Below are 144,179 nucleotides of genomic sequence, written 5' to 3'. Positions count from 1 at the left end.
GTGAGACAAAATTGAAAAAAAAAACCCCGTTTTGTAACTTTTGGGGGCTTCCGTTTCTACGTAGTACATTTTTCGGTAAAAATGACACCTGATATTTATTCTGTAGGTCCATATGGTTAAAATGATACCCTACTTATATAGGTTTCATTTTGTCGTACTTCTGGAAAAAATAATAACTTCATGCAGGAAAATGTATACGTTTAAAATTGTCATTTCTGACCCCTATAACTTTTTTATTTTTCCGTGTATGGGCGGTATGAGGGCTCATTTTTTGCGCCGTGATCTGAAGTTTTTAACGGTTCCATTTTTGCATTGATAGGACTTATTAATAGGACTTTTTATTCATTTTTTCATGATATAAAAAGTGACCAAAAATGCACTATTTTTGACTTTGAAATTTTTTTGCGCGCACGCCGTTGACCGTGCGGTTTAATTAATTATATATTTTTATAATTTTGACATTTCCGCACGCGGTGATACCATATATGTTTATTTTTATCTTTATTTACACTGTGTTTTTTTTTTTTTTATGGGAAAAGGGGGGGTGATTCAAACTTTTAATAGGAATGATATTTATTCACTTTTTTTTCCACTTTTTTTTGCAGTGTTATAGCTCCCATAGGGACCTATAACACTGCACACACTGATCTTTCACATTGATCACTGGTTTCTCATAAGAAACCAGTGATCGATGATTCTACCGCTTGATTGCTCATGCCTGGATCTCATGCACTGAGCAGTCATTCGGTGATCGGACAGCGAGGAGGCAGGTAGGGACCCTCCCGCTGTCCTGTAAGCTGTTCGGGATGCCGCGATTTTGCCGCGGCTATCCCGAACAGCCCACTGAGCTTACCGGCATGGTTTCAGTTTCACTTTAGACGCGGCGTTCAACTTTGATCGCCGCGTCTAAAGGGTTAATAGCACGTGGCACAGCGATCAATGCCGTGCGCTATTAGCCACAGGTCCTGGTCGTTGTTAGAGGCCGGGCCCGACCCACTATGGCGTTATAGATCGGGAGTGAACACATGACATTCCAGTACGTCATGTGTCCTTAAGGGGTTAAAGTCCCATACAAATCTATACAAGGAAAATATATGTTACTACATAACTTCCAAACGGCTGGAGATATTTCGATAATACTTGGTTACATGTTACTTATATGTCCACTTAAAATATAGGATAGTTAATTTAACCCTTAACTACCCACATTTGTGAGGGTCAGGGTTTTTGTTTAAAGTCCCATGCAAATCAATGGGAAATGTATGTTCTCACATAACTTCTGTACAGCTGGAGATATTTCAATACCTGGTACACATATTACAGGTCGGGATATGAGGACGGGATGGGAGGTCGAGATAGGAGGTCAAGATAGGAGGACGGGATGGTCGGGATATGAGGATGGGATATGAGGACGGGATATGAGGACGGGATAGGAGGTGGAGATAGAAGGTCAAGATAGGAGGTCGGGATAGGAGGTCGAGATAGGAGGACGGGATAGGAAGTCGAGATAGGAGGTCTGGATAGGAGGTCGGGATAGGAGGCCGGGATAGGAGGTCGAGATAGGAGAACGGGATAGGAGGTTGAGATAGGAGGTCAGGATAGGAGGTCGGCATAGGAGGTGGAGATAGGAGGACGGGATAGGGGGTTGAGATAGGAGGACGGGATAGGAGGTCGAGATAGGAGGACAGGATAGGAGGTTGAGATAGGAGGTCAGGATAGGAGGTCGGCATAGGAGGTGGAGATAGGAGGACGGGATAGGGGGTTGATATAGGAGGACAGGATAGGAGGTTGAGATAGGAGGACGGGATAGGAGGACGGGATAGGAGGTCGAGATAGGAGGACGGGATAGAAAGACGGGATAGGAGGTCGAGATAGGAGGACGGGATAGGAGGTCGAGATAGGAGGACAGGATGGTCGGGATAGGTGGTCGGGATATGAGGACGGGATATGAGGATGGGATATGAGGACGGGATAGGAGGATGAGATAGGCGGACGGGACAGGAGGTTGAGATGGGAGGTCAGCATAGGAGGTGGAGATAGGAGGACGGGATAGGAGGTTGAGATAGGAGGACGGGAGAGGAGGTTGAGATAGGAATACTGGATAGAAGGATGGGATAGGAGGTCGAGATAGAAGGCTGGGATAGGAGGTCGAGATAGGAGGACAGGATAGGAGGTTGAGATAGGAGGTCGGGATAGGAGGTCGGCATAGGAGGTTGAGATAGGAGGACGGGATAAGGGGTTGAGATAGGAGGACGAGATAGGAGGTCGAGATAGGAGAACGGGATAGGGGGTCGAGATAGGAGGACGGGATAGGAGGACGGGATAGGACGAAGGGATAGAAGGACGGGATAGGAGGTCAAGATAGGAGGAATGGATAGGAGTTCGGGATAGGAGGTCGAGATAGGAGGACGGGATAGGAGGTCGAGATAGGAGGATGGGATAGAAGGACGGGATAGGAGGTCGAGATAGGAGTACGGGATAGTAGGTCGAGATAGGAGGACGGGATAGGCGGTCAAGATAGGAGGACAGGATAGAAGGATGGGATAGGAGGTTGAGATAGGAGGACAGGATAGGAGGACAGAATAGGAGGTCGGGATAGGAGGTTGAGATAGGAGGATGGGATAGGAGGATGGGATAGGAGGACGGGATAGGAGGACAGAATAGGAGGTCGGGATAGGAGGTCGGGGTATGAGGACAGAATATGAGGACGGGATAGGGGGTTGGGATATGACAACACTATATGGGGATGGGATTTGAAGTCAAAAGCTTCCTCCTTTGTTGATTTTCCTCCCCAACAAGGATGAGGAAGGAAAAACCGGGCAATACCGGGTACTCAGCTAGTGGTTGATAAAAATGTTAATACCACCTAACACAAAGTTTCTCTTTGCTAGATTAAACTGACAAAAAATTCCAGTTTTTACAAGGAAAATTTCCTTTTGGTAGACCATGTTTCATTTTTATCATTGATCCTCTGTTTACCCCTTTTTATTAAATCTCCAATAGTTTGGGATTTTCTGAAGGTGATAATAGGTTTCTCTTTTGCTTGCGCTCCCAGATCGACATCTTGTTCATTCATGAACCAATTTTGATACGTCATTTTCTGTATTGTGTTGTTCATTGGAAAATTTGCAAAAGAGAAGGTGAAACGTCTATCGGCTGTAGTGTTCTTGTTTTTAATTTTTGGCCTGAACAATTCATCACATGTTTTTTTCTCTGCTTTTATAAAGGCTTTTTTAAGTATTTCGGAGGGGTAGCCACGCTTGAGAAGACGTGAAGTGAGTCCCTGTGCTTTATCCAAATATTTTTCTTGGTTATTGTTGGCTCGCTTTAATCTTAGATATTGACTGCATGGTATATTATTTTTTATATAACTTGGATGTGAGCTGTAATAATGTAATAATGAATTTTTAGCTATGTCTTTGCGGCAGTTGGAAGTGTAGGCAATATTATCTTTTAATTCTAACCGTATATTGAGAAAATCTAACGATTTACCTCCAAAATGACTGGTGAAAATCATGTTAACAGTATTGGTAGTGTTTCAAAAAAGTAAAGAGATCCGTCCCACACTATTAAAACATCGTACACAAATCTTAAATACTATTTTATATGTTTGATGTAAGGATTTTTTTTGTGTGGAAAAAACGCATTCTTGTTCATAGACATCTAAAAAAAAAAGTTTGCATAGGTGCATGATGCAGGCATGCCCATGGCAGTGCCATGGGCCTGCTTGTACCACTGCTCCCCATGCAAAAACACATTATTGCGCAAAAAAAACCTGTAGAGATTTGCAAACAAAGTCAATAAAGTTTTGGGATTTTTTAGTGGCACTAAGGAAGGTGCTCATAGCCTGTACATCTGCATTGTTGGGGATGCGGGTGTATAGGCTTTCTATATCGAGGGACACAAGTTGGAATTAATCTTGCCAAAAGAAATCATGAAAAGCAGTGAGTAATTCACTGGTGTCTTTAAGTAAAGTTGGAATCCCTTTTAATAGCGGTGAGATGAGCCATTCTAAGTAACTAGATAAGGCTTCTGTTAGAGAGCTGATCCCAGCTATAATAGGTCTACCAGTGGGATTTTTAAGGCTTTTGTAGACCTTTTGCAGAATGTATATTTTAGCAGATTTTGGATGGGTGGGAATGAGCTTTTCGGCTGTTTTAAAGTTGACTGTGGATTTCTCTGCATGTCATCTTAATAAGGATCTAAGATGGTCTAAAATGCGTCTATTTAAATTATTGACTAGTTTTTCGTATGTGGATTGATTGTTAAGATGGCAAAGTATTTCATTATTATAATCTGTGGTGCTCCATACTACTCATCAGCCTCCCTTATCAGCCTTAGTAATATGTAAAGCATCTTATGTGCTAAGTCATTTCATGGCTGATATTTCACCACTTGATAAATTATCAATTGGGTTCAGATAGAGGAGTGCTAGGATGTCTGGATAGAGGGCAGTGTCAGTTAAATTAATGACATTGTCCTATTTCACTTGAATGTTTAGAACAGTCTCTACTGGGACTTCCAACTGATGGATTTTCTTTTCTTCTGTCTTCTGTAGACATCTTTTCTTTCTTCCTTGATCCCTCCTGGTTTTCTCCCTAAAGGGGCTGCGGCTGTTGTAGGGATTGGATTCACATTAGACGATCCAGCGATTTCTCCTTTGTCACAGGTTGTGTCGGATGGGCTTGATTCTGTTTCAGTTGTAAGGAAATCTGTTGTTTTCTTTGGTTTGTGTCTTGGGTAGTCACTTTTGCCTTTAGAGTGCTATCCCCTCTTCTTATAACTATGTGAGGTTTGGGGAAGATTTTTCCAGGAAAATATTTGATCCTTTTCAAAACCATTTTTGTCACATGCGTATTTGTTGCATTTCTGTTCTTTTATATCTATCTGTAATGTTGCAAGTTTCTTTTCTAGGGTCTTCATATATGTTGCAAATTTTTCATCTGTCAATCGCGTTTTCAATGCGTTTTTTGCTCTACATAATTCAGATGTTACTTTTTCATATTCGGTTTTATCCTTATTGAGTACTAACAGTTGCAATTTGTGAAAATGTTCAAGGTATGTTTGTTGCCATGCTTCAACAAAATTTTTATCATCCACAAATTGAGAGGGGGGTTTGTAGACCCGTAAATCTCTTATAACTCTATTGCTTTTGACATAGGCACCCAAAGATTGAACAGTCCAATAGCCAAATTTCTTTTTCACCTAAAGTATGCACCCAGTGTTCAAGATGTTTGGTACTAAGGATGAAAAGATCATCCTGTGAGTCACAAGACAAAAAGTATGCCCCTGCGTCTACTCGACCCGCATTAATAATGGTGTTAGTGCTGGCAGACATGTTTTCATAGTCCATGTGTATGGCGGCGGTATGTGGCTCAGGTGTGCTCATGATAGCTAGGCAAGCTACACAGTCCTGTATCATAAACGCTAAATTAAAAGGCAGAAGAAAATAGCTAGCAGGCACTGCAGAGCAATAGGAACCAGCTTAGCATGTCGGACAATAAACTGCCAGTATACCAAATTAAAAGATAATATTCTCTACACTTCCAACTACCACAAAAAACATAGCCGAAAATTAATTATTACATTATTACAGCTCACATCCAGGTTATGTAAAAAATAATATGCCATATAGTCAATATCTAAGATTAAAGCGAGCCAACAATAACGATGAAAAATATTTGGAACAAGCACAGGGACTCACTTCACGTCTTCTCGAACGTGGCTACCCCTCCACAATACTTAAAATGCCTTTATAAAAGCAGAGAAAAAACATGTGATGAATTGCTCAGGTCAAAAATTTAAAACAAGAACACTACAGCTGATATGCGTTTCACCTTCTCTTTTGCAAATTCTCCAATAAACAACACAATACAGAAAATGATATATCAAAATTGTTTCATGATTGAACAAGATGTCAATCTGGGAGTGCAAGCAAAAGAGAAACCTATTATCACCTTCAGAAAATCCCAAACTATTGGAGATTTCATTAAAAAAACGGTAAACAAAGGATCAATGATAAAAATGAAACATGGTTGAAAATTTGTCTACCTAAAGGAAATTTTCCTTGAAAAAACTGCAAGTTTTGTCAATTTAATCTAGCAAAGAGAAACTGGTATTAACGTTTTTCTCTTCCATTTTATTACTTGTCAATCCACCTACATTGTTTACTGCATTATATGTCCTTGCAAATTGTACTATATCGGTAAAACAAAAAGAAAATGATTTATTCGTATAAAAGAACATTTACATTCTCTAATGACTAAAAAAGGATCCCCACATTTTGTCTCCCATATGATTGAGCATCATGGAGTCATGACTGAAGGTCTAAAATTTGTGGGGCTTGAACGCATACACAAAATCCCAGAGAGAGTAGATCGTCATACTTTTTTATTACGCCGAGAGGCATTGTGGATAATAAAACTTGACGCTACTGGCCCATTAGGATTAAACGAACGAAATTATTACTCTGCTTTCCTGTGAGTTGCTAAAATTGTGTGTTCTCTTCTCTCACCTTTGGATTTAGCCTTGTGTTTTTATACTTTTCCACCATAGTGCACTTTTTTGTGATTTAGGACATTATTCACATGTTGTCTGTCTAGCATATAAAAGTGTTACTACCTTTGGGAGGAGAAGCACACCTGGTGGGAAAAAGCGTCGGCTGACGCAAAGCTAGTTGTCGCCTACCTGTGTACCCCTGCATCTCGAGAGCTGCTCCATGGAATTGCCATTCCTGTATGTGCTGCTTCACCACTGAACAAAAAAAATGTTTGAAGAAAACATATGTACACACTGGCTCCCCCAGCAGAATAGTAAGTGCAGCTCTGAATTATCATACTGAATGTACCTCTGATTCACTACAGTACAAGTAATATAATGTATGTATACAGTGACTGCACCAGCAGGAAGGATAATACAGGAAGCATCCCAGGATCAGTATAGGATAACCAATGTAATGTATGTACACAATGACTCCAGAATAATTGTCCAGTATACATAATGAGACTTGTATCATACAAGATTTGTATTGTTAATGGTGGCCAGCACTGTACATTCATTATACAGACTAATGTACTTCAAGACTTAATTGCATATCTATAACATTGTTGGTACAACACTTCCTTCTACTAAACTGCCAAAACAATTAAAGGGGTATTCCAGGCAAAACCTTTATATATATATATATATATATATATATATATATATATATATATATATATATATATCAACTGGCTCCGGAAAGTTAAACAGATTTGTCAATTACTTCTATTAAAAAATCTTAATCCTTCCAACAGTTATTAGCTTCTGAAGTTTTCTGTCTAACTGCTCAATGATGATGTCACGTCCCGGGAGCTGTGCATGATGGGAGAATAGCCCCATAGGAACTGCACAGCTCCCGGGACGTGAGTCATCAGAGAGCAGTTAGACAGAAAACAACAACTCAACTTCAGAATAATAACTATTGGAAGGATTAAGATTTTTTAATAGAAGTAATTTACAAATCTGTTTAACTTTCCGGAGCCAGTTGATATATATATAAAAAAAAAGTTTCGGCCTGGAATACCCCTTTAATGTGTTTCTTATTGCTGGGGCCGATGCCCTGACATGCTGCCATGAAGGCAGATTTTTAGTAGATGATTCCCCCATGCAGAATCCTCTGTGCTACTGCTCTGTCAGAGGCTGGACTCCTGGAATGCAGGAACTGCCTCTGTCAGCAGGAGCTGATGAGCAATTTGTATTTCTGGGAACCGCATGGAGAGAACAACGCAAAAATGCATGTGAGCCAACACAGAGCGAAAGAAGTTCAAATACTTACAGAGCTGCCACCTAGCGCCCAGATGAACGGAGTGCAGGGTGACGACCAGGTGAACAGGTGGGAGATTTAAATAGCCAAGGCCCCTCTCACAAATTCTGGTTAATTGTTTAATTAGCCTTCCACATAATTAGTCTAGTGGTCATTGTTATCTTTTTCTTTTTAAGATATCTTTTTTTTTTAAACTTTATTAATGAAGTTTCAAATAGTACAAAATAAGTACAAACAGGCTCCCAACAGAGGAGCACAAATAAGGAAACAACACCATCAAGGTCCTTGTCATACAGTAAGGATTACAAGGAAGAAGACAGCACCAAAACAGTCGTAATCATAATACACATATCTGGTGAGACATATCAAGCATGCAGAACCAGCTAGTTCATGGTCCCAACTGAGGTCACACATCTATCAGTCCACTGGGACAGAGTAGCAATACGACTACCAGAAGCCCCACATCTCTGTGCTATTAATCCCTCCATCCCCAGATTACTATGGACCTCTGCTAAAATGGCAGGAAGACTCGGCACTTCAGAATCTCTATTTAGAAAGAGTTTCTCATACACAGTGCAAGGTAGAGAGTTATCCCAGTTAAGGGACCGTAGGAAGTGTCGAAGTCTAAGATACTTATAAAAGTCTTTCTGTGGTATCGAGAACATTTGTACAATAGAAGTAAAGGGCAACAATCCATTGGCATCACTAATCGAGGCCACTGTGAGGATGCCCATATCAATCCAATTCTTAAAGTCTATATCTAGAAGATAATCCCCAACCGCAACCAAGGGAACATCATTCACCCTAGGAGGGCAAAGAGTCCTAATCTGAGATAATCCGTAGAGAAGAGAAAAGAAAACCAGGGCAACTCACCAATTACGTAAACTTCAAGCTTCTTTATTGATCCATGAAGGGTATGAACTGTGCAAGACACGGGTGGACAAACAACAGGGGGACGTTCGTTCGGGGCTACGGTGCCGATTCGTGGGCCAGTTGAAGCATATCTTGCGAAACGGCACCGTAGCCCCGAACGAACGTCCCCCTGTTGTTTGTCCACCCGTGTCTTGCACAGTTCATACCCTTCATGGATCAATAAAGAAGCTTGAAGTTTACGTAATTGGTGAGTTGCCCTGGTTTTCTTTTCTCTTCTCTACGGATTATTTGCATTGGACTTTGCTATTACCAGTGAGCACCATCAGACGTGGTTGAGCCAGCAGAGGCATTGGATGTCAGGTGCTAATAATTAAGGAAGCAGTGCCGAGTTTATTTCTTTCTACTATTGAATATTGCCTAATCTGAGATACCTTACTCCACAACCTAATAGTGGCCGCTATTGTAGAGAAAGACGAGGAAGGAGCAGAGGTAGGGTTAAAGCGTAATGCCCAAAGAAGGTTATTAAGAGTGGAGACATTTAGAACATCAGCCTCAATATCTACCCATAGGGGGGGGGGGGGGGTTCGAACTGCCACCACCATTTCTTAATCTGATCAAGTAATACTGCATAATAGTGCAATTTAAGGTTGGGGACTCCCATACCCCCCTTATGAACTGGTCGGTATCAGATATTAGCACTAACCCTGGAGCGTTTGCCAGCCCATATAAATCTTAGAAAACATCTTTTGTAGTTGCGAGAGGTAGGCTGCAGGAATTATCATCGGCAAACACCTAAAAAAATATAGGACCTTAGGGAGAAGCATCATCTTAGCAGGGGCAATATGACCCGCCCAGGAGATAGGAAGCAAGGAAAAGTTATCTATTTCCTTAAGAAGCTGAGACCTCACAACAGCGAAGTTAGTAGCAATCATTTTGTCAGGGGATGCAGTAAGGACAATTCCTAAGTAGGGAATCTGGTCAGTCACCCATTGGAAGGGGAATCTAGCTTGTAACCGTTCTTGTAGGTCAGGGGGTATATGTAATGGTAAAATAGACAACTTCGTGGGGTTAATTTTATAGTAACTCACTAAGTCAAAGGTAGTAATAATTAGTGCTGCTCGCGAATATTCACAATTCAAATTTTATTCGCGAATATCGCATATTCGCGAATTCGCGAATATTCGCGAATATATCGCTATATATTCGTAATTACGAATATTGTTGTTTTTTTTGTTTTTTTGTTTTTTTCACAGTACACATCACAGTGATCACCCCTCTCTGCTTCCAGCTTATGTGGTGTAAGAAGGCTCTAATACTACTGTGTGAGACTGGTGTGCGAATTTTCGCATATGCGAAACTTTACATATGCTAATTTTCGCATATGCTAATTTTCGCTTATGCTAATTTTTGTATATGCAAATTTTCGCATATGCTAATTTTCGCACACACGAATATTCGCATATGCGAAAATAAAACGAGAATATTACGAATATGCGAATATTCGAGAATATGACGAATATTCGTCCATATATTTGCGAATTCGAATATGGCCTATGCCGCTCAACACTAGTAATAATGTCCATTACCGGGCTCAAAGAGCTCACGGGATCTGCAAGGCTAATGATAACATCATCGACGAACAGGCCGATTTTGTGATCTATACCTCCTATGCGAATACCAGCAATGTCCGGGGAGTCCCTGATAGATTGGGCAAATGGCTCCATGACTAAAGTAAATATAAGAGGGGACAGAGGGCACCCCTGTCTAGTCCCATTGCTAAGCTGAAAACTATCAGAGAGAGCACCCATGGTATAAATTCTAGCAGACGGGAGTGTATAGAGAGCCATACCTGCAGATTGAAGGACTGGGGGGAAACCAAATTTACGAAGCACACTGTGCAAGTATCCCCAGTGCACCCGATCGAACGCCTTCTCCACATCCAGGGATAGGAGGAGAGAAGGCATCCGATCGGAGTGCGCTTTAGTAATGATGTCAAGGAAGCGCTGCGTGCCATCCACCGTCTGTCGACCCCTAACGAAGCCGACCTGGTCTCTGTGTATAAGGTCCGGTAGCACCTTGTTCAACCTATTCGCCAAGACTAAGGCATGCAATTTGATTTCACTATTTAAAAGAAATATCGGTCTATAATTAGCAGTACTATCACTCGATTTACCCAGTTTAGGTATGGTGACAACCAGAGCCTCCAATATCTCTTTGGGAGGTTTACCGGTATCTCTAATGTAATTGAAAGCTCTGGCCAGATAAGGGGCTAATCTTCTATAAAATTCATTTATAATGCCGTCAGGGCCAGGTGACTTCGAGGGCTTGAGGGAACGCACACAGTCAAGGATCTTGTCTATGGTAAAGGGGGAGCAGAGGTCAGAAGCCTGTTCTGGGGACAGAGAGGGAAGAGACATGGATGACAAAAAGGAAGAGATAGCCGCCTCATCAGGCTGTGGAGTAGCACCATAATTTTTAAGGTTGTATAAGTTGCTATAGAATTCTGCAAAACAATTAGCTATTCCCTGTGGGTCAGTAATCCTAGACCCATCGCTTTTAGTAATAAAGGGAATTCTACCTTTGTCCTGTCGCTTTTTAAGTTGCTTAGCTAGCAGGGAACCAGACTTATTGCCCTGCCAGTACCATGTCATTTTAAACCCACGCAGCTCCATCTCATAGCTATGTAGAACGAGAGAGTGTAAACTAGCACTAACTTGAGATATTTCTTTCGCTATTATTGGAGAATAGGAGGTTTTATTGCGTCTATGTAAGTCCGCCAGTCGTTGTTGGAGTTCTAAAGTCTTAGTCTGGCGGACTTTTTTAGCATGAGCGGTTTGGCTAATAAAGTGGCCTCTAATCGTAGCTTTAAATGCGCACCAGAGCGTGGGGTCAGCGACATCACCAGTGTCATTGATACGGAAGCAAGCCCCTACTGCTAATTTAGTCGCCTCAGAGTAGTCAGGATTATGGAGGATTGAAGGATTGAGTCGCCAAACATAGGTCGAGCGAGAGACAAAAGACTCCCTAATAGTTACGCTAATGGGAGCGTGGTCTGACCACTCTATAGGCAGAATTTGAGTGTCAGAAATCAATGGTAAGAGAGAACGTGAAGTAAGGGTGTAGTCTATGCGGGTATATATCTTGTGCACATGAGAAAAGAATGTAAAATCTTTATCAGTGGGGTGGGAAATACGCCAGATATCATATAGATCATTTTGGGACACACTAGTGAAGAACCCCGAGGGTTCTCTTTTAAAAGTGTTTGACGTGGAATCTACACTGGGCCACATAGTCATATTAAAATCCCCTAAAAGCAGGCAGTGACCCTTCTTCAAGGAGTCCAATTGGCGCAAAAATGCCCTGAGGAAGGTGCACTGTTTAGTGTTGGGTGCATATATTGAGGCCAAAGTATATTGAACATTGTTCAGTAAGCACAAAATTATTATAAAACGACCTCTGTCATCTATTACAGATTGTTGAACGGTAAGCGCTAAAGTATGTTTAAATGCAATTGCTACACCCCCTTTTTATGCACAGCATGTGCCTGGTAAATGTGTGGGAAGCGTTTACTCTGCAATCTATGGGCATCTAGGGCGGACAGGTGGGATTCTTGTATGCAGAGGAGATCAGCATTGAGCCTCTTTCCAAACCAGGGATCTTTTATAAGGTGAGTTGAGACCACGTACATTCAAAGATATAACCTTAATACCCATATTCAGGGCGTAAATCACAGCAAAACAAGACCCTTAGCACATTGACCTGAAAAAGAACAGTTAAATCCACAAAGAAATACATATCTTTAGCTGGCAGCACTTGAAAGGGGCGTCATATACCACTTATTAGGAAGGACAGGTGAGTAAGGACCAGGAAAACTGACAACAAACAACAACAAAAAACAGACATCAACAGAAAACACATAATGCGCAAATGTGAGTAAAGACCATGTGGTAAGTCTTAATGGGGGTAAGTAAGTACAGTTAACTGCAGTTAGGCCAAATGTCTGAGTAAGTAGATGAGATATCCAGAGCAACGTCTCTCAGCAGGAAAAAAGAAAAAAGAAACATCTCATGTCTTGGTCTTCTTTTTGCGGTATGAGACAACCTGCCAATCTTCTGCTACTTTGTAGCCTGAGAGAAATCTGGGGACCTCCGAGGAGGTGGGTCAGTAGGCAAGTTCCACTCCGCACAAAGCTGCAGGAGAGTCTCAGGGGAAGAGACCACATGTTTGGTGCCATTGTTGGTGATAATCAATTTCACAGGAAATCCCCATTTATAGTGGATCCTCTAATCTCTAAGCGCTTTGGTTCCAACGCTAAATTCACGCCATTTGGCTAAGGTGGCTGCCGACAAATCTGCGTACAGTTGCAGTTCAGAGTATTTATTTGGTAGGGGAGGTGCGGAGCGCGCCACCGACATTAGTTGCTCCTTCACGTGATAAAAATGGAGGCGCAAAATCACATCCCTAGGAGCAGAAACAGGCAGGGTTTTGGGCTTTGGGAGTCTGTGAACTCGGTCCATTAGCAGATCCAGGGTGGAGGCCTGGGGCAATAACAGTGTGAAATAATCAGTTAAGAAGCTATTAAGATCTTCCGTTTTCACAGACTCAGGCACTCCTCTCACCCTCAGATTGTTTCGGCGAGATCTATCCTCCATATCAGCTATTTTGAGATGGAGGGCTGTTACCTCATCCTCCAACCCATTAGCGAGATCTACAACTTCATTATGGGAAGAGGTGAGTTCCGCCATCTTATTTTCTATGTGAGAAGTACGGTGTCCCAAGGAGGAGATCTCTTGCTGTATGTTAGACACTGCTGAACGTATGTCCCCCTGAATGGAGGTATGTAGCTCCGCAAGGAGTCCCCTCATAGTGAATTCAGTTAGGGGTGCTGAAGAGGGACCACCCGAGGTCTTAGCAGGGCCCCCGGGACTCTTAGTAGTCTGAGTCCCCGCTCCCAAGGGTGTGGGGGGAGCAGGAGAGAATGATACCTGCGGGGTCCGTAGCACAGAGGGTGACCAGCCTGTCTGGAGATCCGGAGGAGGCGTCGGGCAGGCTTCCTGGTCACCGCCCATCTTAGAAGAGGAAGACGCCGGCGAGGCATTCCCCATGGCCGGAGATGCCGAACGACACAGCGCGGGGAGAGCGTCTCCATGTGGAGGGGAAGCAGCCTCGCCATCTTGAAAGGCCTCCGCAGCAGGGAAGAACGCTGTGAGCTTCAGCGGGCTCTTCTTTTCTCGTCTCCGGGTCATCATTAGGCGCACCGAAGATTCAGGCACCGGTAGGCACAGTTGTAATAGCGATATGCTCAGGGATAATGCTGTGATGCCGCTGTATGGTCTGGGCTGCAGCGGAGCACAGAGATTATGCGACTGCGGCCATGCACTGCAGGAAATGCCCCCCCTTTTTAAGATATCTTAATAAATATAAACATTTTTTTCATTTACTCAGTTTAACTACTAAACTAGAACAAAAATATTTAGTTATTATAGCCCCATATTTAGGAAATACAATGAAAATAATTTGTCATGTACTGTAGAGAGTAATCCTTGATCTGCAGTAAAACAGTTTGAATTCTTTGTCTTCAGAATATTGTTAATGGTTAATACTACTTCCTAAGTGAACTCAAGATATTCAATAGCACACGAAGGCGGTGGAGGAAACTAGATATTGTTAATTATGCAATATCATTATATTCCTTACTACTCAGCATTGGTTTGGCTATTAGCTTGACCTTGAAGTCCTGTTTAATTACTAAACTATATATTTCGGGATGTCAAATGGTTATGGAAATTAGGACGAGCACATTGCCTTGGAGCTCTTTAATGTACAGTGCATCATATAGCTTCTTTGTAGCTTTATACAGGTAATTTATGTTGACCATTGCCTTTCAACTCTAAAGCTGCTGTGGTTGATGTTTGGCTTTATTGAAGTTCATTCACCAAAATATTAATATGAAATAATGAAGAAAAAGACAAATGTTGCGGTAGCATCATTATTGTGAGTCAGAGTATATGCTGATCTTCCCTGATTCACGGATGAAGATCAGAAGACCAAGAACTATTATAGTAGAAAACAATGCTGAAAATATGTTTTGTAACCAAAATCTTTAAAAAAGAAACACATGACTATATTGTATTTGTCTGCTAATGTGTACAAAAAGTAAAGGTATTTATTAACATAGTACATCCTCATTTGTGCTTAAATTTTTTACATTCTTTAACTATAACTGGGCATTTTCATACCTGAGATCAGAGATCAGCTTTATTTTCATCAGTGCAGTTTGGAAAATTAAAACATGCAGGAGCCTTATTGTTTTATAAGATAACATGCCATTTTCATTATATCTATGTGGGTATTAATGGCAGCCATGGTGTTAGGGGCTATGCTGCAGCCAGACATGCTGGCCGAGAGCGCAACCTTGTTCTGTCCCCCGATGCCGGCGGGGCCGCTGTCCGCATGTCGCGATGAGGTTGCTGGTGTCCACCGGCCTGTAACTTGCCCCTCCACGCTCCTGTTCTCTCTTTCTTCTGGCACACATGTGGCTGTTTGCTAGGGCATGTGTGCGCCGGATCTCAGAAATTTAAAGGGCCAGTACGACCTTAATTGGTTTTTGCTAGTTGGTGACTTTATAAGTGTCAGCACTTCCCCTATTGCCTTGCCAGATCTTTGTGCTCCTTAGCCTGAGAGAAAGCGTTCCTAGTGTTTGTTTTGCCGTGTACCTGACCTCTGGCTCTGTGACCTGACCTTGCTCCTGAGCCGCCTGCCCTCTGACCTCCTTGTTACGTTGACAGACCACGCTGCTGTGCCACCAGCCCTGACCTCTTCCTGTCCCAACTACGAGTTGTCTGATCCTTCCTGCGCCACATTACACCTCGGCAGCCTATGTGGATGAGTCGTATCAGATGTAGCGACCTGGCACCTTAGACTCCACTCCCTGGTACGGCCCACGCCATCATCCACACAGGTCCAGCAGATCCACTTCTTCGCCACCAGCCATTACACATGGAACGTGCTATGTACAGTGTCACCACTAAACAAATTGCATTTATTTGGCATTGGATAAATAGACACAGGTGTAGTTCAGTTCACCTCCCAAGGTCCGTGCGCACGGACTGGTGTGGGCAACGCCGCTAATGGCAAACAGGAACAAAGGAGATGTCCAGCGCAGTTGATGGAGAACGTGCTCTTTATTAAGTATAAAACTTCACAGCGTGATTAACATGGACACAGACATGTGACGCGTTTCGGCCTTTAAACGTCAGGCCTTAGTCATTTATTTGGCATTAGAATACATAGGAGAAACAATGGAAGAAATATATAAAATCTCATGAGGGTGCTTAATACAGCAAGCATAAACTCATTTATTACAGGAATATGTAGCAGCATACTAAATATGGTGAATTCTACTGTTCTGATTCCCAGGAAGAAGAGAAAAATGGTTTATGGTTTCAGATACATCTGTGTTTGTTTTCAAATTTAATTCAAATTAATGTTCATGCCTGGTAATATATTTTATATATTAAGATTTTTTTCCCTTGTTACACATAAGGTTTAAGCATGAATCCAGATATTACGACAGTATGTAGTTATAGGGCATATTCATGTTTATATGTTACTGGCCAGGAGTTGGAGACCACTGCAATTCTTTTAAATGTTGCAAATAATTTCATGCTGTTTATGCTTTTTTATTGATCTGACTATAAAAGCAATGTAAGCATTCTGAGATTTGATTAGTTTTAATCATTTGCACATTGTGTGCTTCTCAGTCACCGAGTGAACAATAGTCTTATGCAAATAAAATTATTGACAAGATGTTTTCTCTCTGTGGTTGTTTTTTAAATTATAGTGCTAAACAAAACTTAGAGAATGCATCATGTTTATTACTTTAGCAATTAATCTTTTGTACTTTATTTTATAAAGGAACTGTAAGCTCTCATGATCTGATTAGTTTATAGGAAATCAGTCAGCTCTATATCATGTTCAGAGTTCAAGTGTCAAGGAGGTGTTGCTGAGTAGAGTTGGGCGTGAATATTCGCATTTCGAATTTTTACGAATTCACGAATTCCCAAATATTGCAAATATATTCCCTATATATTCGAAATTGCGAATATTCGCTTTTTGCCCGCATATGCGCATATTCACATATGCGAATATTCGCATATGCGCATATTCGCATATGTGAATATTCTCATGTTCCTTCTTTTCATTTGTGGGCCAATTAGTGACATAGTAACATAGTTCATAAGGTTGAAAAAAGACCAGAGTCCATCAAGTTCAACCTATAACCCTAATCAGTCCCTATTGAGTTGAGTTAATCCAGAGGAAGGCAAAAAACCCTCATACTAGAGCTAAAAATTCCTTCCCGACTGCAAATATGGCAGTCAGAATAAATCCCTGGATAAACTTTCTGTCCCTATAAATCTAATATACATAACCAGCGATGTTATTACTCTCCAAAAATGCATCCAGACCCTTTTTGAACTCTATTACAGTGTTCACCATGACCACCTCCTCCGGGAGAGAATTCCACAGTCTCCCTGCTCTTACAGTAAAGAACCCCCATATGTGCTGGTGTAGAAACCTTCTTTCCTCTAGATGTAGAGGATGCCCCCTTGTTATTTATACAGTCCTGGGTATAAAGAGATCTCTGTACTGTCCCCTGATATATTTATACATAGTTATTAGGTCTCCCCTAAGCCTTCTTTTTTTCTAAACTAAATAACCATAATTCTGATAATCTTTCCGCGTCTGAAGCCACGAGCTGTAACAGTACAAAATCGCTAATACCAGAGAGAATAGTCAGAGAGAGGAGCCAAAAGTTCAAAAAGACAGATATAACAAAAACAGAAGACAACTAGCTAGAGTACAAATGGAGCTCTATAGCAAGCACTGACTGTGAGTAGACTGACAGCTTATATGGAGCCAGAACAGGTGCTCTAATCAAGGTCAGCTGACCAGTCAGACATCCAGGGCGTAACCCAGCAACAAAAAACAACAAAAAACCTGTGAGAATCTTTTAACTCTATAGGTTTTGACACATGCACTCCTCCTTCTTCCCTGCCTTGAATAATTGATGTTCAGGGCTCACTGCTGAAAGCCATGCAGGGAGGGGTGGAGGAGAGAGGAGGTCTGCATGCTGCAGCTTAGCACCGCCTCTATGACAGTTTAGAATGAAAGGAAATGTTATTTTATAACTTTGTAAACAGCCATCAGGTTGGAGATGGGTATCATTACTAGCTATCTGCCCATGTATGCAGCCCTGAGCATGATTAAGAGCAGACAGCAGGTCTTTAAAAGGAATTTGGTAGCTTGTTTATTATATTGGAGGTGAACCTGAACAGGTGTTATTTATTAAGATCCTTGTTCCAGCTCCAAAGTTATAGCTTGCATTGCTAATATGTAAATTTCTCCCTGTGTGCAATGGCGGCTGGAGCTGACCAATCCCCTCTCACATTTTGAACATGCATAAACATGCTCCTCACTCTCATGTCTATTTCCACGTGAGTACTGCACCCGCTACACAAAGAAGTTGGGTAAAGGGAGAAAGTGGTGCTCCACTCTAGACCCTCTAGGCGAGCCTGAGCTCTGCTAGCAGAGAAAGGCGCTTAAGTGAGCATAGTCTCTCACGTCATGAGGACATAAGAGTGAAGATAATATGCATATTCACACAGTGGAAGAGACTTTGACAAAAGAGGGGAAAGCGGCAGTGAAGCTTGGAAAGCCAGATCCCGCTTCCATTACACACAGGATGAAATTTACATATTAGCAATGGGGGTATAAATCTGGAACCTGACCATGGATTTTAGTAAGTAATGCCTCTTTTTATTCAGGTTCACTTGCACTATAACCCTGTACATTGGGTTTAATGTGGGTGAATGAGCTATCAGATTTGTTTTAAAGAAGCACTCCTTCCTGTCCAATTTAGCCAATACTTATATTCTCCTTAAAATAATTATGTGCTATTCCTGTTATCCCTCCTTAAAATGGGAAAAGATAGACTTCAAATTGGTTGTAACCGTTTCCACGTCATTGCATAAATGGAAATTCAAACTGTGGGTGAACCAGTTATCAGATTTGTTTTAAAAAAGGTCTCTTAGCATTCCTCTTATGTCCAATTTAGCCAATACTTATATTCTCCTTAACCCCTTAAGGACCAAGGGTGTACAGGTACGCCTTTGCTCCCTGGTACTTAAGGACCAAGGGCGTACCTGTACGCCCATGAGAATTTCGGTCCCCACCGGGGTGACTGCTTATATCTGTCACGATTCGGCTAGCTGGAGGTGGATCCTCTGTGCCAGAGAGGGATTGGCGTGGACCGTGTCGGTGGACCGGTTCTAAGTTGCTACTGGTATTCACCAGAGCCCGCCGCAAAGCAGGATGGTCTTGCAGCGGCGGTAGCAACCAGGTCGTATCCACCGGCAACGGCTCAACCTCTCTGACTGCTGAGATAAACGCGGTACAAGGGAGTAGACAAAAGCAAGGTCGGACGTAGCAGAAGGTCAGGGCAGGCAGCAAGGATCGTAGTCAGGGGCAACGGCAGGAGGTCTGGAACACAGGCTAGGAACACACAAGGAAACGCTTTCACTGGCACAATGGCAACAAGATCCGGCGAGGGAGTGCAGGGGAAGTGAGGTATAAGTAGGGAGTGCACAGGTGAACACACTAATTAAGCCTGCTGCGCCAATCAGTGGTGCAATGGCCCTTTAAATTGCAGAGACCCGGCGCACGCGCGCCCTAAGGAGCGGGGCCGCGCGCCGGGACAAGACAGACGGGGAACGAGTCAGGTACGGGAGCCGGGATGCGCATCGCGAGCGGGCGCGTCCCGCATCGCGAATCGCATCCCGGCTGGGAGTAATATCGCAGCACACCCGGTCAGCAGGTCTGACCGTGGCGCTGCGAATGAGAGAACGCTGCGAGCGCTCCGGGGAGGAGCGGGGACCCGGAGCGCTCGGCGTAACAATATCTATCAGTGGGCACCCCCCGCAAATGCCCAGAGGGGTCATCAGACCCCCCCCCCATGTCGGCGATCAGCTCAAATCGCAAGTGAAATCACACTTGCAATTTGCGGTTATTTCGGGTCATATGGGTCTATGGTGACCCGATGACCCAGAAAATAAGGGGGATTGTGGTTGTCCAAGACACCCACGATCCCCCTGAAGGGATAGGAGTGAGGTGGCAGGGGTGCCATCCCCCCTATCCCTGCTATTGGTTGTCAAGACGTGACCACCAATAGCAGATCGGGGGCGGGGAGGGCTAACTTTCAGTTTCCCCGTCCTGCCCACCCACAATAGGCGGGCAGAACAGGGAAACCGAAGTGGACTGGTGCCGACGCAAGGCTGGGGCGATGATTGGTGTCAGAGATCGGCGGGCGGCTATGTGGCTTGTTCCCTGGATCCTACGGAAGCCGGTGAGTTGCCTAGCAACATCTGGAGGGCTACAGTTTGAGACCACTATACAGAGGTCTCTACACTGTAGCCCTCCAGATGTTGCAAAACTGTCCAGAAAGCTGTTTGGGCATGCTGGGATTTTTAGTTTTGCAACAGCTGGAGGGCTACAGTTTGGAGATCACTGCGCAGTGATCTCTAAACTGGCCATCTAGATCTTGCAAAACTAAAACTCCTAGCATGCCCACACAGCAGTTTGCTGTCTGGGCATGCTGGGATTACTAGTTTTGCAACATCTGGAGGGTCACAGTTTGGAGATCACTGTGCAGTGGTCTCTAAACTATGGCCCTCCAGATGTTGCAAAACTGCAAATCCCAACATGCTCAGACAGCAAACAGCTGTCTCGGCATGTTGGGAGTTGTAGTTGCATACCTCCAGCTGTTGCATAACTACATCTCCCAGCATGCCCTTCGGCCATCAGTACGTGCTGGGAGTTGTAGTTTTGCAACAGCTGGAGGCATACTGGTTGGAAAATACTGAGTTAGGTAACAGAACCTAACTGAAGGTTTTCCAACCAGTGTGCCTCCAGCTGTTGCAAAAGTACAACTCCAAGCATGCACGGTCTGTCAGTACATGCTGGGAGTTGTAGTTTTTAAACAGCTGGAGCCCCCCCCATGTGAATGTACATTCACATAGGCAGGTTTTCAATAAGTTTCCTGCTTCAAGTATGAGCTGCGGCAAATTTTTTGCCACATCGCAAACTGCTAGCGGTAAACTCCCTGTAAACCTCCGCCAGTTTGAATGTACCCTAAAAACACTACACTATACTAACACATAGTAAAGAGTAAAACACTACATGTATACCCCCTTACACTGTCCCCCCAATAAAAATGAAAAACGTATCGTAAGGCAGTGTTTCCAAAACGAAGGCTCCAGCTGTTGCAAAATAACAACTCGGGACAGCCAGTGACTTTCCAGACATGCTGGGAGTTTACCAACAGCTGGAGGCATCATGTTTGGGAATCACTGGCGTAGAATACCCCTATGTCCACCCCTATGCAATCCATATGTAGTCCTCAAATGCGCATGGCGCTCTCTCACTTTGGAGCCCTGTCATATTTCAAGGAAACAGTTTAGGGCCACATATGGGGTATTTTCGTACTCGGGAGAAATTGCACTACAAATTTTGGGGGGGCTTTTTCTCCTTTTACCCCTTATGAAAAGGAAAAGTTGGGGGCTACACCAGCCTGTTAGTGTAAAAAAAAAATTTACACTAACATGCTGGTGTTGCCCTTTACTTTTTATTTTCACAAGAGGTAATAGGAAAAAAAGACCCCCAAAATTTGTAACACAATTTCTCCTGAGTACCAAAATACCTCATATGTGGACGTAAAATGCTCTGCGGACGCACAACAAGGCTCAGGATTGAGAGCACACGATGTACATTTGAGACCTATATTGGTGATTTGCAAAGCGGTTCTGACATAAACACAAAAAAGAAATACCCACATGTGACCCCATTTTGTAAACTACACCCCTCACGAAACGTAGCTAGGGTTACAGTGTAACTTAACACCCCACAGGTGTTTGACAAATTTTCATTAAAGTTGGATGGGAAAATTAATCAAAAACGAAAAAGAATTTTCACTAAAATGGTGGTGTTACCCTAAATTTTTCATTTTCACAAGGGAAAATAGGAAAAAAGCCCCCCAAAATTTGTAGCCCCATTTCTTCTGAGTAAGAACATACCCCATATGTGGCTGTAAAGTGCTCTGCTGGCAAATTACAATGCTCAGACGAGAGGGAGCGCCCTTTGGGATTTTGAAGAGAAAATTTGTCCGGAATTGAAGGCCACGTGTGTTTATAAAGTCCCCACATTGCCAAAACAATGGACCCCTCCCACATGTGACCCTATTTTGGAAACTACATCCCACACGTAATGTAATAAGGGGTACAGTGAGCATTTATGCCCCACAGGTGTCTGACAGATTTTTGGAACAGTGGTCCGTGAAAATGAAAAATTAAATTTTTCATTTGCACAGCCCACTGTTGCAAAGATCTGTCAGACACCTGTGGGGTGTAAATACTCACTGCACCTCTTATTAAATTCTGTGAGGGGTGTAGTTTCCAAAATGGGGTCAAATGTGGGGGGTCCACTGTTCTGGCACCAAGGGGGGGCTTTGTAAACGCACTTGGCCCCTGACTTCCATTCCAAACAAATTCCCTTTTCAAAAGCTCAATGACGCTCCTCCTCTTCTGAGCATTGTAGTGCGCCAGCAGATAACATGACGTCCACACATGGGGTATTTTCATACTCAGAAGAAATGAGGTTGCAAATTTTGAGGGTAATTTTCTCCTATTACCCCTTGTAAAAATGTAAAATTTGGGGAAACACAGACATTTTAGTGAATTTTTTTTTTTCATTTACACATCCAACCTTAACAAAAAGTTGTGAAATACCTGTGAGTTGTTTAGGCTCACTGTACCCCTTGTAACGTTCCTTGAGGGGTGTAGTTTCCAAAATAGTATGCCATGTTTATTTTTTTGCTGTTCTGGCACCATAGGGGTTTCCTAAATGCGACATGACCCCCAAAAACCATTTAAGCAAAATTTGCTTTCTAAAAGCCAAATGCGACTCCTTCTCTTCTGAGCATTGTAGTTCGCCCGCAGAACATTTTCTGTCCTAACATGGGGTATTTCCATACTCCGGAAAGATGGGGTTACATAGGGGCTTCCTAAATGCAACATGCCCCCCAAAAACCATTTCAGCAAAATTTGCTTTCCAAAAGCCAAATGTGGCTCCTTCCCTTCTGAGCCCTCTACTCCACCCGCCGAACACTTGACATACACATATGAGGTATTTCCTTACTCGAGAAAAATTGTGTTACACATTTTAAGAGGATTTTTCAACTTTTACCTCTTGTAAAATTTCAAAAACGGGGTCTACAAGAACATGAGAGTGTAAAAAATGAAGATTTTGAATTTTCTCCTTTATTTTGCTGTTATTCCTGTGAAACACCTAAAGGGTTAACACACTTACTGAATATAATTTTGAATACTTTGAGGGGTGCAATTTTTATAATGGGGTCATTTGTGGGGTATTTCTAATAGGAAGACCCTTCAAATCCACTTCAAAACTGAACTGATCCATGAAAACTTCCGATTTTGAAAATTTTGTGAAAAATTGCTGCTGAACTTTGAAGCCCTCTGATGTTTTCCAAAAGTAAAAACATGTCAACTTTATGATGCAAACATAAAGTAGACATATTTCTATTTTCCTTACAAGCAGAAAGCTTGAAAGTTAGAAAAATGCAACATTTTAAATTTTTTCATCAAATTTTGAAATTTTTCACCATGAAATTATGCAAATATCGACAATAATTTGCAACTAACATAAAGTAGAATATGTCCCGAAAAAACTATCTCGGAATCAGAATGAAAGGTAAAAGTATCTCAGAGTTATTAATGCTTAAAGTGACAGTGGTCAGATGTGCAAAAAATGCTCTGGTCCTCCAGTGAAAATTGGCCTGGTCCTTAAGGGGGTTACAATAATTGTGTGCTATTCCTGTTATCCCTTCTTAAAATTTGAAAAGATAAACTTCAAATTGGTTGTAACCGTTGCCATGTCATTGCATAGATGGAAATTCAAACTGCAGGTAAGTTGAACAAAACACGCCTTGAAATGTGCCACTTACATCTCTATGAGGTTTTAGGAGTGGTCTTCAACTAGAATACTTTGACTATTGCAGACTTAGAAAATACACATGTAGGTCACCTTTCCACATACGAATATCTCAAGGACCAAGCCAATTTTTATTTTTGTGTTCCAAAATGTTATATTTTAATTCTTCTGACTTTTCATTTAGAAGGCGCCAGGCTTTCATGGTGACCAATCAGCACCCCACAATTGCGATATGGTGATCAAAGTTCTTACTGTTCTGCCAACTGTCATGTAACCACCCAAATACTGTGGTTGCTATTAACTGTAGAATCTAAGGTATGCGTGTTAAGTCTGCTCACCCGTGCTGTTTATCGTCTGACACACCTGTGCTGCGGACCCGCCTGTCCCACCCCCTCAGCTTCTCAACGGTAAGTAGAAAGATATGTCCAGCACCCAAGACATGTGGATAAAATGCTTGTCTTTATTGAATCTTGCACAGAAATCATATACAGGAAGGATGTCTGACGCGTTTCGCACCAGCCGGTGCTTAACCCGTTAAGGACAATGGGCGTACTTGTGTCCGCTCCCTTTCTATAACGCGTGGCCATGCCGTGGCCCCACATCATAGCGGGTCGGGCCCGGCCTCTAACAACGTCCGGAGCCCGTGGCTAATAACGCGCGGCACTGATCGCGATACCACACGCTATTAACCCTTTAGACGCGGCGTTCAAAGTTGATCACCACGTCTAAAGTGAAAGTAGACTGCCCCCGGCTAGCTCAGTCACTGTTTGGGACCACCATAGCGAAATCACGGTGTCCCGAACAGCTTTCAGGACACCATGAGGATCCCTACCTGCCTCCTGCGTGTCCGATCGCCGAAAGAAAGCTCAGTGCCTGAGATCCAGGCATGAGCAGTCAAACCCCAGAATCATTGATCAATGGGATCAGTGTGTGCAGTGTTATAGCCCCTCATGGGGGCTATAACATTGCAAAAAAAAGAAGGAAAAAAAAAGTTAATAAAAATAATTTAAAGGGGTTATCCAGCATAAGGGGATTTTAGTACATACCTGGCAGACAGTAATGGACATGCTTAGGAAGGATCTGCGTTTGTCTTGGGGCTAAATGGCTATATTTGAGATTACCTTAACACTGTGGCTAGCTGTTTGTAAACTAGTATTTCCTGTTTGACTTTTTTTTTTTGACTACAAATCCCACAATTCCATCTTCCTCCCTCCCACACATCAGCCACCCCACCCATTGAAACTTAAATGAGCGGCATCCATTCAAATCAGTGTAGTTTTCAATCAGGGTGTTTACAGCTGTTGCTTTAGTTGCAGATTGATCCCTCCACCCATTGAAGGAGACAGGTTCCCTGTCATCAGCTGACTAGTGAGTCAGGTCTCGGACGCTTTGCAAGCTGGGAAAAATCTGAGACAACAGTCATTTTGTATGCTGGTAGAAATAAATATTGGAGTGAAAATCACAGAAGAATTGTGAGAAAACAGTCACACACAGGTACAGACACTATATTACGAACTACTCTAACTTCACAGCCCCTGTAGTATGTCAAATAGAAAAAAATCCTGGAATACCACTTTAACCCCTTCCCTAATAAAAGTAAGAATCACCCCCCTTTTCCCATAAAAAAAAACAGTGTAAATAAAAATAAACATATGTGGTATTGCCGCGTGCGTAAATGTCCGAATTATAAAAATATATTGTTAATTAAACTGCACGGTCCATGGCGCATGCGCAAAAAAATTCCAAAGTCCAAAATAGCGTATTTTTTGATCACTTTTTATATCATGAAAAAAATTAATAAAAAGCGATCAAAAAGTCCAATCAATTTCAAAATGGTACCGCTAAAAACTTCAGATCAAACTTCAGATTTGCCCTCATATCGTCCAGTACACGGAAAAATTTAAAAGTTATAGGGGTCAGAGGATGACAATTTTAAACATATAAATTTTCCTGCATGTAGTTAGGATTTCTTCCAGAAGTACAACAAAATCAAACCTACATAATAAGGGTATCATTTTAATCATATGGGCCTACAGAATAAAGATAAGGTGTCATTTTTACCGAAAAATGTACTGCGTAGAAACGGAAGCCCCCAAAAGTTACAAAACTGTGTTTTTACTTCAATTTTGTCGCACAATGATTGTTTTCTCCATTTCGTTGTAAATTTTTGGATAAAATGACTGATGTAATTACAAATTAGAATTGGTGGCACAAAAAATAAGCCATGATATGGATTTTTAGGTGCAAAATTTAAAGAATTATGATTTTTTTAAAGATAAGAAGTAGAAAATGAAAGTGCAAAAACTGAAAAAAAAAACATGGTCCTTAAGGGGTTAATCGTAGACTGACCAACAATACAAAACACACTCTTAAAATTCTCATGACTCACTCACATAGCTCAAGCTGCGAAGATAATAAACTAGCAGATGTTACAGGAAATGTAGTTTATGCCGCAAATGTAAGTTGTGACGTGAAAGATGTTGTCAGAATTCCTATTCCAGGTTTTCCAATGATCTTATATTTTAAATATATGACATAGTGAGTCACTTGACTCAACACCAGACTATTTTAATAGTGTGTTTTGTATTGTTCGTCAGTCTACGATTAAGCACCGGCTGGTGCGAAACGCATCAGACATCTTTCTGTATGTGATTTCTGTGCAAGATTCAATAAAGACAAGCATTTTATCCACACACAATGAGTGCCGGACATATATTTCTACTTATTGTAGAATCTAAGGGATTAAATGATTGACCTCAAAATGATCTATGATGCTGGTCACTGATGAGGAATCTCAGCTGCTGATAGCAGCTGGCATTCACTGTTTATAGGGTGGGCTCAGCTCCTTAACTCACTCCATACATTATACACCAAAAATAGATAAGTGGAAATTATGGTTCAACCAACCAACACACCAATGTGTAGTGTTACCTATGACAATACCTCACTCCATACATTGTTAACCTTCTAAAAAAAATTATAATAATATAATAATATTTTTGGTTTGTGCTTTGTTCAAACATGAAACATGTGAATTACCTAAAAATGCTACAGAAATGCTAAAAATCTAATTAGTAAGTATGTTACAATCCTAATAGCACAATTAACTTTTTTGTAGCATAAAGATGCAGCATCTTTGGAAAAAAAAAAGAGACATGCCTCAAATGCATCAAAACGCTGTGTTGATCTCACATTACATTTGTTTGAACATGCCATTTGTTGGATAATTCTGCTTTAAAGAAAAAATATATATATATTCATCTAAATTACAACTGTTTGTGTCTGTTTCATTTGCTATATATGCCTCAAATAACAACTAAAATTGGCAAAACCAATTCATTAGGCTGTGTTTACATGTGGCATTAATTAGTGGTACTATGTTGCAGTACCACCACAATTTTACTGCTACTTTCCAAAATTACTGCAAAAATAGCACAACTTTACAACAATTGACCTGCGCAACATAGCTGGTTTATTAGTGATGTTTCATGGGCATGTGCAATTTGGAAGCGTACATGCTGCTATATTTATTCTTTTGCACATGTCACTTTATGAGATAATATACTCTTCAACCTGCTGGTAAAATTCTTGTTATATGTATTTGTGCTGCAAGGTATAATCTTCACCTAGACCAGGCTAAATTTTTCCCTGTTTGTCAGGTGTAGATGTGACTGTATACCGTCAACCCTCTGCATTGCTATTGGCAACTGCACACTTTTTGTTTCTGTCATGTGTTGTGTGATATGCTTTTAATTATTTCTAATAAAGTGTTGATTTTTATGAGGAGTTATTGTTTTCTGTGGCATTTATTTAACTTGAGGTTCTCTAGGTGTAAAAAGAATTGACCACTGTGGTTTCGCTTATTGGACACTATGTGTGAACACAGTCTGGTAACCAACGTTGATTGTCAAGAGTTCAGGTAACATTAAAACCTTACTACATATTCAAAGCAATCTTAATGTATTCATATGAGAGGAAAAGTTGGTTGAAAGAAATGTATAATTTTTACCTCTAACATAAGGAAACTTTGAGTTTGTGTGTGGGATATGGAAATGTTGCAATTTTGCTGTAGCCACATGTCGTCTTACAGCCTTAAAGCCAGTGAATAAACATCTAAAAACTTGGCAAATTAATTCTCTAATTATCATCTTTGTATCTGCCTTGTAATTCAGTCAAAAGAAAAGTGTGTAGGGAGGTTGGAGCAGATTAAATAAATCTGGCTCATGCCAGCCCAGAGCTAAAAGCATTAAAAAAGGTAGCATTAAACTAAGCATAAAAGAGTATGACCATGATCAGCCTGTTCTTTGACTACACAGTCTGTGTCCATTAGCAAGAGAACTTTTTCTATCTGTGGTATCTTGAAGTATTCCAAAGCTTACCGGGATCATGCTGTTTCGACTATTAGCTGTGTGTTGACTCAATATATTGAAAGCAAATAACTTGTTCTGAAGTAGTATCTGTCCATTAAGCCCGATCTGTTGGTTTGTCGGTCCCTCTCTTTGCATTATTGAGACTATCAATACTATTCCCTTGCAACACCCACTTCAAACACAATTTCGGAAATCACAACAACCACATCTTTTACAAACATTTACAAACAAAGGAAACCTGATTTTGAGACCAGCTGGTGCCTTCAGAAGTATACTGTGTTGTTAAGGCAACTAATGTTCTAAAAATATTTTACATAAAAAGGCATCACCTCAAGTAGTGCTTCAAGTAGTCATGGAAACTGAAATGCAAAAGGAATAGAGAAGACAAGTCAAAATGTAGACACTTTCCTTTTGAGTGATATTATGTGTTTCCTTAACTTAATATTTTTTAGTCGTCTCAGTATTTTAGCATGTCTTGTCTCTTGTAGGACTTTAGATTAAATTCTGTTTAAGGGAAGTTAATTATTTTTCCCTAGTGAAAAGTTATTAGGTAAAAATTAATATTTAATTAATCTTGTTTTGTCAGGTATTACAACTAAAATGAAGTTTTGGCACTGTAGAACTCTAATTGCAATGTTAAGCATCAATCAAAGTTAAAGTGCAGAGGAGCTGTTGTTAGGCTGATAGATGGAGTCAAGAATAGCAATTATTTTATGTTAGCGTATTGTTTTAATCTTACTTAAAAGATAGAACATCATTAAAAAGCGTAAGAATTAAACATTCATTTACAATTGGCACTCATTGTGGATATTTTACAATTTATAGTCAGAGATAGGGAAAGAAATTCAAAACCATGAGTACTCATGTCCAAATCTAGCTCAACAATATATAATGAGCAAAAGAATGGTACAGCTAGACTGATATTTGATGGACTAATATAGATAAATAGATAAACAGCTAGATAGATAGATACCAAAAATCTAATAGAATGCCACACTCCAATATAGGTGAAAAAACAGATAGATAGATAGAAAGAACTTTTGTCCTTTTTCAGCTGTACAAAATATGTAAGAATAGATAGATAGTTAGATAAATAGATTGATAGATAGATATAAACAGATAGATATATAGATTGATAGATAGATAGATAAAGGGAATTAAATAGAAGTCAGAAAGAGGCAGAAACAATAAAACTATGGACCTGGAGTTTATTCTATATATATATATATATATATATATATATATATATATATATATATATATATATATATATATATAATGCAATAATACACAAAGGATAAAAATTAAGCAGACAGAATATCCAAGGAAACTGTACCAGATGTGTAGGTAGCAAAGGGGGAAAAAAAACACATCCCATGTGTACCAAAGAGGTTTTCCAGGCATGGAGAATTTTTTTTCATATAAGGCTTGGGCTGTAGTAAAAATAACAAAGCAGTATACTCACCCATCCCACTCTCTCATATATTTGTGAGTGTCCAGTTTCTGCCATGGTCCTCTTTTCTCTCTTTCTTGTAATGTGTTGTGTAGACAGAAACCGCCAATTTAGCACAGTAATTGGCAGAGTAGGTGGTTACTGCCGCACATGGGAGGTCACAGGGAAGAGGGAAAACATAGACCACGGTGAAGACCAGGCACTTATTTTTGGTTTTGTTGAGTTTGCAGGTTGGGTAAGTATACTGCTTTGTTACTTTCCCTGTAGCCCAAACCTTTTATTAAAAATAGTCCATAAAAACGCTTTATGCCAATATACCTTATAAACACACTTCAAAGACGTGTAGTGTACAGAAAAGCATTAACATTTAAAGACACAGCACATATATTAGGAGAAATGAAGAGAAGGTCCAGCGTGGCAATTCAAGCAATACTTGGTACTTTATTTAGCAATCAGCCAACATGGAAGACAGGTGACGCGTTTCGGCCACAATACGCAGCCTTAGTTGTACAATTAACAGACATAGGTACATGTTATTTATAGAGGAAGGGGATGGAATCACCACGGGGCTTGGCCCAGGTGTTTAACCCCCTCCCTCCCTAACAAACCAAGATAACAATAAAAACCCAAGGAAGTAGTATCTTGCAATGTGAACATGAATATAAACACCTTAAATATAAAATATATGTGAAAAAAGAGAAATTTATATATCAAACAGCATAATTTTATATGTTATCTTTAATACTTGAGAAATCGATCTGGATATTAGGTTTGAGCGTTCCCTCCGTTTTCTTCTCTGTCTTTTCCGATATCGCACATGAGCATATAGAAAAGAGAATAATATTTTTTTATTATTTGTTTTTTATGTGATTTCTTCCTTTTTCTTCATACTAAATAATATCAGGAAAATATTCCAAATGTCCATGTTGGGAAAAATCCAGGAATAGTATGCCCATATGCGCTACTCTCAAGAGTGCTTTGCAGCACATATATTACTTTGGAAAAATAGGACAGGTCCTGATTTATGTGAATATTTATGTGAATAATAAAATAATTAATTAAATAAAAGAAACAGTGATATGGATCAAACTCTTAAGTCACTGCAAAACAATGCTCATGTTAAAACAAACAAACAAACAAACAAAAAACTAAAAACTAAATGTGTCCAATAAATAAAAGAATGATAAACATATATGTACATGTACATAAATAAATAATGTAATTAATGATTCTTTTTCTGGAATTTGCACACGTATGTCTGATCTCCCAAAGAGTTTTAAGGTGGTGGGACCTGCATCGATCAAGCCTAGTATAATTTAGCCATAACCTTAAAACCCATTGAGAGGTAAAATTGACAGGTAAAATGATTACCATTACTTATCTCATAACAATGGCATCTGCCATGGGCTGGAATATACTAGACAGCAAGTCTACAGCCAATTTTTAAAGTTGATGTGCTGGGAGCAGGAAACGTGTGCAAGCATCAAGATCTTAGTGACAATGACAAGAACTTAATTGTGATGGCTAGAAAACTGCAGCCAGGCCTTGTCCCCAAGCAACACATTCCCTGTCTTGTCCTCATCACTGCCATGTCCCCCTCCTCAATCCCTTCAGTTATCTATCTGGTAATCTATTAGAAAATCTATGTAGTGCAGTTTAATTTGCATCTGGCCAAGTTGTTGGTGGTGCAGGTGCTCCTTTACCATCTCATTCACTCCACTGCCTTTAGGCAACAAATGTTGTGTGCTCAGCCCAGGTGGTGCATCATGCTTTGCACAATAATGTGGCAAAAAGGGTGGGCCACTCATGTATTTTTCGGTGTGCAGGATCATCCACTAAGTGCACATCCTGCAGAATGGGGCTCCTCCACAACAAGGCCAGGAAATAGTAGTGAAACCTCCTTGTTTACTCCAATCTGGTTCAACTTCTGATACCTGCCACCTATTCTCCTCTCCTTTCCCTTCCTTTAACTTCCTTTATTGGTGCAAAGTCAAATGCTGACATGCTTTATTAAATCTGCTAAGCCACATAGCAGGGAAATTGCTGCCCTGTCTACAACAGGAAGTTTCACTCTAGCTTCTGCTTGCAATCTGACATTGGGAAACATGGTTGCTAAAAATGGGCTAAACATTGTAAAAGCTTTGCCTCTAGATGGCATAACATACTCTTGTATGCCACATGAGCTAAATTTTGTTGTCAACCATTTCTTGAGAAATTGTGGCATTCTCGGGGATGTGCTGGCTATGTACAGGAAAGTTTGCATTGAATTTAGCAGTTCTTATGATTTGAAATATGTTCTTGTTGAGGAAGACCATTTTGGCACTGTAGGTCAACACCACCTCAATTACAATGTTCAAACATTACACATGTTGGACCATCTCTACCAGCAGTGCAAAGCGGTGACAGTCTTTTTACTGCAGTAAACAGACAATTTTTGGTGCCAGTTTGACTTTCAGCTAAGGCATTGCCTGCTAATCAGAGACACCTGTGGCATTCTTAATCCTTTCGAACAGGCAACAAGATTTGTCAGCAAGAACAACAGTGAAATTAGTGATTTAATGCCGGTGATATTATATTCCTTCTGGAGCAAAGTCTTACAGTGATTATTAAGGAAGGAGAGATGGAGAAGGCTCATATCTAGCTGGCAGCTGTATGGATATTCTTCTTATGAAAGGAGGGGGTTGAGGAGGATGATGGAGTTGGACCTGAGAAGGAAGATTTGTAGAGGAAATCTGTTGAACAGATAGGAGGCGAGTAACCTACACAAGGTGATTGTGATGATGATGATGATGATGATCACAAGAAGGACTATGATGACAAACAGTATCCACTGGCATTGCTATCTGTTGAACTTTCTTGTATTACTTCCTCCACCAAAGTACCCTGTGGCTGTGTACTACATGTTTTTTTTTTTTTGCAAGGTTGTGCAGCAACCAGTCCTCAAAACATAGTTGAACTTCTTAAATGACTATTACATTTCTCCAGGTGCAATACCCTGCCACTGACTTATAAATACAACAGCAACTGGCTCCAAGATACAACAAGTAATTGCCAAATCACCTATCTGAAATGTTTCTAATAGAGATAACCATTCTACCAGTGGTCTCAATAAACCTTTAATGTGGAGGAAATCATAGACAGGAGCTGAGAATGAGTAGGCCCGCTAAGCCACAAGTAATACTGGAGCTCTTAGACATGCTAGGAAACACAACAGAACAGCCAGGAATGATGAAGATCGAGTGATTTTATTAATGTGAATTCAAAGGCATACAGCATGTAAAGAAGACAGCAAGACCACCAAAGCAATTTTGGTGCTGCCTATTGGATTTTTCATCTTACCACTAGGGCTGCAGCTAACAATCACTGGCTACAGAGGTTATCCGCCTCAGCAAGTGGTTGGTTCCTGCCTTGTCAGTGTATCAGAGGAAGCAGGAAATAGCAGTGAGGACCAGCAACTGTTGGAATGATAGCTGCAGGGGATTTGTTTAGTATTCATTTATAAATTTATTTGTTTATATTTTTTAAAGCAACCCCACTCCTTTGATAAAATTAAGAAAACAGGCTACACCCTTAAAAGGTTAAAAAAATAAATAAATATTTAAATAAATAAATATGCACGTTTTTCAACTGTAATTGTTTCAATTTTTTCTGGGTTGGTGCAAGCTACTGTGGTTTAAACTAAAGAAATCATTCAACAAGATTTTCTGTTGCATATGGCAGAAAACTCCAGATTAAAATCATATCAGATTTTATTCCAATTTGGATGCCTGTGCACTGATAAAACCTGACTATATTTAATAAGCTGCTCTACAAGTTTTTATACCTTCCTGGGTAGAAGATTTGATGACATCTATTCAGCGACCTCCTGCAAATATGCCAGCTATACTTTTATATTTTGTTTTTATGTCAAGCTTCCCCTTCCCACACTACATTTTCTCCTCCACTTTTCTGACAAAATAATGTTATATATGGAGACAGAGCCCATAGAATCCATTACTTAGAATATGTTGTATGTGAGCAACATAGCATGACACAAAAACATTTACACAAAATGTTTAATTTCATGCCTATATTAAGCACTTAGATGAAGACATCTTGTAAATGTGAATTTCTCTTACTGTCCAACTTATTTTAATCAAAAATATTGAAAGAAAAGAAAATGAATACACAGCAATCACTCGGACCTATTGTGGCAATAGAAGCACGAGAGCATTGAACCAATAAAGATATCAATGGCAAAATATCAGGAACACATTGTACAATCACTACATTTATTAATATGTTTATACTAGTTTTTGTGTAATACAAATTTAGACAAAATTGTTTGTACCCTTAAAGACAGAAAAATACACAAGCCTGTCTGGAATATCTTGAAACTGACAAAAGTAATAATAATAATAATAATAATAATAATAAAAATAAAAAAAAATACTGAACATTAACTAAGGAAAATCAGACATTGCTATTGAATTGTGATTTAACAGAATCATTGAAAAACAAAATAATGAAACTGGTCTGGACAAAATGATGGTACCTCTAGTAAAGATAGAAAGTCATGTGACAATAGGGTAGTGTAGTGAATCTCACTGGATGTGGCTACAAAAGGAAATTTGATGACAAAATTAAAGACGGATAATAAAAATGGTAACCAAAGAGCCCAGAACAACTTCCAAAGACATCAGGTCAATGCAAGGTCCAAGGTAAATGCAAATCAGTGTCACATTGTACCATCCATCTTTGTTTGAGCCAAAGTGAACATAATGGAAGATGACCAAGGTGGACACCACTATTGAAAGTAAATAATAAAAATCAGAACTGTAATTTACCAAAATACATAATGACAAAACACTAAGCTTCCAATATATTGAAGAAGTTTGAGCATGCATAAGGTTATCCTTTATATGGTATTGGGCCAGAGACTTTTCATAGTATTTAGAATATTGGGTAGTCTAGATTGGCCAAATGGTTCTTATCTGCCCACACATTCTATATTTTTATGCTTCAGGGTATATGTCATTTGGACAAAACAGACAAAATGAGAACTTTTTGGCAAGTAATGTCAGCTCTATGTTCGCAGACACTAAAAGGTAGCATGCAAAGAAAATAAAACTTTACCATTTTAACCCCTTAAGGACCAAGGACGTACCGGTACGTCCTTGGTCCTGCTCTCCTGACATAGTGAAGCCGGGACCCGCCTCTAATAGCGCGCAGCGCCGATCGCGGCGGCGCGCGCTATTAATCCTTTAGAAGCGCGCTCAGAGCTGAGCCGCGCGGCTAAAAGCGAAAGTGAAAGTTGCCGGCTAGCTCAGTCGGGCTGTTCGGGATAGCTGCGGCTAATCACGGCATCCCGAACAGCTGACAGGACAGCGGGAGGGCCCCTACCTGCCACCTCGCTGTCCGATCGCCGAATGACTGCTCAGTGCCTGAGATCCAGGCATGAGCAGTCATGCGGCAGAATGGTCGATCACTGGTTTCCTATGAGAAACCAGTGATCAATGATGAAGATCAGTGTGTGCAGTGTTATAGGTCCCTATGGGACCTATAACACTGCAAAAAAAAAGTGAAAAAAATTTGAATAAAGATCATTTAACCCCTCCCCTATTAAAAGTTTGAATCACCCCCCTTTTCCAATAAAAAAAAAAAACACAGTGTAAATAAAAATAAAAATAAACATATATGGTATCACCACGTGCGGAAATGTCCGAATTATAAAAATATATCATGAATTAAACCACTCGGTCAATGGCGTGCGCGCAAAAAAATTCCAAAGTCCAAAGACCAATACCATGGTGCATTTTTGGTCACTTTTTATATTATTTAAAAATGAATAAAAAGCGATCAATAAGTCCTATCAAAGCAAAAATGGTACCGTTAAAAACTTCAGATCAGGGCGCTAAAAATGAGCCCTCATGCTGCCCCATACACGGAAAAATAAAAAAGTCATAGGGGTCAGAAGATGACAATTTTAAACGTATTAATTTTCCTGCATGTAGTTATGATTTTTTCCAGAAGTCCGACAAAATCAAACCTATATAAGTAGGGTATCATTTTAATTGTATGGACCTATAGAATAAAGATAAGGTGTCATTTTTACCGAAATATGTACTACATAGAAACGGAAGCCCCCAAAAGTTACGAAACGGCGTTTTTTTTTTTCAATTTTGTCGCACAATGATTTTTTTTTTGCGTTTCACCATAGATTTTTGGGCAAAATGACTGACGTCATTACAAAGTATAATTGGTGGCGCAAAAATAAGCCATCATATGGATTTTTAGGTGCAAAATTGAAAGAGTTATGATTTTTTAAAGGCAAGGAGCAAAAAACGAAAATGCAAAAACCGAAAAAAACCCGGTCCTTAAGGGGTTAAGCATATGTTTTAGGGCTGCTTCACTGTATCCGGTAAAGGGTGTCCTAAATACATACAGGGTAAAATGAAATCTCCAGACTATCAAGGCATTCTGGTGGGAAATATGCTGCCCAGCTTAAGAAAGATTGGTCTCCTCCAACAGGATAATTACTCAAAACACAAGAATGGCAAAACATTGGACTATTCTGAAGTGGCCTTCTTTGAGCCATTATCTGAATCGTGTTTAACATCTGAGGAAGAATTTGAACCATGCAGTCTGGAGAATGCACCCTTCACACCTGAGACAGCTGGAGCAATATCTTATGAGGAGTGGGCCAAGATACCTGGAAACGTGCAGAAGTAATCGCTTGATTGTCGTGTCTGCCTCAAAAGATAATACAGTTTTTGTCCAGGACAGTTTCATTATTTTGTCTTTCAAAATGATTCTGTTGAAATACAATATAAAATCAATGTCTGATTTTCATTAGTCAATTACATTTATTTATTTATTTATTCATTATTTATTTTTATCAGTTTCAAGTTATTTCCGGGAGCATTATAGTTTTTCTAGTCTTTAATGGAAGGATACCAACAATTTTGTCCGCAACTGTATGTTGCATTAGAAATTACATTGAACATTGAAACTTACTTTTCAAATTGAAAAAGTTACAAGTTACGTTAAAAGGGAATGCAGTCTAGTCTAAGGCCAGAGTAGAGTTAGTTCAAATCTTTCCAATTTTTCACTCTTCTTTGAATTGAAATACATAAGTATTCCTCTTTTTTCCTCCTTATGTTTTAAAAATCATAACCCTTTAAATTTTCCACCTTAAAATCAATATTATGGCTTATTGTTTGCACCACCAATTCTACTTTGCAGTGACATTAGTCATTTTACCCAAAAACTCCATGGCAAAACGGAAAAAAAAATCATTGTGCGACAAAATTGAAGAAAAAATGTAATTTGTAATTTTTGGGTGCTTCCTTTCTACACAGTGCATTTGTCGTTAAAAATGACACCTTATCTTTATTCTGTAGGTCCATACGGTTAATATGATACCCTACTTATATGGGTTTGATTTTGTCATACTGCCTGAAAAAAATCATAGCTACATGCAGGAAAATTTATATGTTTAAAAATGTCCTCTTCTGACCCCTATAACTTTTAATTATTTTTTTTTTTGCGTATGGGGTGGTTTGAGGACTAATTTTCTGCACTGTGATCTGAAGTTTTTATCGGTACCATTTTTGTTTTGATCAGACTTTTTGATCGCTTTTTATTCATTTTTTAATGGTATAAAAAGTGCCCAAAAATACACTATTTTGGACTTTGGAATTTTTTTTGTGTGTACGCCATTGACTGTGTGGTTTAATTAAGGATATATTTTTATGGTTCGGACATTTATGCACGCGGCGATACCACATATGTTTATTTTTATTTACAGTTTTTTGGGGGGAAAAGGGGGGTGATTCAAACTTTCATTAGGGAAGGGTTTAAATCACATATATTAACACTTTTTTTCACTTTTTTTTTGCAGTGTTATAGCCCTCATAGGGGTCTATAACACTGCACACACTGATCTTTTACACTGATCACTGGCATGTATTAACATGCCATTGATCAGTGTTATCGGCGCTTGACTGGTCCTGTCTGGATCTCAGGCACGGAGCAGTCATTTGAAGTTCGGAAACCGAGGAGGCAGGTAGGGATCCTCCCGGTGTCCTGTAAATTGTTCTGGACGCCGAACAGCCCGACTGAGCTGCCGGGATACTTTCAGTTTCATTTCAGACGTGGTGGCCAACTTTGATTGCCGCATCTGAAGGGTTAATAAAGGGAATCACCCTGATCGGTGATGTCCTGTATTAGCCACGGGCCACGGCCGTTGATGGCCACCGGGACCGACCCGATATGACGCGGGGTCATCGCGTGACCCCTCGTTATATCGTGGGAGCTGGTGCAGAATGTAAATATATTTACATCCTGCGTCATTAAGGAGTTACAGTACAATAAGAAATATTTTTCAGATATAGTAAAGTGTACAAAATAGTAGCACTGTGGGCTAGTAGGTGAACCTCCTGCAATAGCTTGCAACACTCAAACTAAAAGTGATACAGGCCTCCTATACCACTTTACTGAACTATATCCTCCTACCCATTATGCCCGGATGATTCGGTCTATGCAGTTGAAAGGTGTAGGGATATACACAGTCAGGTTTTCTCAGAGTCTGTACAAAGGGGTAGTTTGAGACAGGGGTCACTCTTTTTAGGATGTTCCCTGTGCAAGTAGAGGTAGTCTAAATATTCCCTAGGGCTTAAAAGAGTGAATCTTTTCTCCCTTGCACATTAGAATTACTTCCTATCTGTGATTGTTTCTTATTAACCACCTCCATAGACATATGGGAACACTTCAGAATATTTGACACAAGGTAAGAGGTATTTGAAATAAATTATATGGTTTGCAAGTTTTGTTTGATTGTGTATTAAAACATTAGTTGGAATTTCTGTTTTCCAGTATTTTTTGTTTCCTTTCGATCCAACCGGGCTATTTTTTGGTTGTGTAAGGCATATTTTTAGCTTTAATGAATAATCAAGTGTGCACCCTTTATGGCTCATATTTATGTTATGTTATTTAACCCCTTAAGGACACAGCCCACCCCGACCTCCTATCCCGTCCTCATATCCCGTCCTCCTATCTCGACCTCCTATCTCGACCTCCTATCCTGACCTCCAATCCCCTCCTCCTATCTCGATCTCTTATCCTGACCTCCTATCCCATCCTCCTATCCCATCCTCATATTCCGTCCTCATATCCCATCCTCATATCCCGACCTCCTATACCGACCTCCTATCCCGACCTCCTATCCTGACCTCCTGTCCCGTCCTCCTATCCCGTCCTCCTATTTCCACCTCCTATCTCCACCTCCTATCCTGTCCTCATATCCTCACCTCCTATCCCGACCTCATATCCCGTCCTCCTATCCCGTCCCCCTATCTCCACCTCCTATCCCGTCCTCATATCCAATCCTCATATCCCAACCTCCTATCTTGACCTCCTATCCTGAATTCCTATCCCGACCATCCTGTCCTCCTATCTTGACCTCCTATCTCAACCTCCCATCCTGTCCTCATAGCCGTACAGAAGTTATGTGAGAACATACATTTCCCATTGACTTGCATGGGACTTTAAATAAAAACCCTGACCCTCACAAATGGGGGTAGTTAAGGGTTAAATTAACTATCCTATATTTTAAGTGGACATATAAGTAACATGTGACCAAGTATTAGGGAAATATCTCCAGCCCTTTGGAAGTTATGCAGTAACATATATTTCCCATAGACATGTATGGAATTTAAAGGGGTACTCCGCCCCTAAACATCTTATCCCCTATCCGAAAGATAGGGGATAAGATGTCAGATCGCGGGGGTCCACCGGGATCTCCCCTGGGATCTACCATGCAGCACCCACCTTAAGCGGCTTCTGGAACCGCTGGAGGTCCTCAGGCTGAGTCCATCTCGACCACGAGGACGGAGCATAGTGACGTCACGGCTCCGCCCCGCGTGACATCACGCTCCGCCCCCTCAATGCAAGCCTATGTAAGGGGGCGTAACAGTTGTCACACCCCCTCCCATAGGCTTGCATTGAGGGGGCGGAGCGTGATCTCACACGGGGGCGGATCCGTGATGTCACTATGCTCCGTCCCCGTGGTCGCCAGTAATCAGACCTGGAGCGAACACGCTCTGGGGACTGATTCTAACGGGGTGCAGCGTGGAAGATCACGGGGGTTCCCAGTGGCGGGACCCCGGCAATTAGGCATCTTATCCCCTATCCTTTGGATAGGGGATAAGATGTCTAAGCGGCGGAGTACCCCTTTAAACAAAAATCCCGACCCTGGCAAATGGGGGTGAGTAAGGGTTAAATTACCTATCCTATGTTTGTTGTTGACATAAAACATGTGTGCCAAGCTTCATGTTAATATCTTTAGCCGTTTGGATGTTTTGTGGAACATACATACACACATACATACACAGACACACATTGGGGGGAATTTATAATTGTATATAGAGCAGTTTTGTGTCTATTTTTTTGAGGAAAAATATGCGAAGTGTTTTTTGGCGTCTTTTTTTGCGCAAATTTTGATAAAAATTTTCATCCCCTTGTCACTATTAAGTTTACCGTAGAGGATTTTCTACTGCAGAATCAAATTTACTAACTGCATTTTTTTTGGGAGCAAGAAAATGTGGTTTGCACATTTTTTTGCGCAAAAAAACCCGCAGTTAGTAAATTTGATTCTGCAGTAGAAAATCCTCTACGGTAAACGTATACACCACCTCGGAGGACATGTACCAAAGTGTCTATTTTGGCACAGTAAGGACTGCTACTCCCATCATGGACAGACTCTGCCCATGATGGGAGTTATAGCCCAGGGGCGGAAGTTCAGATCGCACCAGGTCATTCTGCAGAGACCCGCTGCGATCCGCACTTATTAACTGTAAAAGCTTTCGGTACATGCGACAACACTGCGCTGCCACCGGCTTCTATATACAGCGGTCATAATTTATAAACCCCGCCGCTGGGAGAGGGGAGCTCTGATTGGTCAATAGCTATTTACCAATCAGAGCTCCCGTCTACCGGCGGGGATTATGAATTATTACAGTGCATATAGAAGCCGGCGGCAGCGCAGTGTAGACGCATGTACAGCCAGCTTTTTAATTTAAATGTGGATCGCAGCAGATCATTCCCTGGAGATCTGCTGCGATCCGCATTTATTAACTATATGTGCAGAGAAACTGTGTCCCCGTCCCCCTGACGGAGGGTAGTGGGGATGGAGTGAGAGGGTGTTGGCTGTAAGCAGGTAACTGTGTCCCTATGTGGAGTGTCACACTCCGCTACAGGGCACAGTTTTCCTCATTACATCGGCGGTACATGCGTCTCCACTGCGATGTCGGCTTCTATATACTTTGTAATAATTCATAAACCCCTGCCGGAACTCGGGAGCTCTGATTGGTAGATAGCTATTGACCAATCAGAGCTCCCCTCTCCCGGCAGCAAGGATTATTAATTATGACAGCTGTATATAGAAGCCGGTGGCAGCGCAGTGTAGCCGAAAAACTGACAAAATGCAGGAAAAAGTTTGGACAGTTTTTCTGGCGTTTTTGCTGATGGACAAAAAAACCTCAATGGAATCCGACCTCAAAGCAATAGAACAAAATCCCTACATCCACTTTTCCTGTGAGGTAGAGAAAGAGTGTACGGTAGAGAAGGAGTGCACGGTAGAGAAGGAGTGTATGGTAGAGCGAGGGGGGGCGTTTCTATATTTGCAGAAGATTTATCAAAGGAGTGTACAGCCTTAGTAAATTCTGAGCAAGAGTGTACAATACACAAGCAGTGTAAAGGGGTAGAACTCTGTCTACAATAGACAAATAATTATAAATCTCCCCCATTGAGTTTTATATATATAGATAGATTTCTTCGTTCTCACCTTCTAAAAATTGTAACTCTTTTATTTTTCCATCCACAGATGAGTATGAGGGCTTGTTTTTTGTGCAGCCAGTTGTCTTTTGTAATGACATAACTCATTATGCCATAAAATGTAAATGGGGAAATTTCAAAAATACTATTTGTGTGGGGAAATTAAAAAGAAAACCACAATTTTGCAAATTTTGGAAGGTTTTGTTTTCCCGCTGTACAAATTACGGTAAAAATGACATGTTTTCTTTATACTGTGGGTCAATGCAATTAAAATGATACCCATGATTACATACTTTTCTATTATTGTACCTCTTAGTGCATCTTTGTGTACCAAATTAGTGTGTTTAACCCCTTAAGGACCAAGGACGTACAGGTATGTCCTGAGTCCTTTCCCTTTTTATAACACAATGGCCGGGACCCGTGGCTAATAGCGCGCGGCAGTGATAGCGGTGCCGTGCGCTATTAACCCTTTAGACACGGCGTTCAAAGTTGAACGCTGCGTCTAAAGTGAAAGTGAAACCATGCCGGTTAGCTCAGGGGGCTGTTTGGGAGCGCCGTGGCGAAATTGCGGCATCCCGAACAGCTGTTAGACACGAGGAGGGTCTCCTACCTTGCCTCCTGGTGTCCGATCGCCGAATTACTGCTCAGTGCCTGAGATCCAGGCATGAGCAGTCAAGCAGAATCATCGATCACTGGTTTCCTATGAGAAACCAGTGATCAATGTAAAAGATCAGTGTGTGCAGTGTTATAGGTCATTTGTGAATAAAGATCATTTAACACCTCCCATATTAAAAGTTTGAATCACCCCCCTTTTCCCATTTAAAAAAAAAAACTGTGTAAATAAAAATAAAAATAAACATATATGGTATCGTCGCGTGCGGAAATGTCCGAATTATAAAAATATATAATTAATTAAACCGCACGGTCAATGGCGTATGCGCAAAAGAATTCCAAAGTCCAAAATAGTGTATTTTTGGTCACTTTTTATATAATGAAAAAATGAATAAAAAGTGATCAACAAGTCCGATCAATACAAAATGGGTACGGATAAAAACTTTAGATCGCGGTGCAAAAAATGAGCCCCCATAACGGCCCATACGCAGTAAAATAAAAAAGTTATAGGGGTCAGAATATGACAATTTTAAAAGTCTACATTTCCCTGCATGTGGTTATGATTTTTTTCAGAAGTACGACAAAATCAAACTGATATAAGTAGGGTATCATTTTAATCGTATGGACCTACAGAATAAAGAAAATGTGTCATTTTTACCGACGAATTTACTGCGCAGAAACAGAAGCCCCCAAAAGATACAAAAATTTTTTTTTTTTTTTCAATTTTGTCTCACAATGATTTTTTTTTCTGTTTCGCCGTAGATGTGTGGGTAAAATGACTGATATCATTACAAAGTAGAATTGGTGGCGCAAAAAATAAGCCATCATATGGATTTTTAGGTGCAAAATTGAAAGGGTTATTATTTTTTAAAGGTAAGGAGGAAAAATGAAAGTGCAAAAACGGAAAACCCCCTGGTCCTTAAGGGGTTAAATCCTTCTGTTTGCCAATACTATACATCTCTGTATAAGTTGGAATCTTCCCCGAGTCAATCTGTTACAGAGAACACACCTGCCCCCCTTGAGCGTACAGCCCTCCCTGCCTTGACCCCTCGGTAATACAGGACCTTGATAGCCCATTCACTCCTGTGGAACTGGAGACCGCCATCTCCTCCATGCCATCTGGGAAAAATCCCAGACTATAAAATGCTCCATCCGACTCTTGCTCCTATCTTGCTGGCGGCATTCAATTCCATATCTGTGGATTCGCCTCCCCCCTCTTTCTTACGGTCTTATATCACCGTAATCCCCAAGGACAGCAAAGACTTGATGCTCTGTCCCAGCTACCGCCCGATATCCCTATTAAACACTGACACTAAACTGTTCGCCAAGCGAATAGCTAATAGACTGTCGGCACACATGCCTGCCCTAATCCACCCGGACCAAGTTGGCGTCATAAGGGGTAGAGAGGCGAGAGATAATACTCTCTGCACATTCTCAGTACACTTTGCCACCAAACATGACTCTCCACTCTTTCTCCTCTCCCTCAATGCCGAAAAGGCTTTTGACAGTGGACTGGGGCTTCATGTCCGCCACTCTCTTCCAAATAGGAATCGGCAGGAACATGCTGTCACAAATTTTGGCCCTTTACTCCCACCAGCAGGCTCAGGTCAATGGTCAACTCTCTGAGCTGCTGAATATCTGTAATGGCATGCACCAAGGCTGTCCCCTCTCTTCCCTCCTCTACGTTCTTTGTATGGAACACCTTTAAATTGACATCCGTGATCCTGACATCAGAGGCCTCACCAGAGGTCGTCGTCACTACAAATTTTCAGCTTTTAAGGATGACCTCCTGCTATACTTATCTTCCCCTATTACTTCCCTTCCATCCCTTATCTCCATGATCCATCTCTTCTCACAGTTCAACACATTGAACCATACAAAATGCAAAGCCTTGAACCTGACCTTGCGCACATCTATGCTACAACACTTACAGACTACCTACCTCTTCAGATGGCGCACCTTTTCCCTCCAATACTTGGGGATTCAAGTTTCGGTCAAACTATCAGATACATATAAACTCAATTTCCCCCTTCATTCCCTAAGGAAGGATCTGACCAGATCTGACCCTGGGAAATGGCAGTGTTTGCAGGTGGAAAAAGGGAGAGGTTCCTGTGTGGGGCCGCCCTTTTTAGGGACAGTAACACTTGCCAAGAAGGGAATTAATAATGCGAGAGTAGGGCCTTACAGGGGAAGTTTTTACCCCCACTGGTTACAATGAACCATACATTGTTCCATTCCACCTTTTAGAGGTCTTTGCATCACATCAATACTTGGTGGTGTAGGTGGCACATGTTTTTTGCACACATTTCCTTTTGTTTGATAAAAAAAAAAAAAAATTGGGTACATACATTTTACCCTAAGAATATTATTAAAAGTTAAGTTTTACGTAATGCACATCCTCAATTACATACTTGTGCACACTAACACTTTTACAAAAGAGACCATTTTCTTCTGCCTACCTGCCCCAGCTACTATTCTGATCCTGCCACCCACCTGCCACACATCTGATGCAAATTTCTCCTTTTTTCACCCACCTTCTTCATCGGGTACTGGTATTGTCACCCACCGCCCCACTATGTCACTGCGTAACTTTCAAGACTCCTGATGCTGCTGATGCCACCTATAGGCTGTCACATACTGCCACCTTATGTTCTCCTCATGCTGATGCCAGCTCCAGGCTGTCTCATTCTGTCACAAAATGTTCTCCTCCTACTGCTGCCACCTCCAGGCTCTGTCATTCAGCCACTATATGTTCTTCTCATGCTTCCGCCAACTCCAGGCTCTGTCATTCAGGCACTACATGGTCTGCTCTTTCTGCCGCCAACTCCAGGTTGTGTCATTCAGCCACTATATGGTCTCCTCATTCTGCCACCAACTACAGGCTGTGTCATTCAGCCTTTATATCGTCTCCTCATGCTTTCGCCACCTCCAGGCTGTGTCAATGTACCCTCATGTGGTCTCCTCATGCTGCTGGCACATTAAATAAAACATTTTAGGTTCATCTATTTGAAATCTTCAATTTAAATGTAAAAAAATATATTTAATCTTTTCAATTGTGAGGCCCTATGGTCTTGTCAGGCTGTTGCCACCTCCGGGCTGGGTCATTCAGCCACATTATGGTCTCCTCATGCTGCCACCATCTCCACACTGTGTCATTCAGTTACTATATGGTCTCCTCATTCTGATGCCACCTCCAGGCTCTGTCATTGTGCTACTGTTCCACAGTGATTCTAATAGTGACACCTCTGATCTGCATGTCATACTGAATAACAGTATTATGTCACTAACCCAGCACCCACCGTAGGCGTGTTACAGCAAGGCAAAGTGTTCTACACCCTTATTGAGGTTCTCTGTAGGTCAGAATTAGCTGTTTTTAATATAGATTTGCCGCAAATAAATTCAAACTGAACCAAATTCTTTCGGAAAATTCGACAAGACGGCCGAATCAAATTTTTCTAAAATTCACTCATCTCTAGTTTGGACATACAATAGTTTTAACTTATGATGTCCTTTCATGAGCCGTTGCAGTTTGAATACTACATCCATTTATGAATTTCGGATGCCGAAACCCCCTGTGCTGTTTATTTTCTGCAGCTGCTCTTTGCTACTTACTAGAGCAGCTACCCTCTGTCCCATTATAGCAGCCACCTGATGGAGCCACAACTGCTGCCAGGGTGCTTAATTTCCCTGCCACCCTGTGCACTGATACCCTTCCATGCCCAACACTTCATAGAGCAAATGCTTGGCAGAGCTTCTTACTGCAGCAGCTGCCGGGCAGCTTACTGAAGCTGCTGTCCTTTACATCTGAGAGGATCTCTTACTACAGTAGCCACTCCTACAGAGGATGTAGAAAGCAATTCTGCAAATTCTGCTGCACACTGTCAGTAGTGTAGTTAATACCCAGTAGTTGTCTGGAATATCAAGGTATTCGCTGTGTACAATCCTATGTGCTAATCCTATACACTGCATCCTTCCCTAAAAGTACATTTAGCATTAGGTGGGCAAGATGCATATCAGCTCTCATACCGGAAGACCAGTTGACACCACATAACTTTGACAATTGTGACTGGGTCAATAAAAATGACACAACACAGGTATAAAGATTATAAACTCAGCTCCAGGTTACATGTAAATGGTATGCTGCAGGTAGTGGGTGATAAAATCCCCGCCCTCACTGATACTTTTTCAATGTATTTTACAACTTTTTGGCAATTGATGAACTTTAGAATGTATAAGCATACTGTTTTGTATTACTTTGAATTTATATGCGTGTAATAATTTAACACATTTCTGATTTGCACAATGGCTTTTATTACATATTAAGTACTGATTGATTATAATAAAGATTTAATATATAACACATGAATTGTACACAAATGCATTGTATAAATAAGTTTTTCCTGTCACGTGTGGCTTGAAAAAGATCACAGGAGGGGAATAAAACATTTACATTTTTTGGCACATGATGAAATAAATCACTTTTGAATTTTTTTCACAATTCCTTGGAATTTAGTTTGCATGAAATGCTGTGCTGCTCTCTCTCTCATTATATTTATATATATATATATATATATATATATATATATATATATATATATATATAATGAAAAGATAGTGACATTATTTATATATTCCAATCTACTGCCCGTGATATCTACCTGCAAACAGCGATGACTTTATGAAGATTTTATTAAGTAATAATAAAAAATTGAGTTCACTGAGGTTACTGTAACTATGGAAACTGAAGCTCTTTATCTAAAACTGTAGAAAACAAAGTAAAGCCGTAGCAAAGCTTTGTTGGTCATATTGTGCCCTGACTATGACCCAAGCATTGCTAAAAACTGTCCGATCTCCAGATAAATGAGTTTTGATTTTTAGGACGATTTAACACTAATGTTGCACAGTAGCTTTTAATCTGACAGTAAAAATCATAGTCTTAACCTTCCAACCAGGGCTCTGTACTTTTTACACTAATATGTCTGTTAGCATCTAAAATAAGCCTGAACCAAACAAAATTTAAGGTGAAATGTACAAATGCTAAACAGTTTCTATTTTTCTTAAAAATTGGAAGGTTTCATTATGTGAACAACGAACCAAAAAAAAAAAAGAAAAGATGAAAAACTACAGTGAAGGTGAGGCACTCAGCCAATATGTATAGCAATTTACTCCATAAATCATTTACAATAATTGTAGCAAAAGTTTAGTTTTTAACTATTTTATGTGTATAATTTACCAGCTAAACCTGTTTTACTTGTATTATTTCTTGCACAGCTAATGAAAATTTAACAGTGTTTGCAATTTACTATAAATATATCACATGAATGATCTATTGAGGAGTCAAATTTTTACCTTTATATTATGGAAGCACCTGGTACTCATAGGAGATTTATCATTCTTATCAGACGTATGGCTTTTATATGAAATTTTTTTAACTTACATGCAACCTATTTTTCAAATATTCTCACGACCTTGATAAATAAATCACACGTAAGCAAAACCAAGGACACCCGCTTACAAAAGCATTTTTTAAAGCAGAAATGTTTTCCCTTATGTTAATAGCCAAAGTTCTTTATCTACCCTTTATCACCAGTAGCATTGCTAGAGAGTGACGGGGAAGGGGGGGGGGGCGTACCTCATTGGGTGATACCCTGACTGGCCTGCCTGGCACTAAATAGCTGCACTCTATCCCGCAACAACCCAACCACCCTCCTCAGAAATAAAAAAAATATTAAAAATATTATTAGTGAAGCCACAAAATAAAAAATAAAAAATTTAAAAAGCAGCTCAGTACGTCACCCACCCCAAAATGTGCATGAAGCTGTATTACTATGGATGTTTCTTTTTTTTTTTTTTAAGGAAAAAAAATGTTACAGTCTTTGCTGTATAGAGAAAAGATCATTTACCAATCTTCATCTTGGTCAGTTGATCTTCTTCTGTAGCCTCGCTGTCAGATGAAGGTTGGTAAAGATAGGTCTGTTCACATTGGCCTTGATTTACTATTGTAAACTCGACAAGTTTTGTCTGCGCCAGAATTGGAAAAAAGATTTACACAGAAAATGTAGTGGATTTGAGGTGAGGAAAAGCCAACAGATCAGAGCATGTTTAAAAAAAGAAAAAAGAAAAATGTAGGGAAACCTTAGTAAATACCATGGCAAAATAAAACACAAAGAAAACTCCACTCCACTCTTAGTTAATCAGGGCCATGTGTGTTTTTAGCATGCCTTTTTGTTTTTAAAAGACATGTTAAAAATGTATAATGTGAACAGACCCTTTGTGGCAGTGTGTTCCAAAACCGGGAGCCTCCAGCTATTAGGCTGTCTGGGACTGATGGGAGTAGCAGTTTAGCAACAACAAGCCTCCAGCTAAACTGAAGGCTCACTGTTGCTTAACTATCACTTCCATCATTCTAAGACAGCCTTAGGCTGTATGGGAATAATAGGGATTATAGTATAATAAAAGCTGGAGACTACCTGTTTGGGAACACACTGCTTTATTGCCATCTTTTTCTTTTCTTCCCTTTTTCATATCCGTTTCTGCAGAGGACTGCATCAGATTCGTTGGACTTCGTCGATGACCAGTGTTTTTTTTTGTTTTTTTTTTAGTTAATTTAAATAAAATGGTTAACTAGGGCTTGTAGGGGAGTGTTTTTTTGTAATACATTTTTTTAATACATGTGTCATGTTGTTTTTAAATTGATTTTACAGGCTTTGTTGTGGAAGCTGTCTGTAGAGAGAATCCATTACTTACTTATTGTCAGCCCCAAAAACAGCTAGCACTAACCTCCAATTACCCAGTACCCACAGGCCCAAAGCTTTAAAAATGCCTGGGGAGGGCCAATAACAATGGTCCTCGCCCAACCAGGTAAAGGCAGGCTGTTGATACTTGGTTGGTATCTGGCTGAGAATTTCTTTTTTATTTAATTATTTATTTGTGAAAAGAAAATGCATAGGGTTAATAATGGAGGTTGTTACATAAGTCTTAGAGTCTTGTTACATAAAACATTTTTTGCATGCCTTTTAACCCCTTAAGGACTCATGCATGCCTTTTAACCCCTTTTCACCTTAAGGACCCTTTTTTGCAATTCTGACCACTGTCACTTTATGCATTAATAACTCTGGGATGCTATTACCATTTATTCTGTTTCCAAGATTGTTTTTTCGTGACATATTCTATTTTAACATAGTGGTAAATTTTTGTTGTTATTTGCATACTTTCTTGGTGAAAAATGTATTGAACATTTAGAAAATTTTGCATTTTTCTAACTTTGAAACTCTCTGCTTGTAAGGAAAATAGATATTTCAAATAAATGTTATATTGATTCACATATAAAATATGTCTACTTTATGTTGACATAATAAAGTTGACATGTTTTTACTTTTTGAAGACATTAGAAGGCTTCAAAGTATAGCAGCAATTTTCAAAATGTTCACAAAAATGTCAAAATCTGCATTTTTCAGGGACCAGTTAAGTTTGAAGTGGATTTGAGGGGCCTTTCTGTAGGAAATACCCCATAAATAACCCCATTATAGAACCTACACCCCTCAAAGTATTCAAAATGACATTAAGGAAGTTTGTTTACCCTTTAGGTGTTTCACAAGAATAGCAGCAAAATCGGAGGAGAAAATCGAAATCTGCATTTTTTACACTAGCATGTTCTTGTAGCCCCAAAAAGGAAAAAAGCCTCCCCAAATTTCTCCTGAGAACTGAAATACCCCATATGTGGCCCTAAACTGTTGCCTTGAAATACGACAGGGCTCCGAAGTGAGAGAGCGCCTTGCGCATTTGAGGCCTAAATTAGGGATTTGCATAGGGACAGACCCGGATGCAAGAATTACACTTTCCTCAGATACCAAAATTACCCTATGGCAGTGTTTCCCAAACAGGGTGCCTCCAGCTGTTGCAAAAATCCCAGCATGCCTGGACAGTCAATGGCTGTTGTTGTTTGTAGTTTGTTACTTAACTCAGTGTTTCCAAACCTTTGTGTCTCCCTGCTGTTACAAAATTACATCTCCTAGCATGCATGGTCTGTCAGTGCATGCTGGGAGTTATAGTTTTGGAACAGCTGGAGGCGCACGGGTTAGGGAACACTGAGTTAGGAAACAGACAATGTTTCCCAACCAATATGCCTCCTGTTGTTGCAAAACTAAGCTCCCAGCATGCCCAGACAGCCAGAGGGCGTGTTGGGAGTTGTAGTTATGCAACAACTGGAGGAGCACAGTTTGGAGACAGCTGTGTAGCCCTCCAGATGTTGCAAAACTGCAACTCCCAGCATGCTGAGACTGTCCAGGCATACTGGGAGTTGTAGTTCTGCAACACCTGAAGGGACAGATGTTACAGAACTACAACTCCCAGCATGCCTGGGCCGTCTGGGCCTGCTTGGAGTTGTAGTTTTGCAACATCTGGAGGACTACAGCTTGGGCACCATTGTATTGTGGTCTCCAAACTGTCGCCATCCAGATGTTGCAAAACTACATCTCCCAGCAGACCCAGACTTACCACTGATCTTCACTGCTGCCTCCACCGATGCCTCCGCTTCCACCTCCTTATTGCCACCAATCCCGTGGCTGCCCGCCGCTGCCAAGCTCCTAATTGCCATGCATCATGTCTTCCTTGATAACTTCATAAAATCATAATCTTATTTTTTAGCCAAGTGTCAAAAGGAGCTACCTCGCACACCCTTAAGTCCCAGTCATTCCTTGACTTATGCACAGGAAATTAAAAGGAAAGAAAGTCTAATTCTAGGTTTACACTACAAAATTTCTGCCTGCAACTCCGCTTGAAATTGCAGGCAGAAATTATGCTTCCTAAAATGTATTATGTTAGTAGTGAATGGGTTTTCCATTCACAAATTCACACTTTGAAATTTAAGAAGTGGAATTTGTGAATGGAAAATCTGCTTTAAAATTTCTGAAGAATGGTGGTGCTCATTCTTCAGGCGGAAATACTTGTGGAACACATTGCAGTCTATTGGTCTGATTCAGTCGGGGCTGGCCTCACTCGGAATCTCTAGATGGAAATTTTCCATCTGGAGATTCTGCAGTCTGAACCTAGCCTAAGACTAGAAAGAAAACTTACAATGGTGCATAAACTCTAACCATTAATATGATGTTGAAAACATGTAGTTATGTAATATTTTGTATGTGAATAGATAGAGATGTTGGCACTACTTCTTTTCGACACGTGCACTTCAGTGGATAATGAGTCTAGGCAATGTTAGCAAAGATATCCAGAATCTATGGGGTGCTCTTTTCAGAAATGCAGTCCGCAATGATACAACAGTAGATGTAAGAGAATAAAGACACTCACCATGTCTGATGCTTCCGGGCTTTATTTCATTGTGCAGTATAGATTAAAACAGGACGACAACTGGGAGCTGTAGTGACAGCACTGTTTCCCACCATTCGGTGTTTCTTCAGACTACAGCCTTCACTTGGCCAAGAAGGGGTACAAATCTCATTCTTAACATGACTTTAGTGAAGGGGAGGTACCTTACAAGCAATCTATATTACATTTATATATTATAAAGAATAACACAACAGATGTATATGCAAACAATTAAATAAACATACTAAGGTCTCTTCTATCATGTAAACCTAGATTGCATAGGGCATTGGTTCCAGAGATACATTGCGCTTCTCTTCGCAGAAGCCATTTGCGCTTCTCTATGCCTTCTCTAGGGAACACTCGTTCATTGTCGCAGAATTTCAAGCAATTCTGATCGCCTCTGTGTACCTCTTGTACGTGTCCAATCAATCTAAGTGCTCCTTTACCCGTTTTCAGAGAGTAAATGTGCTCCCTGAATTTGTGCTGTAACAAATGCAATCTTTTACTGGAATTTGGACTCCTCCAAGTGTTACTAACACTTTGGAGAAGTCCAAATACCCATAAAAGATTGCATTTGTTGCCGCACAAATTGCAACTGATTTTATATAGGTTGCACAATCAGATCTCTGAATACCGAATTCAGGGAGCACATTTACTCTCTGAAAAATGGGTAAAGGAGCACCTAGATTGATTGATCACGTACAAAGGGCAAACAGAGGCGATCAGAATTGCTTGAAATTCTGCGGCACTGAAAGAGTGTTCCCTAGAGAAGGCATAGAGAAGCGCAAATGGCTTCTGCAAAGAGGCAATCTAGGGTTAAACGATAGAAGAGACCTGTGTATGTTTATTTAATTGGTTGCATATACATCTGCTTTTTAATTGTTGTGCTATTCTTTATAATATGAACCTGTCTCAAGATTGCTTGTAAGGTATCTCCCCTTCACTAAAGTTACGTGAGGAACGGGATTTGTAATGTCTCCTTGCCAGGTGAAGGCTGTAGTCTGAAGGAACACCAGATGGTGTGAAACAGTGCTGTCACTACAGCTCCCAGTTGGCATCCTAGCCCGACCTTGCTGTTTTAATCTATACTGCACAATGAAATTGTTACGTTGTGCGCTCCGGTCGCACACGCTGGCCGTGAGCGCATGGTTCCGTTACCTGCTGCTGCCGGCAGGGCTGGGACTTGCATCGCGGGACGCACCCACATGTGAGCCCCAGTCCGTCACTCACCTTGTGCTTCTCCTGCCCCAGTCTCGGCCTCTCTGCTCCGGCGCGCGTGTCCCTTAGGGCGCACGCGCGACGGAGCTCTAAGATTTAAAGGGCCAGTCATTATAGTAATTCCCCTGTGGCTCATTGATAGATTCCTCCACCCTCCTCACTTCCCTGCTGGATCTTTGTTGCCTTGTGCCTGAGGGAAAGCATTCCTGAGTGTTGCCTTACCGTGTATCTGACGCTTTGCTCAGTGACTTCACCTTGCTCCTCTGCTGCAGGCCTACTGACCTCCTGCTATGTCCTGACTATGCTACTTTGCCAACTGCCTTGACCTTCTGCAATCCTGACTATAAGCTGCCTTATCCCTCCTGTGCCTCGCATCTCCTCAGTCGCCTGTGTGGTCGAGCCATGCCAGGGATAGCGACCTGGGTGCCGCCTGCGGTAGCAAGTCCATCCTGCTTTGCGACGGGCTCTGGACTCTGCTCCCTGGTACGGTCCGAGTCATCTGCCACAAAGGTCCAGTGGATCCACATCCACCGGAGTTCCTGTCTTCTGGAGCTCATGTCTGAACTGTTTCCGACGGAGCGTGCAAAGGTTGCCATTGTCATTAGTCTACTGTCCAGAAAGGCCCTGGCCTGGGCTACTCCCCTTTGGGACCGCGGGGATCCAGTAGCTTTCAACTTGATGGCTTTTCTGGCAGAATTTTGCTGTGTCTTTGAAGAACCCGAACGTGCCTCTTCTGCTGAGAAGGCTTTGCTGAACCTATGTCAAGGAAATTCTTCCGTTGGTGACTACACTGTTCAATTCCACACTCTAGCATCAGAACTCAGATCATGGAACGATGAGGCCTTATGTGCTACATTCAAAAAGGGACTATCAAGCAGGATTAAAGATGCCCTTGCTGCACGTGATCCATCTTCTTTGACTGAACTTATCCACTTGGCCACACGTATTGATGTGCGTTTTGCTGAAGGCAGGAAGAACTGCGCTTAGAGAGGGAACCTGCCCGAACACGGAGATGTTCTCGCCTAGCACCTGTGTTTCAACGTCGACCTCTACAGTTTCCTGCGCCTCTTGCCAAAGAGGCTATGCAAGTGGATCGTTCCCGTCTTACACACGACCGACACCACATCCACGCTCAGTTGCCCGCTACCTCTTGATAACGCTACGTCGTAGCGAAACATGTTGAGGGGGGCAGAGTGGATATTTTAAATTACGATAGCGCTGCTGCTCCTATTAATTAACCTTGTGTGACCTGCAGGCATACAAGGTTGTCCATTTATAAACAAGAAGTATAAAAGTAGCAGAGAAGTCTGCATTGTGAATTCAATACAAAAAAGAGCAAATGGAGCAAACAGCGCTATTTGATTTTAATATAAAAGTGTGTAGTATATAATAAAGCTTATGGGAGTTTTAATTTACAATAAAGTAGTATATGGGAAATTATTTTTTTTTTTTTTGGATTCCCAAAAGGGAATCTTTTGGAAATAAATAAACGTCTTACACACTTGGGCACATTGGAGAGGCGTCCCTAGGTGTGAATTCTACCTCTCTTCGCTTAACTATTTCTGTACAAGTCTTCGCTTCAGTGATACAGCATTTTTGGATTCTGGTCAGCAGGTGACTTTATTGATGCTTCTTTGGTCCATAAGTATCATCTTGCTGTCACTTGGCTTGCCAAGCACTTGTTCATCTCCTCTGTTAATGGACAAAATCTGGACTGTATGATTCACTTCTGTACTGAATCTCTTGTCATGCAAGTGGGTGTATTGCATACAGAAAAGATTGAATTCTATGTACTGCCACACTGTAGTTCAGAGATTCTTCTTGGCCTTCTTTGGCTGCAACGCCATTCTCTGTACCTGGATTGGAGAACTGGAGAAAATATTCACTGGGGACAATCCTGTCAAAAGCTTTGCCTCCAATCAGATCAGTCTAAAATAGTTTTTCATTGTCCTCCTTTACCTGATCTGCCATCACCTTACCAATATTTCCCTAATATTTTCTGCAAGAAACAGGCTGAGTCGTTGCCTCCATATGGACCTTACGAGTGCCCTATTGATCTTCTGCCTGGTACCACTCCTCCTCGTGGAGGAATATACCCTCTATCAGTTCCTGAGACCAAAGCCATGGCTGAGTATATCCAGGAGAATCTCCAAAAGGGATTTATCCGTAAGTCCTCTTCTCCTGCTGGAGCTGGTTTCTTCATGTTGGAAAGAAGGATGGCTCACTCCGTCCATGCATTAACTACAGGGGACTTAACAAAATCACGGTCAAGAACCGTTACGCTCTACCTCTTATCTCAGAACTTTTTTACCGTCTACGTGGTGCCAAGGTTTTCTCCAAATTGGACTTACGTGGAGCGTATAACCTCATTTGTATCCGCAAGGGAGATGAATGGAAAATGGCCTTCAATACTCGTGATGAACATTTTGAGTATCTCGTAATGCCATTTGGTCTCTGCAATGCTCCAGCCATTTTTCAAGAGTCTGTCAATGATATCTTGCGTGATCTTCTCTACACCTGTGTTGTCATATACCTAGATGACATCCTGATCTTCTCTTCTAACTTAGAGGAGCATCATATTCATGTTCGTCTGGTTTTTCAGTGATTACGGAAGACTCATCTCTACGCCAAACTGGAGAAATGCCTGTTCGAAAAATCTAGCCTTCCACTTCTACATTGTCTCTCACCAGGGCCTGCAGATGGATTCAGAAAAAATTTCTGCAGTATTGGATTGGCTTCGTCCTTCAGGCCTACATGCTATTCAACGCCTTCTGGGATTCACAAACTATTATTGTCAATTAATACCACATTTTTCATCCTTAGTTGCTCCAATTGTGATTCTCACTAAGAATGCATCTAATCCTAAGTCTTGTCCTCAGGAGGCTGAAGAGGCCCATTTAAAGTCTGCGTTTGCCTCTGCTCCTGTGCTTACAAGATCTGATCCAGAGAGGCCCTTTGCTTTGGAGGTTGATGCCTCATCTATTAGAGTGGGTGCTGTTCTTATTTAGAAAAATGCCAAGGGCAAGACTATTACTTATGGGTTCTTCTCCAAGAAATTCTCATCTGCTGGGAGGAATTACTCAATTGGAGATTGTGAACTCCTCGCTATCAAGCTAGCTGGAGGAATGGCAACTTTTATTGGAAGGTTCTTCTCGTCCGATCAGCGTCTACTCCGACCATAAGAATCTTCTATACCTTCAGTCTGCTCGGTGTTTGAACCCCCGCCAGGCAAGGTGTTCACTGTTCTTTTCCGGGTTCAACTTCATCATTCACTTCAATCCAGCAGACAAGAACATCAGGGCTGATGCTGTCTCCAAATCCTCTAACATTGGTTTGGACTCCATGCCTAGGCATATCATTCTTCCTGACCATTTGATTCCTGCAGCTCCTGCCGAGATTCAGCAAGTTCCTCCTGGAAAATCCTTTGTGTCCGCCAGATTGAGACTCAAGGTCCTGAAATGGGGTCATTCTTCCTTGACAGCAGGACATCCTGGAATACGCAAGACTCTATTGCTGGTGGCCCCATCTTGAACGTGATGTTTCTGATTTTGTATGTTCCTGGGAAACTTGTGCCCGTGACAAAACTCCTCAACAGATACCTGCAGGACTCTTACAGCCTTTACCTATTCCAGAGACTCCCTGGTCCCATATTGCCATAGATTTCATCACCGATTTGCCACCATCTCATAATAACACTGTCATCTGGGTCGGTGTAGATCGGTTTTCCAAGATGGCTCATTTCATTCCTCTACCAGGTCTTCCTTCTGCCCCGCAGCTGGCAAAGTACTTCTTGTTGCATGTCTTTTGTTTATATGGTCTTCCTCAGCATATCGTTTTGGATGGAGGTCTGCAGTTTGTCTCTAAGTTCTGGAGAGCCCTTTGTAACCATCTGGACATCAATCTGGACTTCTCCTTGGCACATCATCCTCAGTCCAACGGTCAAGTGGAGAGGGTTAATCAAATCCTAGAGACTTATCTTTGGCATTTTGTTTCAGCTCGCCAAGATGATTGGATTGACCTTCTTCCCTGGGCTGAATTCTCATATAATCATAAGAATTCCGAGTGCATGAGGTAGTCTCCCTTTTTTGTTGTCTACAGACTCCATCTCTGTCCTCCTCTTCCTCTCCCAGTCTCCTCCGGAGTCCCTACTGTTGATCAGTTGGTCTGTGACTCCTCTACCATCTGGCAAAAGACCCGACAGTCATTATCTCAGGCTTCTTCACGCTTAAAGGTGCAAGCGGATAAAAGTAGACCTCATCCATCCTTCTCTCCTGGTGACATGGTGTGGCTTTCATCCAAGTACATTAACTTCAAGATCCCCTGTTACAAGCTTGGTCCTCACTACCTTGGTCCCTTCCAGATTCTACAATAAATCAACCCTGTCTCCTACAAACTCTGTCTAACTGCTACGTAACGTATTCCCAATTCCTTCCACGTATCTCTCCTCAAGCCTCTTGTCATAAACCGGTTTTCTCAGAAGAACCTTGTCCCCACACCTGTCTCCGGCTCTTCTGACATCTACAAAGTTAAACAGATTATTGCTACAAAAACTGTTAGAGGTAAACTATTTTTTTTTTGGTCGACTGGGAGGGTTACGGTCCTGAGGAGAGATCTTGGGAGCCTGAGGAGAATATCCAGGACCATGATCTTCTCAAGAGTTTTCTGACTCGTAAAAGGAGGGGGAGACCAAAGGGGGGGGGGTACTGTTACTTTATGCACTCCGGAGCTTTAAGATTTAAAGGGCCAGTGCGCTCATAAGTGTAATTCACCTGTGGCTCATTGATAAATTCCTCCAGCCTCCTCACTTCCCTGCCGTATCTTTGTTGCCTTGTGTCGGAGAGAAAGCATTCCTGAGAGTTGTGAGGAGCCGCCTGCCTACTGACCTCCTGCCATGTCCTGACTACGCTACTTTGCCACCTGCCTTGAACTTCTGCTATCCTGACTACGAGCTGCCTTATCCCTCCTGGGCCTCACATCTCCTCAGCCGCCTGTGTGGTCGAGCCGTGCCAGAGGTAGCGACCTGGGTGCCGCCTGCCGCAGCAAGTCCATCCCGCTTTGCGGTGGGCTCTGGTGAAAACCAGCGGTACCTTAGACTCCGCTCCCTGGTACGGTCCGAGTCATCTGCCACACAGGTCCAGTGGATCCACATCCACCGGAGTGGATCTTGTCTTCTGAAACGTGAGTGTTACAGAAATAAAGCCAGACGCATCAGACGTGGTGTGTCTTTATCCTCTTACATCTACTGATATAGTATTTTATGTTTGTTTGTTTTTCTCTTTTTAAGTACCTTGGTTATTAAAAAAGTAAAATGTTTTACTTATAAGTGTTTAACTGTTTTAACATCTGTCTACAATAATGTTTGATCTTGCTTGTTTCTTACCATGCGTTTTTTAATGTCCGTATTTATTTTAGTATTTGCATATTTTTTTTATTATTGCATTGGGCTCCCTTTCATTATTATTGGCTCTCTTTCTCAACTTTTTTTTTCTCTTTTAAACCCCTTTTTGTTATAGAATTCTTTAGCATTTTTCTTAATTAGTCTTTCACATTGTGTTCAAATCTGCATACATTCTCCATCATGGGTTGCTTCAGATATTAGAGGGGTACTCCAGTGGAAAACTTTTTTTTTTTTTTTTCAACTGATGTCATAAAGTTAAACAGATTTGTAAATAAATTCTATTAAAAAAATCTTAATCCTTCCAGTACTTATAGGCAGCTGTATACTACAGAAGAAATTATTTTCTTTTTGGATCTCTTTTCTGTTACGATCACAGTGCTCTCTGCTGACACCTCTGTCCATGTCAGGAACTGTCCAGAGCAGGAGAAAATCCCCATAGCAAAGATATGCTGCTCTGGACAGTTCCTAAAATTGGCAGAGATGTCAGCAGAGAGCACTGTGGTCGTGACAGAAAATAAATCAAAAAAGAAAAGCAAATTGTTCCCGGATGGGTCAAATTATTTTTTTTTGGAAGGGGGACGACCAGGTACACTACTGGCCAATGTGATGACAAACACAGAAGGAGAAGGGTGCCATTTTTGCCATAGAAAGTTGTGTGGGGGAAATAGTTAGCGACCCCAATAATGTAGGGGAGTTGTTATTGAATTCTTCTCTAAAGTGTACCAGTCCAAAGGGACAGCAGGTGAGATTGAAATTCAGAATTTTCTCAAAAAGTGCAATTTACCTAAATTGTCAGAATATCAGTGGTGTAGTCTGCATAAGGAGATTACAGTAGAGGAAAAAAATGATGCATGAAATACTTGTTCATGTACATCATCGCTGGGATCCGATGGGTTGCCATTTGACATATATAGGGCATTTGGGGAAATAATACTGCTGTCAGGATTCGGCAGGCTGGTGGTGGATCCTCTGTGTCAGTGAGGGATTGGCGTGGACCGTACCGGAGGATCGGTTCTAAGTTGCTACTGGTTTTCACCAGAGCCCACCGCAAAGCGGGATGGTCTTGCTGCAGCAGTAGCAACCAGGTCGTGTCCTCCGGTAGCGGCTCAACCTCACTGACTGCTGAGACAGGTGTAGTACAAAAGGAGAAGGCAGGAGCGTGGTCGGACGTAGCATAGGTCAGGGCAGGCGACAAGGGTTCACAGGCGAGAGGACAATGGCAACGGGCAAGGCAAAATACAACAGTAAGGAACGCTTTCAAAATGGCACTAGGCACAAAGATCCGGCAAGGGCAGAAAGGGGATGAACACTTAAATAGGCAGGGACACAGTGGGGAATCAGGAACCAGCGCATCAATTATTGGTGCGCTGGCCCTTTAAATTTACCATAGACGGCGCGCGCCCTGGGGAGCGGGGCCGCGCGAGCCGGGATGCCAAGGACAGAGCAGCAGCGTGCCGGAGCGCAGGTAAGAAGGAGGAGGGCGCGGCGCGTGAGCGGTGGCTAGCCGCCACGCGAGCCGCGTCCCTGGGACAATAGGACCCGCACTCCCAGTCAGTGTTTCTCACCGGGAGACGCCGGGGACCGGGGGCAACAGAAGCAGGCAGCGGGCGCTCCGATCCTGAGGCGGGGACCAGAGCGCTTGCTGTAACTACTGCCTGTTTTAGGTTTTACGATTAATGAATCCTATTAACTAGGTGTGCGTCCGCTGTCTATGTTGGAAGCAATAATTGTACTTATTCCAAAAAAAGAGAGACATTTGTTGAAAATTAAATTGTTTCGTCTAATTTCTTTACTTAATACAGATGCAAAAATCTTGGCGAAAGTGTTGGCTTAAAAGGCTGACAGGAGTAATTTCAGACTTGATAGGTGAAGACCACACAGGGTTTATGCCTGGTAGATTGATTCATACAAACTAAGAAAGAACCAATGTACAGTTAGGTGGCCACTCCCCCTGCTCCATCCTGTCACTTGATGCCATGAAGGCATTTGATAGGGTGGAGTGGGACTTTTTGTGGCACACCTTTGGGGTTTTGGTTTTAAAAAGAGCTTTTTAAAATATATTAAATTGCTGTATAATGAAGATTAAATTAAAGGGGTACTCCGCCTCTTGACATCTTGTCCCCTATCCAAAGGAGAAGGGATAAGATGTCTGATTGTGGGGGTCCCACCACTGGGAACTCCCCAATCTCTCCTGCAGATTTTTTTTTCCTTATCTAGGGATTCCAAAGATTTTTAGAAGGGTGTTACATTCCTAGGGCAGCTTTTGAAGGAGGAAAGACTAAAAATTTTGATGGGATTAAAGATGAGTTTAGACTAAGAGAATTAATGGAAATTAATGGAAAGAAATTAATGGAAAGAATTTTGATTAGTTGAGTTTTGATTAGAGGTACATGGGGGAAGATGTTGAGTATAATTAAAGGAAAATGGGAGGAAGAGGTAGGTTTTATTGAAGAGGAAGTTTGGGGACATATTCTTAATAACACAAGAATTTGTACGTCATACAAGCAATATCCATTCACTCAGCTGAGATTGGTACTTAGGCTTTATTACTCCTTGATTCAGTTATGGAAAATGAACTGTAGGTAGGATTCTAATTGCCCAGAATGTCGAGTAGAACAGGCTAATTTTTCCCATTTAGTATGGGAATGCAGCAAGATTGAGAAATTTTCGTTGCTGGTGTTTACATATTTAGAGATTAAATTTAATATTAAAATGTACCTTCCCCGATGGTGGTGGTGTTGGGTGAAATGAATAGTTTTGGTTGAATGAACTATTCATTAATATTCTAAGGGGTTGGTTTGCTACTGATATACCAGCTGTGTCGCATTTGTTGGAATTGGTGACCAAGGTTAAAGAAATGAGAGGGGTCAAAGTAAAGAGTCCAAGAAGAGGCTCAAAGCCTTTCAAAAGATGTGGGGTTTGTGGGGATAGGACAGTGTTTCCCAACCAGGGTGCCTCCAGGTGTTGCAAAACTACAACTCCCAGCATGCCCGGACAGCCAAAGGCTGCCAAAGGCTGTCCAGGCATGCTGGGATTTGTAGTTTTGCAACATCTGGAGGCACCCTGGTTGGGAAACACTGGGATAGGATAACAATCTGAGGTGTGTTTTTTTTTTTTTTTCCTTCTGTTTTCTTGTAGCTGCTTGTTCAAATGGGTGGGAGGGTGGAGTATATATTTGCTGTTTTGTGTTGTGCTATATAAAATCTTAATAAAAAAAAAAAATAGTTCCCGGATGCCGTTTATCAGTTTTTCATTTTTTGTCTTCTGAGGAATGTTTTATATGTTAAGGGAGAATGCCTTAATATGTAGTTTTTTTTTTAAATTTTATGTTGAAACACTATTATTCCATATCATTGGAGTTTATAGGCTAGTGAGACTTAGGCTAGGATTCCACTTGGTTTTTTGTGCTGCGTTTTTTGGGATTAAAAAAACGCCTGAAAAACGCTAGTGGAATTTTCTGCGTCTGGCATTTTTTCGGGCGTTTGTTCTTGCATTTTTTCATTTGTGCGGAAATTGCACCTTGGCAGTTTTTTTTTTTTGGTACCCAAAATTTGTTGAGTACCAAAAAAAAAGAAAAAAAAAGGATGCAGCAGTGATAGAATTTTTTTTTATTAAACGAAATGTATATATTTTATAACAAAATGTTTATTATTTTTTAATAAAGTGTGTGTTTCACTTTTTTTTCTCTATTTTTAAATTTTTTTTAGGTAATACTACTACTCCCAGCATGGAACACACTGTTCCATGATGGGAGTAGTAGTACCTGTTATAATAGACATATCGCCCTGGGTGTCAGTCTGACACCCAATGCGATCGTCCATAAAATAACAGAGATGCGGCTCTATACAGCGCTCACATCTCTGTTCTGTACTCCGGCCATTGATATGTTACTTAGTACGGTTGAAAAAAGACATACGTCCATCAAGTTCAACCAGGGAATTGAAGGGTAGGGGTGTGGCGCGATATTGGGGAAGGGATGGGATTTTATATTTCTTTCTTATTTTGTTCCAGGAATGTATCTAATCCTGTTTTAAAGCTGTTAATTTTTCCTCCTGTGACCAGTTCCTGAGGTAGACTGTTCCATAAGTTCACAGTTCTCATGGTAAAGAAGGCATGTCGCCCCTTGAGACTAAACTTTTTCTTCTCCAGACGGAGGGAGTGCCCCCTCGTCCTTTGGGGGGGGGTTTAACCTGGAACAGTTTTTCTCCATATTTTTTGTATAGGCCATTAATATACTATCCATATCCCCCTATACATATCCCCCCTTAGACATCTCTTCTCAAGACTAAACAATTGTAACTCCTTTAATTGCTCCTCATAGCTAAGATGCTCCATGCCCCATATTAGTTTAGTCGTGCATCTCTGCACCCTCTCCAGCTCCACAGTGTCCCTTTTATGGACTGGTGCCCAAAACTGAATAGCACATTCCAGGTGAGGCCGTACCAATGCTTTATAAATGGGGAGTATTATGTCCCTGTCCCTCAAGTCCATGCCTCTTTTTATACATGACAATATCCTGCCGGCCTTGGAAGCAGCAGCCTGACATTGCATGCTATTCTGTAGTCTGTGATCTACAAGTGCACCCAGATCCTTCTCTACCAGTGACTCTGCCAGTTGAATCCCCCCTAAGACACACGACGCATGCATGTTATTTGTACCCAGATGCATAACTTTACATTTATCCACATTGAACCTCATTTGCCATGTGGATGCTCAGACACTTAGTCTATCCAAGTCATCTTGTAACTTATACACATCCTCTATAGACTGTACCGTGCTACAAAGCTTGGTGTCATCTACAAAGATAGAAACAGAGCTGTTAATACCATCCTCTATATCATTGATAAATAAATTAAACAACAGCGGTCCCAGTACAGAACCTTGGGGTACAGCACTAATAACCGGGGACCAATCAGAGTAGGAATCATTGACCACCACTCTCTGGGTACGATCCATGAGCCAGTGTTCAATCCAGTTACAAACTAAAATTTCCAAACCCAAAGACCTTAACTTACCTGTCAGACGTCTACGAGGGACAGTATCAAACGCTTTAGCAAAATCCAGAAACACTATATCCACAGCCATTACTCTGTCAAGGCTTCTACTCACCTCTTCATAAAAGCAAATTAGATTGGTTTAACAACTTCTATCCTTAGTAAACCCATGCTGGCTATCACTTATAATACAATTATCCCCTATGTATTCCTGTATGTAATCCCTTATAAGTCCTTCAAACAATTTACCCACAATGCACGTTAAACTTACAGTTTCCTGGGGAAGACCTAGAGGCCTTTTTGAAGATTGGCACCACATTCGCCTTGCGCCAGTCCCTTGGCACAATACCAGACACCAGTGAATCTCTAAATATCATGAACAGGTGTACAGATATTACTGAACTTACCTCTCTAAGAACTCTTTGGTGCAATCCATCCGGCCCTGGAGATTTGCTTACATTTAAATTACTTCACTTACCTTGTACCATCTCTACATTAAGCCAGTTCAGTAAATTACATGATGTGTTACCTGTCCAATGTCAGCTCCTCCTTCTTCCCTAGTATATACAGAACTAAAGAACTGATTCAGTAGCTCCGCTTTCTCTTTATCGCCTGTGACAACCTCCCCATTATCATTATTAAGGGGTCCTACATGCTCTGTCCTTGTTTTTTTTGCATTTATATATCTAAAAAAAATGTTTAGAATCAGTTTTGCTTTCTTTGGCCACCTGTCTCTCTTTTTGAATTTTTGCTGTTTTTATTACATTTTTACAGATTTTATTAAGCTCCTTGTACTGTTTAAATGTTATAGCTGACCCGTCAGATTGGAATTTTTTGAAGGCTATTTTTTTGTTGTTTATTGCTCTTTTAACATCATTTGTCAGCCATGTAGGATTTAGTTTTAATCGTTTATATTTGTTCCCCTTTGGTATATATTTAGCTGTATAGTTATTTAGAGTTGATTTAAAGATGTCCCATTTACCTTCTGTATCAGTATTTGAGAACACCTCCCCCCAGTCTATTTCCTGTAGTGCAACTCTCAGCCCAGGGAAATTTGACTTTTTTAAGTTATATGTTTTTGCCTTCCCCGCCTGTCTTTGTTTTCTACATTTTAAGTCAAAAGTAACTATATTGTGGTCGCTATTACCAAGGTTTTCCCGCACAGTTACATTACCAACCAGCTCTACGTTGTTGGAAATGATCAGATCCAACAAGGCATCACTTCTTGTTGGATCCTCCACAAACTGGCCCATAAAATTATCCTGCAATAAATTTAGGAATTGTCGCCCCTTTGTAGTTTTAGCCAACCCGGACCCCAATCTATATCTGGATAGTTAAAATCTCCCATTATTACCACTTTACCTGCCCGGGCGGCCCTCTCTATTTGTTTATGCAGCCGACCTTCTATCTCTTCAGTGATATTAGGGGGTCTGAAGATTACACCAAGTATTATTTTTTCTGTATTTCCCTCCTTTTGTAATTCTACCCACAGTGATTCCACATCCTCAGAATCATCACACACTATGGCATCATTCACACTGACTTTCATACCACTTCTAACATACAGACAGACTCCACCACCTTTTCTGTTCATTCTATCTTTGCGAAACAATGTAAACCCCTGCAGATTGACAGCCCAGTCATGTGAGGAGTCCAGCCATGTCTCAGAGACTCCAACTATATCAATATGTTCCTCCAGTATCAAGGCCTCAAGCTCCCCCATTTTATTAGCTAGGCTTCTGGCATTTGTGAACATACACTTTACATTTCCATCCTCTATGTTATTGGGGTTAATAGAATTCAAGGGTGTAAGTTTTATTTTCCTATGAAGCCTATTCCTATTAACTATTCTAACCCCTCCCTCCCCTCCACCCCCAGGTACATTTATAATTCCCTCCTCTCTATCTACACTTTCTTCCCCCTCTTTGCTGTAGGTTCCCTCCCCCCAACTCCCTAGTTTAAACACTCCTCCACCCTTCTAGCCATCTTCTCCCCAAGCACAGCTGCACCCTCCCCATTGAGGTGCAGCCCGTCCCTACGGTAGAGCCGTTAACCGACAGCGAGGTCAGCCTAGTTCTCTATGAACCCAAACCCCTCCTTCCTACACCAGCTTCTGAGCCACTTGTTTACCTCCCTGATCTCCCGCTGCCTCTCTGGTGCGGCTCGTGGTATTGGCAGTATTTCAGAAAATACTACCTTGGAGGTCCTTGCCTTAAGCTTGCGGCCTAAGTCCCTGAAATCATTTTTAAGGACACTCCACCTCCCTCTTACTTTGTCATTGGTGCCAATATGTACCATGACTGCTGGGTCCTCTGCAGCTCCGCCCAGCAACCTGTCAACCCGATCCTTGATGTGCCGAACTCGTGCGCCAGGCAGACAACACACTGTTCGGCGATCGCGGTCTTTGTGACAGACCGCCCTGTCTGTCCCCCTAATAATTGAGTCCCCCACCACTAGTACCTGTCTGGCCTGCCCTGTACTCCTTCCTCCCTCCTTACCGGAGCAGACTCCCCCCCTGGCAGTCAGAGGCAGTATCCTGCTGCAGTTCTGCTAGCTCTGTAATGGCATCCCCCTCATCTGCCAAGCGGGCAAACTTGTTGGGGTGTGCAAGTTCAGGACTAGCCTCCCTGACACTTTTTCCCTTACCCCGCTTTCTAACTGTAACCCGGCTAACTGCCTGACTGTCCTGCAACTCCGTCCCACTGTCCTCCCCCACCTCTACTCCCGAGAGTGCCTGCTCAGTGAGCAGGAGATTCCTCTCCATGTTGTTATTGCTTCTCATTGTTGCCAGTCGCTCCTGTAGATGCAGGATCTGGGCTTCCAAACGAACAACTAGCACACAACTCGCACAACAATATGCACCCTCAAACTGTTGTTCAAGGATTGCGTACATTGAACAGGATGTACATTGGACTGCATCTAGTTATGGGGATTTCTCAAATGTATAGGCAAAAACAGACAGTCAAAATGACACTTCAAATTTTTTGTAGACCTTGTGGGTTCAGAAATTAACACTCACAGCGATCTCAACCTCCTGATTTCAAACTCCTGTTTTTGAAACTCCTCTTTCACGCCCTCTCTTACACAGCAACACTCAGAGGAGAAACCTCTCAGTAAAAGTCCAAAGCTAAGATTTATACACCTGTGCCAAATCTACTCCTCCTCCCCCTAGAGGTTGAACAGAGAAAAAAAATGACAAAGGGTGTTTAAACTCTAACAGTTATCCCACTATGTGCAAGAGAGAAAGACTTACCCAAAATATGAATGTGGACTATAGGCAGTCGCACCCACTCCACAGATTAACTCCGCACAACAGATAATCACAGTTTCTGAAACTCCTCTTTCACGCACCCTCTTACACAGCAACACTCAGAAGAGCAAGCTATGAATAGAACATCATTCATATTTTCCGCCCAGAGTGGTGATTGGCCGGATGGTTGTAGCCAATCACAGCTCTGAGGGAAATATGAATGAGTGAGTGGCCGAGTAGAGAGCAGAGATTCGAGCGCTGTGTAAAGTCGCTCCATCTCTGCTATAGACAGGACGATCGCAGCGGATGTCAGTAGTAATACCCGCTGTGATCTGTTCTTACCTGCAAGTACTACTACTCCCAACATGGAGCACACTCTGCTCCATGCTGGGAGCTGTAGTACCTGCATTAATAGACAGATTGCAGGGAGTGTAACTTCTGACACCCGCTGCGATCTGTCCATTAATGCAGGTACTACAGCTCCTAGCATGGAGCAGAGTGTACTCCATGTTGAGAGTAATAGTACCTGCAGTTAAGGAAAGATCACAGCGTGTATCACTCCTGACACCCGCATGATCCTCCTGTATAATGTATAGATGCGGCCGCTCTTCTATGATCCCCTGCACGGCCGTATATATACACATTTTCATATATCCCACAGAGAGCTGTGATTGGCTGGAACCATCTGGCCAGTCACAGCTCTCTGTGGGAAAAATGAATATGTGTATATATATGTCAGTGCAGGGGACCATAGAAGAGCGGCAGCCACATCTATACACTATATAGGAGGATCGCAAAGGCAATCTGTCAATTAGTACAGGTACTACTACTCCCATCATGGAACAGTGTGCAACAAAGTGAAAAACGCCAAGTGGAATAAGAATTTTGTGATTTCTCATTGATTTACAGCTAACATCTGGCTGCAGTTTTTTTTTGGCCCAAAAAAACGCCATGCAGCAAAAAAATAAGTGGAATTCCAGCCTTAGGAAACAGTTGTTGTTTGAAGTGAGGGGTACCCTTTTCAAAGTGGAGCTTCTGCTGTTAGGTAGGGGACAAAGGGAGAGTGAGGGTCAGCACAAGTTATCTAGTATGGGACAAGTATCACACACTGGTTAGCCAGCATCATGACCTCAACACATCACAGGACAACCTAAGTGTTTCAGCAAATGTCACTCACTACTGAAGGTGGTGCTCTCTCTGTTATGATCATGTGAAACAGTGGTCTCCAAACTGTGGCCCTCAAGATGTTACAAAACTACAACTCTCAGCTGTAGCTGTCCAGGCATGCTGGGAGTTGTAGATTTGCAACATGTGGTGGACCACAGTTCGGAAACCACTGATGTAAATCACAGACCAAGCATTTCCAAAGTGTGCAAAGGCAATATGGAAAGTAATGCCACTCACTATTAATGCCGATAAAATGATCCTTTATCACCGGCCATGGTTGGAGACACCAAAGCTGTCAGAGACAGGGACACAGAAGAATCATTTAAACAAGGCTTCTCTTGTCTTTGTTGTTCAGTAACAAAACAGACATAAACACTAAAATAAATCCTGCTAGACAAGCACTCTTTTCTATCTATACAGGTGGCTTACTACCTGCCACCAAACCCAACAGCCCTCCCTGGATGAGATATGCACTTCCTAAAACCTGGTATGCATATACAGCCTTTAAAATTGAACTGTTCCACCCCCCGCCCTCCACATAGTGTTTAAGGTTTTACACTATAATACTATAATGTTTTCTGAAAACATATCCCCAAGGAAATCCTTTTGTTTTCACATTTTAATCTGTCACATGAATACATAATCTGACTGAAAAATCACTGCATTCTTTTTGTGTAAAAGCAAAGGCAGGTAGAAGTATAGTATGAGCAGAAATAAGTTTTAAGGTGCCATATTGTCACGATTCGGCTTACGGGTTGTGGATCCGCTGTGTCAGCGAGGGATTGGCTGACCGTGCTAGTGGACCGGTTCTAAGAGGCTACTGGTTTTCACCAGAGCCCGCCGCAAAGCGGGATGGTCTTGCTGCGGCAGTAGCAACCAGGTCGTATCCACTAGCAACGGCTCAACCTTGCTGACTGCTGAGAAGGTGTGGGACAGAAGGACTAGGCAGAGGCAAGGTCAGACGTAGCAGAAGGTCGGGGGCAGGCGGCAAGGTTCGTAGTCAGGATGGATAGCAGAAGTTCAGGTACACAGGCTTTGGACACACTAAACGCTTTCACTGGCACAAGGCAACAAGATCCGGCAAGGGAGTGCAAGGGAGGAGATCAGATATAGCCAGGGAGCAGATGGAAGCCAATTAAGCTAATTGGGCCAGGCACCAATCATTGGTGCACTGGCCCTTTAAGTCTCAGAGAGCTGGTGCGCGCGCGCCCTAGAGAGCGGAGCCGCGCGCGCCAGCACAAGACAGCAGGGGACCGGGACGGGTAAGTGACCTGGGATGCGATTCGCGAGCGGGCGCGTCCCGCTGTGCGAATCGCATCCCCGACGGCCATGACAGTGCAGCGCTCCCGGTCAGCGGGACTGACCGGGGCGCTGCAGGGAGAAAGACGCCGTGAGCGCTCCGGGGAGGAGCGGGGACCCGGAGCGCTAGGCGTAACAGTACCCCCCCCCTTAGGTCTCCCCTTTTTTTTGTCCGGTAACTGCCTCCCCTGGGATGAGGACACCGGGAAAGAATGGAGGGTTTCCTCAACGGTAGGCAGTGCAGCAGGATTTGGAATGGGGAGGGAGGGCAGAGGGTGAAGCTTGGCACGGGGCAGGATGACACAAGGACGGGAGCCATGAGGAGGCACAGAGGCTTGCCTGACGGGACTGGGAGGGGGGGAGAGGCACTTCCTAAGGCAGGCAGAGTCCCAGTTCTTGATCTCCCCGGTGGTCCAATCAAGGGTGGGAGAATGAAGCCGGAGCCACGGCAGACCGAGGAGGACCTCAGAGGTACAGTTGGGGAGAACGAAGAGCTCAATCCTTTCGTGGTGGGGTCCAATACACATCAGGAGGGGTTCTGTGCGGTAACGCACGGTGCAATCCAGTCTGACTCCATTGACCGCGGAAATGTAGAGCGGCTTGACGAGACGGGTCACCGGGATGCGGAATTTATTAACAAACGACTCCAAAATAAAATTTCCAGAGGCATCGGAGTCCAAGCAGGCCACGGCTGAGAGGGAGGAGTTGGCTGAAGGAGAAATCCGCACGGGCACCGTGAGACGTGGAGAAGCAGACTTGGAACCAAGAGACGCCACACCCACGTGAGCTGGGTGCGTGCGTGCGTTTCCCAGACGTGGAGGACGGATAGGGCAATCCACCAAGAAATGCTCGGTACTGGCACAGTAAAGACAGAGATTTTCTTCCCTACGGCGATTCCTCTCTTCCTGGGTCAGGCGAGACCGATCCACTTGCATGGCCTCCTCGGCGGGAGGCCCAGGCGTAGACTGCAAAGGATGCTGTGGGAGAGGTGCCCAGAGATCTAAGTCTTTTTCCTGGCGGATCTCTTGGTGTCGCTCAGAAAAACGCATGTCAATGCGGGTAGCCAAATGGATGAGTTCTTGGAGGTTGGCAGGAATCTCTCGTGCGGCCAGCACATCCTTGATGCGACTGGATAGGCCTTTTTTAAAGGTCGCGCAGAGAGCCTCGTTATTCCATGATAACTCGGAAGCAAGAGTACGAAATTGGATGGCGTACTCGCCCACTGAAGAATTACCCTGGACCAGGTTCAACAGGGCAGTCTCGGCAGAAGAAGCTCGGGCAGGCTCCTCGAAGACACTCCGGACTTCAGCGAAGAAGGCCTGGACTGTGGCTGTGGCAGGATCATTGCGGTCCCAGAGCGGTGTGGCCCAAGACAAGGCCTTTCCTGAAAGAAGGCTTACTACAAACGCCACCTTAGACCGTTCTGTAGGAAACAAGTCCGACAACATCTCCATATGCAGGGAACACTGAGACAAAAATCCACGGCAGAGTTTAGAGTCCCCATCAAATTTGTCCGGCAGGGACAAGCGGAGGCTAGGAGCGGCCACTCGCTGCGGAGGAGGTGCAGGAGCTGGCGGAGGAGATGGTTGCTGCTGTAGCAGAGGCAGAAGATGCTGTAACGTGGCGGTCAACTGCGACAGCTGCTGTCCTTGTTGGGCAATTTGCTGCGATTGCTGAGCGACCACCGTAGTAAGGTCAGCGAGACTTGGCAGCGGCACCTCAGCGGGATCCATGGCCGGATCTACTGTCACAATTCGGCTTACGGGTTGTGGATCCGCTGTGTCAGCGAGGGATTGGCGTGGACCGTGCTAGTGGACCGGTTCTAAGAGGCTACTGGTTTTCACCAGAGCCCGCCGCAAAGCGGGATGGTCTTGCTGCGGCAGTAGCAACCAGGTCGTATCCACTAGCAACGGCTCAACCTTGCTGACTGCTGAGAAGGCGTGGGACAGAAGGACTAGGCAGAGGCAAGGTCAGACGTAGCAGAAGGTCGGGGGCAGGCGGCAAGGTTCGTAGTCAGGATGGATAGCAGAAGTTCAGGTACACAGGCTTTGGACACACTAAACGCTTTCACTGGCACAAGGCAACAAGATCCGGCAAGGGAGTGCAAGGGAGGAGATCAGATATAGCCAGGGAGCAGATGGAAGCCAATTAAGCTAATTGGGCCAGGCACCAATCATTGGTGCACTGGCCCTTTAAGTCTCAGAGAGCTGGCGCGCGCGCGCCCTAGAGAGCGGAGCCGCGCGCGCCAGCACAAGACAGCAGGGGACCGGGACGGGTAAGTGACCTGGGATGCGATTCGCGAGCGGGCGCGTCCCGCTGTGCGAATCGCATCCCCGACGGCCATGACAGTGCAGCGCTCCCGGTCAGCGGGACTGACCGGGGCGCTGCAGGGAGAAAGACGCCGTGAGCGCTCCGGGGAGAAGCGGGGACCCGAAGCGCTAGGCGTAACACATATTACAGTTTTCTATGCCATATATATATATATATATATATATATATATATATAACTTTGCGGATGTATGACACAAGCTTTACCTTGGAAGACTGAGGCAACTTACTTAGGCATAGCTATCATCCACTACTTTTTTGATCATAAAACTTTCAATTGTACAATGACATTTTTTTTATCAGAAAGGCTTTGGAGAAATAGCTTAAAACTTTACATACATACCTCTTTCACTATATTTATAATTGACTGATTCCAGCATGTAGATGTTACTAATTGTTGCTATACTTTTGAATTTTACACTATAACCCGTTTACGCAATATCAGGTACAAATACGTGATGATTAGAGATGACTTCCTGCATCACCATGTACATGTACCTAATGGAAATTATCTATCACAACTCCACCTGGCGCTTTCACAGTTTATTGGGCTCGGCTTTGCTGCACAGCCGAGCCTCCCTGAAGCCGGCCAGGGATGAATCACATCGGTCCCTGGCCGGCAATCGCTGCTATTGGTCCATCAGTACAGATGAACCAGTAGCAGGGATCTGGCAGTTCCCGAGACAAGCAAAGATGTCAGCAGAGAGCACTGTTGCCAGACAGAAAATAACTACTCAACTTCCGCAGCTGATAATTATTGGGAGGATTAAGATTATTTTAAATAGAAGTAATTTACAAATTTGTTTAACTTTCTGGAGCCAGTTGATATTAAAAAAAAGTTTTTTCCTTGAATACCCCTTTAAGGGCCTAGTTACTGTGAAAGGCCAGCCAAAAGTACACACCTGCTTGTTCTAGACAAATACTGTTTTAAGCATCGGAAAGCGTATTGTACTCCCCTCATATACGCACTAAGTATTTCAGGCAGAGAAGTGCCAGGACATGCACAGAGGAGTGGCAGAGGCCTAAATTCAGCATGCAGAGTTAGCAGCAGACTAGGGGCATGTGGCAGCAGGAGTCGCAGCGAGAGGCCTGAGTCCCTTTTATCAGCCAGCGGTCATTGACTGGTTAGCTAGGTCATCCACTTCATTACAAGAGACATCCGACAATCCCCAGTCAACAGTAGGTGGGTTTCTCAGACACAACCATCAGTTGGCATGGCCCGGGAGCATTCCCTGTCCTCCAATTACCTCTGTCCTATGCTTTTCACCCCCATTAAAGTATCCTATGCTGTTGGTTCAGCTCCAATTTTTAGTCAGGACAATCTACTAGAGGACAGTCAGCAGCCCAGCCACAAATTGGAGGAGACATCCCCTGCTTCCTTCGCTAGGTGGGCAAGTAGTGATAAGGAGAGTTGCTTGGTGGGTGGTGTTGGGAGCATTCGGGCTCCTGAAGCACACACTGTTGAGGAACCTGAGGAGGACATCAGTAAAGTGCTGATACAACTCGATGATGATAAAACCGATTGCACTTGGGTTTCGGGTGCAGAAGGGGTTTCAGCATCAGGAAAAGAGGGTGGCAGGTTGCCCGTGAGGCAGCAGTTGAGCCAGCAAGGTGGTAGCATGGTTGGTAGTCAGCATGGTGGCAGCAGTGACATGCCCGGGGTAGACCAGCTACTTTGCAGGTAGCAGTCAATCAGTGCAGACTGTTGGGGGGGAAATCAGCTACTCTGCGGTGTGGCAGTTTTTAATCAAGTATCCGGAGGATGTTAACATGGCCACATGCAAATAAAAAAAAAATCTTTTTAATGTTTTAAATTTTAAGGCCCTTTGGACTGGTCAGGCTGCCACCACCTCCAGGCTGTGTCATTCTGTCACCATACGGTCAGGGGGGGGCTGAGAGGCTGGAGCTGGAACTGGTGGTATCTCACCTGGCAGAGGACCGCCAGCTCGATGCTCACCAGAATGGGTACTCAAAAAATGTAAATAAATTTAAATTAAATAAATTAAAAATGACATTAAAAATCTCTTTATTCTCTTAAATTTTGATGCCATACGGTCTTCCTGCTGCAACATCCAGACGCTCCGCGGCAGTGATTCTAATAGCGATGCCTGTAATCTGCATGTTATGCCAAATAACAGTATTATTTCACTAAAACAGCACACTCCCTATGCATGTTAGGACAAGGCAAAATGTTCTAAATCCCTATTGAGGCTCTATAGTCCCCTCATGCTTCCGCAAACTCCAGGCTGTGTCATTCAGCCACTATGTGGTCTCTTCATGCGGCCACAAACTCCAGGCTGTGGCATTAAGCCACTATATGATCTCCTCATGCTGCTGCCACCTCCACGCTGTGTCATTCAACCACTATATCAGGGGTCCTCAAACTATGGCCCACGGGCCACATTCGGCCCGCTGAGGACATTTATCCAGCCCGCCACTGCCTGGGACATCCCTGTGTCCCGAAGGATTTTTTTGGGACACAGGGATACGCTCTCGGAGAACTCGCTTTACTTTAAAAACGCAGGAGCCGCCAGGAAGGTGGTGCACGCAGGGACGTCACTGACGCCGTGCGTGCGCCCATAGCAACTGAGCGCGGAGGATCGGGGCAGCGATGAGGACATGTGCTGGCCAGCAAGGTAAGTGTTACCAGCGGCACGTCAGCTTCGGTGCTCCGACCACCGCTCCTTTGGTCCCGGGACTAACTGCTATGTCCGGACCGGAGGAGCGGTGGTCGGAGCACTGAAGTGGAGCAGAACACAGGCATACAGCCTCCAGCCATACAGTGTATTATACTGCACCTAATGTGGGGGAACATTTACTGCACCTAATGTGGGGGAACATTATACTGCACCTAATGTGGGGGAACATTATACTGCACCTAATGTGGGGGAACATTATATTGCACCTAATGTGGGGGAACATTATATTTCACATTATGTGGGGGAACATTATACTGCACGTAATGTGGGGGAACATTATACTGCACCTAATGTGGGGGAACATTAAACTGCACCTAATGTGGGGGAACATTATACTGCACCTAATGTGGGGGAACTATACTGCACCTAATGTGGGGGAACTATACTGCACCTAATGTGGGGGAACTGTACTGCACCCAATGTGGGGGAACTGTACTGCACCTAATGTTGGGGAACTGTACTGCACCTAATGTGGGGGAACTGTACTGCACCTAATGTGGGGGAACTGCACTGCACCTAATGTGGGGGAACTGTACTGCACCTAATGTGGGGGAACTGTAATGCACCCAATGTGGGGGAACTGTACCGCACATAATGTGGGGGAATAGTACTGCACCTAATGTGGGGGAATTGTACTGCACCTAATGTGGGGGAATTGTACTGCACCTAATGTGGGGGGACTATACTGCACTTAATGTAGGGGAGCTATATTGCACCTAATGTGGGAAACTATACTGCACCTAATGTGGGGGAACTATACTGCACCTAATGTGGGGAAACTACACTGCACCGAATGTGGTGGAACTATACTGCACCTAATGTGGGGGAACTATACTGCACCTAATGTGGGGGAACTGTACTGCACCTAATGTGGGGGAACTGTATTGCACCTAATGTGGGGGAAGGGTACATCACCTAATGTGGGGGAACTGTACTGCACCTAATGTGGTAGAATTGTACTGCACCTAATGTGGGGGAATTGTACTGCACCTATTGTGGGGAATTGTACTGCACCTAATGTGGGGAACTATACTGCACCTAATGTGGGGGAACTATACTGCACCTAATGTGGGGGAACTATACTGCCAACCTAATGTGGGGGGAACTGTCCTGCGTACTTAATGTGTTAGTCCACTAATAAGATATATAAGTGTGCATAGGAATCTGTTCATGTTTTGTTATCTATAGTCCGGCCCTCCAACAGTCTGAGGGACCGTGAAATGGCCCCCCGTTTAAAAAGTTTGAGGACCCCTGCACTATATGTTCTCCTCATGCTGCTGCCACCTCCACGCTGTGTCATTCAGCCACTATATGGTCTCCTCATACTGATGCCACCTCCAGGCTCTGTCATTGTGCCGCTCTGCGACAGTGATTCTAATAGTGACGCCTCTGATCTGCATGTCATACTGAATAACAGTATTATTTCACTAACCCAGCACATATGCGTGTTTCAGCAAGGCAAACTTTTCTACACCCCTATTGAGGATCTCTGTAGGCCAGAAATAGCTGTTTTAAATTTGCCGCAAATAAGTTCAGACCAAACTAACAGTACTACATTTGACAGGGGCTCCTATGAAGCACTCAGTGGATATATTTTTTATTTATGACAAATAAGGTAGCGAAGGATCGGCAACTATGCTAAATGTGCACTAATGTTAATGTGCTGATACACATAGGCCATGCCCCCTTTCTTTGCAGATGAAAGTTGGATGATCTATATACTAAATCTGCTACAATCTCAACATAGAGTTTAAAAATATCTATTCGCTATCTCAAATATGTAATGACATCCACATCTTAACTCTGATTCTTAACATCTAAAAGTTGACTTGTTACCAGTTGCATGTCCAAAATAGCTACTGTATATAGAATCAAAGAATAGAGGAAGAGACATAATATGTAACTATGGTATAGTTACCGGTATCTATCCATGACACACAGCAGCACCTGGGACAGTCTCCCAGAGCCCTCATCTTGGCATGCAACCCCTCTTGGGGCTGGTGGAGACAGCTTACTACCTCATGACATCTTCTAGTGTCCTCTGTTCCCATCCACCATCCTTACTTGCTGTCCACAAGTGCTTTTATGATCTCTTGCTGTCAATCAAGTAGACCTGGTGATATGGGAATAAATGGTCTCCCAAGGACAGAGGGAAAAATCAGCTTTTGAAATTTTCTTGAAAATCGGGAAAATTTATGCAAAATTTATAATCCCTCTAACATTTTGAAAAGTAAAATAATGTTTATGAAATGATGGGAACATATTAGACATAAGTAGACATATTGAAGATGTAAATTAATCATTCATTTGGTGAGGCATGACTATTTATCGAACGAGCAGAAAATGCAACTTTTTCATTTTTTTCATAAAATTTTTCATTTTTTTTACAAAAAACGCTAAATGTATCAATCAAAATTTACCACTAATGTAAAGTACAATATGTCACAAAAAACAATCTCAAAATCGCTTTCATAAGTAAATCCTGCCCCCTCCCGTAGGCTTGCATTGAGGGGCGGAGTGTGACATCACACGGGAACGGGGCCGTAACATTACCCGCCCTGTAGTCGCCGGTAATCAGTCTGATTACAAACGGGGTGCTGCGTGCATGATCCCGGGGGTCCCCAGCAGCAGGACTCCCGCGATCAGGCATCTTATCCCCTATCCTTTGGATAGGGGATAAGATGTCTAAGCACCGGAGTATCCCTTTAAGGTCAAAACAGTCTAAGGAGTAAAGGGGTTAAGAAGCTGTTACATTCATAAAATCAAAGAGGAACACATTGGTGTCACAGCAAGACACTGGCCATTATAGGCATTCACGCTGCATTAGTGGAGATCAATAAACTTCCCATAAAATTGTCTGGAGATCTGTTCTCCTTTCAATCATCTCCAAATTCATTTTTATGCACAAAATGTTATTATTTTACTTAATAAATTGAATAAAACACACCCACATGCGTACTCTACATCAAAGAATATAGCATTTAATTGCTACGAACATCTAAAGAAGAAGAATTTGTACTGATCTATCCATGTGAACTGAATGAAACTAAATTTCTTGTCATATATTGCCTACAAAAATGAAAGACAAATGTCAAAATATGTAAAAAAATGAACTCCCTTTATTACAGATTAAAAAAAAAAAAGGGATAAAATTTGTCATACAATGAAAGGGATAACATCACAGGAATAGAAGAATGTGCTGTTGCAAACTCCAGACACTACCACCTCTCCTTAAGATATGGATTTCAATTTCTTATGAAACCCATTGACCCCAATATTACAAGAGTAGAGATGAGTGAGCCGAATCCGTCGAACCCTGCTTCGACCCGAACTTTAGGATTTTTCTGGCCCGGCGAACACTCGAGTTTTTACCGGTTTGGCTCAGGCGAGCCGGTAAATAGCCCAAAAAACATGAAAGCATGTTTTTTGGCAGACAGAAGAAGCAGGGCGGGCAGGGGCAGGGAGATGACATAGGGAAAGCAGTGGATCACAAGACAACCCATTTCTATCATGTAATTGGCTGCTTACTGTGTCAACAAGCACAAAGGCCAATAGGACACAGCCAGGGACACAGATAAAAGGGCATTGACCTCCTCACCTACAGCTTTCAGAGCACTGGGAACTTCTGCAGAGAGCAGACAGAGAGAGGGAGAGAGTCATACATAGGGACAGTTAGATAAAGACTGAGATACAGATGACAAAGTGAGGAGAAATAGGAACAATTAGTGATTAGAAAGAGAGAGAGAAATAAAGTGATTAGAAATAGAGACCTTGTGTGTGTGTGTGTGTGTGTGGATTCAATCCCCATACAAGAATCCTATAAGGGCTTCTCTCACCAAAACAGCATATAAGGGGACATCCTAATCATAGCCTCTGAAGTGCTTATCTTTTTCTACCACAAATCCACTGCCTTTTTCAAGGCTCATACCTGCATATACCTGCATTGAATAGTGTTCCTGAACCAGCTCCAGTGAGGTGCATCGATCTGTGCAACCGCCTTGTGCCACCGAAATTGCGTGATTTCACGCAATGATCAGGTGTAGTGAAGAAAACGGTTTCCTGTAGAGAAATGTGTCCAAGCAGCTGATGATAAATGCTGAGTCAGCAAAGCCACTGTGATTGGCTGAGACACACACACCCGCCCCATACTATTGGTTGTTGGGGGGGGGGGGGTGCTGCCTCGTTCAGCTCAGTATTTCGCACCAGCTCCCTGGACACATTTCACTACACCCCGATCTTCGCACTCTCACAGCAGGATAAAGCATGTATCCTCTCTATGACAAGAGAGATCGGGACAGTAGCGGAGAACAGGGATGTTGAAAATTGTGTCCCTGCTGCTGCCACTGCTGAAAAACTGTGAACCCGATACCCATGGCTTTCATCAGCCTGGGGGATATAGAAATGTGTGTCCCTGCTGCCGCCTCTCTCCATCCCGATCCCCGCGGCAAGGATGTAGGAATGTGTGTCCTAGTGCAGAGGCAGGGGAGACCGCTATCCATCACCACCTTCCCCTGCCTCTGCTTATTAAAATCAGTGTACCCGTGCCTCACTGCTTCCCCCGTGGCAGTGTCCGCCTACGCAGAGGCAGGGGAGAGCGCGATCACTGACCTCCCCTGCCTCGAGAATGTAGAAAATCTCTGGGGAAACAGTGAGGCACGGGTACACTGATATAAGAAGCAGTAATCAGAGGCAGGGGAGAGCAGTGATGGATAGCAATCTCCCCTGCCTCTGCACCCCAAGACACGCAGCAGCAGGAACACACATTTCTATATCCCCCAGGCTGATGAGAGCCGTGGGGATCGGGTTCACAGTTTTACAGCAGCAGCGAGAGCGAGCTGCAGCAGCGGGGACACAGTTTTCAATATCCATGTCCTCTGCTTCTCTGCCTCGATCTCTGTACTCTCATAGAGAGGATAAATTTTGCTTTATTCCCATGTGAGAGCGCAGAGTTCGGGGTGTATTGAAATGTGTCAAGGGAGCTGGCGCCAAATACTGAGCAGAGCGAGGTTGCACACCCCCGAACAACCAATACAGGGTGGGCCATTTATATGGATACACTTTAATAAAATGGGAACGGTTGGTGATATTAACTTCCTGTTTGTGGCACATTAGTATATGTGTGGGGGGAAACTTTTCAAGATGGGTGGGGACCATGGCGGCCATTTTGAAGTCGGCCATTTTGAATCCAACTTTTGTTTTTTTTTTTCAATAGGAAGAGGGTCATGTGACACATCAAACTTATTGGGAATTTCAGAAAAACAATGATGTGTTTGGTTTTAACGTAACTTTATTCTTTCATTAGTTATTTACAAGTTTCTGACCACTTATAAAATGTGTTCAATGTGCTGCCCATTGTGTTGGATTATCAATGCAACCCTCTTCTCCCACTCTTCACACACTGATAGCAACACCGCAGGAGAAATGCTAGCATAGGCTTCCAGTATCCATACTGGAGTTTAAGTCAATAACTGTCATATGGTTTCAATTACAGGATCCAGATGACATGTGAGCAGTCATTTCAAATAAAGGAGACAGGGTTATTTTACAGGTAAATAAAAATATTTTATTTCAATACTTATTTTTTTATTATTAGCTTATTGGCACATTTTGCAGAAACACTTGCAAATAATAATGTGTTATGTATACAGACTTAATTTTGCAAAACATGTTTTATTATTGCTGAATAAACCTGCATAAATCAGTCAGTGAATATACATTATTTATTGTTTTATTTTAATATGTTGACTGAGATATTATCATAATATCACAAATTACATGCTAGAATTAATCTTCTAAAATTACTGTTTTAAAGTTTAAAAACAAAGATTCAAAACCTTGTGTGTTACTTTACTTTTCAGCATTTTATCCCATTGTATTGCTTAGTAAAATGGTAAAGAAAAGTGTTTTGCGAATTGATAGTTAACTAACCTTTACCTATAATATCACCAAATGTAATGTTGGTGATTTGCTCAAGGCGAGTCTGTAAAGGAGCAGGGAGTCCTGTCAAAGACAAGTGTCCTCACCTCTGTACTTAATCAACAGTGATGCATACATTGTATGGCTTCCTGCCAGCCCCCCATGCAAGCATGTCAGTTTGTATACTTATTAGGCTCCCTGATCTGGCCTTTGAGTTATGCCAGAGCAGCAACCATGCTAGCACCCAATGAGCTTTGTTGCTTAGGGTAAAGGAGCAGGGACTTCTATCATTAAATTGAAACAGGACAAGCTTTGGATTTCCCAACATGAGATATTGGGAAACAGTATTTATGTTGTAGAGACAAGCAACAACAACAAAAAAACAACAACCCATACGATATAAAGATTTAAAGGGGTACTCCGGTGGAAAACTTTTATATTTTTTTTTAAAATGAACTGGTGCCAGAAAGTTAAATAGATTTGTAAATTACTTCTATTAAAATATCTTAATCCTTTTAGTACTTTTTAGCAGCTGTATGCTACAGAGGAAATTCTTTACTTTTTTAATTTCTCTTTTGTGTTGTCCACAGTGCTCTCTGCTGACACCTCTGTCCGTGTCAGGAACTGTCCAGAGTAGCATAGGTTTGCTATGGAGATTTTCTCCTTCTCTGGACAGTTCCTGATACGGGCATCAGGTGTCAGCAGAGAGCACTGTGGACAACACAAAAATAAAATAAAAAAGAAAGATTTTTCTCTGTAGCAAACAGCTGCTAAAAAGTACTGAAAGGATTAAAGATTTTTGGTTTTGTCAACAATGAAAAGATCTATCTATGCCTAACTTAAGTAATGCTGTTATTGAAGAATAAGGCCCTACTAAATATTTAGCCCAGATTCCACCATCCTTAATTTTGCCTAGCCTGCCACTATTTAAAGGGGTACTCCGGCCCTAAGACATCTTATCCCCTATCCAAAGGATAGGGGATAAGATGTCTGACCACGGGGGTCCTGCCACTGGGGACCCCCGCAATCTTGCATTCAGTACATACCTCGGGGAGCTACACGCCCCACAGCCACCTCAGAATCTGCCGTGTGACGAACACAAGGCCGGAGTATCGTGACGTCACGATACTCCGGCCCTGTGGTCGTCACATGGCAGAGTTTGATCTGGCAGTGTGGCGTGCATCACCTTTGGCTAGGGGATAAGAAGTCTTAGGGCCGGAGTACCCCTTTTAAAGAGCACCTATTGTTTGTATAAAATTTAATACATTTTTTGTATATGGTTTTGTAGCCTTCGGTGACAGTCCTCAGCCATATATATTTACATATGAGTCTGATTCACATCCCTTTAAAACTTTTATTAACACCTAAGTCTACTTCACACTTCCTTAGCTTCATAGTCACATACCCCTAAGCACTCTGACATTAACCTTAAAATTAGGTTGACTATTCAGGAAAAAGTGCACATTGTGAACAATGTAGTAAAATTCCTATATCATAGGAATAGGAGATTAGTTACAAAATAAAAATAGCATATTATAGTTATGGAGTGAACTTTTGTGGTAAAAAGGACATGATATCTTTATTATGTCGGTCAATGTTATTAAAATGATGACAACTTCCGGTTCCGGCGCGGCCTGATGTAGACGGCGAGCGCTTGTGCTCCTCCACCCCCGACTCCTATCAGCTAAGTACCGCTGCACTAACGGGCTTCAGAAGTCCCCGAACACCGCCCGACAACTCAGCCAGACCGAGGGGATGGACAGGTACCTCCAACGTGGCGGCTCCTCCGGTACATCACAGCCCGCGCCTCCCCAGCACACGCCACAAAGCGCACCTGTCATGGCGGCGGCAGCGGGACAGAAGCTGCGACCCGCTTCGGGAGTCCCCACACTGCCACCAATGAATGATACCCGCGTGGGGACGCCGGGGACTGACGGGGCGACACCGCATGGCGGCTCCCAAAAACCGGCACCACCTGCAGTCCCAGAAATGGCGCAGCCCGACTCTGCAGTAATGGCGGAGGCCGCATCGGGGGAGACATCACGGCCACCACGAACGGAGAGGCAGTTAAACTCTGAGGTAACCGCAATGGAAGTCAGCCTGCCAGCTGACCCACACTTGGGACCACACACTGCCACCGTGGGCCCCTCACTCCCCGGGATTACTATTGCAACCCCTCAACTTTCCTCAGGGCCGGCCTTTTCCATAGACTACCAGCACCTGGCGAATGAAATGGCGTTGCGTATTACCCCAACTGTACGAAATATAGTGGAGGAGGTCCTAAAAGCAACTCTCCAAAACCTAAAACTGGAAGTACAGGAACATACTGGCCGCCTGTCAGAATTGGAGCACAGAACCTCCCAATTGGAGGATACCGACACGGCTGCAGCTAAATGCCTACATGACATGGAATTAGAGATGACCCGCATTGGCGAGAAAATGGAAGACCTAGAAAATCGCTCTAGGCGCAATAATTTACGTATAGTGGGGGTTAAGGAGACAGTAGCACCTCTTGACCTGCAACGCTTTTGTGAGCGAGATCTTCCTAAGTCGCTTGGCCTGTCTCATCCCTGCAGGGTGGAACGAGCCCACAGAATTGGCCCATCTTCACACCCTCAGCCTAACCGACCATCTTCCACTCCGGAGGCCCGCCCCCGTCAAGTCATTCTTCGACTACTGGACTACAACGACAAAGTTGATATTCTGAGGGCGTACCGCCGTCTGACACAACCCCTGGAAATTCATGGAATGCGCCTGTTGATTTTTGAGGACTTCTCGGTAGAAGTGGCGAAACGAAGGAGGGCCTTCAGCACTGTTTGCACTAAGCTATTTCAGGCGAAATATAGATTCCAACTGCAGTATCCAGCCACCCTGAGGGTGTTCCATCCTGACGGCTCTACTACCACTTTCAAGACTCCAGAGGAAGCATCTTCATCAATAGACCAGCTGCTGTCCTCTTCCTCCACGTCATCTTCCCGTCCACCGGCTCGGACACCCACTCGTCGTTCAAGGTCACCAAGGAGGAATCATCGTTCCCGCTCAGCACCTAGAGAATCGCAATTCTCTGCAAGCCAAAGACACCGACGTAGACGTCATCGCTCTCCAGGTCGTGGCTATGACAGCGACAGGCGATCTTCACCTGACTGAACACAGCTGTTCCTTGTTCCTTGTTCATGATGACTTCACCTTCTTGCCTTTGAGCCTTCTGCTGGGACTACGGGAATGATGAACCGGACGTCCAGGTTTTCTCTTTATTTTTATCTTCCTCTCCTATATGGCGCTGTTATACAGAAGGTTTCCAGTGTTGCCATATTCCAACCCGGCTTTGGTGCTGTAATGTTGCACGGCCGCACGGCAGGGTTGGCCTTTCACCTGCCTGACTGAGGGACTCGACCATCTTAGAAGGGGTCGGGGGGAGGGGGGGGAGCATGGGCGTCCAGAAATGTGTGATATTACTTTGATGCCTATGTCGGCCGAAAAAAGGAAGTCCATCATCCAAAAGGAAGGTGTTGCTAAATTAGCAACACTTTCTAGGATATTCTACAGGATGGTTAACTGTTATTTGCTTGTATACTGTTTTTGTTTTGTTTGTTCTTTCCCACAGCTCGGAACCTCTAGTGAAAACTACTGCCCAGTTTATTATCGGGCACCTATCCTGCCTTATAGATACTTTACACGGTATTACTTATTCAGGGTCATGTTTGGTATGCCCCCATTGCTGCTGTGCCCTTTCATATCTACTTACACATATAATATCTGCACAGCCCTCCATGAGGGATTGTCTGGATTGTCTTGATTTACCATGCCTAACATAATATCGTGGAATGTCAAGGGTCTTCGCTCCCCCCAAAAACGAAGACTTTTTATACGATACTTGAAACGATTCCACCCGGACATTGTCCTCCTCCAAGAAACCCACCTAGCTGGCTCAGATTTTTTTAGGTTACAGCAGCAATGGGTGGGGCAGGTGTTTGGTTCTCAGGCCCAGGATGGGAAAGCAGGAGTGGTCACCTTGATCCACAAATCTTTTGCATTTGGTCTTATATCACACGACACTGATGATGAAGGCAGGGTCTCACATTTACGACTTGACCACAATGGAGAGATCTTTAGCATTTATAACATATACGGTCCCAATGGGGAAAATAAGTCCTTTTTTCACGCTCTAGCAGACAGAATTCATGACGATAACACGACGAACAAAATAGTGGGGGGCGACTTTAACACAGTCCTCGACCCCCTAGTGGACAGAAAGGGCCCGACATCTCAAGCAATCCCCATACGAAGCAGGGACTGTGTTTTGCCCCCTTTCTTGGACCAATTGGGACTGCTAGATGTGTGGAGAATGTCCCACCCGGACGATAGGGAATTCACCCATTTCTCCAATGCTCACTCTTCCTGGTCTCGTATAGACTATCTACTGACATCTCCGGAACTTTACCATAAAGTTAGCTCAGTAGACATTGGAGAACTGGCGTTGTCAGACCATGCCCCTCTCTGTCTACGGCTCCTGCCCTCCTACCCCAAAGGGACAGATATTCTTTGGCGTTACCCCTCACTGCTGGCCAAGGATGATACCTTCCTCGAATTACTTAGGGGTTGGTGGTTAGAATATACCGTATATAATGGGGAACACCGCTCAGACCCAACTCTGTTCTGGGAATCGGGGAAGGCAGTATTAAGGGGAAAATTGATGGCACACGTGGTCCACCTAAAACGCACCTCTCTGAAAAATCTGAATGAAGCCAGTGCTCGACTAAGGGATGTCTATGCCACCTTCGTAGCCCACCCTACTATTCAGAACCGGGAGGAATGGAAATCGGCTAGAGCCAATTTTGAATTATGGTGGGATAGAAGGGAACGCCTAGGGAGATCCCACTTTGAGGTAGATCTCTTTAGACACGGTAACAAATCGGGACGTCTACTGGCCCGTATAGCTAGGGGAAAGATACCCACCCCTCACATAACAGCACTTAAAGACTCCTCGGGAGTCACGCACAAAAACCCTCACTCCATTAACAAATTGCTGTCCTCCTACTATAGCTCGCTTTATGAAAACTCTCCCTCTGACCTTTCGGCGGGTGAGGCCTTCTTGAAACGGGTCCAACTTCCCACACTGACGGAAGAACAGAGGGAGATTCTTAATGCACCGGTGTCGGTGGAGGAAATACAGGGAGTTATCGGTCATCTCCATAACGGGAAGGCCCCGGGCCCAGACGGGTATTCAGGCGAATTTTATAAAGCCCTATCAGAGCAGATTGCCCCAGTCTTAAGGGATATGTTTCAGGTATTCATGTCTACGGGATCGTTACCCACAGAAGCCTCTCTTGCACACATAAAAGTTTTGCCTAAACCGGGTAAGGACCTAACTGACCCAGGTTCCTATCGTCCGATATCTCTAATTAACCAAGACATCAAGATTCTATCAAAAATTTTAGCTGACCGTCTTTCTCGATTCATGCCAGCTTTAATCGGTTCCCATCAAGTGGGCTTTATTAGGAACAGATCAGCTACCATGAATTTGAGAACGGTTATGGCGGTTCTAGATCGCCTACAGCATCAGCCCCAGAGGGGTGAAGCTCCTGCCTTGCTCACTTTGGATGCTGAAAAAGCATTTGATAATGTAAAATGGGATTGGCTGGGACTGGTGCTGGATGCCATTGGTATTCAAGGGTCATTTAGGAATTACATTTCTGGGATTTATGCAACCCCCAAGGCTAGAATACACACGCCTGGTATCCTATCCACACCCTTCCCTCTCTTTAAGGGCACCAGACAGGGTTGCCCACTCTCTCCCCTACTCTTTAATTTAGCGTTAGAACCCCTGGCGCTCTCCCTACTGTCTGAAAATATTTATCCTGGCATTAAGGTGGGGAAGAATGAAGTAAAATTGACAATGTTCGCAGATGATATTTTATTGTTCCTTGATGGCCCGACTGCTTCCCTAGGACGCATTCTTGAACATCTGAGAGCATTTGGGGCGTTCTCGGGTTACAAAATAAATGTGTCTAAATCGGAACTTTTACCCCTAGGTCCTTTCCGTCACCAGTGGCTTCCAGAAATATCAGGTATGGGAGTCCGCATTGCTGACTCCTCCATCACCTACCTAGGTATCAAAATAGGGAGAACGCCAGACACCATATATAGTTTAAACTATACTCCCCTCTTCTCCAAGATTAAAGCTGAATTACGTAAATGGGAAAAACTCCCCCTGAACTTTATGGGGAGATGTGCACTCATTAAAATGGTTAGCTTTGCGCGTCTCCTATACCCCATGCAAACCCTACCACTTCTGTTAAAACATACTGACGTGAAAGGCTTAAACTCAGCATTCACCAAATTTATCTGGGCGGGGAAGAGGCCCAGAATCGCACTAAACAAACTGATGCTCAATAGGTCTGATGGGGGACTGAATTTTCCCAATGTAAGAGGATACAATCTATCATGTCTTTTTCGATTTGTTAATGACTGGATACATGGATCCTCTTACCATGCTCTTTACGGTCTAGAGAGTGAATTGGCGGCTCCATGGAACCTAGCAGTCCTCTTACATACTACATACTCTAAACTCCCCTCCATAGTGAAACGCTCTGTACTGCTGAGGGATACGGTGGCATCTTGGAAAGAGGTCAGGAAGTTATATGGACTGCCTTACCTCTTATCCAAACATCTACCACTGGCGAAACATTCAGAGTTTCCCCCAAGACTTCCTCCTGAGGTGCTTGGCCTTTGGTCGGACAAAGGCCTCACGAAAGCCAAGCACTTTATGGACGTTACTCAGAAACGATGGCTCCGACCAACCACACTGCTCTCCCTACACAACCTTCCCCCGTCTCATGCATTCCCTATACAACAGATATGCTCCTTCTTCTTTAGTCGATTGCGTAACCTGTCCAAAGAGGCCACAAAGAACGAACTAGACTATCTTATTGGTTCGGAACCCCGTAAATTGTCCATCTCTATGATATACACATCCCTTAGGAAAGTACTACTGAAATTTACACCCTCTTCTATTTTTTCAGCGTGGACCTCATGGGTACCAGGAGACGATATTTCGGAATGTATCTTGAATGGGTGGAATATCATCCGTAAATGTATTATCAATGAGAGATGGCGTGAAACCTACTACAAAATGGCTCACAAAGCCTTATATGGGTTTAACATACTGCCTTCCCCGGATTTCCCCGATCGTATCACGGCCTGCCCTAAATGTGCTACCCCTTTGACGAATATGTGGCATGGAGTTTGGACGTGCCCCCATACAGAAAGATATTGGCAAATGATTATATCATATATCAGAGAGAAATGGGAAATGTCACTACCACATACACCAAGAGCCCTATTGCTTCATCAGTTTAGACCACCTGACTTGACCGACCAAGGCCCCACCAAAACACCCCAACTAGTTCACATTGTCCTCTTAGTGGCACTTAGGTGTATCTTCGCAGCCTGGCTCTCCCCTTCTGTTCCCACCATCCCCATGGTCATATCGCAACTTAAACTGTTATGTGGGATAGATAGGCTTGATACTGAACGACACATGAGCACAAACACAGCAAAATATTTCGCCAAATGGCAAGATTTTATTGTTGCACACTACACATCAGCGGAAATCGAGGACATAGTTAAGCCCTTTAGCTCGACAGACTGGTACTGTCTTGGGGTTTTGAGTGATTCACTGGGTCCATTACAACTTACCTCTTGACCTTGACTTCTAACATACTACGAGCATGGCACGCCTAATTTGAGCGAGGCGAATGAATATTGTGATACTGCCGCGCATTTCCACTTGGGTTATCCATTAGCTGTGTGGAGTTTACAGTTTCTGGTTTGTAATTTATTGAATGTTCTTATGGCTCCTATTCGACGATATTCCACACTTAACTATCAATGTGTGATGTTTGTTTATAACAATGAAAATTCAATAAAATTTGTTTAAAAAAAAAAAAAATGATGACTATATTTACATGTGTTTTAACCCCTTAAGGACTCAGCGTTTTTTCGTTTTTGCATTTTCCTTTTTCCTCATCACCTGCTAAAAATTGAAACGCTTTCAATTTTCCACATAAAATTCCATATGAGGGCTTATTTTTTGCGCCACCAATTCTACTTTGCAGTGACATTAGTCATTTTACCAAAAAATCCACAACGAAACGGAAAAAAATTATTGTGCGACAAAATTGAAGATAAAATGGCATTTTGAAAATTTTGAGGGCTTCCGTTTCTACGCAGTGCATTTTTCGGTAAAATTGACACCTTATCTTTATTCTGTAGGTCCATATGGTTAAAATGATATCCTACTTATATAGGTTTGATTTTGTTGTACTTCTGAAAAAAATCATAACTACATGCAGGAAAATGTATACGTTTAAAATTGTCATCTTCTGACCCCTATTTCTTTTTTATTTCTCCGCATACAGGCCGGTATGAGGGCTAATTTTTTGCGCTGTGTTCTGTATCGGTTTGTATTGGTACCATTTTTTCATTTATCAGACTTTTTGATCGCTTTTTATTCATTTTTTTATGATATAAAAAGTGACCAAAAATACGGTATTTTGGACTTTGGAATTTTTTTGCGCATACGCCATTGACCGTGCGGATTAATTAACAATATATTTTTATAGTTCGGACATTTACGCACGCGGTGATACCACATGTTTATTTTTATTTACACAGTTTTTTATTTATTTATGGGAAAAGGGGGGTGATTCAAACTTTTATTAGGGATGGAGTTAAATGACCTTTATTGAATTTTTGTTTCCACTTTTTTTTGCAGTGATATAGCTCCCATAGGGTGCTATAACACTGCACACACTGATATTTTACCCTGATCCCTGCAAAGCAATAGCTTTGCATGGATCAGCGTAATAGGGGGTTGATTGCTCAAGCCTGTAGCTCAGGCATGGAGCATTTAAATGCCGATCAGACGCGACGGAGACAGGTGAGGGGACCTCTGCTTACGTCCTAGCTGATCAGGACATTGCGATTTTATCGCGATAGTCCTAATCAGCCCGAATGAGCTGCTGGGAAGCTTTTACTTTCATTTTGGAAGTGGTGATCAAATTTTGTCAAGTTTGATCAAGTTTTAAACACCGGGATCGGGCACAGGGTGTACAGGTACGCCCTGCATCCTTAAGAAGTTATTTTTGTACTTTTTTCATATAAAGCCAAACTTTTTAAACAAATTTGTGTGTTTCTTAGTGTTTTAGTATGTTTAACCTCTTGGGGACGCCCTGCATCCCCGATCCTTAAGGACTCAGGGCGTACCTCTACACCCTGGTCCCGTTTACCGGGTTTAACCCCTTAACAACCAAGGATGTATATTTACATCCTTGGCCGGCTCCCGCGATATAACGCGGGGTCACGCGGTGATATCGGGTCGGTCCCAGTATGTATCTGAAGCCAGGACCCGGGGCTAAAAGCGCGTGGCAGCGATCGCGGTGCCGCGCTCTATTAACCCTTTAGACGCGGCATTCAAAGTTGAACGCCGCTTCTAAAACGAATATGAAAGCTGCTCAGCTGGTCAGTGGGGCTGATCAGGACAACCGCAGTGAAAATGTGGTGTCCGATCAGCTGGGACACGAGCGGAGGTCCTCTTACCTTCCTCCGGCATGTCCCTTCAGTGATTGATTGCTCCAAGCCTGAGATGCAGGATTGAGCAATCGACCGCCGATAACATTTATCACTGCAGAGCTATGACTTTGCAGTGAACAGTGCTGGCAATAAGTGTGTGCAGTGCTATAGGTCCCTATGGGAGCTTTAACACTGCAAACAAAAGTGTAAAAAAAAGTTAATAAATGTGATTTAACCCTTTCCTTAATAAAAGTTCAAATCACCCCCCTTTTTCTCATAAAAAACACCATGTAAATAAAAATAAATATAAACATATGTGGTGTCGCCGCATGCATAAATGTCCAAACTATAAAAGTATATAATTAATTTAACTGCATGTCAATGGCGTATGCGCAAAAAAATTCCAAAGTCCAAAATAACGTATTTTTGGTCGCTTTTTATATCATGAAAACATGAATAAAAAGCGATCAAAAAGTACGATCAATACAAAAATAGTACCACTAAAAGCTTCAGATCACGGCGCAAAAAATGTTATAGGGTCAGAAGATGACAATTTTAAACATATAAATTTCCGTGCATGTAGTTATGATTTTTTCCAGAAATCCGACAAAGTCAAAGCGATATAAGTAGGGTATCATTTTAATTGTATGGATCTACAGAATAAAGATCGGGTGACATTTTTACTGAAAAAATTACTGCATAGAAACGGAAGCCCCCAAAATGTACAAAATGGCGTTTTTTCTTCATTTCCGTCGCACAATGATTTTTTTCCCCATTTCACTGTAGATTTTTGGGTAAAATGACTGATGTCACTGCAAAGTAGAATTGGTGGCGCAAAAATAAGCCATCATATGGATTTTTAGGTATAAAATTGAAAGGGTTGTGATTTTTAACCCCTTAAGGACTCAGCCCATTTTGGCCTTAAGAACAATTTAATTTTTACGTTTTAATTTTTTCCTCCCAGCCTTCTAAAAATCATAACTCTTTTATATTTTCATCCACAGACTAGTATGAGGGCTTGTTTTTTGCGCGACCAGTTGTCCTTTGTAATGACATCACTCATTATATCATAAAATGTATGGCACAACAAAAAAACACTATTTTTGTGGGGAAATTAAAACGAAAAACGCAATTTTGCTAATTTTGGAAGGTTTCGTTTTCACGCCGTACAATTTATGGTAAAAATGACATGCGTTCTTTATTCTGAGGGTCAATACGATTAAAATGATACCCATTATTACATACTTTTATATTATTGTTGCGCTTAAAAAAATCACAAACTTTTTAACCAAATGAGTACGTTTATAATCCCTTTATTTTGATGACCTCTAACTTTTTTATTTTTCCGCATAAGCGGCGGTATGGGGGCTCATTTTTTGCGCCATGATCTTTACTTTTTTTTTATACTACATTTGCATATTAAAAACTTTTAATTAATTTTTTATAATTTTTTTTTTATAAAATGTATTAAAAAAGTAGGAATTTTGGACTTTTTTTTTTTTCGTTCACGCCGTTCACCGTACGGGATTATTAACATTTTATTTTAATAGTTCGGACATTTATGCACGCGGCGATACCAAATATGTCTAAAAACATTTTTTTTTACGCTTTTTGGGGGTAAAATAGGAAAAAACGGACGTTTTACTTTTTTATTGGGGGAGGGGATTTTTCACTTTTTTTTTACTTTTTCATTTTTTTACATTTTTTTTTACACTTGAATAGTCCCCATAGGGGACTATTCATAGCAATACCATGATTGCTAATACTGATCTGTTCTATGTATAGGACATAGAACAGATCAGTGTTATCGGCTATCTTCTGTTCTGGTCTGCTCGATCTCAGACCAGAACAGGAGACGCCGGGAGCCGAATGGAGGAAGGAGAGGGGACCTCCGTGCAGTGTTCTGAATGATCGGATCCCCGCAGCAGTGCTGCGGGCGATCCGATCATTCATTCAAATCGTGCACTGCCGCAGATGCCGGGATCTGTATTGATTCCGGCACCTGAGGGGTTAATGGCGGACGCCCGCAAGATCGCGGGCATCGGCCATTGCCGGCGGGTCCCTGGCTGCGATCAGCAGCCAGGATCAGCCGCGCATGACACGGGCATCGCTCCGATGCCCGCGGTTATGCACAGGACGTTAATGTACGTCCTGGTGCGTTAAGTACCACCTCACCAGGACGTACATTTATGTCCTGCGTCCTTAAGGGGTTAAAAGGTGAGGAGGAAAAAAAGAAAAAAAACGTAAGTGCAAAAACCAAAAAAACCTCGGTCCTTAAGGGGTTAAACCGTTCTCACCAGCAGAGAACAGGTGAAACCCAGTGGGTCCGGGTTGCTAAGGGCAGCCAGGACCCACGGCTAATGCCAGGCATGGCCAATCGGGCCGGTGCCCAGCATTAACCCTCTAGATGCCGCGATCAAAGTTGATTGCGGTGTCTAAAATGAAAGTAAACAAATTCAGGCAGTTCGGTGGAGCCAATCGGGACTATCGCGACAAAATTGCGATGTCCCGATCAGCTTACCGGACGACGGGAGGGTCCTCACCTGCCTCTCCGTTGTCCGATCGCCAATATATATATCAGAAGATTGGGGGAAAAAAAATAAAAAAAAAATTACTTTAAATTCATTATAGGGGTACTCCGGTGCTTATATTAACCCCCTAAGAACGGAGCATTTTTTTGTGTCTGCACTTTCGTTTTTTCTTCCTTACCTTTTAAAAATCATAACCCTTTAAATTTTGCACCTAAAAGTCCATATGATAGCTTATTTTTTATGCCACCAATTCTACTTTGTAATGACATAAGTCATTTTACCCAAAAACCTACAGCGAAACAGGAAAAAAAAATCATTGTGAGACAAAATGGAAGAAAAAATGTAATTTAGTAACTTTTGGGGGCTTCCGTTTCTACGGAGTACAATTATCTTTATTCTGTAGGTCCATAAAGTTAAAATGATACCCTACCTATATAGGTTTGATTTTGTCGTAATTCTGAAAAAAAAAAAAAAACAATTACACGTTTAAAATTGTCCTCTTCTGACCCCTATAACTTTTTTATTTTTCCACGTACGGGGTGGCTCATTTTTTGCGCCGGGATCTGAAGTTTTTAGCAGTACCATTTTTGTTTTGATAGGATTTTTTGATCTTTTTTTATAAATTTTTTATGGTATAAAAACGCTATTTTGAACTATATATACACTATTTTGGACGTTGGGATTTTTTTGTGCATACGCCATTGTGCACATGCAGCGATACCACATATGTTTATTTTTATTTACACATTTTTTTATGGGAAAAGGGGGGGGGGGGGTGATTCAAACTTTTATTAGGGAAAGGGTTAAATGATCTTTATCAACTTTTTTTTAAACTTTTTTTTGCAATGTTATAGCTCCCATAGGGGGCTATAACATGCAGTACATTGATTTAATACACTGATCCCTGCCATTGCATTCAATGGCAGGGAGCAGTGTTATCGGCGATTGATTGCACAAGCCTGGATTTCAGGCTTGGACCAATCAATCGACGATTGGACACGCAGGAGACAGGTGAAGGGACCTCCTGCTGTGTCCTAGCTGATCGGGACATCACAATTTTATCGCGATGGTCCCGATCAGCCCAACTGAGCAGCCAGGATGCTTTTACTTTCATTTAGACACGGCGATCAAAGTCTAAAGAGTTATGCTGGACATCAGCCCAATCATCAATGTCTGGTATTAGTGTGGATTTCGGTTGCTTATAGCAACCGGGACCCACCGAGTATGATGCGCACTCACCTTGTGAGTGCGCATTATATATGGGGATGCACATATGGACGTTCATAAACATCCATATGCGCTAAGGGGTTAATAAAAAGCGATAAAAAAGTTGGTGCATGTAGTTTAGAATTTTTTTAAGTATTAAAATAAAATAAAACCTATATAAATCGGATATCATTGTAACCGTATGGACCTACAGAATAAAGAGAATTTGTAATTGTTTACCAAATATTGCACTGCGTAGAAATGGGAGCCCACAAAGTTTACAAAATGGTGTTTTTTATTTTATTTCACCCCACAAATAATTTCTTTTTTGTTTCGCCGTAGGTTATATTATAAAATAAGAGATGTGATTGCAAAGTACAATTGGTGACGCAAAAAACAAGACCTTATATGGGTCTGTAGGTGCAAAATTGAAAGTGTTATGATTTTTAGAAAGGAAGGAGGAAAAAGCAAAAATGCTAAAACTTTGCTGAGTCCCTAGGGGATTAAATTTGCTGTATTCTGACCCCTATATTTTCATTTATTGTTCTATACATTGGGCTGTGTAAGGGCTAATTTTTGCACCATGTTCTATAGTTTTTATCACTACCACTTTTGTGCATATGTATCTTTTTCATTACTTTTTTTTTTCTAAATCAGCATATGTACTTTGGTGTTTTTTATGTTTATGCCATACACCTTCTGGAATTATAAACTTTATTATTTTTTTATTGGGAGAGGTGCTTATTTGTATAAAAAAAAAAAAACTATTATTTATATTATAAAAAAAACTATTATTTATATTATTTACATTTTTTTCCCCATAAGGGACTTTTACATGCAATGTCAAGTAGTGATGAGCGGCATTGGCCATATTCAAATTTGCGATATTTCGCAAATATATAGACAAATTTTCATCCTATATTCGGGAATTTAGCGTATTCGTTATAATTGCATATTCGCATATGTGAATATTCACATATTTGTGTATTCGAGGAAGAAAACAGTGAGGGGGTGGACAACTTTACTATCGGTTGCTAGGGATGTTGTTGTTAACCTCTGACAAGTGTACTTGCATCATTCTAATTGGCCACAAGTGAAAAGATTGCATCAAACTTACAACAAATGTCTCAGGCACAAGGCTGAATGAGCAGGCACACCAATCCCCCCCAGCCACCACAAGGAGAGACACACACCCTTCTTTTGAGAGGATTTCTAACACTTTGAGCTAATGAAAAGATGTATTTTTATAATAAATATAGGTAATAGATGCAAATTAGATGCACATGCTCTGGATTAGGTACTGAGTAACATATTGGGCCTCATTTACTAAAAGAGTTGGGTTTTTACTAGTGGGAAATGTTGTTTCAGACTTGCAGAATTCCTCTGTATTTACTACAGGGTAAAGTTGGGAAAATCTTCTGACTAGCTTTTTTTAGGTGACAATTTTCAGCCATTTATCCGCAGGATTTTCTGTGAATTCAATAGTAAATAGGTTGGGTTGTGAAACCACGCCCCTTTGTGTTCCAGCCATGCCCCCTTTGTGACAGACCACGCCCCTTTTTTGGATTTTCACAGTGAAATGTTGGGTTTGTCGGTTTTTCCTGGCACACACTGGTGCAGACTGGCATAGACATGTCGCAGACACTCTGCGCCAAAATAACCGGACAAACACTGGTCGGTTTTAGCTTAGTAGATGAGGGCCATTATATATATATTTTTTTGTGGGATCTGGCAGTTACACTTTAAGGGGTTAAATTATAGGCGCCAACATCTTCTTTTATTAACACATAACAGAGGTATAATGTTGACAGAACTTCGGCATTCATGAGTTCCAATTTAAAAAATTGGAATGAATGGTTTGTAATATTATTTGGATTTTACTGTAGCCATTTTCCTGTCTTTATATCTTGAAGTATTTAATGAACTTTCAGGGTAATTGTAACACAAGTACATATTTTTACTGGTAAATGTCTTTACAATTCATTGATATTGAGAATCATTCATCAATGTCCCTTTGCAAACAAATTGTAGAACAATAGCTGACTGATTTTGTACATAACTTGAACACAACAATCATTCTGATCAATCTTCTCAATATTTCCAAACAATAAGCCCTCTGGATTATATTTGATGTTAATATATTTTTGCTCCCCAGTGTAACACTGTATTTTGGAACAGAAAATGATTTATAATCAGAAGTATTTTCTTTTAATTTGATAGATCGTTGTCTGTTTTTCTTGCAATGCTACATTAAATTAAATGTAATGAATTGTTTCAAATTTACAAAAAAGATGCTATTGGATAGGAGACCTCTCTTAGCTTGCTAAATGTTTTAGGAACAATGATTCATTAGATTCTGTTTTTCTAAGCGTTGTTTTATTTAAAGAACATGCAATGAAGAGAAAAGTGTTTGCCCCTTCCCAAAACTCTTCTGCTATTGCACATTAATTACACTGAATGGTAACTTATCTTAAAGTAGTTGTCCAGAATTATCTGTGTAATGTTTAAATATTTTTAGGTTGACCAGAATAAAAACACACATGCTCACCTGCATGCTGTCCCCTGACTTTCCTGTTTCAACAGTGGCTGTCCTACCCTACTGTTCAGAGCTTCCTGTTCTCCATCCAAACGCAACACACTGGCTTCTTCAGCCAGTCACTGTAATTGTTATTAAAAAATACATAAAGAAAAAATAGACCAGCTCCCCACCCTGTAGAAGTAGCCACTGGAAGGGTAGTTGGTCGAGAGCACGGATGCAGGTCAAGCCGTGTAGCCAGTTGCAATAGAATCCAAGAAGGAGAAGGAAATCCAGCTCCCCCGAAAAATATAGAATAATGGTATAAAAGCACAAAAAAATTATTTCATCCTTTAAAAATCAATGAGATGGTGAGAATTAAAAGCACAGATGAAATGCCGACGCTTTTCGAACCATATGGTTCTTAGTCATGGCATGACTAAGAACCATATGGTTTGAAACGCGTCAGCGTTTCATCTATGCTTTTAATTCTCACCATCTCATTGATTTTTAAAGGATGAAATACATTTTTTGTGTTTTTATTCTATTGCAACTGACTACACGGCTTGACCTGCATCCGTGTTACTGCCACTGTCAGGAGACTGTCGGCAGGTGAAACGGAAGCCCCCAAAAGTTACAAAATGGCATTTTTTAAATTTTTTTGTCTCACAATGATTTTTTTTTTCGTTGCACTGTAGATTTTTGGGCACAATGGCTGATTTCATTACAAAATAGAATTGGTGGCACAAAAAATAAGCCATAATATGGATTTTTAGGTGCAAAATTGAAAGAGTTATGATTTTTTTAAAGGCAAGGAGCAAAAAACGAAAATTCAAAAACGGAAAAAACCCCGGTCCTTAACCCCTTAAGGACCGGGGGTTTTTCCGTTTTTGCATTTTCGTTTTTTGCTCCTTGCCTTTAAAAAATCATAACTCTTTCAATTTTGCACCTAAAAATCCATATGATGGCTTATTTTTTGCACCACCAATTCTACTTTGTAATGACGTCAGTCATTGTGCCCAAAAATCTACGGTGAAACGGGAAAAAAAATCATTGTGAGACAAAATTGAAAAAAAAACGCCATTTTGTAACTTTTGGGGGCTTCCGTTTCTACGTAGTACATTTTTCGGTAAAAATGACACCTTACCTTTATTCTGTAGGTCCATATGATTAAAATGATACCCTACTTATACAGGTTTGAATTTGTCGCACTTCTGGAAAAAATCATAACTTCATGCAGAAAAATTTATACGTTTAAAATTGTCATCTTCTGACCCCTATAACTTTTTTATTTTTCCGTGTATGGGGCGGTATGAGGGCTCATTTTTTGCGCCGTGATCTGAAGTTTTTAACGGTATCATTTTTGCATTGATAGGACTTATTGATCGCTTTTTATTCATTTTTTCATGATATAGAAAGTGACCAAAAATGCACTATTTTGGACTTTGGAATTTTTTTGCGCGCACGCCATTGACCGTGCGGTTTAATTAACGATATATTTTTATAATTCGGACATTTCCGCACGCGGCGATACCATTTATGTTTATTTTTATTTTTATTTACACTGTGTTTTTTCTTTTATGGGAAAAGGGGGGTGATTCAAACTTTTAATAGGGAAGGGGTTAAATGATGTTTATTCACTTTTTTTTTGCACTTTTTTTGTGCAGTGTTATAGGTCCCATAGGGACCTATAACACTGCACACACTGATCTTTTACATTGATCACTGGTTTCTCATAAGAAACCAGTGATCGATGATTCTGCCGCATGACTGCTCATGCCTGGATCTCAGGCACTGAGCAGTCATTCGGCGATCGGACAGCGAGGAGGCAGGAAGGGGCCCTCCCGCTGTCCTGTTAGCTGTTCGGGATGCCGCGATTTCACCGCGGCTATCCCGAACAGCCCACTGAGCTAGCCGGCATGCTTTCGGTTTCACTTTAGACGCGGCGTTCAACTTTGAACGCCGCGTCTAAAGGGTTAATAGCGCGCGGCACAGCGATCAATGCCGCGCGCTATTAGCCACGGGTCCCGGCCGTTGTTAGAGGCCGGGCCCGAACCGCTATGACGCGGGGCCACGCCGTGGCCCCGCGTTATAGATCGGGAGTGGACACATGACGTTCCAGTACGTCATGTGTCCTTAAGGGGTTAAGGAGTTAAGGGGTTAAAGGGATAGTCCAGGAAAAAAATATTTTTTTATATATCAACTGGCTCCAGAAAGTTAAACAGATTTGTAAATTACTTCTATTAAAAAATCTTAATCCTTTCAATAATTATCAGCTGCTGAAGTTGAGTTGCTGTTTTCTGTCTGGCAACAGTGCTCTCTGCTGACATCTCTGCTTGTCTCGGGAACTGCACAGAGTAGGGAAGGTTTGATATGGGGATTTGATTCTAAACTGGGTGGTTCCTGAGACACATGTAATCAGAGAGCATTTAGACAGAAAATAACAACTCAACTTCAGCAGCTTATAAGTACTGAAATGAGTAAGATTTTTTAATAGAAGTAATTTACACATTTGTTTAACTTTCTGGAGCCAGTTGGAACCAGTTGGCAAGCACATGGAGGTCTGTGCGGCCCCCCAAAGAAATGCCACCCCACACCCTTACTGTCCCTCCACCAAACAGGTCATGCTGGAGGATGTTGCAGGCAGCAGAAAATTCTCCATGGCATCAAGACTCGGTCACGTCTGTCACATTGGCTCAGTGTGAACCTGCTTTCAGGGCGCTAGTGGCAAATTTGCCAATCTTGGTGTTCTCTGGCAAATGCCAAACGTCCTGCACGGTGTTGGGCTGTAAGCACAACCCCCACCTGTGGATGTCGGGCCCTCATACCACCCTCATGGAGTCTGTTTCTGACCATTTGAGTTGACACGTGCACATTTGTGGCCTGCTGGAGGTCATTTTGCAGGGCTCTGGCAGTGCTCCTCCTGTTCCTCCTTGCACAAAGGCGGAAGTAGCGGTCCTGCTGTTGGGTTTGTTGCCCTCCTACGGCTTCCTCCACATCTCCTACTTGACTGGTTTGTCTCCTGGTAGCACCTCCATGCTCTGGACACTACGCTGACAGACACAGCAAACCTTCTTGCCACAGCTTGCATTGAGGTGCCATCCCTGATGAGCTGCACTACCTGAGCCACTTGTGTGGGTTGTAGACTCTGTCTCAGGCTAGCACTAGAGTGAAAGCACCGCCAGCATTCAAAAGTGACCAAAAAATCAGCCAGGAAGCATACAACATGAAAAGTGGTCTGTGGTCACCACCTGCAGAACCACTCCTTTATTGGGGGTGTCTTGCTAATTGCCTAAAATTTTCACCTGTTGCCTGTTCTTTTTGCACAACAGCATGTGGAATTGATTGTCAATCTGTGTTGCTTCCTGAGTGGACAGTGGGATTTCACATAAGTGTGATTGACTTGGAGTTACATTGTGGTGTTTAAAGCCAGGAAAAAAAAAAAATATATATCAACTGGCTCCAGAAAGTTAAACAGATTTGTAAATGACTTCTATTAAAAAATCTTAATCCTTTCAGTACTTATGAGCTGCTGAAGTTGAGTTGCTCTTTTCTGTCTAAGTGCTCTCTGATGACACCTGTCTTGGGAACTGTCTAGAGTAGAAGCAAATCCCCATAGCAAACCTTCCCTACTCTGTGCAGTTCCCGAGACAGACAGAGGTGTCAGCAGAGAGCACTGTTGTCAGACAGAAAAGAACAACCCAACTTCAGCAGCTGATAATTATTGGAAGGATTAAGATTTTTTAATAGAAGTAATTTACAAATCTGTTTAACTTTCTGGAGCACCCCTTTTAAGTGTTCCTTTTATTTTTTTGAGCAGTGTATTTGTGAGGTTTTGTTATTTTACCGTTAATCGTGTGATAAGACTAACATGCATTTATCAGATAAGTACAATGACAGTGATACCATATTTTTTTGTTATTTTACTGGTTTAAGAAATAATTTCCATTTTCTAAGCCCTATAAGTTTAAAAAAAAATATCTGTGTGACTTATTTTTTGCACTTTGATCTTTAGTTTTTATTGGTACTTTGGCGTAGATTGAAGTTTAAATCACTTTCTATTTTTTTCTGGAATCTGATGTGACCAAAAGACACACTTCTGGCTCTTTATATGGTTTTTTTCCTCTCCACTGCTTACTGTGTTGAATCAGTGTTATATTTCATCAGTTCGGACAATGACACATGTTGCAATACCAAATATGTTTCTTTTTATTTCTTTTGCAAAATGTTTTCAATTTGATTGTCTGTTGTTCCTGGTCATTGAGATGCTAAATGCGGTGGACACCACTAAGAGCTGAACTACATGTGACTTACTCGTAGATGGATCTCTACACTTTATCGGGACGTAACCCTGCTCCCTTAGTCCCCATGCTTCCCTCTTTTTCTTCCTTCCCTGTTTCTTTCTCCAAGCACCATTTTTGTAGCTCTCTCATAATACTCACTCCTCCACTCCCTCCCCCTCCCTTCCCAACATCAGGAGAGGTTACTTTAAAGTCTAATAAGGATCAGGACTTCCAAATGTGGCCTTCTGCCTCTCCCATTTATGTTGTCCCCTCCTTGCAAAGGTTCCTGTTAGCGTCAGCATTGCCGAATTTGGATTATAACTTCCCTGCACCATCGCTGAACTGGCAACATGTCTTCTCCAGTGTGTCAGCTGCCAAGAAGAAGAGGTCTCCCCGGACTGTCTGCAGAACTCTATCGGATTGAGGCTAAGTTACCAGGGGAACTGGCCTATGCGGCTAGTTTCATTGATATATTTTATAGTATTGCCGAGATATCTACTCATTTGCTGCCTCTGAAACTCTAACTATGGTTTATGTCTGCAGGGAGCTGAGAGCAAGGTCTTGGCTTCTACTTTCTATTAAGATATTATTTATAATATGTATTATTGCTTTTTAAGCTTGTTCCTTACTACAAGGAAAGGGGCTTGACAGTGCCTTATCTCATAGACTCTCCTCCAATCTCGTCTGCTCCCTCTTCTCTCCCTTCTACTGTTTTCCTACCTTTCATTCCCTTCCCTCCCCCCGAACTGTTACCTCCCATTCATGTCAAGACCATCCTTATACACTGCATTCTCTAGTATTGGTTGTTATACAGTTATACTTGATATGTTTATGTCAAAAGAAGCTTGTCGGTTCAGGACACCCACCGTACTCCCATACTATATCTAATTTCTTTTTGTCTATACATCTGTTCATTTTCTTTTCACCTTTTACTCACTTTGACTCTTCATATAGTTTTCTAAAGCTTCTCTTTTCTCTCTTACTTCCCGTTCCTCTCACCTGACCACTCTTTCCTCATCTTACTCCACTTCATTGCCACTCCCCTCCTTGTCCCTTCCTGACATTTCCTACCCTTCCCCCCTACTTCTTGTGCCAGTACCGCTTCTAGTCCTTGACACAACTTCAAGACCTTGCTTTTGCTAATGGCCTCTCTGAAATTCCTTACGTACAATTTCAAACGCCTTAACCATTTAAGGACTCAGCCCATTTTGGCTTTAAAGACTCAGCAAATTTAATTTTTACGTTTTCATTTTTTCCTCCTCGCCTTCTAAAAATCATAACTCTTTTATATTTTCATCAACAGACAAGTATGAGGGCTTGTTTTTGCGCAACCAGTTGTCCTTTGTAATGACGTCACTCATTTTACCATAAAATGTATTGCACAACCCCAAAAAATACTATTTGTGTGGGGAAATTGAAAAGAAAACCGCAATTTTGCTAATTTTGGAAGGTTTCATTTTCACGCTGTACAATATATGGTAAAAATTACATGTTTTCTTTATTCTGTCGGTCAATACTATTAAAATGATACCCATGATTACATACTTTTCTATTATTGTACCGCTTTAAAAAAAAAACGCAAATCCCTCTATTTTGCTGACCTATAACTTTTTCATTTTTCCATATAAGCAGTGGTATGAGGGCTTATGTTTTGCACCATGATCTTAACTTTTTATTAATACCACATTTGCATATATTAAACTTTTCATACATTTTCTATCAATTATTTTTTTTGAAAATGTTACAAAAAAGCTGCAAAATTTGACTTTTTTTTTTTGTTACGTTCACTGTACGGGACCATTAACATTATATTTTAATAATTCGGATAATTACGCATGCGGCAATACCAAATATGTTTATTCATTTTTTTATTTTATTTTTAACACTTTTTGGGGCTAAAATGGGAAAAAGGGACAATTTACATTTTTACTGGGGAAGGGGATTTTTTTTTTTTTTACATTTTTTTTTTTACTTTTATTTTTAAACTTTAAAAGTCCCCATGGAGGAATATCTATAGCAATCACTTGAATGCTAATACTATAGGGTATAGTGCTAATCAGTGTTATCGGTCATCTTCTGCTCTGGTCTGCTCAATCTCAGAGCAGAAGGCCCCTGGAGATGGCCGGAGGTAGGTGAGGGGACATCCGGCCATCATGCTGGATGATCGGATCCCCACGGCAGAGCGCTCTTTCTTAAAGGTAAGGTCATATCTGTGATGTATACCTTTGCTGCTTACTACACAAAGCATAACTTTTACTCAAATCATAGATAAAAATGAGGGTACACAAAACTGACAAAACTTAGTAGGAAAAGGGGTGCCATGTACAGGCGAAACCCTAAGCTAGAATTCCTAATACATAAAAAGCTCCTATTTCCTAAGTGTGGAAAAGGGGGGGGGGAGTAGAAAATAACAAGAACAATAAAACATAGACAGGTGGCAAACCTCTCTTGCCAACGAGTTTCACCCCTAGTGTCACATGGGCTCATCAGGGATAAGAAGAAACCCCAATGTTATAAACATTGATAAATACAGTATACAAACTAGAAAATACTAGATATAACTCATCATGATAAAATACAGGGTGGGCCATTTATATGGATACACCTTAATAAAATGGGAATGGTTGATGATATTAACTTCCTGTTTGTGGCACATTAGTATATGTGAGGGGGGAAACTTTTCAAGATGGGTGGTGACCATGGCGGCCATTTTGAATCCAACTTTTGTTTTTTCAATAGGAAGAGGGTCATGTGACACATCAAACTTATTGGGAATTTCACAAGAAAAACAATGAAGTGCTTGTTTTTAACGTAACTTTATTCTTTCATGAGTTATTTACAAGTTTCTGACCACTTATAAAATGTGTTCAATGTGCTGCCCATTGTGTTGGATTGTCAATGCAACCCTCTTCTCCCACTCTTCACGCACTGATAGCAACACTGCAGGAGAAATGCTAGCACAGGCTTCCAGTATTCGTAGTTTCAGGTGCTGCACATCTTGTATACTTTCATATTTGGAGTCATCTGAAGGCAATTGTCTATGCTGTGAAGATACGAGATATGCAGCACCTGAAACAACGGATACTGGAAGCCTGTACTAGCATTTCTCCTGCGGTGTTGCTATCAGTGTGTGAAGAGTGGGAGAAGAGGGTTGCATTGACAATCCAACATAATGGGCAGCACATTGAACACATTTTATAAGTGGTCACAAACTTGTAAATAACTCATGAAAGAATAAAGTTACATTAAAACCAAGCACATCATTGTTTTTCTTGTGAAATTCCCAATAAGTTTGATGTGTCACATGACCCTCTTCCTATTGAAAAGACAAAAGTTGGATTCAAAATGGCCGACTTCAAAATGTCCGCCGTGGTCACCACCCATCTTGAAAAGTTTTTCCCCTGATATATATTAATGTGCCACAAAACAGGAAGATAGTATCACCAACCATTCCCATTTTATTAAGGTGTATCTATATAAATGGCCCACCCTGTAGATAGAGACAGAGCCGGTACACAGGTGTCCCAAATAGGAGAGGAGTCTGTGTCAGTTAATATCAGGTATAAGTCACAGAGATCTGAGAGCTCATTAAGAAACATTAAGTTGGTATAATACAATGTTACATAATCATAGGTATAGTGACAATACTCAAGGTATATAGGTACATTTGTGACCATTGTATTAGATTTAACCTCTTAAGGATGCAGGGCGTAAGGCGTACTTGTACACCCTGAGCCCGGCCCCCGTCCCCGTGACCCTGCATCACACTGGGTTGGTCCCGGCTGCTAGTCATAGCCGGGACCCTGGGCTAACAGCATGCGGCACCGATCGTTGTGCCGTGCACTATTAACCCTTCAGATGCGGCGATCAAAGTTTATCGGCGCACTGAAAATGAAAGTAAATACTTCCCGGCAGCTAAGCCGGGCTGATCGGGACTATCGCGATAAAATCGCGATGTCCCAATCAGCTAGAATGCGAGCAGAGGTCCCCTTACCTTGCTCCGCCACATCCAGCGTTTGATTGCTCCAAGCCTGAGCTACAGGCTTGAGCAATTGAGCCCCTATCTCGCTGATCCATGCAAAGCTATGGCTTTGCAGAGATCAGGGTAAAAGATCAGTGTGTGCAGTGTTATAGCCCCCTATGGGAGCTATAACATTGCAAAAAAAAAAGTGAAAAAAAAGTTAACAAAGGTCATTTAACCCCTTCCCTAATAAAAGTTTGAATCACCCCCCTTTTACCATAAAAAAACTGTGTAAATAAAAATAAACATGTGGTATCGCCACGTGCGTAAATATCCGAAGTATAAAAATATATTGTTCATTTAACCGCACGGTCAATGGCGTACGTGCAAAAAATTTTTTATATTTAATATTTTTGGTCACTTTTTATATCATAAGAAATGTTTAAAAAGTGATCAAAAAGTCCGATCAATGCAAAAATGGTGCCGATAAAAACTTTAGAACACGGCACAAAAAATGAGCCCTCATACCGGTCCTTACGCCGAAAAATAAAAAAAAAACTGTAGGGGTCAGAAGATGACAATTTCAAACGTATAAATTTTCCTGCATATAGTTATGATTTTATTCAGAATTACTAAAAAATCAAACCTATATTAGTAGGGTATGATTTTAACCGTATGAACCTACAGAATAAAGATATGGCGTCATTTTTACAAAAAAAAATGCACTGCATAGAAACGGAAGCCCCCAAAATTTACAAAATGAAATTTTTTCTTCAATTTTGTCGCACAATGATTTTTTTTTCTGTTTTTGGTAAAATGACTAATGTCACTGCAAAGTAGAATTGGTGTCGTAAAAGATAAGCCATCATATGGAATTTTATGTGCAAAATTGAAAGCGTTATGATTTTTAGAAGGTGATGAGGAAAAAATGAAAATGCAAAAGCGGAAAAACGCTGAGTCCTTAAGGGGTTAAAAGCTGTAGATGAGATTCATTGATGTATTATAGAATTGAGAGAAAAATGTACATAATTTATTGTGGAAAAAAGAATAAACTACATGTATTGATCCAACATATAAGTGTAAGTGTAAAAAAAAAAACGTGGCTTACCCCTAATTAGATTAGATAAGGTAAGGCGACTCTTCCCCTGATGAGACCACATAGACGTTGAAGAACACAGACTCCTATAGAAAATGTACAATGATCTTAAAGATAATTAAAATCTAAAGATTAGCCCCTCAACAAAAATTAGCAGGCCCTTCAAAGATGTCAGTAACTATCAAAGGACCCATAAATAGAAAATGATACTGCTTACCTAGTGGTAATACATTGAAGTAACTGAGCAATGTGTGGCAAAGAACAGGTTCATCAGGACACTTCAACCTTGGTTTGGGGGGGGGGCAAAATCCTACAAAGACAGATAATGACAGTGGGTTCATACAAGTAGGTGACCCAACAGTATAAAGTTAGGGCCAGGTCCATCCAGATGCTGGACCAGGTAACGGGGGATCAATGTCCCATCAAAACGTACTGCAAATAGATACAAACATTAAATAAAAACTTTCTGCGGTCTCTACGGTGGCTTTGTGCACACTTTGGAACAAATTACACAAAATGAGCTTAGTGGACGCCTTGCGTTCTCTACACCCTGGGAAACACACTTTCTCTTTTTACTCTGCCCCACATGATTCAGCTCATCACCTAGACTATGTACTATGCCATGAGAGTGTACTGCAATCTCTACTTAACTAAGACATTGGTCCCAAAACGATCTCTGATCATTCACCTGTACATGCCAGCATTTGCCCAGACAAGAGTAAACCTGGAGGCTAAACGAGAGACTATTGCCTCAAGATAAAAATGTGACAGACCGCACATAAGGCCTATATGAGGGGCCTCCTGATAGCCCTGGGATCTAGGGTAAAGAAGGAGCGCACCATACAAGTACATAGCTTATTGGAACAAATTGACAACAAAGAAAGGCAACATCCGATCCCTTCCCAGATCACACAGGCTGCTGAGCTATCCGCGCTTAGGGAAATACTGAAAGACTTGATTCACAAAAAATACGCAGCAAATGTCATACATTGTCATACTTTTTAAACACAGACTCTTTATGCATGGTGACAAAGGTGGGTGGCTTATGACTGCCATGATTAAGAGAAGGGAATCTACATTAATTTCTAACATTAAAGACTCAAAGGGGAACTGCCACACAGATGTGTCAGCTATAGCCTCCACTTTTTGTTCCTACTATGATTTGCTATATAATTTGCCTAAATCTGATACCTGTGAACCTATCCGTTCTGAAGCTATTAGAACCTTCTTAAAAGCCTTACATTTAGCTAGCCTTCCACTGAGGATGGTGCTGCTCTATTAGCCCCTTGTACTGAAGAGGAGATACAGAAGGTCTTGCTTTCCATTCCTTCTGTAAAAAGCCCTGGTCCCGATGGTTTCAGCCTTGCTTACTACAAAACTTTCCAAACAGTGCTACTCCCTAAGCTTACTCAGTGGTGTAATGCACTACTGGGGGGGCTCTACCCTGCCCACCCAAGAATTGGAGGCACTAGTGACTATTATACTCAAAGAGCAAAAAAATCATGGTCCATGTCCAAGCTACCTCCCTATATCCCTTCCACAACTTAGACATCAAGATTTGGGCCATGGTGTTGTCCACTAGACTAGGGCAGGATCTTCCCAGTCTTATTCACCCAGACCAAACAGGCTTTGTTAAACAAAGGGTGGGTAAACACAACGCACATAGGGTGATGCACGCCATCCAATATGCTTGTTCCACTAGTAGGCCACTTTTGTTACTAGGTGAGATGCAGAAAAGGCATTTGACAGAATGGCATGAGATTACCTCTGACAAACTTTGGCAAAATTTTATATTCCCACGCCTTTCATAACTGCTATTATGTCACTATATTCGACACCATGTGCACGCATTCGGGGCAATGGCACATCACCATCCTTTCAAATACGAAATGAAACAAGGCAGGGCTGCCCCTCTCACAGTCCTTGTACATTATAGTTATCGAGACCTTGTTACAAGCCCTCCGTCAAGATACAGTGATTAGAGGATTGACGGTGGGGAACAGACCCATCTCACTGCCTCCTTTTGGTTGATTTATTAATCTTAAAGGGATATTCCAAGATTTTTTTTATTTGACTATGCTACAGGGGCTGTAAAGTTAGTGTAGTTCATAATATAGTGTCTATACCTGTGTGTGACGGTTTTCTCACAATTCTTCTGTTATTTTCACCTCAATATTTATTTTTATCAGCATACAAAATGACTGTTGTCTCCGATTTTTCCCAGGTTGCAATGCGGCAAAGACCTGACCTCACTAGTCAGCTGATGACAGGAAGCCTGTCTGCTTTAATGGGTGGAGGGATCGCTTGGTGGGAGAGAGATCAATCTGCAACTAATGCAACAGCTGTTGGCACCCTGATTGAAAACCATAGGTCTTTTGAATAGATGCAGCTCATTTATGTTTCGATGGGTGGGGTGGCTTATGTGTGGGAGGGAGGAAAATGGAATTATGGGATTTGTAGTAAAAGAAAACTCAAACAGGAAATACCAGTTCACAAAAATCTAACCATAGTATTATAGTAATCTCACAACAAAGCCATTTAGCCCCAAGACAAGCACAGATCCTTCCTAACCATGCCCATTACTGTCTGGCAGGTACGTACTAAAATCACCTTATGGAGGATAACCCCTTTAATAACTAACCCTATGGAAGCTCTTCAATGGGTTCAAGACATATTGGAAAACTATGGTTCTTTATCTAACTTCAAAGTAAACTATTCGAAATCAGAGGTCCTTAATGTGTCACTGCCTCAGACAATGGTGTCTATGTTGAAGGGCCCTTCGCCGTATAAATGGCCTTCGCACTGCATTACTTACTTAGGCTGCTTTCACACTATGAGCATTCATCCGTTATGAAATGTCCGTTTTTCTGTGTAAAAACGGATGTTTAATAACGGATGAAATAAAGGGTGCTAACGGCTGAATAAATATTCATCCGTTACCCTTATCCCTCATGTATGGCCAAACACCTCTGCCTACAGACTCCGACAGCCAGGACTGCTACTGCTCCCATCATGGAACAGACTTGTTTCCATGATGGGAGTAGTAATTCCCTGGCTGCAGGAGTCTGCAGACAGTTGGGGAGGCTACATTAGTGCTTGTACTACTACCCCCATCATGGAACAGACTCTGTTCCATGATTGGGGTTGTAGTACAGGGGCTGAGGGATTGATCGCACCGGGTTTCACTTCTGAGACCCGATGCGATCAAAAGTTATTAAGCAGGGGAGTGGGCGGCATGCTCCGCAACCCTGCGATATATCAGTGTGTTTTAACTTTCATTTTTGAATCCCCCCGTGGGGAGCCCTGAATGGCCAATCAGGGCTCTCAGCGAGAGATTGAAAAATGAACTTTGAGAGTAGCAGGGGCCAAAGAGCACTGTGGGGGGCAAGATATATAGCGCTGCAGAGGGGGGGGGGCAGACATATTGCCTATATATCTAGCCCCCCCCCCCAGCAGCGCATTAGGTATGACCCCCGTCTGCGCATTAAATATATACCTGCTGGCACATTAAATATACTGTATATCCCCCGCCGGTGCTTTAAATATATACCCCCGCAGCGCATGTATATGTGCCCTCGCAGCTCATCTATATACACATGCCCCTAACGCCGTATGAATGGCTCCCGCCTCCCGGCTCTATGCCCTGCTAATAGAAATACCTTTCATTCATATAGCAGCAGGGGTATATGTATGTAGAAGCACTGGGGGGGCAGATAATGCTATATGTCTGCCCCCCACAGCTCCTCTATATACATATGCCCCTACCGCCGCATGAAGGAAAAGTATTTCTATTAGCAGTGCATAGAGCCGGGAGCCGGCTCTATGCACTGCTAATAGAGATACTTTTCATTCATACGGCGGCAGGGGTATATGTATATCGAAGAGCTGTGGGGGGCAGACATATAGGGTTATCTGCCCCCCCAGTGCTTCTACATACATATATCTCTGCTGTCATATGAATGAAAGGTATTTCTATTAGCAGCGTATAGTGCCGGGAGCCGGCTCTATGCGCTGCTAATAGAAATACTTTTCATTCATACGTTGGTAGGGGCATATGTATATAGAAAAGCTGCAAGGGCACATATACATGTGCTGCAGGGGTATATAATTAATGCGCCGGTGGGGGGTATATATTTAATGCGCCAGTGGGTATATATTTAATGTGCAGGCGGGGGTCGTACCGAATGCGCTACGGGGGGCTAGATATATAGGCTATATGTCTGCACCCCCCTCTGCAGCGCTATATATCTTGCCCCCATAGTGCTCTTTGGCCCCTGCTACTCTCAAAGTTCATTTTTCAATCTCTCGCTGAGAGCCCTGATCGGCTATTCAGGGCTCCCTGCGGGGGATTCAAAAATGAAAGTTAAAACACACTGATACATCGCAGGGTTGCGGAGCATGCCGCCCGCTCCCCTGCTTAATAACTTTTGATCACATCAGGTCTCAGAAGTGAAACCCAGTGTGATCAATCCCTCAGCCCCTGTACTACAACCCCCATCATGGAACAGACTCTGTTCCATGATGGGGGTTGTAGTACAAACACTAATCTAGCCTCCCCAGCTGTCTGCAGACTCCTGCAGCCAGGGAATTACTACTCCCATCATGGAAACAAGTATGTTCCATGATGGGAGTAGTAGTCCACCCTCAGCACTGCAGGAGTCTGCTGATGTCACCTCTTCTGAGCATGCTCAGAAGTAATAACAGATATAATAAACTGTGTGCAAATGGATGACATAAAGGCTCATCCGTCAGCCATAGACTTCAATGTTAAAAATAACAAACGTTAATTTACCCGTTTCTTGTGACGGAAGAAAAATTAGTGCATGTGCCATTATTTCTTCCGTCACAGCTAACGGCCGTTATTCATGACGGACTATAACGGGTCATAAAGGATAATCAAAAAATCCCATAGACTTTAATTGGATTCTTTAATGGCCGTTTACCAGGGCTTTTCTAACGGACGTTTGTAACGGATGAATTTTTATAGTGTGAAAGCAGCCTTAGGTGTCTCTCTTCCCCCTCCCTCAACAGACTTTTTGCCTTGAATTATACTCATCCTCTAGCTAAAGTTCATCAACAAATAGAGGGATATTGTCTACCCTTTCAGTCCTGGGTGGGGAGGAAGAATTTGCTTCAGACATATATTGTACCCCTGATCCGGTATCTCCTCCGAATGGCCCCCATCACCCTTCCCAAGCAGCACCTTCTTCAGTGGTGACACCTTTTCACACACTTAGGAGGGGAAGAAGCCTAGGCTGCCCTACAACTTGCTCTGATGAGGAAGGTCACAGGGAGGTATTGGGCTACCTGATGTCAAACAGCTTTTTACTTCTGTTCACCTTCAGAGGTGGTCTGAAATGGTAGCAGGATCAAGCCTTCTATTTGATATTAGTTTGGAGTGCTCACAGCTGACCACCCAGAATGTGATATTAAATAGAACATTGTGGCTTCCCTCTTGAGTCAGCATATCACATGTTACTAACCCATTCTTACATGTCACTTTATTAGTTAAGAAAGCTTTCAATAGAACAATCATGGCAAGATCCCAAACTAAACATCTTCTCTCTTCAGCATTTCCTAGCTCCCTTATTCCTTATGTGCTCTATCCTCAAGCAGACTCAGTCGACTCCTTATGGGACAAATTACACGACATTCCTCTCAGAGACTTATGTCCACATGGCACTCCTCCCTCTCATGAAGCGCTCCAGACTAAACTTCAAGACGTCCTCATTCATTTTCTACAAGCTTATATAGTCAGAAAGGCTTGTGTCTCATTGCTAAAGGTGTACATCATTGGGGATGAGCTGTCCTGGTTGGAGAAGCCTGCTCTGGCCTCTCCTCAGCCTAAATTAACACTCTCTGGGGGAGATTTATTAAAACCTGTGCAGAGGAAAAGTTGCCCAGTAGCCCATAGCAACCAATCTGTTTGCTTTTTTCATATTAAAAAGGGCCTATCTGAAAACTCCTCCTCACTGGTTCCGATGTACCTGCTATCGTGGGAAAAGGAGTTAGGGATACAACTAACTGAGTCAGTTAGTTGTATTGTGAGAAACTCAATGGGTTTTTCAAGATGTGTTAAAGGGGTAATCCAGGCCAAAACTTTTTAAATATATATATATATATATATATATATATATATATATATATATATATATATATATATATATATCAACTGGCTCTGGAATGTTAAACAGATTTGTAAATTACTTCTATTAAAAAATCTTATTCCTTCCAATAGTTATTAGCTTCTGAAGTTGAGTTGTTTTCTGTCTAACTGCTCTCTGATGACTCAGTTCCTATGGAGATATTCTCCCATCATGCACAGCTCCCGGGACGGGACATCATCATTGAGCAGTTAGACAGAAAACTTCAAAAGTTAATAACTATTGGAAGGATTAAGATTTTTTAATAGTCATTTTTTTTAAAATAATTTACAAATCTGTTTAACTTTCCGGAGCCAGTTGATATATATAAAAAAAGGTTTTGCCTGGAATACCCCTTTAAATTCAGGAAGGACACTGTAAACTTCTCTCCCACTGGTATAGGACCCCAGATCTCTTACATCAATGGGATCTCTCCACTTCTGACCCTTGCTGGCGATGTTTGGAAAACCAAGGTACACTGTTGCATACATTTTTGTTAAATACCTGAAAAAAAACTAATAAAAACAAATCTAAAAGGAAAGTAGACCTGTGGGACAACAGCAACAGCAGCTCTCTTAACTGCATGCAGCAGCAAGGTTGCGCCCTGAGAACAATGCCATAAACTCAGCTCCAAACACAAAGATGTCTGTGGAGTGTACTTAAAGGAGTAGTAAACTGAAAATAATTTCCACTCCATTGTGCCCGGACTGCAAAAAAGAAAAAGAAAATACATTTTGTAACTCACCTTCCTTCATTCCCCTTAGCGCCGCTATAGGTGTTCAGTTCTCCAGTCTTGTCTTTCTTCCTTCTTCCATGTGCATGGATCTTCACACTGCGCTCAGCCTATCACCAGCCGAGGTGGGACATCGCTGTGGCTGGTGATAGGCTTAGCTCAGTGTGATGATCCGGGCACATGGAAGAAGAAAAAAGGCCGAATCGGAGGACTGAACCGCTTTAGCGGTGCTACAGAGGAAATGAGGAGGGTGACTTAAAGTTTCTTTTCTTTTTTTTTTTTTGCAGCCTCGGCCCAAAAGAGTGGAAATTCTTTTCAGTTTGCTACTCCTTTAACCGGTTGCTGTCTGAGGATGAGCCGGCTCGTCCTGAGATAGCAAGCAGTGTATGATGCGGTCTCCTGACCCGAGCCCCCGTCATGCCAGCCCCCAGCTGATTTCTGTAGCTGGGGGGGCGGCGTTAATAGCCGACATCCGGCGATCGCCAGACCAGGCTTTATCAATCGAGCGCAGAGCACACAGATTAATGTGGTTCTATGAAAAGTCCCCCAAGGGGACTAAAAGTGTAAAAAAAAAGTTGAAAAAAAAGTTGAAAAAAAAACATCCATTATTCCCTTCCTTCCTCACCCCCCCTTTCCCAAATTCCATATAAAAAATATGTAACCATAATAAAAATAAACATATGTGATATCGCCGCGTGCGTAAATGTCCGAACTATAAAAATTAAACCACAGGGTCAATGGCGTACGCACAAAAAAATTCCAAAGTCCAAAATAGCATATTTTGGTAACTTTTTATATCATGAAAAAATGTATAAAAAGCAATCAAAAAGTTTGATCAATACAAAAATGGTACCGCTAAAAACTTCAGATCATGAGCCAAATAACCTATAAGTAGGGTATAATTTTAATCATATGGACCTACAGAATAAAGATAAGGGCCCTCATATACTATTGCAAACCCGACATATTTTGTCAGGTTGTGCGCCAGAATCTGTCGCATTGCACCAGAAATTTAGTTTGTGCCAGATTTTGCGCCAGAATTGAAAAAAACCCAGACTAACTCTCCATTTTGCTAAGAAAACCAGAAAAAGGGACGTGGTCGACAGGAAAAGGAGGCGCGGTCTAAGAAAAGGGGCGTGTTCCTGACATTTTCACAAAAAAACAACATATTTACTAAGGTTTCCACATAAAATGTGGTGGATTTGAGCTGAGGAAAACCTGACAGATCAGAGCATGTGTAAAAAAAGCAAAATGTAGGGAAAGTGGAACATGTAGGGAAACCTTAGTAAATACCGCGGAAAATAAATTGTAGGGAATTAAAGCCCACAAAGAAACCTACACTCCACTCTTAGTAAATGAGGGCCAAGGTGTCATTTTTACCAAAAAATGTAATGCGTAGGAACGGAAGCTCCCAAAAGATACAGAATGGTGTTTTTTCTTCCATTTTTTCGCACAAATATTTTGATTTTGTTTTGCTGTAGATTTTTCGATAAAATATCTGATGTCATTACAAAGTTGAATTGGTGGTGCATAAAATAAGCAATCATACAGATTTTTAGGTGCAAAATTGAAAGGGTTAGGATTTTTAAAATGTAAAGAAGAAAAAACAAAAAACGTAAAAGCACTCGGTCCTTAACCTCTTGGGGACGCAGGGCGTATGCATATGCCCTGCATCCCCAATCTGGACTCAGGGCATACCTGTCCGCCCTTGTCCCATTTACCGGGTTTAAACCATTCTCAACAGCAGAGAACACGTAAAGCCCAGTGGGTCCTGGTTGCAACGGGCAGCCATGACGATGCCCGTCATTAACCCTTTAGAAGTTTTCAAAGTTGATCACGGCGTCTAAAATGAAAGTAAAATAATCCCGGCAGCTCAGTGGAGCTGATAGGGACTATTGCGACAAAATTGCAATGTCTCAATCAGCTTATTGGATGATGGAGGGTCCTCACCTGCCTTTCAGTTGTCCGATCACCAATCTACTGCGCAGCAGGCAGGAGCAGCAGATCGCCAGTTACACTGATCAATGTTTTGCAATGGCATAGCACTGATCAGTATATGCAATCATAAGATTGAATGTTTTAGACCCCTTCCCTATTAAAAGTTAAAATCACCCCCTTTTCCCATTTTTTAAATAAAATAATGTAATAAAGAATAAAAATAATCAAATGTGGTAACACCGAGTGCATAAATGTCCGAACTATTAAAATATTAGGTTAGCTAAACCACATGGACGATGGCGTACACATAAAAAAATACCATAGTCCAAAATTGTGCATTTTTGGTCACTTCAGATACCATAGAAATATTAATAAAAAGTGATCAAAAAGTCCCATCAAAACAAAAATGGCACCTATAAAAACTACAGATGATGACACAAAAAAAACCCTCATACCACCCTGTACATGGAAAAATAACAAATTTTGGTGCATGTAGTTTATAATTTTTTAAAGTATTAAAATAAAATAAAACCTATATAAATTGGGTATTCTTGTAACTGTATGGACCTACAGAATAAAGATAAGGGGTATTTCTACCAAATATTGCACTGCGTAGAAACGGGAACCCCCAACATTACAAAATGGCGTTGTTGTTTTTTTTTATTTCCCCACACAAATAATTTTGTTTTGTTTTGCTGCAGGTTATATTATAAAATAAGTGATGTCATTGCAAAGTACAATTGGTAACGCAAAAAACAAGCCCTTATATGGGTCTGTAGGTACAAAATTTAAAGAGTTATGATTTTTAGAAAGGAAAGAGGAAAAAGTGAAAATGTAAAAACGGAAATTTTTGTCCTTAAGGTGAAAATAGGCTGAGGCCCTAAGGGGTTAAGGGGTTAAACATGTTAATCTGTCCAAGATATCCTACAGCATAAAGCAGTGTCTCTCTTTTATTTTTATTTTTTTATGAAGTCTTCTTTGAAAAGTGGATGAAGGGCTTGTAGATGGATGTTATGGTAACGTGCCGCTTTTAAAGCTATAAAAAATAACATGTTACGGCTCAGTACAGCTACTTAGCCTGCAACATTTTATAAAAATTAATCCACTGAAATAAGGGCCATTTTAAATAGTTATACCATATGGTCAACTTTAAAAAAAGTATTTTTGTAAATACCCGTTGTGGATAGTAATAACAGAAGGTATATGAAATAAAATCCTTCATTCCATACAATTATATATAATCACTTCCTGCCTCATTTGCTGAGCTGTAGGTCACAGTATTGCATTTAATTAGTTTGAGATAAATTTAAGTCATTTAGGAGAACTGTCACTACATATGTTCCTGCATATGGGCATTTATTTCCAGAGAAAAACAGAATTCTTTCTGGTTGCAAGTCATATGTCTAGCCCTAATTGACCTCTGCTGTATTTCATCATATTCCATGCAAATGTTCAACGCCATTCATATAAAATTCATGGATTACTTTATACATATTAATGGAAACACCTGGATTCACTGAGAAGACATCGTGATTAAGATCATTTTCCACAGACAGGGACTTCTGCTGACTCCCCAGTTTTACCTTTTATGTCAATTATTCATTCTTGGATTATTTCAATAAGGCTTTGTTCACATCTCCATGAAAAGAAATGAATAGCAACACTCACCGGTTCCCGTATTTTTTCAGTTTTATTGGAGCATAATACTTACATATATACAGGGTGGAGGCACAATACAAGGGTTGTGTATCAAAGAGATGACAGCCTGTTTCGCACTGATTGGTGCTTCATTGGGCCTCTATAGAGGCTCTATGAAGCACTAATCAGTGTGAAACAGGCTGTCATCTTTTTGGTACACGCCCCTTGTTCTGCGTATCCCCCCCGTATATATGGGAGTATTATGCTCCAATAAATAATAAAAATAGCTGGAACTGATAAGTGCTGTTATTTATTTCTTTACATGGATTTTATGATTTACCTTCTACGCTAGCAGAGCACCATGATCAGCTGTATATTAACACGCTTCTTATATACATACCTGGTTCCTTGGGGTTTGTGTCTGCTCCGGAGTAGTGGCTGTGGCAGATTACATGTTTCATTACATGTTTCTCTGTGCTAGTTTTGTTCAAATCTGCATTGTGCTTTGCATTTATAAGGCAAAGGACACTAGTGACACCTAACAGACTCCAATGATTTATAAGAGGGTCCATCGGATCTTGCTGAATTGTCTGTTGTTAGTGAAACACAGTGCTAAATGCAATGCTTTTTTTACATTTTAAGCAAGAGCTGGTAAGCACCACTCAGTATGCTTAACCAAAAACACCGTGAAACTAAGGTTGGTTTCAAACAGCATTAAAAGGTTATAGGTGTATATGTTGGCATCCTGTCAAAAGAGGGTTGTGATTGTATACTATGGTAAACGTTAATGTTCTGAAAGAAGTCAGCTAGCGACTATGTTTATATGTTTATGAAGTTAGATTCAAAGATAGAGCAGTAAATGTATACCTATGTCAACATATACCTAGGGTACGTTCACATGGGCAGATTACCTGCTGAATTTCCACAGTGTATTTGCTGGGAAAATCCGCAGTGGATTTTGCTACCATTGACTTCAAGGGGTTAGCAGAAAATCCGCAACAAAGGCACAGTTGCAAATTTTCCTTTGGACCAATTGAAGTTGATGGTAGCAAAATCTTCTGCAGATTCGGCAGGTCATCCGCCCGTGTGAGCATACCCTTAAAGAGAATCTGTCACATTCATGCTGCAAGAAGTTATCTGGGAGATCCCTCACAGCTTTTTCCCTAACAATTAAAGGGGTACTCCCATGGAAAACTTTTTTTTTTAATCAACTGATGCCAGAAAGTTAATCAGATTATTAAATGACTTCTATTAACAAAATATTGATCCTTCCAGTACTTATTAGCTGCTGAATACTACAGAGGAAATTGTTTTCTTTTTGGAACACAGAGCTCTCTGCTGACATATCTGTCCATTTTAAGAACTGTCCAGAGTAGGAGAAAATCCCCATAGAAAACATATGCTGCTCTGGACAGTTCCTAAAATGGACAGATATGTCAGCAGAGAGCACTGTGGTCGTGATGTCAGCAGAGAGCTCTGTGTTCCAAAAAGAAAATAATTTCCTCTCTAGTATTCAGCAGCTAATAAGTACTGGAAGGATCAAGATTGTTTAATAGAAATCATTTACTAATCTATTTAACTTTCTGGCACCAGTTGATTTAATAAAAACAATTTTTTCCACGGTAGTACCCCTTTAAGACCAGCTGGGTGAGGAGTTGCTGCAAGGACCACCCTGAAGATTTTTGATTTAGGCAGCATGAAAGTGATGAAAGGTTCCTTTATATATTCCTGATACTGAATACATCCCTATAGAGAATACAATTCATCATAAAAAAATAAATAAAAAGGCTTCAAAATGTTTCAAGAAAAGTGTATCCAAATACAACATCAAAATATATTCCAAGAATAAGACAAATGCATTTAAATATTAAATAAACAATACCAACAGTGTACCCAACAAATTTAATAAACACAATTGGCCCAGATTTATCAAACTGTGCTAGAGAAAAAGTGGAGGGATTTTCCCACAGTAACCAATCACAGCTCAGCTTTCACTTTACCAGAGCTTGTTAGTTGAGCTGTGATTGGTTACTGTGGGGAAATCCCTCACACAGTTTGATAAATCTGGGCCAATTTTTTTTTTTCTTTATTCAAAAGTAAACTTACCACATATGTTAACTTCAGATGCCAACAAAAATAAGATGAAACCAGATATACTTTTGGAAAGCCTTCAGATGGGACATAGCCTAGCAGTTGTTAAATGTTCAACAAACATGATTTTGACTTCTATATGTATAAAACTAAATATATTGCGCTTATTCACATAAACCAAGGAAGTCTTGGTATAGCTATCATTATTATTGTTCTATTTATAATATTTATTTATTTACTATTATTTTTATATTCTATAATATTTTTTAGAATATTATATTATCATTCCACCGTCATTCAGCTGTTTACCAACATAAGGTACAACAATTTAATGACCAGTGCAGGGCACATAAGCATTTTGTAAGCACAATTAACATTTTTTATCCTTTTATTTTTATTGACATCATCCAATTTTTTATAATAATAGGAATAACAACAACAACTATTATTATTATCATTATTATTATTATTATTATTATTATTATTATTATTGTTTTATTATTTATTTTCATTTACAAAACTTCTGGACAAGCTATTGAGACTAATGTTATTTTTTTAGAATGTCCTGTATTTAACCCTATTAAGCACAAACATAATAAGTAAATAGGATTTTGCTAAGCAGCAAATGTAAATTCCTGTTATACATGTTTCTTCCACCAGGTGGCTCTGTAGAGCACCATACTATATTTACTTAAAATAAAGTGTTTAATCCCTATGGTAGTGAAAAGGTTTTAAATGTAAAGAATTGTATAAAATGCATGGCCAGTCATGGTACTGCAAGTAAAAACAATTACCTGATTTACTTTAGTTGTTTAGTTTGAAAAAATAAAAATAAATAGGCATTACTTGCGACTTGAAAGACTAACTGCTTCATTTAATATCAGTGTGTGTCCAGTTAAGATGGGGATAAATCTAGTTGCCATGCCAACAATTAGTTGAAATAATCATAATAGAATATATTGGAATAATTTCAAAATGTATCAAAACCTTGGCAATTATTGAAGTGAACAAAATGTTCAAACGCCTTCTACAATTTGCAAAGCACATCCTTTTGTCTATATTGCCTTTCTTTACTCACAAAACTTAAGATTAAATAAAAAATAAATAAAAAATCAGGACTTAAAATGCTGCCTACCCCTTGTCTGTATAGTCAGTATAATACTACAACCACTATGGCAGTGTAACTTTGAAGCTCCTCTTCAATCCATGCAGAAGAAACCAGAATTGGGGTGCTAGGTACCCCCTTCATTGATTCAGTGCATGCACTGGTTGCATTAATCTAAACAAACATGGTTCTTAATAGTGATTTATGCTATGGAAGTTTCTCCATCATATATATATATATATATATATATATATATATATATAGACTGACGAACAGGGAACCTTTTTGAAATTTCTTTATTATTAAAATTATGAACACTTGTCGGGTATATAGTATTAGATCGCACCTTAGCTGCCTATTTCTTGCCTTGAACGTAATTACCATAAAGAGACATGTGTCTTGCTTCTGTCTTCTTGTTGTGTAATATCAGGCAGTATTCAGACTTGCATATATTGTGCGTAATATTGCTATGCACAGTTTTGGCAAAAGTGTGCAAATTTCTTCTTTTACTTTCGCAATTAGTATATCAAGCAGTGTTCAGACTGTGCATATATCATGCGTTGTGTTGCTGTGCATAGTTTTTGCAAAAGTGGCTATGTGCAATATTCTTCTTAACTTTCGCAATTTATATATCAGACAATGTTCAGACTGTGCATTTATCATGCGTTTATGTTGCTGTGCACAGTTATTTGCAAAAGTGACTATGTGCAAGAAATTCTTCTTAACCTTCGCAATTGGTATATCAGGTAGTGTTCAGACTAAGCATATATCATGCGTTGTGTTGTCGTGCACAGTTACTTTCAACAATGGCTATGTGCAAAAATTCTTCCTTACTATATCCATAGTTATAGTGCTTATTCATGTGAGTACATTGCATATATAGTCCTCATTTACTCATAGCCATGAAGTTGTTCTTGCATTGTCCACAATTTCTTATTGCACTATTGATTATTACATATGCCACTTAGCTTATTTTCTTTTTCTTTGGAGATAAGGTGCGTCTTTGGCATCCTTGGAGCTTAAGTGTGCCTGTTAAGCCGATCCTTAGCCGATCCTACGCGTTTCCTCTATGCGATTCTTCCGGGACCTTGTTGCGGCTTTTCAAAATCTAGGCTTGCATCTTTGTTTGATAAGCGGCTCCTTTTATGTGTGTGGCTCTGATGCCGGCCATACTCCATTTGATTTTCCCGCTGTGCTTTATACTCAATACCTCCTCCTTCGCTCCACCTATTACTTGGTCCGCCAATCTCCAGCTTGCGCATAGAACCTGCGCTCTCTATTGCCGCGGCTGGACTCTCTCAGGTATGGCTGGAGGGGGGGGGGAGTGTCTTCAATACTCAGGTGTGCTGTTCAGCCCTCGTTCTGAGCTCTGGACAGACAGTGGACAGGTAGCTTTTCTTGCGTTCCAGCTGTATTTTAACTCTTTTATCACTGGATTACGTGTTCTTGTTTTTCATTATTTGCATTATTTGTTTTTCATCGCGTATTGATTAATGTTCCATTTACAATTGATATATTCGCTTTAGTGATGAGGTTTTGCTAGTATTGTAAACAGCTATAGGTGTATTATTTGATAAAACATGCGTAGGATATAAAGTCATTTAAACCCTCCGGTTTTACTGCTTCCAAAGTGAAGGTCCAGAAGGCTTCTCTCTGAAGGAGCATGTTGTCCCAGTCTCCTCCTCTATTTGGTGAGGGTATAACTTCAATTATTTGTGCTTGAAGACCTTGTAAATCACTTTGGTGATGGGAGGCAAAGTGATTTGCTACCGGGGTGTCTCGCATGTGCACTATATCCCCTACATGTTCTTGAAGTCTTCGTCTAAAATTCCGAAAAGTTTTGCCCACATAGTTTAGTGGACATGTGCAGGTTAGGAGATAAATTACTCCTTTTGTTTCACAATTGGCAAAGTGTTTGATCTGATATTCCTGTTTGGTTACTGCACTACTAAATTTGTTTCCTTTTTTAATATATCGGCACATTGTACATTTGCCACATTGAAATGTTCCATTGGGTTTCGTTGTAAGCCATCTCTCACTTGGGATTCTCTCAAAGTTACTATGGACTAGTTTGTCCTTTAAGTTGCATCCTCTTTTGTATGTGATGTGAGGTTCATTAGGAATCAGTTCTTTCAAAGTATCATCTAGCCTTAGTATGCTCCAATATTTGTTTAGAATTTGTTTTATCTCTCTGGCTTTGTCATCATACACCCCTATTATTCTGGATATTTCTTTTCCTTCTTTCCAGTCTTTTTTCTTTGGGGTTAGAAGTGAGGACCTATTTGCTTTCAATGCTCTATGATAAGCTCTTTTTATTATTTTGTTGGGGTATCCCCTATTTCTGAGTCTGGTGCGAAGCTCCCCAGCTCTGCTTATAAATTCATCCAGGGTGGAACAATTTCTCCTAATACGGAGGTACTGACCCGTTGGGATTCCCTGCTTCAGTGGTCGTGGATGGCAGCTGTCCCACCGAAGCAGGGAATTAGTAGCTGTTTCTTTTCGGAACACAGTAGTTTGTACATTCCTGTCTTTTGTGACCCAAATTTTTAAGTCTAGAAATACCATGCTTTCAGAACTGATGGAACTCGTGAACCTAAGTCCTAGTTGATTGACATTGAGTTCCCTCACAAAAGTCTCAAATTTTTCTTTGGTGGACGACCAAATGATCAAGATGTCGTCAATGAATCTAAGCCACAATGTTATGTGGCTAGTCCATGACGACATCCTTTCACTAAAGACCACTTGGTCCTCCCACCAGCCGAGGTACAGGTTAGCGTAACTGGGGGCGCAGGGGCTCCCCATCGCTGTACCTCGGCTTTGGTGGAAGGACTCCCCTTCAAATTGGAAATAATTTTTTGTTAGAACAAATTTCAATAGTGCCATTACCAATCTATTGTGGGGGACATATTGGTTACCCCTTGATTTGAGGAAAAACTCCACTGCCTCCAGTCCTTTATCGTGGGGGAGTGATTTACAAGGTCTTCAAGCACAAATAATTGAAGTTATACCCTCACCAAATAGAGGAGGAGACTGGGACAACATGCTCCTTCAGAGAGAAGCCTTCTGGACCTTCACTTTGGAAGCAGTAAAACCGGAGGGTTTAAATGACTTTATATCCTACGCATGTTTTATCAAATAATACACCTATAGCTGTTTACAATACTAGCAAAACCTCATCACTAAAGCGAATATATCAATTGTAAATGGAACATTAATCAATACGCGATGAAAAACAAATAATGCAAATAATGAAAAACAAGAACACGTAATCCAGTGATAAAAGAGTTAAAATACAGCTGGAACGCAAGAAAAGCTACCTGTCCACTGTCTGTCCAGAGCTCAGAACGAGGGCTGAATAGCACACCTGAGTATTGAAGACACTCCCCCCCCCTCCAGCCATACCTGAGAGAGTCCAGCCGCGGCAATAGAGAGCGCAGGTTCTATGCGCAAGCTGGAGATTGGCGGACCAAGTAATAGGTGGAGCGAAGGAGGAGGTATTGAGTATAAAGCACAGCGGGAAAATCAAATGGAGTATGGCCGGCATCAGAGCCACACACATAAAAGGAGCCGCTTATCAAACAAAGATGCAAGCCTAGATTTTGAAAAGCCGCAACAAGGTCCCGGAAGAATCGCATAGAGGAAACGCGTAGGATTGGCTAAGGATCGGCTTAACAGGCACACTTAAGCTCCAAGGATGCCAAAGACGCACCTTATCTCCAAAGAAAAAGAAAATAAGCTAAGTGGCATATGTAATAATCAATAGTGCAATAAGAAATTGTGGACAATGCAAGAACAACTTCATGGCTATGAGTAAATGAGGACTATATATGCAATGTACTCACATGAATAAGCACTATAACTATGGATATAGTAAGGAAGAATTTTTGCACATAGCCATTGTTGAAAGTAACTGTGCACAACAACACAACGCATGATATATGCTTAGTCTGAACACTACCTGATATACCAATTGCGAAGGTTAAGAAGAATTTCTTGCACATAGTCACTTTTTGCAAATAACTGTGCACAGCAACATAAACGCATGATAAATGCACAGTCTGAACATTGTCTGATATATAAATTGCGAAAGTTAAGAAGAATATTGCACATAGCCACTTTTGCAAAAACTATGCACAGCAACACAACGCATGATATATGCACAGTCTGAACACTGCTTGATATACTAATTGCGAAAGTAAAAGAAGAAATTTGCACACTTTTGCCAAAACTGTGCATAGCAATATTACGCACAATATATGCAAGTCTGAATACTGCCTGATATTACACAACAAGAAGACAGAAGCAAGACACATGTCTCTTTATGGTAATTACGTTCAAGGCAAGAAATAGGCAGCTAAGGTGCGATCTAATACTACATACCCGACAAGTGTTCATAATTTTAATAATAAAGAAATTTCAAAAAGGTTCCCTGTTCGTCAGTCTATATTAATAACCTGGGAGACCTCTAAAAATTTAAAATAACGGGCAAACCGATCAGTGATAATATATATATATATATATATATATATATATATACTCACAACAATAAATGTTTATAGTATTAAATATTATTTTCAGTATCAAGGTTATCACAGAGAAAATCTAAGAACAGATAATACTACAGAGCAGTTGTGAGCAATTGTTATGCTAAACATCTCTATTCAAGTCTATTTAGTGGAATATTATTATTATTACTTTATTTTGCTTTTGCTCATTGTTATGATGATGCATGTTCAGTTCCTGTAAACGGCTATAATTTTCTTGCTAACTACTTGTCATACAGGAGCAACTGAACTCTGCTGTTTTTTTCCAAAGAGACAAATACAATAGTCTGAAGCTTTCAATTTTTTCTTGATTTACATAAGACAATATAGTCAAAGGGAAAAACTCATCAATTGTCACACAACAGCACTTCACTGGGTATGATACGCTATACGGTTACAAAAGTCAAGGCTGTAGCAGCTTTTTTCATCAAATGCCATTCATTTTAAGTTGTTTGTTACTCCATGCCAGGAACTCATTCATCTGTTGAATGTATCTAGACATAATGGCGTATGTTTTGTTTATTTTTACAAGTAATTGATATGCTGGCTAGACTGAGGTGCAGACTTTTAGTAATCCCTACCACTTAACCTTAAAGGGGTACTCCGGCGCTTAGACATCTTATCCCCCATCCAAAGGATAGGGGATAAGATGCCTGATCGTGGGGGTTCCGCCACTCGGGACCCCCGTGATCTTGCACGCCGCACCCCACTTTTAATCAGTACCCGGAGCATGACTGGGGTGCTGCGTGCAAGATCACTGGGGTCCCCAGCGGCGAGACCCCTGCGATCAGGCAACTTATCCCCTATCCTTTGGATAGGGGATGAGATGTCAAAGCGCCGGAGTACCCCTTTTACCACCTTGAGGAGGTATAAAAAAAATGTTTAGGGCAATCTTCAGGTAATAATCCCCAAAACATTCACTGCTTGGAAGCCAGTTGGTATCGGAGGAATCAGAAAGACCACATATGAGGCATGGAACTGAAGACCAGACAAGAATAATACAGTAACAAGGTTGGGTCTTAATACTAGGGACAAGTTAGAAGCTGGAACCAGGAGCACAGATACAAGGAACAAACCAGGAGCTGAAACCACAGTCCTGGGATCACAGCCAAGTAGAATATGCCAAGAGCTGGAAACAAGAGCAGGAACACCAGAGTCAGACTAGAGCTGAAGGAGTACAGGCACCAGGAAGAGATCAGGAGCATGGTAACAGGAACATGAAAGCAAGGAAGAGATGAATAGTTAAAACTAACCCAGGGTCTGGAATCAAAAGCAAATAGCATAAGACTAGGAACCTTTTTTTATCCTATATCAGGCTTTGCCACCAGTTACACAGTGTAAAAGCTGGTGACAGGTTCCTTTTAAGGAACATCATTTCTATAGCCAGTGGCCTGCAAATTGGTACCAGATTTATATCAACGTTTTTAAATTCAAACTATAAAGACAAGCATTAAAGATAACAGTGATGGGCACCAGGCGTGTCCTCCACATACAGATAGAATACAGTCAATAAAACCTCAAAACAAACAAACAGACAGACAGAAAAGCTGGTACAAATCTCACTAAAGTATAGAGGGTAAGTCACAGTAGTCAGGTACATATGCAAGGAAGGACTGTTACAAATTTTTCCAATGAACCGAAAAGAATCACCACATTATTAACATCCCACACAGGAACTAAACTAAACATCAGGAGAAATGAGTGTGTTTAGGAATAATAAAAAATAAAAAAAATACTTATCGATACATCAGATTGAAAACATGTAAAAAATAAAATAAAATAAAAAACATAGAAGGAACATATACTTGGACTCCCTACAAGAAGGGAGCACAGAAGGAGAAATACCAGCATGAAACTGAAGAAAGGTGAGGGCTCACATAAGTAGTATATAATGAAAATGATAGTGGTAACCCATAGATACGTGCAAGTGCAGCTACAAGGCTGTAGGTAATAAAGTTAACAATGAGCAAAGAAGTGCTATCGGCAAAAAAGTGTATATTAATGCTTATTAACCTCACTAAAATGCTAATGCTATGTCTATTTTGCAGCCGTCAATGAAACAACCTTATACACTTGTAGATGTGCTGTTCTCTTCTATATTCTTTCTAGAACAATTCCTTGACATGTGTAATGACTTTTTTTTCTAATATTCTATTGATTTTTTTCCCTCAGACTATGTGCGTATTTCAGAAAGAGTGATCTGTATAACTTTGCATGAAATAGATTTCTAAATGTACCGTGATAAAGGGCATTGAAAGTTTATGATTAAGGTAACAGAAACTTTACAAGGTTATCCGTCTCTCTCCTGATTATCCACCTTCTTTCTGCATGACATCTCCATCGGGTGATTAGTCAATGTTGCTGGATAATCAAGTTGTATTATGTTGAGGTTCGACTTCAATCAAAAGTGAAGTACTCCCACCCTATGGCCAGTGAAACTATGATAACAGTGTTCTAGAATAAGAAGATGATAAAAGACATTTTTTACTTTGTTTTTACATTTTTTTTTTTTTTTTTTGGATTTTGCATAATTTTTTTTTTGCTAATTTTGTTTTTCTTGTAATATAAGTGATCTCTGAAAACCTGTCTATGTAGGCCCCTTTACATGCAGTAGTCATTAACTTATCATTTGTGATTTCCATAAAACAAAAATCCAATATCACATCTGCACTTTCAAACAAATTAGAGCAAATGGAGAGTTTCCAAAACAAGGAGGTTGGTTGCCTTTGCAGAACTCACATAAACTTTTTGCATAGTATTATTTTTAATTCAGTTTTTTTTTATACTGTTTCCTTTACATGATTTTTGAGGCAGACATTGTGTCTGATCTACTTCAATAGTTCCAGAGATGATGAATAAGGCATTGTGAAATATTGATTGTTCTCTGTCACTTATTGTCAGTGATGTATCCTATGTTATCTGCCTCCATCCTTAAACCCTTAAGGACACAGCAATTTAACATTTTTTGCATTTTTATGTTTTTCTCCTTGCCTTTTAATAGCCATTAGGCTGGGTTTCCACACATGTTTCATTTTCTATTTTTTTTTTTTTTTACTGTAAGGGCAGTTTTTAAACCAGAAAAGTTCATTTAGAAGGAATGGCAAATATAATGGAAGGGCATATACTTCTTCTTCTGGATCCACTTCTGGCTTTGGCTCAAAAACTGCAGTTGCAGTTAAAAAAAAGAAATAAAATAAAAATAAAACCTGTGTGGAAACTTAGACGTACATAATTTTACCTACAGGGCCATGTGAGAGATTGTTCTATGTGGGACCAATTGTACTTTGAATAACATTCATATGGGTTATGTTATATTTTATTACTTTTAAATTTTTATTTTTTGTAAGAAATTAAGTATGCTTAAAATAGCCCTATTATGCCTCCTATTACTTTTTTAGTTTAATGTATATGGGGCTGTATGTAGGCTTATTTTTTGTACCATGATCTGTAGATTTCATCAGTACAATTTTTATTTAGATGAGACTTTGATCAATTTGTTTCCTGATATATCAAGTGACCAAAATCAGTAACTTTGGAATTTGGCTTAAAAAAAAAAAAATTTCATTCACCATGAGGTTTCATTGACATGATATTTTTAACTTTCTGCCTCCTAGGTTGATTATTGTTTGTAGGAAAGGGGGAGGGTTTGAAAAATACACATATTTGTAAGGAAGACCTAATTGGCATAAATTGGGACCGTGCCCTCAGTAATAAAAGTAAACAAGCTAAATGGGACACTTTTAAGTGCATTCTAAATACATATTGTGAACGACATATACCCTATGGGAATAAACTAGAAATAGAAAAAAATTTGGCTAAACAAAACAGGGATGCGATAAATGATAAGAGGAAATTGTTCAGACTGCTAAAACAAGAGGGTAGTGGGGAAACATTCAAGAATTATAAGAAGAGAAATACAATCTGTAAAAAAAAAATAGCAAAAATTGCAAAAGAGAGAATTATTGCCATAGAAAATAAAAAGCACCCCAAAATATTCTTCACCTAAATAAATAATAAGAAAATGTTGGCCCCTTAAGAAATAATTTGGGTGGAACAGTGAAAGAGGATGAGAAAAATGCAAATCTATTGCATTACTTCTTCTCTACTCTATTTACAGAGGAAAATCAAATGTCAGATAACAGGGGAGGGGACAAAGTAAATTATCCTGCAAATCTCACCTTTTTAAATCAAGGAAAAGTGCAGTGCAACCTTAGTAAGATAAAAACACACAAATCACCGGCCCAGATGGCATCCATCCCAGAGTTCTGCAGGAATTAATATTATGCTAGACAGACCCCTTTTCCTAATATTTAAAGATTCTATTATGACAGGGATTGTGCCACAGGACTGGCGCTTAGCAAATATGGTACAAATAGTAAAAAAGGGTCAAAAATGGATCCTGGAAATTATAGGCCTGTAAGTTTGTTGTGGGTAAGATTTTTGAAGGTCTTCTGAGAGATGCTCTTCTGGAATATCTTAATAAAAATGACTTTTTGACACAGCATCAACATGGGTTTATGCAGGATTCATCCTGTCAGACTAATGTGATCAGCTTCTAAGAGGAGGTCTGTTATAGATTGGACCGGGGTGAAGCTGTGGATGTTATATGTCTGAACTTTTCTAAGGCATTTGATACTGTGCCACACAACAGGTTAGAACATAAAATGAGGATGCTGGGATTATTGTAGGATATATGTGTGGTGACCCACAGTGTATGGCAGGACCACGGGGTTTAGCGGTGTAGGTGGAGGGGGCTAGATGGTATTAACCCCAGGGGCAAGGTGTTGTTAACCCCTAATATTTGTGATGCCAGAGTGGTGTTTAGGTACCTTAACCACACGAGCGGTATCTCCACTATTCCAATAGCTAGGCAGTGAAAATGAGAGTCCACAACCAGGCTATGGTTTAACGAAGACTTTACTGAGTTAAGACAGGTGTTATCATCTTCACAGCTAGGTCAGAATCCCAGAGAGTCGACCAGTAACACGGAAAGGGCCCTGCAGCTTGCTGGGACTTGTAGTTACATAGTTACATAGTTACATAGTTACATAGTTAGTATGGTTGAAAAAAGACATACGTCCATCAAGTCCAACCAGGGGATTGAAGGGAAGGATGTAAGGGGATAAGGGAAAGGGATGTAATAGACTTTAGTTCAGCCATGTAATAGACTTTAGTTCAGCCATGCAGACTAGAATAGACATGATCAAAAGAGGCATCAGACATAGATGAGATGACTTACTGTCAATGTGGCTGGTGTGCCGGCTTTATGTCCTGCAGGTGTACTGGACACAGGATCTGTGATGTCTGTGCTTTGCTGTCCTCAACAAAAAGAGAGAGAATTGAAATGGCTGCCCCCTTATATACAGGGGGGCTGAGCCAAAGCCCATTTGTCAAGCTCTGGATCATGTGTTAACCTGGTGCCCTCTGGGTAAACATAAACATAACATGTGAAATATCATAGGTCCTTTAGATATTTACTGGAGTTCTTTAAAGGTCCTTTATATTAACTGTGGTGACCCACGGGTGTATGGCGGGACTACGGGTGTAGCGGTGAGTGATGGGATCAGATGGGATTAACCCCAGGGGCAAGAAGTTGTTAACCCCTAATGTTTGTGCAACAAGTGTGGTTTTAGTGTTCCGGAACACCACACGCCCGGTTCCTCCGCTATCCCAGTTGCTAGTAGTGAAATGAGAGTCCACAACCAGTTATAGGCTTTACTGAATATAAGACAGATGGAATTATCTTTACAGCTAATACCAGATTTCCCAGAGAGGTGGCCAGGACCCAGAAGGACCTTGCAGCTTGCTGGACCAATATACTTGCAATTAACTTGACTCGAGATTGGACTTGACTTGACTATATGCAGGACTTGACTAGTTTCAGTGACAGCAGACATAGACTTGAGACTTACTGGAATGACTGTAGCTTTTAGGGTCTTCCAAATGCTGATAACTTGCACTGAGATCTGTACTGGCTGGTTCTCAATAAAGGAAGATCATGAATTGTAATGGCCATCCCTTTATATAGTGGGAGGCTGGACTAAAGCCCATTGGTCAAGCTGCGGGTCATAGGTTAAGCTGGTGCTCTCTGGGAGAACAAGTGACAACAAATCATGTGACTGCATAAAATAACATGTGACAGACTTACACAGGTTCTCTGGACTACCTAAACATAAGGATGCTGTCTAGGCATTAAAGTAATATACACAGCATTATGGAACAACAGGGGAGACCTTGCAGGGGAGCCCCCATGTCACTGAGGGTCTCAACCTGACAGGGCCTAAAGGTAGTACAGGACCATGTCCTGTACTGGGACATCACAAACCCTCCTACTTAACACACGTCGTCCTCAATGTAGGTTCTGTCAGGGTTGTTGATTATGAACAAAGTGGCCGCAGGGCCAGAAGCAGTCCTGAGGCATTTAGTACACAAACGTCAATTTCAGGCTGATGAAACAACGAATAACATAAGAGTCTTTGTATAAATTGTCCATACACACTTTGATTTATGGTTGAACAAGATTAGAGATGACATACAACTTGTGCAAATACGTTTACTTTACTTGTAAGGACCTTTGATTATGCACTTACTGACTTACAAAACAGTTTACAAGACATAACATGACATTTTTTTACTATGCATGTGATATACTATACATGACTAGACTATATACTAGACATTGTATACACGACTAGACTTATTACTATGAATTACACATTGGCGGATTGGGTTGCCTCTCTGCCCAATGCCTTTGCTACTGGGGTCCCTTGGCATTTAAAATACCTCTCCCCAAAACACTATTTTTAGTTTTCACATAGACATATTTATGCTAGACAATGAATACAGATAACTTTATGACATTTCTGTTACCTTATTGTGAATACATGCTTCAGTTTAGTTTCAGGGGTACTTTCTGGCCAGGAAAGTATCCTGGAGACGAACATAATGATATATGATATTAGATACTCTTGACATATGACTGTTAGTAGACTGTGTAATGTGGGAGATAGAGTACTACTGTATGGGACTGAGGTATACTTGACTTGTGTGTACATAACTATGTGTACATTTATTGTGTACATGACTATGTGTACTTTAGTGTACTATACATACTATTTTCTATGTGTTCAAGATGCTGGTGAAGGGGTGACATGTGCTCCTCCCAACTGAATCAGGACAAACCCCTGTAAGGAGAAAACCAGACATCAGAAATCACTGTACACATTGAATTTTAGTGTACAATAACTTGTACACATTTTATTTTACATTTGACATTGATAACACAATATAGGACCATCACATTAGGACCACAACAACTCAGTGTACCTCCGTAACCATTTTTACTGAACCAAAATATATTACTTTAGATATTTACACAATAGTTCATGTACTGCTCAGTAGTCCATGTACATAAGGAGTTCATAGTTCAGTCAACTCAGGGCCCCCATCCTGAGAAGACTGGTATGCAGTCTGGTATTTTACTGTACACAAGTTACTTAAAGTGTGTTCTTTCTTTGACAGTCTTGCCTACCAGGTGGGGTCCTAGGCTGCAAGATGAACCTAGGGTTACTAGACTGGGCCCCTTGCATGGGGTCAACATGGGTATCCCAAGACACATGGGACAGGCTGGAATTGGTGATGGTGGGACTGATAGTAACCACCACCTGCACTGCAGCTGCTTGCACCACAGAGGGATTACTAGTTGGTGCCTGCTCTTCAGGCCAAACCTCTGCCACTGCAGGAGTAGGCCCAGGCACTTTCGTGGGTATCTGTTGGTTAGGCCAAACCTCCTTTACAGCTGGAGTAGGCCTGGGTTCATGAGTTGGTGCCCGGTGGTCAGGTCAAACCTCCTCGCTCATGGGAGTAGGCCTGAGCCCATCTGTACTGGAATGTTGACTTGAGTGACTTTGGTACTTGGGATCCATCGCTGGTGGATAAGGATACTCCTCCTGGACGACTGCTCCCTTGAACACTTGTTATTAAGGTAAGGTTATTAAGATGATTTTAGTGCACCATCTCTTTAAGATGAATTGAATGTGCAGTCACTTTAAGAGGAATTGATTGCACTGTCCCTTTAAGATGATTTGGGTGCGCTGACCCTTTGAGAGGCTTATGGGGTTGCTGCAACGGCTTGGTAAGGGCTGGCTGGGACCCCCCATGTGGTGTTTCGCCACTATAATGCAGCTTTCCACAGGCGCTGCTGGGCATTAAAGGGTGTAGACTTGGCCCTTAAAGATGCCTGGCACTACGCTGCAGCGGCCTAGTCTGACTCACCTGAGATACCCAGGATGGCGATACCCCACATGATGACAAGTACCCAGGAGCACTGTTGGGCACTAAGGAGTTAATGCGACTCACCAGCGGTATCGGGGACTAGCTTGTGAATGTTGGCATCGGCTGCTGACTTGTGCTCATTGGTGTCTGCAGAGTCTGCATTGCAGCTGGTGCTTGATAGGGGTTCTGGAGCCAGGCGCAGGCACCGGGATTCGATGCACGGCTGCGCCCAGGGAACTTCCTGCTTTCGTTCTCTCGGCAACGGGCTCTGCACAGCTTACTTCACTGGTCTTCCCCAAAATGGCCGCCTGCCGAAAGGACGTCATCAGTGGGGCCTGGGACCGGAAGCGAATGAGCGGTGCATCCTCTTTGTCCGCCCCCCCCCCCCCCCCGGCAACAAGGGGCGGACCTTTGAAGTTCCACCTCGGACTGGATACAGCGACATGATCTCCAAGCCCGGGGGCAGGACGCTGGCTCTGGCAGGAACCTTTGGCGCGCTTCTCGACTATCAAGTTAACCCTTGCAGGTACAGAAGACATTTTAGCGCGCAACATGGCTTCTGTTCTAATCTTGCACATTGTAAATTCAACTTTTGCAGATTTCTTCACCACCAACAAAAAAAATTTACCTCCCCCACTACTTCTTCAGTGTCAGTACAGAAATACCTTTCAATGACACAGTCCCATACACTTTGCTGGCACACACTTTTTCACAATGGCATGCGATTTTGACCTACACACAGTTCAGACTTGTGGGGTAGGACTTGCAGCAACTAGCCTTCTGCACTCACCCACGTACTGTTAATGGGTGACCTTACTTGATTTGACTGGTTGGCTGAGTGGTTAAGGCACACACCCCTATTCTGTTCGTGACGCCAAGAATGTGGTGACCCATGGGTGTATGGCGGGACCACGGGTGTAGCGGTGTGAGTGGTGGGATCAGATGGTATTAACCCCGGGGGCAAGATTTTGTTAACCCCTAGTGTTCTTGACGCCTGTGTGGTTTTAGGGTTCCAGAACACCACACGCCTGGTTCCTCCGCTATCCCAGTTGCTAGTAGTGAAAGAAGAGTCCACAACCAGAGAGTCCTACTTGTAATTAACTTGACTCGATATTGGACTTGACATGACTATGTGCAGGACTTGACTAGTTTCAGTGACAGCAGACAAAGACTTGAGACTTACTGGAATGACTGTAGCATTTGGGGTCTTCCAGATGCTGATCACTTGGACTGAGATCTGTACTGGCTGGTTCTCAGTAAAGGAAGAGTGTGGACTGTATTGGCCATCCCTTTATATAGTGGGGGGCTGGACTAAAGCCCATTGATCAAGCTGCAGGTCATAGGTTAAGCTGGTGCTCTCTGGAAGAACATGGGACAACAAATCATGTGACTGCATAACATAACATGTGACAGACTTACACAGGACATTGAGACCTCCCACAGGTCCTCTGTACTAGCTTTACATAAGGATGCTGTCTAAGCATTGAAGTGATATTCAAAACATTATGGAACAACAGAGGGAGACATGGCAGGAGAGCCCTCAGGTTACTGAGGGACTCAACCTGACATGGTCTAAGTGTAGTGCAGGATCATGTCCAGGACTGGGACATCACATATGTAAATGGGTTAGCAACTGGCTCAGTGACAGGAAGCAGAGATTGAGTATCAATAGAACTTACTCTGGTTGGGGGACAGTGACAAGTGAGGTACCAAAGGGGTCAGAACTGGGTCCACTTTTTTTCAATATGCGTATTAATGACCTTGTAGATGGATTACAGTATAGAATTTCTATATTTGCAGGTGAAACTAAACTAGGCAAGGTGATCACCACAAAGGATGATAACATAATATTACAGAGGGATCAGGGGAAGCTGGAGGCTTGGGCACAGACATGTGAAATTAAGTTTTATGTGGATAAATGTAAGATTATGCACTTGGTTCATAAAAACAAAATAACTAAATAATCAGACATAAGGTAAAACTTCTACTAAAGAATACTGGTGGACATTAGTGAACAGCTCAATTTTAGTGAACAGTGCCAGGCAGCTGCTACCAAGGCTAACAAAGTAATGGGAAGTATCAAGAGAGGGATAGAGGCTTGTGACATTGACATAGTTTTGCCTCTGAATAAATCACTAGTCAGACCACATATGAAGTATTGTGTGCAATTCTGGGCACCTGTACATTGGGGCAAAAAAGTATTTAGTTAGCCACCAATTGTGGAAGTTCTCCCAGTTAAAAAGATGAGAGAGGCCTGTAATTTTCATCATAGGCATACCTCAACTATGAGAGACATAATGAGAAAAAAAAAGTCCATAAAATCACATTGTCTGATTTTTAAAGAATTTATTTGCAAACTATGGTGGGAAATAAATATTTTGTCACCTACAAACAAGCAAGATTTCTGGCTCTCACCGACCTGTAACTTGTTCTTTAAGAGACTCCTCTGTCCTCCACTTGTTACCTGTATTAATGGCACCTGTTTGAACTTGTTATCAGTATAAAATACACCTGTCCCCAACCTCAAACAGTCACACTCCAAACTCCACTTTGGCCAAGACCAAAGAGCTGTTGAAAGACACCAGAAACAAAATTGTAGACCTGCACCAGGTTAGGAAGACTGAATCTGCAATAGCCAAGCAGCTTGGTGTGAAGAAATCAACTGTGGGAGCAATTATTAGAAAATGGAAGACATACGAGACCACTGATAAACTCCCTCGATCTGGGGCTCCAAACAAGATCTCACCCCGTGGTTTCAAAAATATCGCAAGAACCGTGAGCAAAAATCCCAGAGCTGGGACCAAAGTAACGAAGGCTACTATCATTAACACACTACGCCACCAGGGATTCAAATCATGCAGTGCTAGACCTGCCCCCCTGCTTAAGCAAGTACATGTCTGGGCCGTCTGAAGTTTGCTATAGAGCATTTGGATGATCCAAAAGAGTATTGGGAGAAGGTCATATGGTCAGATTAAACTAAAGTAGAACGTTTTGGTAAAAACAAAGAACACTATACCTACTGTGAAGCATGAGGGTGGAAACCTCATGCTTTGGGGCTGTTTTCCTGCTAAGGGACCAGGACAACTGATCCGTGTAAAGGGAAGAATGAATGGGGCATTGTATCGTGAAATTTTGAGTGAAAACCTCTTCCATCAGCAAGGGCATTAGAGATGAAACATGGATGGGTCTTTCAGCATTACAATAATCCCAAACACACAGCTCGGGCAACAAAAAAGGGGCTGCATAAGAAGCATTTCAAGGTCCTGGAGTGGCCTAACCAGTCTCCCGATCTCAACTCCATAAAAAACCTTTGGAAGGAGTTGAAAGTCCGTATTGCCCAGCGACGGCCTGAAAACATCACTGCTCTAGAGGAGATCTGCATGGAGGAATGGTCCAAAATACCAGCAACAGTGTGTGAAAACCTTGTGAAGACTTACAGAAAACGTTTGACCTAGACTTCCGGTTCCTGCGCGCGGATGTGAGGAGCGACGAGAGTGAGCTCCAGCCAGACCGCATCGTCCACCCGCTCCTGACACCTTATCCAGCAATCTTTTCCTACCCATCTGGGGCCGGAGGTTAGTGGAGTGCGGCAGGCACCAGATGGACCGCTTTGTACAAAGGAGCGGGGACGGGCAGGGCCAGAGAGCGGGGACGCAATTACAGCCCTGTGGAGAGCTGGGGGCCGGGAAGATGGCGGCGATTCGCGCCCATGCCGGAGAGCTCCCCATGACTCCACTCACTGAAACAGCGGGATCGCTGGCAAACCTGCTGGCTGGGTCGGACGAAGCCCTGATTCCGGGACTGCCGTTCTCATTTCAGTCACTGGCTACTCTAATGGCTGCGGAGGTAACGAAAATGCTCCTGCCTGACTTAAAACTAAAAATTGATACCTCTATTGCCTCTGCCCTTACCCATATCCAGGGAGAGGTGTCCCTTCATACCTCCCAGATAGCTGACCTGGAGGAGCGGATGAATGTAATGGAGGAGGAGATGATGTCTGCTAAACAAAAACTGCAGCAGTCTGCTTGCCTCACTAAAGCTCTACAGGAAAAGACAGATGATTTAGAAAATCGCTCCCGCAGGAGCAACCTGAGACTGGTGGGTTTACCTGAATCGATACCGTCTCATCAACTATGCGCCATTTGTGCGGAGGAACTGCCACAAGCACTGGGCATTAAAGTTAAAGCTGCAGTGGGGAGAGCTCATAGACTGGGCCCTATAAGACAACCTGCGGCCTCTTCTGTTGCTACTGCTGATAACAGACCAAGACAAGTGATCACAAAATTCTTAAACTATGCGGACAAGGCTTTGATTCTCTCTACCTACAAAAAGCTGACATCTCCTTTGATGATACGTGGTCACAAGGTGTTGCCGTTTAATGATTTCTCGGCGGAGGTGGCAAAGAGGCGCAAGGCGTTTTCATCAGTTTGCTCGCAACTGGTAGCTCAACAGAGAAAGTTCACTCTACAATACCCTGCAGTGCTCCGAGTTTTCAAGTTAGATGGCACTACTGAATCTTTTACTACGTCTGAAGATGCAATGGCGGCGTTGAATTTGAGAGCCGCAGTTGAAGGGAATGCTTTGTCGGAGACGAATAAGAGACGACGCCATAAAAGCCCTCCTAATCCACCAGTAGCGATGGAGTGACTTCACCTGACCTGACTCTGACTGATTTCAGGGACTGTGGATTTTCTTTTTCTTTTTTGGTCTGCGGACTAGTGTGACCTTCTCCTTGGGACGCCCTTTCCCTGGACTGTGATGGACTGCTTCCTGATTCCCCTCGACTGCACGTGAAAGATATACTGTATCCCGTTTTTATTTTTCTTCTATTCTGGACTGTGTGACTGTTCATTGCGCTCATGCTGATTATCTTACAGTTATGGTCTGCTCGGGACTAACTTTGGCAGCTTAGCTACCTGGGTGCTCACTCTTTCCCTTTCCCCACCTTCCCCCCCCCCTCCTCTTCCCTCTCCCTATCCCCCGCACCCCCTCCTACTCTTCTCCTTTCCTCACCCTCCGCTACCCCCCACCTCTTTACCCTACACCTTACCTTCTCCCCCTCATCCCTCCTACTTTTCTATTACTCCTTGCCTCCTTCTCTCCCATTCACTTACCTTTTTACTTTTGTCCCGCCTGTTCTCACATGGCCTTGAAACTGTCATCTTACCACCATCCCAGAGGTTCAGGGCCGGAGCCTCTTCTGGTATGATTTGTACTGCTAAGAGATGTACTGATGAGTTGGGTTTGCGGGAACCCAGTGGAGGTCCGCGGAAGAAGTGAAGTCCTTAATCTCCCTATCTCGCTTAGCTCTATGGGGTTTACCATAGATAGGGATTGATTCTGTGTTATTGCCATTTATGTGTTTGTGTTTTTTGTTTTTTGGGTTTTCTCCAGGGGGGCTGCACCTCATTATGTTTATTTACTGTGCCTTTTGCACTTACCATTACTTGTATTACAGGTACACCTAGGTCTTTTATTCGCATTTTACTATTCTCCATATGAAAATTATTTCTTGGAATACTAAGGGCTTGCGTTCTCCTGAGAAGCGTTCATCTGTTTTACGCCATCTACAAAAACTGAAGGCAGATGTGGCACTTCTTCAGGAGGCGCATTTGGCTAAAGAGGATTTTGTGAGAATGCAGAAAATGTGGGTGGGACGTGTTCTGGGGTCCCCAGCTGTAAATAGAAAAGGGGGGGGTATTGATCCTGATACATAGGAGATTGGTACATAGTGTTAAAGCACATTGGGAAGATGTTGAGGGGTTGCTGCAACATGTCCTTTTGATGGAGGGGGATACTTCTTATAGCATATATAATGTGTATGGTCCTCAGTCTGGGAAAGCCATTTTTTTTTGATGCTCTGGCCTTGCACATTTTGACAGACACAGAAAGATTTATAGTGGTGGGCGGAGACTTTAACCCCTTAAGGACCAGGCCATTTTACACCTTAAGGACTGGAGAGTTTTTTGCAATTCTGACCACTGTCACTTTAAACATTTATAACTCTGGAATGCTTTTAGTAATCATTCTGATTCCGAGATTGTTTTTTCGTGACATATTCTACTTTAACTTAGTGGTAAAATTTTATGGTAACTTGCATCCTTTCTTGGTAAAAAATCCCAAAATTTGATGAAAAAAATGAAAATTTGGCATTTTTCTAAATTTGAAGCTCTCTGCTTGTAAGGAAAATGGATATTCAAAATATATATTTTTTGGGTTCACATATACAATATGTCTACTTTATGTTTGCATCATAAAATGTATGAGTTTTTACTTTTGGAAGACACCAGAGGGCTTCAAAGTTCAGCAGCAATTTTGAAATTTTTCACAAAATTTTCAAACTCAATATTTTTCAGGGACCAGTTCAGTTTTGAAGTGGATTTGAAGGGTATTCATATTAGAAATACCCCATAAAAGACTCCATTATAAAAACTAAACCCCCCAAAGTATTCAAAATGACATTCAGTAAGTGTATTAACCCTTTAGGTGTTTCACAGGAATAGCAGCAAAGTGAAGGAGAAAATTCTAAATCTTCATTTTTTACACTCGCATGTTCTTGTAGACCCAATTTTTTTAATTTTTGCAAGGGGTAAAAAGGAGAAAATTTTTTACTTGTATTTGAAACCCAATTTCTCTCTAGTAAGCACATACCTCATATGTCTATGTTAATTGTTCAGCGGGCGCAGTAGAGGGCTCAGAAGGGAAGGAGCGACAAATGGTTTTTGGGGGGCATGTCACGTTTAGGAAGCCCCTCTGGTGCCAGGACAGCAAAAAAAAAAAAAAAAAAAAACACATGGTATACCATTTTGGAAACTAGACCCTCAGGGAATGTAACAAGGGGTAAAGTGAACCTTAATACCCCACAGGTGATTCACAACTTTTGCATATGTAAAAAAAATATATATTTTATATATTCTACGCCAGTGATTCCCAAACAGGGTGCCTCCAGCTGTTGTAAAACTCCCAGCATGCCTAGACGGTCAACGGCTATCTGGCAATACTGGGAATAGTTGTTTTGCAACAGCTGGAGGCTCCGTTTTGGAAACAGTGGCGTACCAGACGTTTTTCATTTTTATTGGGGAGGGGGGTTGTATAGGGGTATGTGTATATGTAGTGTTTTTTACTTTTTATTTTTTAGTGTAGTGTAGTGTTTTTAGGGTACAGTCACACGGGTGGGGGTTCACAGTAGTTTCTCGCTGGCAGTTTGAGCTGCGGCAGAAAATTTGACGCAGCTCAAACTTGCAGCCGGATACTTACTGTAATCCTCCGCCCATGTGAGTGTACCCTGTACGTTCACATTGGGGGGGGGGGGACATCCAGCTGTTGCAAAACTACAACTCCCAGCATGTACGGTCTATCAGTGCATGCTGGGAGTTGTAGTTTTGCAACCGCTGGAGGCTCCGTAATGGAAACAGTGGCGTACCAGACGTTTTTCATTTTTATTGGGGAGGGGAGGGGGGCTGTGTAGGGGTATGTGTATACGCAGTGTTTTTTTACTTTTTATTTTATTGTGTGTTAGTGTAGTGTTTTTAGGGTACAGTAGCACGGGCGCGGGTTCACAGTAGTTTCTCGCTGGCAGTTTGAGCTGCAGCAGAAATTTTGCCGCACCTCAAACTTGCAGCCGGATACTTACTGTAATCCTCCGCCCATGTGAGTGTACCCTGTACATTCACATTGGGGGGGGACATCCAGCTGTTGCAAAACTACAACTCCCAGCATGTACGGTCTATCAGTGCATGCTGGGAGTTGTAGTTTTGCAACAGCTGGAGGCACACTGGTTGTGAAACACCGAGTTTGGGAACAAGCTCAGTGTTTTGCAACCAGTGTGCCTTCAGCTGTTGCAAAAGCTACAACCCCCAGCATGTACGGACAGTGGAAGGGCATGCTGGGTCTTGTAGTTATGCAACAACTGGAGGCATACTACTTTGACTGGGGATGCTGAGGATTGTAGTTATGCAACAGCTGGAGACACACTGGTTTGCTACATAACTCAGTGTGCCTTCAGCTGTTGCAAAACTACAACTCTCAGCAGTCATACAGCCAACGGGCATGCTGGGAGTTGTAGTTATGCAACCACCAGATACACCACTACAACTCCCAGCATGCACTTTAGCTGATTGTGCAAGCTGGGTGTTGTAGTTATTCAACAGCTGAAGGTACACTTTTCCATAGAAAGAATGTGCCTCCAGCTGTTGCAAAACTACAAGTCCCAGCATGCCCATAAGGGAATGCTGGGAGTTGTGGTGGTCTGCCTCCTGCTGTTGCATAACTACAGCTCCCAGCATGCCCTTTTTGCATGCTGGGAGCTGTTGCTAAGCAACAGCAGGAGGCTGTCACTCATCTCCTGCTGCTGCCGGCACACAGGTCAGTCCCTCGTCGTCGCCGCCGCCATCGCTCCTGGGGCCCCGATCCCAACAGGGACGCCGGGTATCGGGGTCCCCAGCACCCGGGGTCCACGTCCCGCACCCACTCACATCCTCCGGAAGAGGGGCGGAGCGGGTTGCGGGAGTGACACCCGCAGCAGGCGCCCTGATTGGTCGGCTGGTAATCCGGCCGGCGAATCAGGGCGATCGTGAGGTGGCACCAGTGCCACCTCACCCCTGCTGGCTATGGCTGTCTCTGACGGCCCCAATCAGCCAATAATTCCGGGTCACCGGGTCACTGGAGACCCGATTGACCCGGAATCCGCCGCAGATCGCTGGACTGAATTGTCCAGCGATCTGAGGCCATCGCCGACATGGGGGGTCATCATGACCCCCCTGGGCGATATGCCCCGATGCCTGCTGAATGATTTCAGCAGGCATCGGGCACCGGCTCCGCTTCAGATGGTTGTGGGGGGTCGGTAAAACACATGATGTTCTCATACGTCATGTGTCCTTAAGGACTCGGAAATGGAGACGTATGAGAACGTCATGTGTCCTTAAGGGGTTAATACAGTAGTCAATGCAGTGGAGGACAGGAGGCGAGATGTGGGTAGTACACCACACATGGAACTATATTTACAATCACTCCTTCACACTACGGGGCTAGTTGATGCGTGGAGACATCTAAATCCTACGGTACAGGAGTACACACATTTTTCACACCCTCACCTGTCCTGGTCACGCCTGGACTACCTGTTTATTTCCCATCCTCTTTTGTCGCAGGTCCAATCGGAACACATTTATGACATAATTATCTCAGATCATGCACCAGTGGGATTGTCTTTGACCCCAGCAGTACCCCAGTGAGGAGATAGGGTTTGGAGATTCCCTGCTATGCTAGCTAAAGATGAGTCTTTTGTCCAACTACTAGGCCACTGGTGGGAGGAATATGCCATGTTCAATGAGGCACATAGGGACGACCCTCACTTGTTTTGGGAAGCTGGTAAGGCAGTGTTGAGGGGGAAAATTATAGCACATGTTACCCACCATAAGAAATTGGCTAGGGACAATTATGATTGCATGACTACCCGACTGAGACAAACCTATACTTCTTTCTTAGATGATCCAACTCCAGTAAAGAAAGACATATGGGTTCAAGCGCAGTGTGAAATCTCTCGGGCTGCGGTGGATTCCTACTACAGGGACCAGTTTAGGGCGGAGTTTTACAGGTTTGGAAACAAGTCTGGGAAATTATTGGCCAATATGGCACGTGGTCAGCGACCCCTAGAGCCCATCCGGCCCCTTAGAGATAAGGCTGGCACCCTGCATAGGCAGCCTAGGGATGTGGTGGAGGTTTTTCGTCAATTTTATCAAGACCTCTATGCGGCCCAACATATAGATACTGCGGCAGGGGATCAATTTTTGAGCACCATTACACTTCCTGCATTGTCTGCGGAGGATAGAGACTTGATTAATGCTCCTATTACGCTGGAGGAGGTTTCTCAGGGGATTTCCCCCTTGAAAAGCTGTAAGGCACCTGGACCCGACGGCTTTACGGGGGAATTTTTTAAGATTCTACGAGAGAAGCTTAGTCCAGTATTATTAGCAGTGTATGATCTTTCGTTGTCGGTGGGGATGTTGCCCCCATCTGGCAACTTGGCCCACATAAAGGTCCTACATAAAGTGGGGAAAGACCCTTCTCAACCTAGCGCCTACCGCCCTATATCTCTAATAAATGTAGATATTAAACTCTTGTCCAAAATACTAGCAGACAGGCTGGCGATGTATTTGCCATCCCTGATCGGGACACATCAGGTTGGTTTTATTAAAACTAGAGCAGCCGTGTTCAATATACGGACGGTTGTAGCAGTTCAAGGGGCGGTGGCGTCTCGTCCATACTCCAGCCGGGCTCCAGCACTATTGTCTTTAGACGCCGAAAAGGCTTTCGATAATGTTCACTGGTCCTGGCTGGAGTTAGTACTGAACAAGACGGGGTTAACGGGTAGTTTTAGGACGTTTTTGTCGGCTTTATATAAAAATCCTGTATCTAGAATACACCTACCGGGGTATCTTTCTACCCCATTTCCACTACAGAAGGGCACAAGACAGGGATGCCCCCTCTCACCCCTGCTTTTCAACTTGGCCTTAGAGCCCCTGGCACAGTATTTTCTTCAGCACAGCATCTATGAAGCTATTATGGTGGGGTCGGAGGAGGTGCGATTTAGCTGCTTTGCTGATGATATACTGCTATATCTAAAATAACCAGAGACTCAGTTGTCGGCTGTTTTTAGAGCCTTGTTCACTTTTGGCTCTTTATCGGGCTACAAGGTGAATTTAGATAAAAGTCAATTGCTATTTTTAGATTCAGGATCTCATGATCCTGCCCGGTTGCCCTTGGTTCAAGTAGCTCAGAAATATATCTCTTACTTAGGTATAAAGTTGGGTCACACTCCACTCTCCCTGTATACTCTAAATGATCCCCCCTTGTTTGCGAAAATTGAGGGTGAGTTGAGCAGATGGCAGAACCTGCCTCTCTCGTTTTTTGGTAGGGTGCAATTAATTAAAATGATGAGCTTCCCGAAAATCCTCTATCCGCTGCAGACAATTCCCCTGTTGTTACACCATACTGATGTTAGAAGGCTCCATGCTAGTTTTACAAGGTTTATTTGGGTGGGTAAACGCCCAAGAGTAGCCTATGCAAGAGGTGAAGATCCCCGGGGCTCCGATTCACGTGTAAAAAAGATGTGTTCGAGCGCTCACTCCTGTAGAATAGCTTGGCTGGGATCGTGGCAGTAAGAAGTAGCCGGACACGGTTAAAGATATAATAACCGGATTTTATTTGTATAGATCACAGATAACGCGTTTCGAGGGGTGGGACCCCCTCTTCGTCAGATCAATGATCAACCTCTTTGTCTTCATTATATCTGAAAATTTTTACGGCACATTGTTGCGCTTCCCTTTTGTGTTTCCAATTGTTTCTGCATATCGAGCAAGAGTAGCCTATGACACTTTATGTCTAGCAAGAGAGAAGGGAGGATTACAAATGCCTAATGCTCGTCTATATAATTTGTCAGCTATTTTTAGACATGCCCGGGATTGGATCTTTGATACCGCTCATTTCTCAAACACGCCCTTGGAGAGGGGTCTCTGTCCGCTGGGTTTGCTATCCACTCTGTTTCACTTACCTTATAAAGATACCCCTGGCTCAATAAGAAGGAATGTACTATTTAGTGATACTTGGCAACGTGGAAGGCGCTCCGTAGAATGTGTGGGATGCCTTGGTGTCTTTATAGACACTTTCAGTTGTGGAGCGCCCCTGCGCTTGATCACTGTACCAATAGTCCAATAGGCAACAATTGGAAATCGCTGGGTATTAATAGGTTTGATGATTTTTTGACTGAATCCACTGGGGTGTTCATGAGCTGGGGGGAATTCCAGAGCAAATATACCCTTCCCAATTCCCATCAGTGGCTGTATAATCAATTATGCTCATTTTTTCATGGTGTGGTGAGAGGTTATGTGACGGCAGAGAAACCTAATGATTTTGACAAGTTGTTGGGGAACACACAGTCCCACCATTCCCTTTCGCTGATCTACGCAACCATCAGGGATATAGCGTTAAAGCTCTTGCCAAATGGTCCTCTAAACTTGGTGACTCTGATATCGCCCCCTGTTTATTAGAGGGCTTATTGGCTGTCAATGGCTCTACCCCCAGTGCACAACTAAGAGAAATTCAGTGGTATATTCTACACAAGGCTACGTATGCATTTAAATGGAGGGACACACCACCCCCGTCTCCATTCCTCACGCATTGTCCGACATGTCAACTACAGGGTGCGGACCTGTGGCATTGTTTATGGGAATCGCCGCAGGTGTCAAAATTGTGGTCTGACCTATCTTCTTTAATACTGACTATTTGGGATAGACATTTACCGTTCTCCCCAGAACCATATATCTTTCACTATCTACCTGTTAGAGAATCGAACCCTCCTGATAGGGGCAAAATGCCCAAAGGTGTACACTTACTTATCTTGATTACTAAATTGTGCTTGCTTAGACATTGGCTCCAACCTACCGTGCCGACAATCACAGAAATCTTAAAGGAATATCATTATGTACTACATAGAGAGATGTTATTGTCCATAAGATGCTCAGAGTTGCATGCAAAGACCTTTTTTAATAAATGGAAACGATATTTGCAATACTTACCTGATGCCGGCGAACGTCACAGGATAATGGCATATTTTAAACATACTACATGGTATTTAACGGAGGCTCTCAGGGGCACTCTTGGTAATCTAGAACTATCATCTTAATGTTGTATGATCCTCTACATCCTTGGTTTTCTATGGGATCCCACTCTTAGAACTCTCTGTATGCATAATATATAGTCTGACCTCAGGTGGCAAGTATCCTACATTGTACATCCTACACTGTACTCGGGGTGGGGATGGTGCAGCTTTCCTCGGGAGATTTGAGGTTTTGTTTCACAGTTGTTACTTATTATTTACTATATTTTGGGGGTAATCCTCTGTATTACACAAATGGATCTAGACGATACTCTCTGACCTATTATCCTGACATTGTATTGTTGTTCAAGATT

This window comes from Hyla sarda, chromosome 1, assembly GCF_029499605.1.
Source record: "Hyla sarda isolate aHylSar1 chromosome 1, aHylSar1.hap1, whole genome shotgun sequence".
NCBI classification, from domain to species: domain Eukaryota; kingdom Metazoa; phylum Chordata; class Amphibia; order Anura; family Hylidae; genus Hyla; species Hyla sarda.
Note: the sequence above shows the minus strand (reverse complement) of the source record.